At 35.1% G+C, this 144179-nt stretch overlaps 7 protein-coding genes and 1 long non-coding RNA gene across 17 annotated transcripts in view; 2 read left to right on the top strand and 6 right to left on the bottom strand.

Moving 5' to 3' along the window:
- The window catches only part of LOC128209993 (histone-lysine N-methyltransferase, H3 lysine-79 specific-like), a 15003-nt gene extending 3881 nt beyond the window's left edge, over window positions 1–11122 (bottom strand). Inside the window, exons 1-16 of one of the 4 annotated variants that reach the window (XM_052914284.1) lie at window positions 10998–11122; window positions 10718–10768; window positions 8458–8532; window positions 7968–8033; window positions 7652–7777; window positions 7479–7541; window positions 5632–5685; window positions 5383–5505; window positions 5211–5276; window positions 4504–4587; window positions 3618–3701; window positions 2739–2822; window positions 1854–1937; window positions 1348–1440; window positions 1070–1174; window positions 1–395 (exon numbers count right to left, since the gene is read on the bottom strand). The exon at window positions 1–395 is cut by the window's left edge and continues 3881 nt beyond it. In XM_052914284.1, the coding sequence (XP_052770244.1) occupies window positions 224–395; window positions 1070–1174; window positions 1348–1440; window positions 1854–1937; window positions 2739–2822; window positions 3618–3701; window positions 4504–4587; window positions 5211–5276; window positions 5383–5505; window positions 5632–5685; window positions 7479–7541; window positions 7652–7777; window positions 7968–8033; window positions 8458–8532; window positions 10718–10768; window positions 10998–11083 (1416 nt within the window). In that variant the 5' untranslated portion in view covers window positions 11084–11122 and the 3' untranslated portion in view covers window positions 1–223. The remainder of the gene's footprint in view (window positions 396–1069; window positions 1175–1347; window positions 1441–1853; window positions 1938–2738; window positions 2823–3617; window positions 3702–4503; window positions 4588–5210; window positions 5277–5382; window positions 5506–5631; window positions 5686–7478; window positions 7542–7651; window positions 7778–7967; window positions 8034–8457; window positions 8533–10717; window positions 10769–10997) is intronic. The other 3 variants (XM_052914291.1, XM_052914307.1, XM_052914299.1) reach the window with 3 other exon arrangements.
- A 12369-nt stretch (window positions 11123–23491) lies between these two features.
- On the bottom strand, window positions 23492–36768 carry LOC128241921 (ankyrin-3-like). Of its 6 annotated transcripts, none has more exons than XM_052959086.1 (6): window positions 36747–36768; window positions 34490–34579; window positions 32267–32365; window positions 31686–31784; window positions 26728–26916; window positions 23492–25241 (listed from the first exon to the last, which is right to left on the bottom strand). In XM_052959086.1, exons 2-5 carry the CDS (start codon window positions 34532–34534, stop codon window positions 26734–26736), a joined length of 426 nt encoding a protein of 141 aa, XP_052815046.1. In that variant the 5' UTR covers window positions 34535–34579; window positions 36747–36768; the 3' UTR covers window positions 23492–25241; window positions 26728–26733. The 6 variants fall into 6 exon arrangements, with proteins under 6 accessions (XP_052815046.1, XP_052815013.1, XP_052815038.1 ...); XM_052959053.1 differs by lacking the exon at window positions 36747–36768 and adding an exon at window positions 36610–36743; XM_052959078.1 differs by lacking the exon at window positions 36747–36768 and adding an exon at window positions 36582–36706.
- Window positions 36769–43196: 6428 nt separating this feature from the next.
- Window positions 43197–47572, bottom strand: LOC128245405 (ankyrin repeat domain-containing protein 29-like). Of its 2 annotated transcripts, none has more exons than XM_052963545.1 (3): window positions 47493–47572; window positions 46143–46216; window positions 43197–45786 (listed from the first exon to the last, which is right to left on the bottom strand). In XM_052963545.1, the coding sequence occupies exons 2-3, from the start codon at window positions 46151–46153 to the stop codon at window positions 44481–44483; spliced, it is 1317 nt and encodes a 438-aa protein (XP_052819505.1). In that variant the 5' UTR covers window positions 46154–46216; window positions 47493–47572; the 3' UTR covers window positions 43197–44480. The 2 variants fall into 2 exon arrangements, with proteins under 2 accessions (XP_052819505.1, XP_052819513.1); XM_052963553.1 differs by having other exon boundaries at window positions 47501–47544.
- Window positions 47573–51507: 3935 nt separating this feature from the next.
- On the bottom strand, window positions 51508–72075 carry LOC128243145 (DNA-directed RNA polymerase III subunit RPC5-like). Its single transcript, XM_052960714.1, has 16 exons — window positions 72002–72075; window positions 69768–69818; window positions 69376–69453; window positions 66918–67119; window positions 66233–66343; window positions 63399–63565; window positions 63029–63153; window positions 61115–61206; window positions 59465–59585; window positions 58629–58710; window positions 57003–57166; window positions 55983–56086; window positions 54504–54976; window positions 53903–53956; window positions 52639–52761; window positions 51508–51661 (listed from the first exon to the last, which is right to left on the bottom strand). The coding sequence occupies exons 1-16, from the start codon at window positions 72032–72034 to the stop codon at window positions 51602–51604; spliced, it is 2040 nt and encodes a 679-aa protein (XP_052816674.1). The 5' UTR covers window positions 72035–72075; the 3' UTR covers window positions 51508–51601.
- Window positions 72076–76766: 4691 nt separating this feature from the next.
- On the bottom strand, window positions 76767–122306 carry LOC128225170 (kinesin-like protein KIF19). The gene is made up of 20 exons (XM_052935220.1): window positions 121760–122306; window positions 111479–111559; window positions 110698–110808; window positions 106855–106942; window positions 101392–101528; window positions 100691–100816; window positions 92276–92398; window positions 91765–91921; window positions 87983–88167; window positions 86545–86704; window positions 86122–86296; window positions 85543–85613; window positions 85224–85396; window positions 82538–82751; window positions 82055–82170; window positions 81553–81647; window positions 80525–81188; window positions 80130–80217; window positions 79911–79952; window positions 76767–79363 (listed from the first exon to the last, which is right to left on the bottom strand). Exons 1-20 carry the CDS (start codon window positions 121802–121804, stop codon window positions 79227–79229), a joined length of 2988 nt encoding a protein of 995 aa, XP_052791180.1. The 5' UTR covers window positions 121805–122306; the 3' UTR covers window positions 76767–79226.
- Window positions 122307–127849: 5543 nt separating this feature from the next.
- On the bottom strand, window positions 127850–128401 carry LOC128213425 (noggin-2-like). The gene has a single exon (XM_052919108.1). It carries the CDS (start codon window positions 128399–128401, stop codon window positions 127850–127852), a length of 552 nt encoding a protein of 183 aa, XP_052775068.1.
- An 801-nt stretch (window positions 128402–129202) lies between these two features.
- LOC128222700 (uncharacterized) lies at window positions 129203–131131 on the top strand. Its single transcript, XR_008259209.1, has 2 exons — window positions 129203–129445; window positions 130162–131131. It is a non-coding gene; the product is annotated as an uncharacterized LOC128222700 (long non-coding RNA).
- Window positions 131132–134498: 3367 nt separating this feature from the next.
- LOC128241583 (noggin-2-like) lies at window positions 134499–136226 on the top strand. Its single transcript, XM_052958589.1, has 2 exons — window positions 134499–134584; window positions 135307–136226. The coding sequence occupies exon 2, from the start codon at window positions 135337–135339 to the stop codon at window positions 136060–136062; it is 726 nt and encodes a 241-aa protein (XP_052814549.1). The 5' UTR covers window positions 134499–134584; window positions 135307–135336; the 3' UTR covers window positions 136063–136226.
- Window positions 136227–144179: the final 7953 nt, after the last annotated feature.

The following is a 144179-nucleotide window of genomic DNA, read 5'->3' as shown; positions in this document are numbered from 1 at the left end:
CTATAGCTAGGTTTTAAAAGAGTCAGGGTCTGAGATTGCGTGACTACAGTATTGAATGTTTATGCAATTTAAGAAATACAAATCACTGTTATACAACCAATGTTCAGCTATTTCAAAAATGTGTATCTTTCTTTGCATTAAACAGTCACTCAAGTAGCTAGCACTGGATATTACGCCCGTAACATTCGATGTTTTTAAGTTCTGTTTATTACTAAAACAATGGTTAGTCGCTTAGGTCATTTAGAATGTCATATTTGTTATAATCATTGAACCCAGAATTGGTTCTTGCGTCGCTATCATTCAAATAACCGAGCTGCGGGTCTCCGGTCTTAAACCGTCCACGTGCGCGGCTAGTGTCGCCATCAGAATTGTTTCGTCGCCTGTTTGTTGTCTTTCTACAATGTACATGTAATTTTCTCACAATTGTCAAGTTTGTACATAGCTAAAAGAGTGTGTGTCAATCTAAACAATACATATAAACAATTGCATCTCTCAATAGTCTTACAAATTTGTATACATATTTTTTTCCCTTTCATCCTCTTCACGTTTGACTGCATTTCGGAGTTGTTCGATTTCCTTTTTTTTGCAAAATCTAACTCTGTTTGCTTTCTAGCAATGTCATAAAAGGAATTTTTATCATGTCATAGAAAATAAGGACCCCGTTTTAGATTTAACTAGAGAATAGATTAATTAAATGATAAACTCTTATTCTTAAATTATATGAGGAACTTTGACCAAACGCGAGTCAACTGTTAGGGTTTTACGTAATGACACCTGAACGAGTTATGTCCCCATGTTCTAAAGTTTCTGGATTAAAAAATCTGAAAAAGTATAAGTTTGCCATTTTTTCTATAAAACAGAAATACTTATAAATTGACGCATGGTTCCGTTTCCTGGGTAGTTAAAACGGAAGGAACAATCACGTGTGTCCAATGTAAACGGCTTATCAGGTGTATCGGCCGACAAACCCTTGAATAGGACCACGAAATCACATTGTCCTACATTCGACCCCCCCCCCCCCCTATACACACACAACAGAAAAACAACCACAAGTGATGCTTAATAATACCTTTTGAATGATTCATCACCCGCCAATAATGCAGACTCTGCTCCAGCCAATTTTTCTAGGACTTCAGACATTTCAGATGTTGCTTCGTCAAGTTCGAGTTTTTTTCTGCAATATTCATGATTTTTACTTACAAGACAAATGTTTGTTCAGGACATCAAAGACGTGTCTGAATGAATTTCATTGAATATATAGATAATAGGCATTGTGGTCAAATGGCTTTTTTGTATATTTTAAATATGTTTGTTTTAACGATTGCCATTAAATAATTAAACACATACTTTGCTTTTTCTTCCTCCAGTTCCAATTTGTACTTTTCGATTTCCTTTTTAGCTTCATCTAACTCGTTTTGCTTTTTCGTAATTTCAGTTGAGCTGACAAAACGTAAAAGAAGATAGATTGTGCATTAAAATTGCATAATCTTTCAAAATAGTATAAAACAATTAGTCTACGAAATCTTGGGATAAATTGAGGACGAAATGTCCAAAAGGACAGTGAATTGCAGCCGACCCGTTTCTCATTTGGGGAGTTGGTAATTTTTAATAGAATACTATATTGCTATAGGTAAAATAATCAATATTTGAGATAAAATTGCCCAGATGTAAGCATAAAAGAAGATTTTTTATTGGTTCTCTTTACTTTTCCTACCTTTTTTTGCTGCTAATTCTAGGGTTTCAGCATATTTGAAAATAAGATGAATAATGCATTCAGCACTGAATTCATGTTTTTTATTTATATTCAGGCACAATCAAGTTCATTTATGGATAGCGAACGAAACATTACATACTTTTCTCTTTCCTTCTGAATGTCTTTTTTCAGTGCCTCTATTTCATATTTGGCCCTAGTTTTTTCCTCAACCAGCTCAATTATTCTGAAAACAAACATCATTCAGGGCTGGGTTACACACAATTGAAACAATAGTTTTGTAACATATTATTATAACACACTCATTAAATTATAGGATTCATTTAGCTACCTTCCAAAACCCAAACAAGAGACACGCATTTAGGTTACACACCACCATTGTCCTTTAATCTAATATTCATTTTCAAATGAGCATTTGTAGACAACATCTAAAGGCATTTCGAGCGGATACAGAATATGATTAGCACATATATGCTTGAAGTAAAAACATAAAATGACAATTAAAGCCAATAAAAAGGGGACCAATATTTTTCTTGGAATAATCACTTGCAAAACAAACTCTAAAAATAGCATAGTCCGCCATGAGATTTCTTCCATAAATGGCCTTTCAACTTAAGTGCAGCATTGAATGCTTTAATCTCTACCCTAAATGATAAATCAAGCAAGAGTAGATACACAAGGTGTAAAAATGATATTTTGAGCATGTGAAAACATGTCTATCACTCATAAAACCTTTTTATTGAGATTTATTTTCTGCACAACATAAATACATATGACTTTATTATGACGTCATGCCTCTAATAAAAACGTGCTCAGTGTTACCAACAGAAATTTGTTCAGATGTAAGCATAAAAGAAGAATTTTATTGGTTTTCTTTACTGTTCCTATCTTTCTTTTGCTGCTAGTTCTAGGGTTTCAGCATATTTTAAAATAAGATGAATAATGCATTCAGCACTGAATACATCTTTTTATTTATATTCGGGCACAATCAAGTTCTTTTATGGATAGCGAACATAATATAACATACTTATTTCTTTCCTTCTGAATGTCTTTTTTCAGTCCCTCAATTTCATATCTGGCTCCAGTTTTTTCCTCAACCAGCTCAATTTTCCTGAAAACAAATCTCATTCAGGGCTGGGTTACACAAAATTGAAACAATAGTTTTGTAACATATTATTATAACACACTCATTAAATTATAGGATACATTCAGCTACATTCCAAAACCCAAACAAGAGACACGCATTTAGGTTACACACCACCATTGTCCTTTAATCTTATAATCATTTTCAAATGAGCATTTGTAGACAACATCTTCAGGCATTTTGAGCGGATAAAGAATAAGCACACATATGTTTGAAGTACAAACATAAATGACAATTAAAGCAAATAAAAAGGGGGTCAAAGTTTTTCTAGGAAAAAATCACTTGCAAAGCAAACTCTAAAAATTGCACATTCTGTCATGACATTTCTTCTAAAATGGCCTTTCAACTTAAGTGCAGCAGTGAATGCATTAATCTCTACCCTAAATGAAAAATCAAGCAATAGTAGATACCCAAGGTATAAAAATGACATTTGAGCATGTACAAACAAGTCTATGAATCATAAAACCTTTTTTATTGAGAATTTGTTCTGCACAACATAAATACATATGACTTTATTATGACGTCATACCGGTAATAAAAACGTGCTTAGTGTTACCAACAGATATTTGTCCCGATGAAAGCATAAAAGAAGATTTTTTATTGGTTTTCTTTACTTTTCCTACCTTTTTTTGCTGCTAATTCTAGGGTTTCAGCATATTTGAAAATAAGATGAATAATGCATTCAGCACTGAATTCATGTTTTTTATTTATATTCAGGCACAATCAAGTTCATTTATGGATAGCGAACGAAACATTACATACTTTTCTCTTTCCTTCTGAATGTCTTTTTTCAGTGCCTCTATTTCGTATTTGGCCCCAGTTTTTTCCTCAACCAGCTCAATTATTCTGAAAACAAACATCATTCAGGGCTGGGTTATACAAAATTGAAACAATAGTTTTGTAACATATTATTATAACACACTCATTAAATTATAGGATACATTCAGCTACATTCCAAAACCCAAACAATTGACACGCATTAAGGTTACACACCACCATTGTCTTTTAAACTTATATTCATTTTCAAATGAGCATTTGTAGACATCATCTAAAGGCATTTCGAGCGGATAAAGAATATGATAAGCACACATATGCTTGAAGTAAAAACATAAATGACAATTAAAGCCAATAAAAAGGGGGTCAATGTTTTTCTAGGAAAAAATCACTTGCAAAGCAAACTCTAAAAATTGTACATTCTGTCATGACATTTCTTCCATAAATGGCCTTTCAACTTAAGTGCAGCATTGAATGCTTTAATCTCTACCCTGAATGATAAATCAAGCAAGAGTAGATACACAAGGTATAAAAATGACATTTGAGCATGTGAAAACATGTCTATCACTCATAAAACCTTTTTTATCGAGAATTTGTTCTGCACAACATAAATACATATGACTTTATTATGACGTCATATCTGTAATAAAAACGTGCTTAGTGTTAACAACAGAAATTTGTCCAGATGGAAGTATAAAAAAAAAGAATTTTATTGGTTTTCTTTACTGTTCCTTTTTTTCTTTTGCTGCTAGTTCTAGGGTTTCAGCATATTTTAAAATAAGATGAATAATGTATTCAGCACTGAATTTATTTTTTATTTATTTTTCAGGCACAATCAAGTTCATTTATAGATAGCGAACAAAATATTACATACTTATCTCTTTCCTTCTGAATGTCTTTTTTCAGTCCCTCAATTTCATATTTGGCCCCTGTTTTTTCCTCAACCAGCTCAATTATCCTGAAAACAAATCTCATTCAGGGCTGGGTTACACAAAATTGAAACAATAGTTTTGTAACATATTATTATTACAAACTCATTAAATTATAGGATACATTTAGCTACCTTCCGAAAGCCACACAAGAGACACGCATTTAGGTTACACACCACCATTGTCCTTTAATCTTACTTTGTATATTCATTTTCAAATGAGCATTTGTAGATAACATCTAAAGGCATTTCGAGCGGATACAGATTATGATAGCACATATATGCTTGAAGTTCAAACATAAAATGACAATTAAAGCCAATAAAAAGGGGACCAATGTTTTTCTAGGAATAATCACTTGCAAAACAAACTCTAAAAATTGCACAGTCCGCCATGACATTTCTTCCATAAATGCCCTTTCAACCTAAGTGCAGCAGTGAATGCTTTAATCGCTACCCTAAATGATAAATCAAGCAAGAGTAGATACTCAAGGTATAAAAATGACATTTGAGCATGTGAGAACATGTCTATCACTCATAAAACCTTTTTATTGAGATTTTTTCTGCATAACATAATAAGATATGTTTTTATTATGACGTCATACCCGTAATAAAAACATGCTCATTGTTACCAATAGAAATGGTGAAAAAAATACCTGTGTTCTTTTTTCGACAGTTGGTTAAGAAGAAAAACATTTTCGTCTTTTTTCTGTTGCAGCTCGCTGCAATCAAAAATCATTTTTGATCATAAAGTTTAGGACAGTGTTTGTTTCAATTCATTTGTAGTATTCTCAACATTGAAAACATATTACAAGGTTATTATCTCACTTGGATTGATTTTCTCGTGCTTGTCTTTGTTCGTTAACCTCGGCAAGTAAATCTTCCTTTTCTCTGTTTAAATCGTCTATTTCCTCAGCATTTGTTGCTATCTCTTTTTCTATACTTGAACATCTGTGAAAACATTAACTAATTAGCAGTCATTAAAAGGCACAAAACATTACAACTCACAAAATTTTAATGTTTCTATATCATTTTCATGTGTGTTTAAAAATGGTACTATTTAATCGTATGAACAACCTTTTTTGTAGACAACTGTTCTGCTCGGCTGTGTCACTCATCTGGTGCAATTGCCTATATAAAATAAATTATGATTATTAAGATCATTATGGTGTTGGTGGTATTGGTTTGATGGTGTTGTTGGTAGAATGATGATGATGATGATGATGATGATGATGATGATGATGATGATGATGATGATGATGCTGGTGGTAGTGGTGGTGGTGATGATGATGATGATGATGATGATGATGATGATGATGATGATGATGATGATGATGATGATGATCATCATCATCATCATCATCATCATCATCATCATGCTGGTGGTGATGAACAAATGCACATTTGAAATTGAAATAGAAAAAAAACCCATTGTAGCTGTGCCAAATTGGTCTTATATTCCAGCTGTTGCTTTAGCGCTTCAACTGCACCGTTCTTTTCTCCAATATCTTCTATTAAGGTACTGCAAGAAAGGAAACACATATTTTCATTTGTTGTCGAAGTGTTCTTTCTAAAGAACATGAAACATCTTTTAAAAAAGCCAACCGCGTAATTTTATTGAGATATATGAGATATGTTGATTGTAATTGTTTTTAGGTAGATCAATGCTATTTCTGTATACCTTAATAGCGGCAAAACATTTGAACACATGTTTATGAAAAATATTTATAAAGGTCGATATTGTTAATTCGCAATCACTTCATGCCAAATTGTATCATTAATCTTTACCAGTAAAGCATTATTTCGTTCAAATCAGTTACGATTTTTTAATTCTTAATACCGGAGACAATCGTCAATACAAACTTATATTCCTTAACACTTTTTTTATTAACCATTAATTCTGGTAATACCAAGTTTTATATGTTATACCAATTGTTTATTTTATGAGAAGAGCATAAAGCTCCAATTATAATAATACCACTCTTGCAAATATTCAAAATATGTGTTTAACATCTCGATGCAAACATTAAAATTTGACACAACTAGCAGGATTGGGTTGGTCGAAAGACCTTTCATCGAAGTTTCAAATGTAAGGGAATGATGTTTATCAAACTTTATTTCCAATGGATATCTGATCAATTATCCCTCATTCAGCTACCAATAATCATTGCTGTTGCAAAGCGCAAGATCATCCATTCAGGTCGTTGTAAGGTCGAACCGATATATAGGTTTTAGAAAAGTTTACATTGAAACGGAAGAATGTAAATGTATCAAGATATTTCCATGTCTGTTTTTGCGCATACGTATGTTAGACTGTGTGAAAACAGTTTGACATGTAAATGGAGTTAGTATTATTGTTGTTCATGTGGCTCAGTTTAACAAGGATATTACGTTATATATAGACGAAATATGTTCACCATTGTATTAGAGATAAGTAAGTGCACCTTGGCTTAACATATAGAACAATCAAAATGTTTCTTTGATGTATATTTAAACACCGCGTCTTATATACATCAATTGATTTGGTCAAATTGTCTAGGTCACACCCCATGGTAATGGATGGATGAATCGTTTGGTATCAAAGATTTTTTAACTTAACTTATTATTTTTTAATGATATTGCTGGGAAAGGTATACACCATTGCAGTGGTAGAATATATTTTTTAACACCAAATAAGGTATGTATACAAGTCAGATCAGAATTAATTCTCACATACCTCCTTTCTTTTTCGATTTCTTTTATCTTTTCATTTTTGTCTGTTAGCTTCTTTTGAAGTTCTTCTATCCTTGCTTTGTTATTCTCACCATCTCCACTTAAAAGCAAATCACACAAACATGCTCAAAAAAACATGTTTCATACAAATACCATTGCATATCATTAGCTGAACAAAGTTTATGTGTTTAATCTGTATTGACCGTGTTTACCTTAACTGTTCCTTTTCTGCCGCGAGCTTTCTGACTTCAACATTCAAAACGTCTATTTGCTCTCTGAAATAAGTCATATAAACATGAATAAGCAAACTATAGGCTCTATCGTGTCGTTTTATCCATGTTCAGATTCAAGTACATTTATTTTTGGTGAAAACAATGGAACATACTCATTATCTGCAACCGTTTCTTCCAATTTTGTGATCGTTTCTTTCTTCTCATCTAGCTGGAGGTTTAACTCAGATAAATGTTCTTCTTCCTGTGTTATTTCGATTGTCAGGCTGTTTGCGTCGACACTAAAATCATAGGCTACGCAAGTTACAAAGCATCTTTAAGAATACATTTACTTACATAGTATTATTAAATGAAACTTTAAATAAGATTAAAGTTTATGCCATGACACTGATTAAGATTTAGTCAAAACCGTTCTTATCGACATCTTTATTCAAAGTCATTATCAACTTATTTCATGCCTTTTGCATGTACCTTGTATCACTCTGGTCGTGGGGATTATTGTCAATCTCTTGACCCTCTTTCGATGTTGTTCTGGAACTCAATGAATAATTCAAACAAATATGATATGAATATTTATCAATGATTCAATTTCGTGTTTTAAATTTACCACTTTTATTCCGGTGCGAAATCGCGTGCGAAATCTGACACATAAATTTGGGAAATCTTTGTATGGCGTCATGAAAGGCCATTCAAAAATTACAATGATAAGAAACGAAAGAGCGACCCTAACGCCGCGAGACAAATTATCTCATATTGTCTGCCACGCTTCGCAAGATGAAACACCCGATCTAGTAAAAGTACATGATTGTTTCAAATTGGCTCGATCTTTATAAAAAAAAAGTCTTTAATAAGCAAGAACCATACAGCTGACCTGTTTATGGTTCCATTGGGGTTTTTTTCTTGCTAGAAATCAATACAATATGTTATTTGAAATGCATACAGGTATAGAACTACGGCTTACCTGCATATTTCGCGTTTTATTGATGATACGACCTCGAAAATCTGGTTTTGATGTCCCTCGATTTTTCGTAATACCCTAAAATGTTCATGATGTCAATTTGTTTTTAAGTCAATAACACGGTATACACCATAATTGATAACACGTTCATGTCATTAGCTGTAAACATTTATAATGAAAAATGCAGGCATTCAAATACCATGGGTCTAAAAACGACTCGAAAACGTTCATTATGCAGTGTTTAAGTGATGTATTTTGATGTATTTAGTGCAGGAAAAGCATGTTTTTATCACAAGAAATCTTATTCTTTCAGTACACAAATTTACAAAAACTTCAGACTCAGTGTAAAATAAAACCTGGAAAAAATATAAATTTTCGAACATGCATAGTTCAACAAATCAAAGAACCTAGAAGATCAACATCTTATACTAGCCGTATTACCTTTTGACAAACTTTTGAAGTCTGAAGTGCAAGTTGAAATGAGAATAAAACATGTTGGTAAAAATAACACAATTAAAACCAACCTTTTGCACGAAGTGCATAATGGATGTTAAGGGTTTGTAAAACACGTAATTTGACGATGCTGTTGCTACCTAGCAAGTTCACATATGGAAGAGAATAGATAAGAATCCGAGCATGCTGAAAAGCAGACCAATGTTGCTATGAGTACAGCATAGATTTATCAATGTTGAACTCTGATGAATGATCATGGCTCAACGACACTGGTGAAATAAAACATTACGCTTACAATATAAAACAAAGATTCATACCACGGTATCATTTTCAGTATTTAATTTGTCAAAGAAGCTAAATAGAGGGAGAAAAATACACAGAAAGAGTAAACATATAATAGAAGTTGCAGTATTTAAAATCATTTGGAGGCATGTATAGGTAAAGAAAAACAAGATCATCCAAAACAGGATCATTACAAGCTTTAAAGAGACTAGACACCAAATGATACAATAACAATAAAAAGAAACCTGTCCAAAATTTACATGAAACTGATAATTTATCATTGTGTACAACGCATTGAATCTTGCTTACTGATACATGTCACCCCCCCCCCCCCAGTTTTTGCGAAATTTCCCAATTCTAAATACACCTGGACTTTTAAATGCCAAATAATCTAAAAATAACCTCGGCATATGTATTTGTGTCAATTACGCGTCTTTCACATGGTTACTATACATATTATAAACTGGAAAACCATAATGCGCTATTTTAAAGGGGTAAACTGTTATGTATGTAATGTTTTTAACTATTTTGGGACCATCTGGTGCCTAGCCCCTTTAAATGATATATTTTAATACATTTTACAAGCATATGCATTCATATTTTCAATAACATTTATTGTAGCCATTGACCAATAGAGCATGATATATGCTTGTTTTGTTGAAAAAAAAGACAGAGAAGCAATACCTTTGAGAATACAATATGGAGATTTCTTGGATTTAGGGCAGGGCTTTTCTAAATAATAGAATCGTTGTCATATAGTTTTGAGTATAAACTTGTTATTTATTAACAGAAGAAACTGTTGCGTATATACACATCCAAAGCCTACCATCTCTTATTTTGCGAAAGCGGTTCATTTGACGGGAAAAAACGTGTTTAATTTCCAAATCATGTTTTTGAAACATACTGTGTTTCCATATAGCTATATTGACACGTATGTGGTCTGTTTTATGTGTTCGTTTCTATCGGTCAGTGTCGTTATGGCAATTACTTAGTGCTTCTAAAAAAGCTCAGAGCTTGATGGTTTTAAACCTAGCCTTTAAAGAGTATTTTTTTAGAAATGATATAAACTGTTATAACATGATTGTTCACTAAGGTCAGTGCTAAATGCTTTATAAAACCCTGTAGTTTCTACTGTATTATTGTTGTAAAGTTTGGTGACTACATCAAGAAATATGATATGCTATGTTATTAAAATCAATTGCCTAAATATCTGCCTTTAAAAAGTACTGTTTACAAAGGATTTGATCTGGTTATAACATTCAAAATACTTTGTCACTTCGTTCATATAGCCATAGACAAATATCATTTAATAACAGCTAGAGTACAATACGGTTCAATTACAAGGATTATAATTATTATATTCTGGCTAAGTAAAAACAATCTTTTCGGAACAATTTAGAGACATAATGTATCATCGTCTGATACTATGTGTTCTACTGTGATAAAATGTTCAATTATTGAAGTGAACTTCAAAGACAGCACAATAGCTCTAGATCATTTGCAAAAATCAACAAATAATAGTATTCACCTCAAAGTCCGATGCTCCTCTCTTATTTCTTCTTCTGTTCTTTTTCCAAGTCTAAAAATATGATATATCCAACTTCAACATATGCTTTCTCGATTTATTTGGCTGTATACCTACCTACATACTTTAATGTTAAAAAATGAAATTAAAATATTGCAAAATAATATTTGGAATGGATGAAAACAATGGTCGGCTGTTTTCTTAAGTTAAGATAGTTTCTTACTGTCATTCATTCAACAAATCGGCATGAAAGTCAACGAAAAACATATCAACAAAATATAACCTTGAACTTATATTATTTCGGTCTTCCTGGCATTTTGATCCAAAATTATCCTTTAAATCCAAACTTTGGTAGTCAACGGCAGCCATTTTTACTGACTGTTCATTGTGTTAACACTCATCTAATGTACTTCCTCTTTCTATATTTGTTTCGTTGTTTAGATCCTATACTACATGTACTCGAGAGTATGATTTATTTCCGCATTTAGATAATTGGCATTTGTTATGGGGAGAGCTTCAGTGTCGGTCTCAATTACCTGAAATTGTATAAGCAAGCAAACATTTACATGTCAGATCAACATTAAATTATTGAACTTATTAAGCCCAAAGAAGAAAACAGAAGCCCCATCTTTTAAAACATTCTAAAGTTCAAAACCAGTGAACATATTCCATTTCTGATCATTATTGATCATTACAATTGTCTTAATGATTATTTCAGGCGTTGCAGTATCAATGCTTTCATTGAATTGACATAACGCTACAACGAATCCAAGCCCTCGTGCCTTTGTGTGTCTAGAGTAATCACATGACTAGTGAATCGCTCCATTGGTTGTTTAACAGTCCTAAATATTTATATCAGGATGCTTCGACGGCATATCAGTTGCCTTTATTTAACAGTGTGTGTATACCACGTGATAAATTACGTCATATATGTTACGTCGGAAGGCAATATTTTGCTTAAAATAAAGATTTAAATCAAAGATAAATTTTCGCTTGCCACACCATTTTAAATGAAACAAAGGCCAGTCTATGTCGCTTAAAGAGCCCCACCTTTGTTTTATAACCGGAGTTTGATAAGGTGAATAGTTTCATCAAACACTTCGACAAACATGTTTCCAAAATAATGTTTTGACAGTTCTCCGTCAGACGGCCGTATCGTGAAAAGGTTTGTCGAAGTGTTATAAGAAACTAAACTCTCAATCAAAATTTGGTAAAAAAACCAATGGTGGGGGCCCATAAGCGGCATAGACTGCGCTATGTTTCTTTTAAAATGGTAAAGAAAATGAAAATTTATCATTGTTTTAAATCTTCAATCGAAGCAAAATATTGCCTTCCGACGTAATATTTATGACACAATTTATCACGTGGTATACTCACACTGTCTAACCAAGACTGACAATTCCCTACTCTGGGAACGATTGAACAACTTTCAACTTTGAATAAAATATGACTTTTAGCAAATACAGTCCAAATTCCTTATTCTACTTATTAGCATATATCAAGATGTTTTATCTGAAATTGTCATCAACAGTGATATTGGCTGGGCCTGACTTTCAAGGGGTTGCTAAATATTGTTTGTACTTGTACTTATATATGTACATGTGTGTTGCTGTTTGACTTTACATGTGTTTCAGAATCTCCTTGTACCAACACTTGCAACTCATTTTTCCCTTGAAATTATGCATTTCACTAGTTTCATTTGTATTAATGTTTATATGCTACTTGAAAATTCGCTTTTCACGAGCTAACTAAATACTGACGTTTATCTTTCATTTCATTTCAGTTTGCATTCGAATTTGGTTTATTTACGTTTTGCAAGTAACTTAAACACGCGAAACCCAAGTGAATGGATATTGCCCGAGTTGTTGCCATCACAGAATAACTTGGTGTTAAATACCTCTGTAAAATCATTCTTTATGCTACTGAAATTCAAAATTCAAACAGAATAGCTACTGTTTGACTTTGCTACTATGATTGTTTTGTATTATCTAAGGATCTTTATGTTTAAATCTAAATATATCGTCTGATTGTTCTGTTCTGTTTAAATGTGTACATAGTAAAACTCGTCGATGATGTAGCACTAAAAAGAGAAAATGTGCACGTATAAGTTGACTGTAGCAGTTTGCAGCACTCTGTGTATACATTTGTATCGTCCTGTGTTTGTGCATATGTGTAAATATGTTCTGAATTCAGCTTTCTCACTCTATGAAGATCTTATTTTTTTGCAATGACAACGTTGTAAAATATTTGACAAAATTTTGGGTCGAGTCGGTATACGAGCAAAGCCAGAAGTTCGTGGAAACGTATAGCATGTTATTACGACAAAGTAGTGATCACTATGGAAATAGGTGGTCGCGCATTCTTCCGCAGTTGCTAAAATAACCCATGACAATATCTTGTTTTGTTGACCACTCACATTGAAACCAATAAAACGGCGCGAAAGTTTGACATTTGACGTGACATCAATAACGTGTAATTACGTGAAGTTTTAAGTCAGTGCGTTTGTTTGTTTATTTCAAAGGAAGCATTTTAGACTGAGCGGTATAGTTAAATTTTGTTTAAAATAACTCCAGAAGACAGATTGAAAAAAACGGGCAGTGATACAGTTTTGTGTAAATCTAAGAAAAACTCCATAGCAAACACTTAAACTGATGAATTAAGCATCTAGTGAAACTCCAGAGAAGCGAATGCTCGTGTACAGGTGGTACAAGCGATTCAGTGAGGGACGGGACGCTATTTGTGACGACGTGAGGTCTGGGCGACCGGTTTCACAAACTACGGATAGTGACGTCGAGGCCGTGAAAAACATCGTTGACGCTGATCGTCAAGTGACTCTTCATTAAATATGCAAGATGTTGGTCATGAGTTATGGATCGATGCGGAGGATAATGAAAGACAGTTTGAAAATGAGTGGAGTGAATGCGCGTTGGGTTCCACGGCTGCTGACAGACGATAGTCACTTGCGATAAAACCTGATTGTTTTATTACGACCCTGAGATAAAACAGCAAAGCAGTCAATGGAAGAGTACCGGTTCCCCGCATCCGAAGAAGGCACGGTCATCCCGCTCGATAGGAAAGTATTTGATGTGCACGGTTGTCTTCGACTCCATGTAGTTCCGCAGGGCCTATTTGTGACGGGTGCTTACTATTCTAAGGTAAAGTGATATATAACAAAAAAAATATAAATACTTAGTTCTTGATTAAATCTGTATAAAACAATAATTAAAAAAGTTTATGATTTAAAAAAATATGGGATTGAATAAGTGTTAGTTTTAATTATGATATTTGATGAAGTACGCAAAACGCGACAAATACATTATGTTATAAGCCTCAGTTATGTTCTCCATTTAAGTTTTTGAGGCGTGACTTGTACAGGGCGATGGCATTAAGAAGACCACATGCGTTGCATGATTGGTGGATTCTTTACCAGGATAATGCACCAACAAATAGATCGGAAAAGGCCCAGACTACCGCGACAATCCAGCTTGAAGCGGCGATCCTTCCCCACCCTCTTTTTCGCCGAACCTAGCACCCTGCAATATTTCCCTATTTCCGAAACTTAAATGCGAACTGAAAGGTAAACGCTTCAATGACTTTCAGGAACTACTGATTGAAGTTCAGACACGCCTGTATTCTTACAAGTCAGAGTGGTTCAGTGACATTTGCAGGCAGTGGGTAGCGAGACATCGACGTTGTATTGCGGCGAACGGCTCTAACTTTGAGAAGTTATGACGTTGACGTCAGATTCTGATGATTGGACTGCGGGGGCTATACTGACCTCATGTAAATGAAAAAGCTGTAGTTTCCTTTAAATTGTATGTATTAGTTTGAAATTTCATATGTTATTTACAGCAGAAATAGATTTTAAAGCGAGCTGACGTTCGTTTAAAATGTTAAAAAATTGTTGATTTAATTAAGCACTTCCACGAACTTCTGGCTATACCCTGGTATATAACGAACGGGAACATGAACGTGTAAACTAATTTTGAGAGCTACGTCATCCAAATAAACGAACATTGTCAAAATTAAAAGTAGTAGCGAATGGAAGGTGTCTCATACATGTTTCTCATTTATAAGAAGCCTCGTGTTAACCTTATCATGTACGTTTTTCCATTAATCAAACATGAATACATCTGACTTTCCAACACGGGTTAAAATCTCGAATTCACACGACATCGTACCAACGTAAACTCGCGAACTTTATACAGATGTTTGCCGCTTAAATACATATTTTGTAAATCTCCAAATATGATTTTCCTGCGTCAACTTTTACAGACATGAAAAAATCGGAGCCATTTCGGCAAAATCATTTTGGAACACTGCGCGAAAATGTTTGCTGATGTTATGACGTGTAAAATATTATATTGCATGTTGATGTCAACTAGTTCCTCTAAAACATCGAAAGGGACTGTAGTCTTATCAAATTTTATGCGTCACATATTATCAAAAACGTGTTTTAACCACTTCAAAACATAAGCAAACTGAACAAAACATAACCTTGCACATTTGTTCGATCCTGACCTTGAGGTCCAGAAAAACTGGTATCCTTAAATTCATTACCTTCAACGTCAGCGGTTGCCATTTCTACTGACAGTTTCCTCTAATGTCAATTTGTATGCGCATACTTGGTACCAATTGTTCCGCACGTAATGGCTCAAGACCACAGTTTTCTGCCCCCGTTGATCAAGAGACGGATGTGAATACAGAAACAGGGGTGCTTGTGTTCAAGTATCAATATTTTATTAAAGTTGAATGAAAGAGGAGAAACATTTGGTCTTTCTGCATAGAGCTTGTCATAATTTGACACTGTATAGCAAAACTGACAGTATTCAGTGTAAAAATTGAAAACAATCATTGCCTGTGGAACTATGTAAATTTGTTGTTGGTAACCTTATTCCGTCTTGACCTCAGGGTCATTTATTACTACTCAATTTTGTGAGACAACGCACTGGTCAACCAAACGTTTTCTTGTGATTAAATTTTGTGTTTTGGATTTTTTTACAGCAGTTATTTTTTTTTAATTGGGACTGTTTTAAAATGAAAAGTCAGTGTCTATATTAAACATGAAGTAAAAATAACTGTGGTCCCAGGCTAGATCGACATACTTTTTTTTTCGGCGAATTAATGCGCGCACGGGCGTATCAACCCCAGCCCTGTTAGAACTGCGGTGGTCACCGATCTAATTTACATTAACATTTACATAGAAAATACCTAGTATGTAATCTGCTCTCATAGCTACGGACTGCGTTCTGCATATTAATTAGCTTGCTATAAATAGCGTTGTAATGAGTTTTCAATTTATATTATGTGGTTAATATAGTTCGAATAACGGCTGCGTTTTGTGTAATATTACGCAATAAAAATTGTACAAAGGGCATTTTTTTAATATCGGCTAGTTACAGAACGCAATATAAAAAGCAGAATTCGCAAATAGTTTCAAAATGAGTGCGTACTGAATCAAATAAATACATGTATTATATACCTGTGTTTAGATCGGCCGAGGACCGATAATATCTACATGTAGATTGTATTTAAGAATAGAATGTGGGTCATCGCATTCGGACAGGTTTATTCTGCGGAAATAATCTCTGAGACGTCGTTAAAACCCGGAAAAAATACGAATCGTATTATGATGCAATTAAATGCTAATTAGGCGTAAAATATCAATTCATAATGTTTTAAATGAAAATATAATACTTCATTTAGCCTACAATCAGGTTGTTGGTGGTTGTAGTTTATTCATAAGTATATTTTCTATGTTTTAAATTGCCTAAATGGCTATTACTCGACCTTTTTGGTTCAGAGTGTTAGTTTTAACTTGTGTTTGTAAAATGTGTGTCGCATAAAACCATTCTCTTGTGTAAGTTCATACTCACAACCTTTTAACCATTACTATTAATATTATAGACTTTTACCATTCAAATCAAATGGCGTAAAGCGTTGACAGGCTATCGAACAACTACAATCTGTGTAATAGTCATAGTCATTTTCGTTTGGGATTGTGATAAAAAGATGCATTTATGCAAAACTTATCAAATCAGGAAACACTACATAAATTACAACCGTGAAATCAAATGATACAAGATGCTTTCACGGCACATGAAATCGATTTATGTATTTTTTTTATTTTTCGTCAATTTTATATGCTCCAGCAAAACCCTTTAAGCGCATGTGTAACGTGCATTCAGAAACAAGTCATAATGAATATAGAACTATTACTTCTGACAAGCCATGGTTTGATGAGGAGTGTTATTAAAAAGGAGTTTCTATAGCATCTTTAGTCTGTATAGATTAGAAAAATCAGAGGGAAATAGAAAAAAATACTTAATTGCTAGGTCTCAATATAAAATATGTGTTCATCAAAAAAAGTTTAATTATGATAAATTACAAATAAAGAAATAAAACGAGTCAATTTTTAAAAATGCAAAAACATACTGAAATATGTTAAAAGGTTGTTCTAATATCAAAAGTACTAATATTTCAATAGATACATTTGAACGTTATTTCAAGAGTGTGAATAATCCTACTGATCCTTTTTTTCTGCGTAGACGAGGATGTTGTTGATTTTATAGATATATATGTGCGAAAAATGAGTTTGATGTTATGTTTGCAGAATTGAATACGCCCATCAGCTCTGATTGTTTACTAAATGCTTCAACACAATTGAATGCTCACAAAAGTGGGGCCAAGATATGCATATAAATGAATTTTTCATTCATGGGAAATCAATTTGTTGCCACATCTTCTAATTTTGAAATAGGGTTGTTTCCACCGGCGTGGTCTGAAGGTTATGTTATACCATTGCATAAAAAGGGTAATTTCAATGACGAGAATAACTACCGAGGATTCACATTGCTGAGTACTATTGGTAAACTTTTTACGAGAATATTAAACAATAAATTGACTGATTGAGAAGAAACATATAATGTATATATAGAAGCACAGGTGGGATTTAGATCACGTATTGGGACTGTTGATTATATTTTAGTCCTGTATATCATTATTACATGTTGAACCAAAGCAAACGTTTGTACTGCGCTTTTATAGATTTTACAAAACCCTTTGATAATATAGTGAGAGACAATCTGTTGACAATAAATTGATAAAGCTTGGAATTAGGTGTAATGTTATACATTATTAAATATATGTACAAACTGGTCAAATCAAAGGTGAACCATAATAATGTATTAGGCGATGGATTTAATTGTACTATTGGTGTAAGTGAAGGATAAAGTATGTCGCCTTTCCTTTTCTCGATGTTTGTCGAGGTATGCAATGTTCTAGATATACCAACGTACATTTTTTGGTGTATATTTACCGGCTGAAAACGACAAAACATTTTATTGTGAAGTTATTGGCGAATTAGAAGCGCTTATTTCATTTTACTGTACCCAGGGCCATGTAATAGTTGCTGGTGATTTTAATGCTAAATTATACGACTATAGCCCAAAATCTGTGGCATTGACAAGAATCGTAAATAGCTATAACCTTATACCTGTTAACCTTCGCCCATATAGCAACTCACACGAATATAGCTACGTAACTAATCGAACAATGATAGATCATATGTTGGTATCCTCCGATTTATATATACGTGTTACATCGTTTGAAGTCATTGACGAAAGTAAAATACTTACGTCTGATCACTTGCCATTTGTCATGACCCTTACGGCAGATACTCAAAGTCGAAATGCCGTTAACGATACAAATGTAAGGCGAACTCATGTCGCTTGGGATAAACTTATACCTGACGACATTTGCATGTATCAAACAATGTTAGATAAAGCGTTTATAAACGAGGAGTTATCCATACTCCCAGACGTAATACATTAAATGAGACCATTGTATCAGTACTAGTATCAACGTGTGACAAATATCTACCAACACACAACCCGATACACAAACCAAAGACTTACTGGAATGATGAAATAAAACAATTATATCTAACTGCTAAACACGAACGATAACAATGGATGCGAAATGGTCGTCCGCGCAATCCAAGCGATGATTCATTTAAAAGATTTAAGCGAGCAGAATCCCTTTTTAGAGCTACACAGCGGAGGCTCGCCGAAACATATGTGCATAATGTTTTCGATAAAATCGATAACGCGGCAGGAACAGATGACAAGTTATTCTGGCGCCTTCTTAGAAATTTAAAAAATAAAAACCCTAACAGTGTTTCAAAACTTAAGGTTGATGGCGTAAAGTACGAGAGTGAGATGATAAAGGATGGTTTTGCTAGTTTTTACCGTTCCGTATTTGATGTTAGCTATAATGTGCCGCTTTCAGAATTTGAGCGCGAAGTTAAAGAAAGAATTAATGAAAAGATTCGCGAATCTTTACTAGATAACACTACATCTAAAATTTAAAGAAATCTCAGAACATGAAACTAGGATCGCGATTAAAAGATTAAAACGTAAAAAAGCGCCCGGTCCAGACTCGGTTTTAAATGAACACGTTTTATACGGTGGGCAACCAGTTATTATGGCCCTTAAGGTTCTGTTCAATGATATAGTACGCTACGAAGAGTATCCAGCGTCATGGAAACGTAGTTACATCATCCCTATTTACAAAGGAAATGGCAAGCCACGGTCAAGTCCTAATAGCTACAGGCCGATTTCACTTATTTCTACGTTTTGCAAAATATTCGAGCGTGTCATCGTAAATAGACTTGATAAAATATCATTTTCCAAATTTCCGAATAAACAACAACAAGGATTCCAAAAAGGACTGAGTTGTATGACTGCAGCCTTTAATTTACAGGAAGTAATTACGCATAATCTCGATAGTGGAAGTAATGTATATGTAGCTCAGTTAGATATGAAAGGCGCCTTTGATGTTGTCTGGCACGACTCCCTATTTTTGAAATTGCACGATCTTGGCATTCAAGGGAAGCTATGGAAAACTCAATGGTTACCAAAACCTTACAACATACGTGAGGTGGTCTGGTTCAACGTCTGACTCTATAAATGTACGTAGATCTGTTCGCCAAGGCGGCGTATTATCAGGTTTTTATTATTTAGTGCACATTAATGACCTGCTGAATCGATTAGAAACATCCGGATATGGCGCCAAAGTTGGTACAATTGCTGCAGGGACTCCTACTCTCGCAGATGACATTACACTCGTTGCTTTAACGCCCTCCGGTCTTCAGCATATGCTTGATATCGTACAAGACTATGCAGTTCTTCACAAATTTGAAATCAATACTACAAAATCTTGTTGCTTGTCGTTCTCCACAAAACGCTTGTCAGTTCCACTAACAGTAATATTTGCCGGACAACCGCTTAGTTACGTCGAATCGTCCACTCATTTAGGGATACTGGTTAACTCTAAGTATGGGATGCGGTCTACAACACGTATTGAAGAACGGTGCCAAAAGGGCAAAAACTCATTCCATGCTATGAAAGGTTATGGACTACATGGCGAAGGTCTTAGTCCATTAACTGCCACTAGCATATATAAAAAGTCATTATTCCAACTATTTTGTATGGAAGCGAATTGTGGAATAACCTCAAGTCATCGGATCTCGATATTATCAATAGGACTCAACATTATGTTGTTAAAATGATTCAAGGCTTTAATAAATACACTCGTTCTGACATGTGTGAGTCAATGGTGGGACTTTATCGTCTTATAAGCTTAGTCGAGATCCGCAAATTATATTTTCTGCAAAAGATAATGACGTTGCCTTCCGATAGTTTAACGCGACAACTTTTTATAAGGAAATATATAACATTTCTTAATCGCCGAACAAGTAATCCAATGCTTGGCTTTATACCTGACATATGCGCTTTGGTAAACAAATACCGCTTACAAGATAGCCTTAACGATTTCATATTGCATAATGTCGCGCGTTCGAAGTCGAGCTGGAAAAGCTCTATTCATAAAACCGTGAAACAGACAGAACTTACTTTATGGCGCGAAAGTCTTATTAGCGACAGGGATTTTTTACTATTCAAAAATCTCCATAAACAAATTGAGCAATGTGTTGTGTGGCAGTCCGCAAATAATCGCTCGGACTTAAAAGTTGCGCATTTTATTGCTAACTTGTGGCTAGACAAACCCTCTTTACTGCAATCCGTCTGCTTAATTTGCAAACGCGTGTTCTTTAACAAAACCGAGCATATCGTGTTTGCTTGTCCGTGTACTGCAGCTGTACGCGATAGTTTTTATTGTGATATAAACATGGTATTTGGTCAACATGTCTGATCCGACTTAGCTAAAAAAGATTCGACAATTTTTAGAGATTTTGTTTTAGGGAGCAAGTACATACAAAATGAAAACTATAATCAATTGCTGTTATGCAAGCTCAGTTTTCGTTATGTACAAGATGCGTTCAATGTATACAATACTTTCGATAGTGTTTAAATAATACTGAAACAGTGGCATTTGTGCATATATTGCGTAAGATGATTATGTCTATATTGTATGATCATACAATTGCTGTTAGTTTGTCATAAATATTGTGTTTGACTTGAACCCATTGTATACATGTATGTATTACTCTCATGCTACTTCTTGCATGAATTAACTTTTTCTACTGACATATTTAAACATGCTTATATATATTACATTGTGTTCTAATCTCCCACGCGGAGGATATATATTGAAATAAATGAAAATGAAATGAACTCAGAAAATGAGCTTCAGTTAAGTTTAGATGTTCTGCTTGAATATTGCAATAAATGGGAATTAGTTGTAAATACCGTTAAAACAAAATTATGATATTTAGTAAGGCAGGGAGATTGAGAAATGATTTAAAGTTTTATTACAATAAGGAATCGCCAATGGGTTTTCATATCTTTGTGTGGTGTTAAATAAAGGAGGATCCTTTTCGGATGCCCAAACTACATAAGTAGGCAAAGCGCTTAAAGCCATTTTTCAATGGAATAAATATCTGTATAAGTTCACTTTTCTATTAGTAAAGCATAGACTTGATCAATTCGACAAACTTATTGACCCAATTTTAAATTATGCAAACGTCTACTCGGGGTCAAAAAGACAACACAGAATGACTTTATTTACGGAGAATTAGAAAGGTTGAGTTTTAAAACAATTAGATATATGAATGTTCTTAAAAACTGGGTAAAACTTTTATATACAGATGATAACAAGTACATATAAAATGTTTATGTGATGCTTAAAAATGACATGGAACGAAAGGTTAACAAGCCGAATTGGTGTTCACTTACTAAAGACCTTCTTCGTAGTTTAGGTTTATGCATGGTTTTATCAAGAAATAGGTAATGTTGAATTATTTTTATCATTAGTGAAACAGCGGCTGAAAGATAATTTCATCCAGGATTGGCATGGTAGACTTAATGCACCGAGTAGAGCTAGATTTTATATTAATATATCAAGTTTTAGACTTCAGCCATACCTCAAAATATTAAATGTTACAAAGTTCCGTAAATCTATGTCTAAAATGCGGCTATCCTCACACAGATTAAATATTGAAACAGGTAGATGGAATAGACCGCAATCAAAATCATTAAACGAACGTATATGTACCTTTTGTAATTTATTAGAAGACGAGTATCATTTTGTTTTAGAGTGCACGTTACATATACTAAACTCAAAGTGAGATATCTACCTAGGTAGTATAGACAACGTCCCAGTATGCATAAATTAATGGAACTTTTTTATATCGAAAATGAAGCTATTTTGAAAAATGTGTGTATATTTTTAAAGCATTTGAATTAGGAAACCCTACGTTATATTCCATGTAATGTGTAAAGGTTTGTTGTAATTGTCATATTTGTTAAGAAGTACACAGTAACTGAATTATGAAGACAAAGGTAAATATTAACTATAAGTGCGCCTCTTTTATATCTGCATAATTATGAATTTATTATCATAATTAATTCATATAATTCTTTTTCATAAATTGTGTTTATTGTGTTATGACTGCCTTTGTCGCCAATGTATTTGTACATGTTTTGCCAGATGGGTCTATGACCTTTTGGAAATAAATGTTCTGTTCTGTTCTGTAATGTCGAATGAAACGGAAAGTATGTGAATATTTCTCAGTTTGTCTTAGAAATTTTAATAATGCATATGCATATTTAAAACAACTGATAGAAGAAGAAAGTTGATTCAACCGTAATAAACAACACACTTCATATTTGAAAGAGGCCTCTATAACCCTTGATCAAATTAACATAATAGACTGGCTTATATTTACATGTGTATATGGCGGAGCGTATTTATAAATAGGTGTATCTAAATTACAATGTTAACAACTGTATCTGTATCTTTAATATACTTTTCTAAGTACACCAGCTTTGATTTTTTTCTCTGGTGTATACTTATTAATACTTTCGCTTGTAAATACATATTCAATTAAGAGCAAATGGCCCATATTTGAAATTAAGAAAGAACTGTTCGTAAATAAAATCAATTAAATTATTAAACAAATGGTCAAATCATAAGACAACTACTGTATCTTAATTCAGTATTCCAATCAGATAACAATATAATATTTATAACCTAAATAATGTGTTATTACAGGCTGCGACAGTTTAAATAAAATGGGCAATATATTAGTGATAGAAATGACTTTTACATTTAATTCTACACAACTCAATCCTCAAATTCTGCTGTTTACTCAAGACGTATCTTTATCTTCGCTCCAATACTTTGGTAATATCTAAATATAACAAATAATCATTGAGACTGGTTTGTCCTCTTACTCAAGAGTTCCTTTGCTGTAGTATTTGACTTTGCCATATTATTTCTTATTATCATTGTTGAAGCATTTCAAAGAGACGGAGGAGCTAACTAGATGGTTTAATTATTCGATAAATTCCGGAAACGCTGCATTTTGGTGTTTAAGCTGTTCAGTTGATACATCATTTGATTGATATACACGAAAAAGGACAGCTTTCGCAACATTTCCACCTAGTGCATGAGCGGCCCCGCTGTTTGAGACAGCACCTGCAGCACCTGCTGCTAGAGGTGTTTTAATAGTTTCTTCTGAACAAGGCCGAGCTGCTATTGACAAGGCTGTTCTTTGGGAGATTAAAACCGTGACACCACCAACATCTTTGAATGAAAGTCATATCTCATAGATCAACAGCATTCACATCAATTATAGTGTGTAGGTGATATTGAACAAATATTTGGGCATAAGCAGTATTGACCCAAAGAATATTAAACAAAATATAAAATGCATAATCATGTATGTAATAAAAACTACATAATAAATCAATATAAAATTTAGCATTAGTTAAAAGCCAAAAAATACAATACACTACATAAATTATCAACACAATACATACATATCATTTTAATGTTGAGTTAAAAGAGCAAATGCGTCATACAAACTCGTTTGTGATTTCAATGGCAAATATTGCTGAGAAATCATTATTAAGCGGCATGCTTACCTTATACTTTTTCATATTATTATTGTTATATAAAAATCCTAAAATATATTTTGTAATTTGCAAGTATATTTTATATCAATTATGAGCAACACAAACTTAATGCTTGTTCATTTATCTCAGTTGATTTTTGGCCCAAGTCGACTACTATTTTAATCTGAGTTTTAGGATTTGCTAGTCAAACTCATCATAGTGGACAAGTTAACAAGTTTATTAATAGTTAGTAATATTTAAGTACTTCTGTGCTGACAACACCGACAATGGCTAAGCAATACCAGTTAATACCTGCATATGGACATACGTACATGTAAATTGGTGATTGCAATTCATTTTAAATGCAGTTTAAACAAAACAATCATTAAAAAAATCGCAACATGCCCACGCTTTTTTCTGTCATGAACATCATGAACGCAAGAAGTCCAGTCTTTTCAGTCTATATAAAAATCACAGCCAGCGTGAATCATACACTTGATTTATTCGTAGTTGTTACGCGAAATTGCAATTACTAGAGGTTGATTAGCATGCGAGTTCCTGCTGTTCGGGTCAGCACCTGCTCCTAAGAGCTTTATCTTTACGTGAGAACCAGTCGGAGCTCATAATGACAAGGAGTTCTTTCGGCTTCGCAAGATAGCACGATATCTGTTCCATCGTTCATCAATTCATTGACATTACCCTCTTTGCCATATGCCACTGCTGATGTTAAAGATCTGACATCCAGAACGTTTTTGTATCTACATTAAGATTGGCCTCATGGCGCCCTCAATTCACATCTTCCGGAAATAATAATTATTATTATTATAACTATGGTGAAAGAAAGCCAAATCGTGTAGATCGACAGAATTCACATTCGAACATGAGGCTAATAATTGTCTCAACACATCTTTGCAGAGCTCCTTCAATGTCAAGAAGAGTCTCGCAATTTCCAGAAAATCATTTTGCTTCAGTGAATAAAGCTGTATGTCATTTATTCCTTCAATATTCACCTGATATTTCAGTAAGAGTTCGACTCAATCTACATGACTATTTGTAGCAGCTTTAATCAATGCTAACTCAGCTCCTCGGGCAGTTGTTTTCCATATGCTACTTCCCAGGGCTATTGTAAAATCTCAATGCTGTTACTACTGGCTGCCGCAAGGTCCTTCCTGAAAAAATAAGAATTTTAAAAGTGATGAGTAAACTGCAAAAGTACAAGCCCAGAAAAGTTTGTTTTTTTCAAGCGTATTGGAGAGGATTTCTTTTTATTTCAACTAAAAGCTGGCTCTCAAAGAAACGTGACAATTGCCCCCAATTTTGCCTTGTTGTGCGCATAGCGATACGCGTATAACATAATTTATTATATGTTGAATTAAGAGTTGTTTATCTAAACAAATGGCTTTAAATTTTGCTCTACAAATCTGTCAAGAATCACTGCATATTCCCATTAACAGGTCAAACGACATGTCTGAGATAAGAAGTAAAACTAAGAATTTCACTTTTTGCAAAATTGACCTCCAAATGTGACATTGCTTTGTTAGCACAAATGTTATGCGCGACATACTTCTCCAATATGCTCGAAACATCTGTGAATTTCATTAATATTTAAATATTTTATGGCAGAGACATTAAGTATTGCTATGACTCTACATTGTTGATCATGACCTTTAAGTGTGACCTTGACCTTTGACCTGAGAGCACAAATAGTATGCGAGAAACTCTTGACCATGGTCCTGAACAATGCTGTTACAATCGAATGTAATCTATTTTCCACAGTGTTTGAGAAAAGTAATTTGAAACTGCTTTCCCCACTTCAGATACAAATAAAAAGATGCTGTAGTACCAGTATGAACACTAACTTGTGAACGTTTGGATTTTACCTTAAACTGAGTTGTTTAGTTGTTATTTAAACACACTACATATCAATATTACGTTAATTGAATTTTAGTGTGTGTATACATTACACATGTTGCCTTATAAAGTTGCCTGGGAGATAAAATAAAATGTAATAAAGACTTGACTTGACTTGATAAACTGAAGTATTGATCAATAGTTTGGATATAAAATTTTTATCTCTATGCATATTATTATAAATCTGAAACAGTTTACCCTATTTCAATCTTACTTTACAATTGAAGTTATTCAATCAGAACACCGTTTCTTGAAAGCAGCTATATTACCACATACGAATTGCATTTTATTTCTTATGCAATTGTTTCAACGCAAAAGGTATATAACTCAGTTTGGTTTGCCCATATTTAAGAAAAAAAAAATGAACAAAGGGAAAAAGCTCATACCTCTGTGTGTACATGTTTTTCTCATACCTCAAAGTTAATATATGTTTCTCATACCTCGGTGTGAACATGTTTTTCTCATACCTCAGTGTGAACATGTTTTCTCATACCTCTGTGTGCACATATTTCCTCATACTTCAGTGTGAATATACATGATTCTTATACCTCAATGTGAACATTTTTTACTCATACCTTAGTGTGAACATATGTTTCGCATTGCTCAGTGTGAACATGTTTTTCACATACCTCACTGTGATCAAGTTTTTCCTAATACCTCAGTGAGAACATGTTGTACTCATACCTTATTTGGAACATTTTTCTCTCATTAGCCTTAGTAATATAAATACGATTTTTTGCATACCTTGCTTCAAAGATCGACATTGTTCTGATCGTTCTGGAGCAGAAGAGCCGCTGCATTTGTGTCACCTTTTTTCGCGGCAATGTGAAGCGCGAGCAGATGGTCTTTTGACTTTGTATCGTGTTCACGTAACAATGTTACTACACGCTCTTGTCCCTGTTGAACAGCTACTTGAAGAGGAGTAAATCCATCCTGAATTTCACAGGAAGTAATAAAAGTTAATTAACTTATGCAGCTAAAGTGGTCATTTTACCTGTGCTTATTGACATGTGTTAAAGAAAGTCTGCAATTTTTATTAAAATGATTTTTTTTAAAGTTTGGTTTGTCAATCTTTAAGCATGTGAATATAAGATTAAACAAAATATTTGAAACCTAAAATAATAACTTATAGAAATTTGTGTTATTGGGTTTTTTTCTTGGTACTTCAGTGCTAAAAAGCCTGGAAGTCATCGTTTGGCCCACAATTACATTATTTGACAACTTTAAATACATTTAAAGACCCTTTTACATCTGTAATAGTCTGTACTATCTTTTGACATCATTTTAAAGTCTAGCAGACACGCTAAATTGAGAATCCGACTTTTGGGGGCAAAATCTTTCTTTTTACACATACTACCATTCCAAAGTTGAATCTTTTAAATCTTATACCCAAACAAAATGAGGTGACCATACCTTGTAGTAGTTCGTCACAAATGCACAATTTCAATGTCAGTTGAGGATACAAAAATTGGAAGTTGATATTGACGAAGAAAATACAACAAATAAACAGGAAACCATATCAAATGGCAAGATTTACATATAGTTTTTACAAAAGAACAGAAAACTGAGAACTTTCACTACTAACAATGCGCAATTAACTTCAAATTCATTAATGGCTAAGCGGAGCACACGTATTTAATAAGAGGCATGCTTTTAACTGGTTAAACACGAACGCTCATGAGACACCGACGCTGATTATAAACCCTTACTTTGCCCTACGACATTGACGAGCACATCCATATATAACTGCAAAGTTATGTGCAATATCAAACCCAAATGGGGCAAAACTTAACTGTTAAAGGTAACATATAGTTTCGCCTGAAGAGATCTAATAGCACCGGACATAAAATTGATATGCAATTTTTTAAAACGGCTATATACAAGATATTAAAAGCTAGTTAAAATAACTGGATTATCATCCACGAAGCTTTATTAATGAGGATAGTAAAAGGGACATTTTCATCAAGAGTTTGATGCGCTAGCCACTCGGCCATCTCCACCACCTCCGCATGTCCTTCCTGGGCAGCCATATACAGTGGCGTGAAACCACACTGATTAAATATTTGTATCACAGTTAAAAACATATATTAACACATATAAAACCAGTCTCAAATCAGAACTTTACAAAAAAGCAGCGTGAAACAAAGCAAATTTATGCTGCTTCGTTAGTCCAAAATTAGTAAAATGCAGCATAACCAGTCTGAAATTAGTGAAATGCATCGTAATTAGTTTGAAATCAGTGGAATGCAGCATAACCAATCGGAAATTAGTGAAATGCAACAGTATAAGATTGAATCTAAAGTATGTTAGTGCTTGAATCTGGAATGCATTTATTGGTAACTTGAAACACGAATCATTTCAAGTTTACAAGTTGTAAGTAAAATTCGTAAATCATAAGTAGATAATCTGTTAGTGTTGTACAGCATGAAAATGTAACAGGTGGCAATTCCGGGCACTTTCAGGCCTATTATAGTCTTTTGAAATATATCTTACCAAAAATGTTTTACGAATATAAACAAGATAGCTAGAAAATTATCGGAAACATTAAGTGATGAACACGAAATAATTCGCGAACGCTATCATGCGGCAGTACTTTGCCACCGTAGGTATCTGATATGTTATTTTGATTTTTATATCATGTAAATAATAAGTGCTATACCATCAGGTTATTCCAAGAAGTGAAATTGTATATTTTTCCCCCAAATACCATTTGTTAAATCTTTCTTAAAACCCAGCATATCTGACCAACATTTTAAACACTGAGATACATTTAGAAATGGTTTGACTGTATGAGAAAAAACCATCATAATAGTGGTGATAACTTTCAAAGAAAATTATTTTCTGTAGATCATCAAAATTGGACTCGAATTTATTTACTGTATTTAAGTGCATTTGTTTGTTAGACCAATATTTTGAGACACAACTATTATGGGCATATATTGACTTTAGAAAGGCGTTCGATCCTAAATGGCGAGCCGGCCTCTGGTCAAAACTCGTAAAACTATCATATCAATTGGAAATTGTTTAATGTCATAAAAATGTGTTTGGATATATTCAATCATGATTAACTACTGAAAAAAACGCCACAAAATATTATCATTGTTGTAACGGTGTTAGACAAGGCGGAAAATTATCTCCGGTATCGTTTTCTCTGTTTTTAAATGTTTTGTATCATTATATGTTAAGCAATGGCAACAGCTGTATTGACATCGACGATTTTAGTGTTGATATTTACTTAAAATTAGTAGTATTATTGTACACAGATGATACAGTATTGTTTGCAAAATCTGAAAATGAACTAATCTCATTATTAAACATTTTGGTTGATTACTGTGATAAATGGAAGCTTGATATTAATGTTTATAAAACAAAGATTGTAATATTTGGTGATAAACCAAGGCGTAATAAAAATTTAGTAGGATAACCTTTAATGCCACATTTATCTGACCCTGAGGTCGTATGCATGGAGCATATGGAATAGGGCTGCACTTAGCGCATGTGCTAACATCAGCGAAGCATATTCCTAATTCACCCAGTATGTTTCAACATATATGTGCTAAACGTTCACGTGCTATAACATATCGTGTGGAATAGTTCGTAGTTGTTGGCTAAAACGTGTCGTAAGTAATATTGTCTGTAGAATATACCTTTAACTAGAGCTATCACTGAAGGTGATTAATACCCCCGAACGCCGCCTCTCATTATGATTTATCATTGTATGAGGATTTATGAAATTCCATCTAGTAGTTTTCAAGTTACTGTCAGGACAAAAGTTTGCCAAAAAAACACACAGAAAAAGGCAATAATTCTGTAATTTGCTGAAATAGTGTAATGATTCATTCAACACTGAACTCCTTCTCATTATGCTGTACCATTATATAAAGTTTGATTACATTCTATCCGGTAGTTTTCAAGCTATGCTCTGGACACGAAAAAAAGTAACAAAGGGCAGTAACTCTGTAATTGGCTGAAATAGAATTGCGGTTCCTATATACTGCACTTCCTCTCATTATGATCTATCACTGTATGAAGTTTTATTAAATTCCATCCAATAATTTTCAAGTTATGCTCCGGACAAGAAAATGTAACAAAGGGCAGTAACTCTGTTATTAGCTGAAATAGGATTGCGGTTCTTGTACACTGCACTCCCTCTCATTATGGTCTATCACTGTATGAAGTTTTATCAAATTCAATCCAATAGTTTTCAAGTAATTCTCGGGACAAGAAAAAGTAACAAAGGGCAGTAACTCTGTAATAGGCTGAAATAGAATTGCAGTTCGTGTACACTGCACTCCCTCTCATTTTGATCTATCAATGTATGAAGTTTATTAAATTTCATCAAAAAGTTTTCAAGTTATGCTCCGGGAAAGAAAAAGTAACAAAGGGCAGTAACTCTGTAATTAGCTGAAATAGAATTGCGGTTCCTGTACACTGCATTCCCTCTCATTTTGATCTATCAATGTATGAAGTTTATTAAATTTCATCAAAAAGTTTTCAAGTTATGCTCCGGGAAAGAAAAAGTAACAAAGGGCAGTAACTCTGTAATTAGCTGAAATAGAATTGCGGTTCCTGTACACTGCACTCCCTCTCATTTTGATCTATCAATGTATGAAGTTTCATTAAATTTCATCCAAAAGTTTTCAAGTAATGCTCCGGAAAAGAAAAAGTAACAAAAAGCAGTAACTCTGTAATTAGCTAAAATAGAATTGCGGTTCCTAAACACTGCACTCCCTCTCATTATGATATATCACTGTATGAAGTTTTATTAAATTCCATCCAATAGTTTTCAAGTTATGCTCCGGACAAGAAAAAAGTAACAAAGGGTAGTTATCTGTAATTAGCTGAAATAGAGTTATGGTTCTTGTGCACTGCACTTCCTCCCATTGTGCTTTACCATTGTATTAAGTTTTAAAAAATTCCATCTCGTAGTTTGCAAGTTAATGTCTGGAAAAATATTTGACAGCAAAAAAACAACAAATAAAGGGCAATAACTCAGTAATTAGCTAAAGTAGAGTTATGGTTCTTGAACACTGCACTTCCTCTCATTGTGCTTTACCATTGTATGAAGTTCCAATGAATCCCATCCAGTACTTTTCAAGTTATACTCCAGACAAAAAAGTAACAAAGACCGACAAACCGACGGACAAACCGACGGACGGACTGACCGACCGACCGAACGACCACAGGGTGACTCCAATATACCCCCTTCAAACTTCGTTTGTCGGGGGTATAATAATTAATACACATTTCAGCAATAGGCCTTTTAAAATTAAGTTTTGATCTTAAACTGAGCTTGAACACTGACTTTGGCCCTGTATTCTTTCAACATAGTAACCCTCACCATCAATTTGTTCCGATTGATACCTTGGCATTACAATAAACAACCCTAAACTGGGGTATATTAATAAAGTATAATTAATTATGTTTGGTTCAACAAGCATCTTGCTAACCTCATGTAATTTTTAGAGTTATTTCAATCACGATACGTACGAATATTGAAATTTAAGTAATTTATTTTTCAAGGTCTTGACCTTTAACTGAACATGGACATTGGTCGTGGGCTGTTGCTGAACTGGAAGTTTGAACAGTAACCTCATATGAAACCTAATTCTTCAAATGAATGATTATAATCAAAGTTTAATCACAATATTCAAGGTCATTAAAAACTTAAGTATTTGGCCTCCAAAGGACACGACCTTTACCTTAGACTGAACGTTGACATTGGCTTGATGTTCAACCAGCATCTTAACGATATCCTCATGGCCTACCAGCGAGGCAATGTGTAGTGCCGTGTTTCCATTCTGTATAAATGTCATAGGACAAGATTAATTTGTAAAACATAGACATCATTAATGAGTAAAAATAGTTTCTGCTGTTTCTGCTGATTGGTAGTTATTCAATTCAGGGGCCAGCGATTTTATGCCAAATTTGGAGCTAACTTTGGCCCAATTCCTAATGCGAAGACATAAACCGTTTGCCCAAATGTGAACAAAAATGATAATCATCAAAATAGTTCGGAAGAGTTGATGTATTCGTAAAAAATGAAACTTAACCTGGGTTTAAACTACAACAATTTCAGTGGTTTCATTAGCAACAGTCATTTTGACTTTCGCACGCATATTGTCACTGATAACATGAGTGTGTTATTATATTTATTTGAACATCTTAAACAGTAAGTGGTATCGCTAGTATGGCAACAACTCAATGATATTCATTGACATTTAGTTAAGTCAAATATAGAGCAGTGACTGTGAAGAACAATGCTGTAAAATGTTACACGCACCTTGGTCGCAGCCTCGATGTTGGCCCCTCTCTTTAGCAGCTCTGTGAAAATGTTGAGGTGGCCCCCTTTCGAGGTCATGTGTAAGGCATTTAAGCCATTCTGGAAAGGTAAGAAATATTGTGGACATGCAAAATGATACTGTATACATGCAACATGATACTGTGGACATTTGGCATGATACTGTATGCAAGTGATATAGTACCTTGGTCATGTAACGTTGATATTGTTAACATACTAGTACTACTTAAAACTGTAGACATGTGGCATGTAGACATGCGGCATGTAGACATGTGGCATGTAGACATGTGACATGATACTGTGAACATGTGACATGATACTGTGGACATGTAACATGATACTGTGGACATGCGAAATGATACTGTGGACATGTGACATGATACTGTGGACATGTGGCATTATCCTATGGACATGTGACATGATACTGTGGACATGCGACATGATACTTTGGACATATGATATGATACTATGGACATGCGACATGATACTTTGGACATATGATATGATACTATGGACATGCGACATGATACTGTGGACATGCAACATGATACTGTTGACATGTGACATGATACCGTGGACATGTGACATGATACTGTGGACATGTGACATGACATGATACTGTGGACATGTGACATGATAATGTGGACATGTGGCATGATACTGTGGTCAAACGAAATGATACTATGGACATGCGACATGATACTGTGGACATGCGACATGATACTGTTGACATGTGGCATTATACTGTTGACATGTGAAATTATACTGTGGTCAAACGATATGATACTGTGGTCAAGCGTTGTGGTCAAACGATATGATACTATTGACATGTGATATGATTTCCATATTATACTCATATATTTTATTATTAGTATGTACTTTTTTTCTTCAAAACGCGCAACTTTTTTAAATATATGATGGTGCATTACCCTACTGATGATGAATACGCTGCTAATGATGCATTACCCTATTGATGATTCATACGCATATTGGTGGTGCATTACCCTAATGTTGATGAATACGCAAACTGATGATGCATTACCCTACTGATGGTGCATTACCCTACTGATGATGTATTACCCTACTGATGATGAATTACCCTACTGATTATACATTCCTTACTGATGATGCATTACCCTACTGATTATACATTACCCTAGTGATGATGCATTACCCAATTGATGGTACATTACCTTACTTATGATGAATTGCCCTACTGATGATGCATTACCCAACTGATGGTGTAATACCCTACTGATGATGCATTTCCTTACTGATGGTGCAATTCCTTACTGATAGCTTTACCCTTATGATTACCCTACTGATTTTGCATTACCTTACTGATAGTGCATTACCCTACTTATGGTGTATTACCCTACTGATGGTGCATTACCCTACTGATGGTACATTACCCTACTGATGGGGTTTACCCTACTGATGATGCATTACCCTAATGATGGTGCATTACCCTACTGGTGATAGATTACCCTACTTATGGTACATTACCATACCGATGGTGCATTCCCCTATTGGTGATGCATTACCCTACTGGTGGTACATTACCCTACTGATGGTGCATTACCCTACTGACGATGCATCACCCTACTGATGGTGCATTACCCTACTGATGGTACATTACCCTACTGATGAGGCATTACCCTACTGATGGTGCATTACCCTACTGATGATGAATACCCATACTGATGATGCATTACCCTACTCACGATGCATTTCCCTTCCGATGATGCAAACTTCTACTTTAACTGCATAAAAGTACTGATGATATACACTACTGGTGATGCATTACCCTACTGATGATGCATTTCTCTTCTGACAATTCATAACAATAATAATCGGATGATGCATTACCCTACTGATGATATTACCCTTCTGATGGTGCTACCATACCGATGATTCATTTACAAACTGATTTCCATAATGATGCATTACACTGATGATTTTACTGATTATTTAATTATGCATTCTGATGCAATGCCTTACTGATGATGCATTACCCTGTGACGATGCATGAGCATACTGATTATTGAATGATGCATTCTGATGCAATGCCTTACTGATGATGCATTACCCGATGATGATGCATGAGCATACTGATTATTGAATGATGCATTATGATGCAATGCCTTACTGGTGATGCATTAGCTTTCACTCTTCGTCATTCTTAACCAAGGGGTTTTTACATACTGAATTACTGGTGTGGATGTCGGTGCTGCCGTTAAGGAATTTCATAACCTTATCCAGGTTTCCATCCAGGGCCGCTCGCAGGAATTCCTTCTGAAAATATTTATTAAAATATGATACACTTTACTTCTTGATTGTCTTGTCTACCATCATATTCAAGAAAAAAGGTATGATATATTTCTCCGAACACAATCTATCATGTCTTTATGGTCATAAAAATGATAGTCTTGGCTGGTATTTTCAATGCAGCAAGATATTGTTCGAAAAATGGAATTCCTCCCGAAGTCATGTTCTTAAACCGTTCTATGCAAACACAGGCTTTATTGTTGCTTCGTGTACAATGTAGATATTTAAAATTCTACTAAATTTAATAAAATAAATACTTCAATAAGGAGTGGCACATTAAAATTTGCAGAATAATAGGTTCTTAGGCCCTAATTTCTCGAAACTTTTTGAGCTTAACAGAAATAGCTTATTTTGTTTTAGCAACATTGTTTTTACTTTAACCTGATTTAGATTAATAACAGATCAATTCAATAAACAGTATTTTTTTTATAGAAGAACGAAATAGTGAGCTTAGCTTAATCATGGCATAACAGACATAGGGATAGGGTTTGTAATTCCATAAACACCTTTGAATAAATAATAACTCATTTAAACCGTGGAAACACTTGAAAGTCCGAAAAAAATAAATTACGCGGTAAGTCGTTGACCCGATATTGGATATATGGGGCAAAGGACACCATTCGCGCTCACCCGAATATGGTTTTTTGCGCGCCGTATATCACTTAAGACAATTTTAAGTCCGAAATGGTGCTTTTTGGGCGTATTTCATTACTTATTTCTCCTTTGTTGAAATAAAAAAAAGTATATTTGGACATTTTTTACGGGTGAGCGGGATGGGGTGGGAGTGTTCGCGGTTGCCCATTTTAAAGCTTCATATGCATGAAAACAATCAAATTGGACTTATGCACCAGTCAATTGTTACCACGCCCCCCCCCCCCCGGTCCGGAGAATAGCGGGGACTTTTACTTTCCGTCCAGCCAAGCCCGGGGACGTACTGCCGATAAAATTCCTTGCCAAAAGCACCTGCACCCCAGGAGCCCTAGGAAAGGCTTATCCCCCACTATTGTCGCGAAGACAATACCACCGCATTTACCTGGCCATGCGGGGCCACCTGGAAGGTAAAAACACGGCCTATTTCCTCGGCTATCCCCCTGGACCTGGTGCATTATAAGACAAGGGTTTTACAGAGTGGGCGAAAAAGTTGATCATAGCAATTATGTATATTTATGCATTCACGGACCAATAACTTGTATTTGGGCAATAGGCGTTGTAGGATTATACAGAAAACACAAACGAAAATTGCAAATCAACAAAGAAGAAAAATACAAAAAAATAAACCCTCATAAGACAGTCAATCTGTATGACCAGGGGACACAAATCTTGTTCCTACTTTATTATTCCACATTGCAGTTATTCATACTGAATGCAAATGTTTCAAATATTGAATTTCACTTGACGCTTGGAACGAATAATAATGTAGCTCAGCCTCTTATTCCAATTGAATAAATGCCCATTCTGTGTGTTGTCGCAAAAACTAAAACCAACAATGTAACAATGAGGAGTGAACTCACGAACCGTGGCTTTCATTAAATACAAATAAACCACGAATTAAGCAAATACGCCAACGGATAATCTATTAAGTATGGCGAGAATAAAGCGGTAAATGTTATCACTTCTATCATGGGTTACCATCCTTATTCTTGGAATGAATTTTAAATATATCATTCAATACCACACAACAGAATGTGGTCCGAATTTAAAAATACAACAACAACAAAAAACAAGTTCTTACATGAATTTCTAACTTTAAATAATGTTTAAATGTTCATGTATCCAACACACACTGTACATAGATTTGACATAACCTGATCCTCATACCCGTTTCGCCACTCATGATATTGCAATTATTTTTCAAACACAATTCAGCTTAATTCACATTCTCGTTCATCGGAGAGGTCACAATTCTAAAGTAAACGTCATGTTATACGCATTTTATTATTGCGAAATCAAACAGTATGAAATTCCTTACCTGTAAGTCCTTACAGATTAGACATTACCTGATCTTTGTCGTTCATATCTATTTCGACACTAAATCGTGTTTTTGAAATTGCGTTACAGCCTCTAAGACAAAGTATCCCAAAAAGTATATTTTACTTCCAAAACGAAACTAGAAGTGTATTTCGAGTTTCTTTACCTGCCACTATGTGTGTATATTTATAGACATGGACAAGTCGCTCGACTCGTGCTATGGCAAAGATCAAATCGATCGAACGCAGTTTTGAACAAGAGATGTTTGTCAAACATTATGCACCCCCCCCCCCCCCCCCTGAGCGCCATGTTGTCAGGATTATATGGACAATTGAATGAAATATGCATGGACAGCTGATTTGTTGCCATTAAGGCAGTTTTCAGATTATGACCATTAAAGTGTGAGGATAGAGTGTGTTATGACCATGACCTTTGACTCTATGAACTCAAAATCCAGAGTCATCAGCTGGTCACCAGAAACCTAAATGTCAAGTTCGAGGGCCATGGGTGCAGGCATTGTCAAGTTATCACACAGACAAGTTTTTTTCGTTCAAGGTCACTGTGACCTTGACCTTTGACCCAATGACCCCTTAAATCATAAGGGGTCATCTACAAGTCAGATGCAACTCCAAGTCAAGTTTGAAGGCCATGGGTTCAGGCATTGTTGAGTTATCACTCTGACAACCTTTTACCATTCAAGATCACTGTGACCTTGACCTTTGGCTCTATGAATCCTAAAATCCATAAGGGTGATCTACTGGTCAGGCTTAACATCCATGTCAAGTTTAATGATCATAGGTTCAGGCATTGTTGAGATATCAGTGGGAGAAGATTTGTTAACTTTTTTGCGTTAAAGGTTACTGTGACATTGACCTTAGCCTGATGACCCCAAAAGTGGATAGGGGTCATCTACTGGGCAGGCCCAACCTTCATGTCAAGTTTGATGACCATAGGTCCAGGAATTGTCGAGGTCGCTTTCAAGGTCACTGTGACCTTGACCTTTGACCCCTAAAATCAATAGGGACCATCTTCTGGCCAGGCCCAACCTCCAAGTCAACCTTGAGGGCCATGGGTGCAGGCATTGTCGAGTTATCACTCGGATAACCTTTTACCATTCCAGGTCACTGTGACCTTGACCTTTAGCCCAATGACCCCTAAAATCAATAGGGACCATCTTCTGGCCAGGCCCAACCTCCAAGTCAACCTTGAGGGCCATGGGTGCAGGCATTGTCGAGTTATCACTCGGATAACCTTTTACCATTCCAGGTCACTGTGACCTTGACCTTTAGCCCAATGACCCCTAAAATCAATAGGGACCATCTTCTGGCCAGGCCCAACCTCCAAGTCAAGTTTGAGGGCCATGGGTGCAGGCATTGTCGAGTTATCACTCGGACAACCTTTTACCATTCCAGGTCACTGTGAACTTGACCTTTGGCCAGATGACCCCCAAAAACCATAGGGGTCATCTCCTGGTCAGGCCAATTCTCCAAGTCAAGTTTGAGGGCCATGGGTGCAGGCATTGTCGAGTTATCACTCGGACAACCTTTTACCATTCAAGGTGACTGTGACCTTGACCTTTGGCCAGATGACCCCCAAAAACAAAAGGGGTCATGTACTGGTCAGGCCCAATTCCAAGTCAATTTTGAGGGCCATGGGTGCAGGCATTGTCAAGTTATCACAAGGAAAACCTTAAACCATTCAAGGTGACTGTGACCTTGACCTTTGGCCCGATGACCCCCAAAAACAATATGGGTCATCTCCTGGTCAGGCCCAACCTCCAATTCAATTATGAGGGCCATGGGTGCCGGCATTGTTGAGTTATCACTCGGACAACCTTTTACCATTCAAGGTCACTGTGAACTTGACCTTTGACCCGATGAGCCCCCAAAACAATAGGGGTCAGCTACTGGTCAGGCCCAACCTCCAAGTCAAGTTTGAGGGCCATGGGTGCAGGCATTGTCAAGTTATCACTCGGACGACCTTTTACCACTCAAGGTCACTGTGACCTTGACCTTTGGCCTGATGACCCCCCAAAACAATAGGGGTCATCTACTGGTCAGGCCCAACCTCCATGTCAAGTTTGAGGGCCATTGGTGCAGGCATTGTTGAGTTATCACTCGGACAAGCTTTAAAATTATTTTACCATTAAAGGTCACTGTGACCTTGACCTTTGACCCGATGACCCCCAAAATCAATAGGGGTCATCTACTGGTCAGGCCCAACCTTCATGTGAAGTTTGATGACCATACGTCCAGGAATTGTTGAGTTATCACTCGGACAAGCTTTGGTCTACCGACGGACCGACCGACATACCGACATGCCTGTGCAAAGCAATATACCCCTCTTCTTCGAAGGGGGGCATAATAATTATTTATGAATGGATTTCAAACAGTAGCATTAGTAAAATGTTGACTTACTGCTACAGTACAGAAAACAAGATCGAATATTAAATTGTTTGTTATGAATTATTAATTGATTTCATCAATTTAATTAGGAAAACATCATCATAATCATCTTTTACCATGATGATGTTGCATGATGACTTTTAAGGTGTCCTCTTGCTAATATTTCCTCTTCGCAGGGGCGGTTCCAGGATTTGACGATAGAGGGGGCGTATCTGAGGGGGCGTAATCTTTTGACTCGCGCCTCCCTCTTCCTCAGAAATTAATTTCTGGTCTGAAATTGTCCGCTTTTAGGCGCATTTTATTTTATATACCTTCTCATGTCTCCTATTCTGTATCAAACAATTAAGAGCTGTCACAGAGACAGCGCGCTCGACTATTCCGCCACTTTTCAGTGTAAGGATTGAAAAGTTTTGGCGAAACATGCATGGATCACTGTTTGATTAGATTTCAATGCATTACATGATGTGCTGAGATATTAACAAAATTTTGGTAACATGCAATATTTTAACCAGATTTTTAAGTCTAATAATAAAGGGCCATTATTTGCAAAATACAGTAATCTAACTTGGTTATTCAATTAGGGTGGGTGGTTGAATACCATTGTATAAAGTCTCACAGGTCCGGATCATGATGGTGATTAAGTGAGCAAAGTTTAAAAGGCATATGTCAATGGACATGAAAATGTCTGAGATAGTACGCAAACTTTAACATAAGTTCTAAGTAAAAAAGGGGCATGGTATTGTATAAAAGCTTGATACAGTGACCTCCTCCTGTACACAGGTTGAGATCATGATGGTGTGCAAAGTTTCAAAGCCATATATCAATGGACTTTGAAATTATCTGAGGTGGTACGCAAACTTTAACATAAATTCTAAGTCGAAAAAGGGGCATAATTCTGTCAAAAGGCATTATATAGTTACCTCCTCCTGTGTACAGGTTGGGGGCATGATGGTGAACAAGTGTGCAAAGTTTCAAAGCCAGATGTCAATGGACTTTGAAAATATTTGAGGTGGTACGCAAACTTTAATGTAAATTCTAAGTAGAAAAAGGGGCATAATTTTGTCAAAATGCTTGATAGAGTTACCTCCTCCTGTGTACATGTTGGGGGCATGATTGTGAACAAGTGTGCAAAGTTTCAAAGCCAGATGACAATTGAATTAGAAAATAATTGAGGTGGTACGCAAACTTTAACGTAAATTCTAAGTAGGAAAAAGGGGCATAATTCTGTCAAAATACTTGATACAGTGACCTCCTCCCGTTTACAGGTTGGGGGCATGATGGTGAACAAGCGTGCAAAGTTTCAAAGTCAGATGTCAATGGACTTTGAAAATATTTGAGGTGGTACGCAAACTTTAACGTAAATTCCAAGTTGAAAAAGGGGCATAATTTTGTCACAATGCTTGATAGAGTTACCTCCTCCTGTGCACAGGTTGGGGCATGATGGTGAACAAGTGTGCAAAGTTTCAAACCCAGATGTCAATGGACTTTGAAAATATTTGAGGTGGTACGCAAACTTTAACGTAAATTCTAAGTAGAAAAAGGGGCATTATTTTGTCAAAACACTTGATAGAGTTACCTCATCCAATGTACAGGTTGGGGGCATGATGGTGAACAAGTGTGCAAAGTTTCAAAGCCAAATGTCAATGGACTGAAAATATTTGAGGTGGTACGCAAACTTTAACATAAATTCTAAGTAGAAAAAGGGGCATAATTTTGTCAAAATGCTTGATAGAGTTACCTCCTCCTGTGTACAGGTTGGGGGCATGATGGTGAACAAGCGTGCAAAGTTTCAAAGCCAAATGTCAATGGACTGAAAATATTTAAGGTGGTACGCAAACTTTAACATAAATTCTAAGTAGAAAAAGGGGCATAATTTTGTCAAAATGCTTGATAGAGTTACCTCATCCTGTGTACAGGTTGGGGGCATGATGGTTAACAAGTGTGCCAAGTTTCAAAGCCATATGTCAATGGACTTTTTAAATATATGAGGTGGTACAAAAACTCTTACATAAGTGGTTAAGCCGCCGCCGCCGCCGCACGGTTGACTAGGATAGCTCTCCTTATTCTTCGATAGTCGAGCTTAAAATTAAACTTGGTGGGGGGTGTACTGTTGTTAGTGAAAATATACTCATTCATTGTTTTTGTTTGAGGTAAAACATAATGCTTTTATGTTGACTTCAAAAACATCAATTCAAATAATCAAGTTCAATAGCATTAAAGGAAGACATATTCACCAAATAATATGGTATTTAAACACAGGCAACCACTTTAACTCAATAAATGCGAATTTAAGGGTAAACATACTCTTAGTTATTATTACAGTTTAGTCTTTCCCTACCCACATGTTTAGGTGTAGGGTGGTTGTTTATTGGTGTTTGTTTTTTGCCTATCACCTTAATTCAGTAATGAAATTCTGAAAAAAATGACCACCACAGAGGCTAAAACAACTTTCGGATCGCGGGTGTTTTTGTGAGTCAGTCAAGAAACACCAAATAAATGTTTATTAAATAAAGTCTAACAAACCTAACCTCCTTAAGTTTGTTATATTATCGAGTGTATAACAACAAACAGTTAACCAGCTCAACATTGTATTTTGTCTTCTGACCTAGCCTGGGTTTTAATAGGGTAACGGTTACCTGATTAAAAACAATAATGGCTGATAGGTGATATACCCAAAAGAAATGTACAGTAAATTTGAAAAATACTGCCAAAAAATAATTTCTCATAAATTCACTTTAAATTCAAGATAGTTTTTGATTCGTCTAAGAAATTCTTGAGTAGCAACGTAAGAAATTTTAATGAAAAGATTAATTGCGAGATTCACAAGGTCAAAGGTACATTGAACGAGCTTGTTCGCATATACCAGGGGTATACTCATTGTTACCAAACATTTACATTGGATGAGCATGGTCGCAAAAAGCAGGGGTATACTCATTGATACCAAACATTTACATGTACATTGGATGAGCATGGTCACAAAAAGCAGGGGTATACTCATTGTTACCAAATATTTACAAGTACATTGGATGAGCATGGTCGCAATAAGCAGGGGTATACTCATTGTTACCAAACATTTACATGTACATTGGATGAGCATGGTCGCAATAAGCAGGGGTATACTCATTGTTACCAAACATTTACATGTACATTGGATGAGCATGGTCGCAATAAGCAGGGGTATACTCATTGTTACCAAACATTTACATGTACATTGGATGAGCATGGTCGCAATAAGCAGGGGTATACTCATTGTTACCAAATATTTACATGTATAAGCAGGGGTATACTCATTGTTACCAAACATTTACATGTACATTGGATGAGCATGGTCGCAATAAGCAGGGGTATACTCATTGTTACCAAACATTTACATGTACATTGGATGAGCATGGTCGCAATAAGCAGGGGTATCCCCATTGTTACTGAATATTTAGAATCTTCAGAACCGACACAGAGTACCCGCATTACACAATCAACAAACTTGTTTGATTTGGGTTGTTGTTGTTTTTTTAGTGTTTTTTGTTGTTGTTTTTTTTGTGTTTTTTTTGGGGGAGGGGGGGGTTCTTCATTTAGGTCTCAAACTTGATACAGATTCAAATTATTTTCCTACATCATATCAACATATGAACAAGTCTCATTTTCAGGTATTTCAGCCTCCAAAGCAAAAAGCAGATATTATGTTAGAATTTCTAAAAAATTATGACAATGTTTGTAAATTTTCCTTAGTGATAAGGTTTGGGTTTTAAAAGTGTTATTAGTTAGTATACAGTATTTTTTTATGACAATTTCTATATTCCATCTCTAATTGACGTTCCCCACTTGAAGCCAGTTTAACATGTGATATAACTTCATCATGAATAGTTATGATAATTGGTATATATAAACAATTATATAGGCCCCCCCCCCCAAGAAATTAAGCCAATCTCAGTCTTACATGGTACACTCTCGGTGTAATTCAGAGGTTTTATACACATTTTAAGTGCATAACAGGATAAAAAGTCCTTTTACGATACAAATAAGAAGCTTGCGTACCAAATACTAAAACAGTTATTTTCTGGGTACTGTTTACAGACACATCGAGTCCCGTGTAATACCTGGCAAATACATGTCATTGTCCTATGTTTTAAAGTGTTTAAGTTCTGACATATCATAGTCATGTTTACATAAAGTAAAGTACAAGTACATGTAAAAATGTTTTGTTAAAACTTTTATTTGTCTCATCTGTCTTAATTTTTATATCATAAAATCAAAATGTTTCAACAAAATAGGCATACTAAAAAAAGCCCATTGCTTCAAATCAATAAGAGTACATTGGGTGTTTTTAATTTAGGTCAAGGTAGGATAAAATGTATATTCAACAACATATTAAATGCATAGTCTGGTATTTTGTATGTGAAATACTGGTGTACAGTGTACAATAAAATGAATTGATTATGAATTGAATATATCATATATTATTTGGTGAATAGCAAAAAGATCCTAAATCAAATATTAAAATAAAAATACAAATATTACTAAACTATATTAAAAATCAATTAAATTTAAAAGATCTAAAAATGTTACAAGCTGTTTATTACATTATCACAAAGAAAAAAACAAAAACAAATTTCTTAAAAATCATTATAAACAGCATACCACCATACTTTAATGCACACTTTCTTAACTTTATATGGTTTTGTACAGCACATGTAAAAGAAAACTTCCTCAATCCACTTATTGTCATTGGTATGTATCTACCAGTTTGTTTTACTGTAAAAGCACGATATATTTCACTGAGCAAGCACCAAAATCTATACCCGGGGTTTTCACGAGTGATGTAGCCACAAGCAAAATATTTACTTTTGGATTTCATGAGTTGAAATATATTTCAATCTTACACTGAAATCAACCATTTTTCTTAATAATGATTATATGCCTAAAAAAGATAAAAGAATTGACATTAACTTTTAGTTTTTCAGAAAAGCATGCCACTTTGCATGCGAATGACACCTAATTTATGAAATGACGATGTTGAAACTGTGTCCAAGCCTTGTCAAGCACTGACATTTGATTAAGAAGAGAGAGCAGGCCAAAATTGCAGTGAAAAATATTTTTTGATTTCACTGATAAATCTCTATTAATCACTGAAAAGCATAAAATAAAATTCAAATATGATCAAAAAAAAAAAGAGCACCACAAGCAGACCAAACCTTTCTTGTCTATCTTCGATGATCGAAGGCATAGGACGTGCTAGACAGGTCTATATATAGTCACAGTAAGCATTTGTACCAAATCTTAAGTTAATACTTTTAATTATGGCCAACATATAAGTTTAAGTATGACAGCATGGACAACAGCAATACTGGCAATGCTATGGCAAGAGAAGATCTTCATTTTTTAGTCAGCTTGATGTTATATGAACACATACAAAAATGCATGCAAGTAAAAAAATGTCTGCCAAATCAATTTTAAAAATCTGCTGTAGTTCAAGTTATTTTATCACAGACAAATCTTAATCATTGCTCCAACCCTGTTGTAATATCAGAATATAACAAATAATCCCTGAGACTGTTTGGAAGAGCTAGATTGTCCACTAACTCAGAGAACCTTTGCCGTAGTTTTTGACATTGCTGTATCCTCTTTCTTATAACCATCCTTGTAGCCTCTTTCAAGGAGCGAGGTGAGCTGACTAGATTATTTAATTCTTCGATAAATACAGGAAACTCAGCACTTTGTTGTTTTAGTTGTTCATTTGTAGCTGCCTCGTACAACATGTGATTGTTACATGCACCTGCATGGTATAACATTCGCAACATGGTCACATTTTTTCTGTGTACGACACCCTGAAAGCATGACATTAGCTGGAAGGAGGTCAAGTCTCTGCACACTATGTCAAAATCACAGCCAGCCTGAATCATGCATTTTATGCCTGCATAGTTGTTGTGTAAAATAGCAATGAAAAGAGGTGGATGGTCATGAGCATCTCTGCTGTTTGGGTCTGCACCTGCTGCTAGAAGGGTTTTTATCATTTCTTCAGAACCAGTCCGAGCTGCAATTGACAAGGCTGTTCTTTTGGCTTTGCAAGAGAGCGAGACATCTGCTCCACATTTAAGCAATTCTTTGACATTACCCACTTTGCCATAGGCCACTGCTGACATTAAAGCTGTGACACCCCAAACATCTTTGGCATCTACATTCACTTTGGCTTCAAGGAGCATGCAAATCACATCTTCGGGACATTTATTAGCAGCATGGTGAAGAACAGTCATATCTTGTAGATCAACAGCATTTACATCAAAATTTGAAGCTAACAATATTCTCAACACATCTTTGTAATTTTCAGGTTGCTTCAAAACAGTAACCATCAGCGATGAGTATCCGTGAGGCATGTACTTTGGTAGCTTCGGAACACCATTGGGAACTCCTGCATGTTCAGCTTCGATGTCTTCAGATATATCAGTAGCGCCATGTTTTAGAAGTAGTTCAAGTACTTCAAACTTCCCATTCTCACAAGCTTTCATTAAAGCAGTATACCCGTTCGAGTTTTGATGATCAACCGGACATCCTTTCTCAATTAACAATCTTACAATTTCCAAATGACCATTTTGGGAGGCAGTGATTAAAGCTGTATCATCAGCCCCATTTTTTCCAGCCACATTAACTCCATGTTTCAGTAACAGTCTAACACAATCTATGTGTCCATTTGTAGCAGCTCTAATTAATGCTAACTCTAAGTCCTCAGGCAGTTGTTCTCCATATGCTCCTGCCAGGGCATCTTGTAAAAACTCAATGTTGTTGCTACTGGCTGCCTCAAAGACTTTCCTGAAAAAAATAATTTCAAATGTGAGTCAACTGCCAAGATACAATCTATTCACTGTACAATGTGTGTGTCTTATTTACATGGGTATGCTGCTATCCCTTTACCTGTCACTTGTGGATTGTGAACTTTGCTTGAAATAAGATTTATTGTGTGTGAAAAGCTATGGTTTGTGAACAGTTTTGAAGATAGTGGATTAAATTTGTTTTCGATTAAAACCATATTTACTGTTTATAATAAACAAATTTAGGCCTTTAACTACACTGGATCACTATTAATGAACAAATACAGCATAAGTATGGTGTTTTAAAAATTACAACAAATAAATATTTTTATATTCCTATGATACATGTATACTCACATGTCTCCCATTCTTTTAAAACACAAGTCAGTACAAAAAGAGCGTAACAATGTCTACTTCTTCCTTCATCTGGTCTGCAATTTCAAAAAGATAATACACATAATTAGTATCAATTCTAAGTATAAATCACACAAAAAACTGACATTCTGGAAAGACATGCCTATGGCTAGCTACTGTAATATGTTAAGGCTGCACTCTCACAGATATAGACAAGGGATGCAATTAGTCCAAATAATTGTAAGTGGACGGATTATTTTATGATCATGATCTAAAAAAAATCTAAGCAGAATCCCATAATGCACGTCTTCTTATTTTAGACTAGGGATGCAATTAGTCTAAAATAATAGACGTGTTATACGGGATTCTTCCAATCCCTAACGTCTAAACGGGAATGTGCAAAAAACGGGGGTGTTTTAAAAATATTGAAATTGTTCTAAGTGAAGTATTTTATGGTTGAAATTGATCATAAAGAGTTATATTCATATTTTACCATGTAAGTGAAATGTTATTTTGCACTAAACAAGCATTTAATGCATTAAAACAAGTTGTTTACCTTTCCAATAAAACGAAAGTTGACTGACACATAAACAATTATGCGAAGGGGAACAACTCGATACAATCGTAATAACTCGGCCTCCTCTGACAAAGCTTCGAGATAGACCTCGTTATACAATCATAACAACTCGGCCATGGCCGAAATGTTCCGAGCGATTTAAAACTGTGCCCTGAAGCCTTGCAGGTGCCCTTCATGTATATATCGTTATGTTTTGACAGAATGAAATGAAAAAAAGCCGTCAAACTCATAATTATAAGTTGGATATTTATTTTTTTGTGTACGGAACTAATATAAAATAACATTATCTGGTAATATTTCTTGTTTTTATGATATTTTATAGACTCTATATGCTTTAACTGATCGGAACAACTACCCACTTTTGATACTAAACAATTTGTACGTGAAGGATTTGCCATATCAAAAATCTAAAAAAAATCCGCCAATGTACAATTATTTGGACTAGGGATGCAATGAGCCATCTTTGAACAGTTTGAGCGTTGATCCTGGTCCTTCATGAATAACATTAATGTAAGTAGGCGCTAAACAGTCAGAAATAACAAGATGCCTAGTGCTTGCTTACATGTACAAGTAATTTTACTGACAATCTATGGGAGATTGTTTGAAATTATCCGAAAAACTCATCCGAAATATTCTGAACTTCTGAGGTAACGGGGGAATTAGTAATGTCATTATTAAGTTACAGTATAAAATATAAATATATGAAGAATGAATTGTTTATATTAAATATGTAACACAGCTTCGCTATATAATTCTAACAGTTGTAATTTAACTACCAGTTTACTTGTGGTCGTGCTGGTGTCCGTATAGGAGCACATAACAGTTTCGGTCTCAGTCATCGCCTCATCAAATCGAGCACAGCCTGCATGTTCATTCGGAACTCCTCTGTCACTTGTATCGAAAACAACCTCAGATGTCCATATGGACGGTTTACAATGTCAGAAATCGGTACACTTTAACTACGCTGCTAGTAGATCGATATTTATTTCAATATAGCAGTTAAAATTAATGACTTAACTCTTGGGAATCTTAATTATGTTTGCAATACAACACTTCATTGGCAATCAATTTAAATGTAGATCTACACATGTATACAAGCTTAAACACCACATCTAATTAATATAACTCAAACTACTTCTACTGATGTACCAGCGTACATCCGAGGTTTTTTTCGATAAAAAAAATGACCGAGGAGCTCCGAATGCTGCGTGTTCTGTACCACTTGGGGCAGAGTGCGTACGTTGTTTTGACACACCCCTCCGACCGCGTCCCCTCCGTAACAGTCTGTTTAAAAAATCCCAGGCTAATTTAATAATGATGGGGGAACTGTTAACTTACAATATGTTATATAATAATAATCCATAATCTTTGTACAGTTTCCCCTATCATTATAAATAAGCATGTGGTTTAAAAAATATGGGAGGGGTTGCCCCTGTCTTCTGTACCGGGAAAAGGTTTTCGATTTGCTATTTTTATCTTGGGCATGTGGATGGTTGCACAATTACCGGCAGCTTTACATCGCAAAAGTTTGATACCTTTGTTTGCTGTGGCAAAATTTAGCTGTTGATTTCAACCAGTAAGAAAATAATACCACAAAGCCCATGTCCTACATATATATGCACTTGAAATCTATCTCGATCCATAGTGCTCACCAAGTTTCTTAAGGAAATAATTTTGCTATAATGTATGTTTTGTATCAACTAAGCATTAAGTAGTATTTAATTGGAAACGCACGCTGTTGTTGTTGAGTTTATAAAGGGAAACGCACGCGAAGAAACAATTTCAGTAAACCTGTTGCCAACGTTACTACAGATTTAAGATTTTTTAAAGTAACGACTAAAATCCTTTTTTGAAATAAGAACCTGGCTTAAAAGGGACTCGCTCATAGATTTTATTTTGCCGAAGTGTCTTTCCAAATTTTGTTTAAAGCTGCACTCTCACAGATTAACCCTTTTTACAACTTTTTATTTTTTGTCATGGAAAGAACAATTTTTTGCGTAAATATCTGCAAAACCACGATACAAGATGGCTGACAAAAGATCATATCGCAGATTTGCATATTTCCGTTCGAAAGTTAATGTTTTATGGCTTTAACCGTTACTAGCGGTAAAAAAAGTGAATAAAACATTAATATTTGAACTTAAATATGAAAATCTGCGATCTATTTTTTTGTCAGCAGTTGCTATAATATATCAATAGGTTTCAATGGATTTTTGCAAAATTGGCTCGTTTAAGACAAAAAATAAAAAAAGTTGTCAAAACGTTCAATCTGTGAGAGTGCAGCTTTCAACCAGGATCAGACGGCAAGATTTCGTTATTCCGAGCCTGACGTCCTACATTTTTTCCACATAAACGGTTATTGACGCGTTCCGGCAAACTATTTAGCATTATCTGTCGACATTTAAAATTATTGTTAACAAAACTATCAGCTCTTATTTGAACCTTTGTAAATGATTTATCATTGTTAGATACTAGCTAGAATTATGTTTGCATGTCACTCGAACCGAATGAATTCGCGTCTGACCTATAGCCACAATAGGAGCGACGTCCTTTAAACGCTCGAAAGGGAATTTACGCAATGTCACGCGGGATTCCTGTTAAACGTCTCTCGCAAAAAGCGATAATTTTGTTTAGTGGTGAGACGGAGGATCAGATTTTCAGCCGTAACAAATAAATACAATTATAACAAAACTATGACCCTATAAAGATATTTTAAGGATTGAAAATGGTTATTAAAAATTGGCACTAGAATTTCGAAAAAGAGTTGTCTTATTGTTTTAGTAAGTGTGATCAATGGGAAGACTTGAATCAAGATGGAATAGTATACATCCAATTTTTAAGGACATATGGTCGATTGAGAGTAACTTGCATGTTGTAACACAATGCGGTCTTGCATTATGCACGTGACCATAATCCCAGTGAAAATAGGCTACGAAGGTAGCTAGGTGAGATCACGTGGATATGACGTAGTTTGAATATTGAGGTGAGGGCCGATCGCTCGTAGCTCCGAGTCTGGTTCTTGCTTCCAAGCTAGAAAGTCTGGTTTTTACTCTCGAGCCAGAGAGTCGTAGTTATTCCACAGACATTTGATGACTTGTAAATAAAATGTAGAACTTTGAGGACTTGTTTCAAACATAAGGTGACACCTGACTAGTGTGTCACACATGTAAAACTATAACCCATGTGTGATGCTCACCAACACGCCCGACGACCCCAAGGGGAGTACTCCCTCAAATAATCGCAATTTTGATGGTGTTTTTTGCAGAATTAGCATTATGTATGTGCTACAGGAAACGCACCAAATGTACATATATTAAACTTTTCCTGAACGCGCATTAGTGTGGCTAAACACGTGGTGATCGCTTAGTTTAAACGTTTTAGAAAGTATATGATGAAAAAACCTTTATATATGCACCTATGCCATTCCCGGAAGTGGCACATTTCTACGAAGGAAAAAGTGCCAAAACGACGAGCATATATTAAGTAGTTATGCTATCTTTTTCACTGCGTCTGCGTCGCAATACTTATCTATTGATCGATCGTACAGAGCAATTCAATGCAATATTATTTTTTTTCAAAAATACCTGGGTTTAAGTGGCGTCACACCCGAAAATGGCTCAATGCTCGTGTTTTTTGTTCACGGCAAATGCGAACACAGTATCATAGAATAGCGACAATGGGTTTTCGCTTGTTCATTTTATTACGGATGCAAAACACGTATGCGGAGTGCCCACACGGAGTCATGGAAGACACGGAGTACGGAAGCCACGGAGTCATGGAAAACACGGAGTACGGAATCATGGAAGACACGGAATACGGAGTCATGGAAGACACAGAGTCATGGAGTCATGGAAGACACGGAGTCATGCATGGAAGACGGGCCTTATAGTTGCTGTGGCGAGCGAGCGCGAGTGTTTTATTTTACTGTAAATATTCTATGCCGGTGATCTGATATCTGGTGCTTACATGGTATCGTATGAACTTTTGTTTATATAATTAATCTAAAAAAACTATATTTGTTCATATACATATAGAAGACCGTACATTATACAAGGGTTAGGGTTGGTAATAAGCTGCCATCGAAGACTGTTCATCATACAATAAATATATATATATCACTAGTTGGTATGGAGCCATCATCAGAGATATCAGAAATTCAAATGTCAAGGTCACCATTACATGCAACGGTAATGCCTTGAAAATAGTAGTATATATTACTATTATTAAACTATATATTTTTGTTTTATACATGCCAACTGGGACCAATAAGAATCCTTCTCTAAGATAGCATCATTAGCAATGTACATGCATACGCATTTATCTTCTATGAATTGCTGAAGGACATAATACAGCATATAGAAGAGGGAATATACAAATAATGCGAAAATACTGGTTCTTCAATAAGACTAGAAAATGATATTTTTGAAAGACAACTTTATTCTTCAAATTGTAACAACCTTTGAGGAAGTACTTTCCTGTATCACAGTTATATTTATTTGCCATATAATTAAGGTAAACATCATATCATCATCGATTGACTCATTATTTTTTTCCGAAATGATCCAACTACAATGCATCATTTCTTTTTCATCTAGTATAATTATCTAATCTCAGAAGATTATTTTTGAGTAACCAACATAATTTTAGGCTACAATAGCTGTGCTTGATTTTCAATTTCTTCACACTTCTTGTTTTAATATAAAACAAATTATTACGTATTTACACAGGTAATAAATTATTACATATTTTCACCAATAAAATATGACTCATATAATTATGTGTAAAAAACTCTCATAATTTAACAGTTTATTCGCAAAATGGCATTTACAAAATCAACATGAAATCAATAAAACCACTGCTCTGTATAACAAAGCAGGAATCACAATCAAGGTGTGTCAGCCATGCACTTGACAACCCATGAACCGCTCCTGTTGACGCAGTAGTCCTGAAATATAATGTCATTATTTACCCACTGACTTATTATCACTAAACAACAGATAATCTTTTTATAAATCCTATCCAAGTTTGCTCAATTTCGAAAGCCTTTCATCCCAATATTTCTTTTCCTAAGACATACATTGGGTGGCAAGTACTCAGAAATCTGGGACGCGCAAAAAATGTGAATGTACCATAAAAACTATGCTCTTAAAACAAAAGCATCCTTTATCCATCCATGAGACCCATTTTAGAATTCGGCAGATTTGATGTTTTGTCTGATCTGAGCACCCATTTTAATATAATCAAATTGTATTCCAATTTCAATGTATAGGGGTAACTAGGACTTTGATTTTTAACCTAATGACCTAAAAATGAACTAGAAATCTGTGGAATTTGATGGAAGGTCATTTTTACTCATATTAATATCACCGTTCACTAAATGATCTGTCACTGTTGTATTGCACATTCTGTAATGCTATCCAAACTCTCTTATGGCAGCTATAATAGGAGATCCAGATATGTGATAATGAACATCTGTGCCCAGTAATGTTAAAAGAAAATGCATGGCCTAGCACCAGCCCGCACCAGCTATAATACAAGAAAGTTTGGCTAATGCTCCTAAAATGCTTTATCTAAGCTTGCTTTAGGTGAACATTAGTACCAAGTCAGTTGAATAAAAATCCCCCAAGGTATGAGCAAGTTACAGTCCAGACAGGCCAAAACATGGCGTGGACAACAAGGGCTTCGCAAGACAGGGTAATTCCTGTTTAATCTTGGTTTCCAAAGTGACCCAAAACCCTTCAAAACAGATGCAATGTAAAATCTAAATAACCGGCAATGAACAGACATCAAAGCAAATGATGGCATTGCAGTAAGTTACATGTACATGCAATATACTTTCGTTTCAATTTGATCTCAAGTCAATTACTAAAACTTTTTGATAAAATGAGCAATTAAGAAAAACCTTCACACATTAATACGTACCCTTAAAACAGTTCTCATAACTGATTCAGAAGCTTCAATATTCATGGACTTTACTTTGTTGTTGAAGGTTGACCTTACAAACTTTGGCTTCTGTTGTAGAATGTCTACTATAGCAAGGCGGAGCTGGAAAAAATAATAGTATGGTTATGTAACAATGGCATGAGATTACAGATTTCAGGAATCAGTATGCTATATACAAAAAGGTCTGTGAATCAAATGTGTGGAGTGCCATCTTTTTTTCTAGTAAACGTCACTATGACCTTCACCATGAAAACTGTTGTGACCTGAAATTCAAAGACTCTTCAACAAGTCATTCAAAAGCTTTTGATCTAAAACGAATGTGTGACGCCTGCCAGCAAAGAGACTCCTGAGTCAATAAATTTACAATTATCAGTGTTAGCTTTTGACAATTGATCAGAGTTTGAGTCATAATTATGGAGACCAGCAACTGAAAATAATTCATGGCCAAAAAGTCACGAAAAATACTTTAAACACTATTCAGGGCTATGTGTAAGTAGTTTGATTGCTACTAATATTCAAACTGTATTTTAACATTAATCATTTGTTCTCAACAAACATGTTCCAAAACTGTAAGAATTTTTTCAGGGTTTTCTAATTACGAAAAGATAAAACTGTAGAAAAAAATAAAGTGTTGTTGTTGACTGTTAAACGTGACATTCATGTGACAGGAATCTATTTTCACCTCACACAATAAATTTTACTACATGAGTGTAGTGTGTTTTTTATGGGAATATGTTAGAAAATTCCTGATTTAAAAACTTTTGCTTTAGAATATTATCTTCAATTTGTACCATAAATGATTAGCGGTACTACATGCACTCAAAAGTGACACATTGTACTTTTTCAACTTCTTTCACTCAGTTAAATATCATATAATTTTATAGACTGAAAGTCTCTTAACTCTCAAAAGCATAGGAGTCCAAGCCATTTAGTGCCACATATAAAATGATTTAAAATGACTGGATTGTCTCACTTTTAGTCTGATTGAACGTAAAATGCTTGTCTATTGTTTTTGTCGAAAAAGGGCAAAATTGGACAATTATTAACATCAGAGTTATGCACCTTGCTAAATGCATGTTAAAATTGTGTATCATTTTTTTTTAAGCATCTTAAATAACAATTTTTTTTTGAGCAAGTGCTAGTTTCAACAAAACAGTAAAAACAGGACAACTAAAGTCTGAGTTTTGCGCCTTCTTCAGTAGTATGCATTTGAATATTATATGTTAAATAAACAAAAACTTACTGGTTCTGTGTCGTCCTCTGTCTTGACATGTAAAAAGATAGCTTCATTTTGCCACTGAAAATACAATTAATGTGAAAGCTTTTATTTTCTGTTATCAATAATAAACAAAGACAACACTAAGGCACAGTTGGCTACTCAGACTTAAAATGTGGAAAATCATTTATGAATGAATTGGTAGATAACAGAATCATGAATTTATACAATAACCTTGGCATAAAAATAGGTGCAGCTACATGTACATTGTACAAACTTCTTAAATCTGCGTAAGAAGAATATTGGGCCAGTATTTATAAAACATCTTTAGTTATTTTCTAACTTCAGTCATTTTCTTAATTTAACTTGCTGGTCATACAGTTTAATAACTTAATAATAACTTAAATACTTCATCCTCATTAATTTTATGTAATATATTACAATTATTTTGGTAAAAAACACTTGTACACATTTCTTTAAAATTGAGTATGAAAAACATAGGAATTCGTCTTTAATAGGATATGAGATGACTTCAGTTGAATACAAGCCCAGGTCTTCCCAAAGAAATCACTGTTTATTATGAGAAAAAAAGCTTAAAATTTCAATGAACCTTAATCAGAATACTTACCTTTGATTTGAGAGCTATACCTCCGATGTTTATCACAGTTTGTTCGCAGTCCTTCTCCGTGACTCCCGTAGCAAGTGGGTGCCCTGGTGGACCCTCAGCTAGTTTCACATTTAACAAATGTGTCAATTCACTCATTGATACAACATATCGAGTGAAGAAAAAATCTTTTATAAACTCCTCAAGTGTTGCGTGAAAATCCCTACCCCCTTCCCCACCATTTGCACCATTTATATCAGGTTCTCCGGTTATTTCCATTGTAGCACCATTGAACACACTGTTGTCATTTTTGTTATCACTTTGTTCATGAGTGCGTGATTTTCCCTGATGAGCAAGAATGTTGTCTATGTCGGAGACATCGGTCTCCATATCACTGTGGTCTGATATAGATCGACCACTCAGCGTACGTTTGCGAGTTCTAGATGATGTCCTGCGTCTTCTAGGTTGCTCAGCTAGGGCTTCTGCTGCTGCTAATTCTAAAACCGAAGAAGTCTTTTAGAAAGAGATAAGGTATTCCATTCTAACTATGGATGCAAGCGATAGGAAAAATTAATATTCGAATATTCCGTGATTCTTTCGATTGAATATTCGGTTACCAAAATGCATTTTATAGAAGTTGTAGGTATACTATTATTATTCGCTAAAGTTATAGCTGGAGCATTTTAACCCTACTTTGTTGTAGCCAGTACTTGCAGCGGACCCTGATTTCCCCAAATGAACCTCTTAATTTCCCCGTTTTCAGAAAGAAAAAAAGCAATACATTTTGAACAATCAAAATCGCATAATTTTAATTCCACTGCCTTTGTAAACAATGTGAAATTAAATTGATTCCTGATCAAATGTCATAATGCTTCAATGGAGGGTCTTTCTGTAGGATGAGCAGCCACATTCTGGGATTGACCTCTACTAAATAATCTGGGAGGGCAGACACTAACAGTTTGGACTAACATGGCTTATTGGTAATTTTGAAACAATCTCTGTAAACCATAGGAATGATACTTTAATATGATTGATCAAGGGACATAACAATTTATTTCACTTTATCAAAATAAGGGCAGTGATTCGACTGCCTATGAACAAATAAAAATACCACTACTTACAAATATGTACATACCGGTAGTCATTGTAAACATATCACCTGTAGAAGGCTGTACTGAGTTTCATGTGAATATTCTAAAACAGTTCCCAAGATTTGGTCAGTTTGAAGTTTTTTGTATAATGCCTGTGGCTTCATTGGTGCCAAACCTGAAGCTTTTACATACAAATGATAACAAACATATTCATAGATCACAGACACGGAAACAGATCGAAGGAGCTGCCATTTGCCATAAGTTAATCTATGAAAAACAACCTCCAAGATATGACAAAGTGGAGCAAGGCCGTGTTTCAAATCATGTTTATTAAATATACCTATGACAGACTACCTCCACCAAGTGACCTGATAGAGTGAGGATCAGACTCGTGCCTAGTAATAAAACATACCTCTGATTTTTTTCTCCTGTGCCTCGGAGATGTTGAGCTGTTTGCTGAGGCTTTTATATTTACAGTCCCACAACATCACCTGGCGCTCAATTACCTCCGGAAACCTGGTAACAAATAGTAACTGTTAGATCTGATGAGAAATAATACACTTCAAAATAGGTACTACATTTCCCAAATGTAATTTGAAAACCTTCATGTTTTGGATTATCAAACCTGAGAAAGTCTACTATTTCATAGTATTTTTTTCTACAGGTACATTATTTTATGTACATGTCAATGTTCTACCCAACCAGGGAAGTGATGACCATATAAGGGACTTTAGACAGAGGGTGATATCACATAGGGAGGAATTTAAACAGGTTTTGTGAGACTGCCACCCAGGTAAAAGACAACAATATTTGCAGTTTGTCTAAATTCCTGCGCCAAAAAACCTACTAATCCCAAACACCTAAGCTGGTGCATTATCATAACCAACAAATTGAAAATCATATTTATCAGAGTTATGGGATGAAACAAAACATGTTTTATGATTATGCCATGATAATATTGTTTCAACAAAACATGAACACTGCCAGAAGATACCATGGCTGGTCAGTATTTCTGCGTTGACCATTCCTCACTCAACCTCAGTCAAAGGGCATACCCTAACACTTACAAAGCCAGAGTCATAGCACATGCTACATATACTGCCAAAATCAACAGTTTACCATGACACCAAGCACTGCATCAACACAAGAAATATGGCAAAACAAAAACAGTCAAAACCAGTTGGCTCGATATTCCAGGGACCAGCCAAAATACTTTGAGCATCGCAAATACCGAGCCAAGGGGGAATGCTTACAAAGAATAACAACAAATTAGTCCTTAACACCAAGTTTGAACCAACAAGGAAATCCAGCCAAGCGATATCAAGCCAACTGATTTTGACTGTATCTTTAATAAATGCACAATCTTACCATAACATTAGTATCACATTTTTAAATTGGTGTCTTTTCAACTTAATTTACTTGTTTCTCCTACCTATCCGTAAACTCATAGTCATGTGGGAAGATAAACTCCCAGCCCTGATTGAAGCGTATATGTGACATCTGTTCAAGAATGTCTTTAACGTCTTCACTGGGTAGTTTCACTATTGCAGCAATCTCCTTTCTCGTCACAAAACGGGACTGCGTGAATCGCCACATCTGGTAAGGCAATAGAAAAAAGTAAATTTAAATCTACGTGTATAAAGGTTGGAAAAATGTCTTGAACAATTTTGGTTGGCAGTTTAACTATGGAAGCCTTTCGCTGTAGGCAACAGACTGGGGAGGGGGACGCCACAACAAAGGTAATTGAAATTTTGAAATCTATGTAGCCATTAGATATCTGCATGCAAGGAACAATTTTACTCTGAGAATAACAATGTATATGTCAGACTAATTCTACGAGATACTTCATACAAGAATCTTTATTTAAAGTAAGGTATTGTATAATATTATGATAACAAGGAACATTAGCTCAATAAGCTATGTAACCCGACATGAAAAGCAAACATACATAACATATTGAAACAATAATGAGCAGGTGACCTTGAAATACTGTGAAATCATTAATGTTCGTGGGCATGAAATTTCGTGGTTTGCCGAAAAGAAACAATTTCGTGGGTACTTGAATTCGTGGATTTTCATTTGAAAAAAAAATCGAAGATGCGATCGTCCTAGATCATCTGCATAATATCCACGCACTGGCCCGTGATTTCCGTCTTCTAAGTCACTCGGTTTATGACACTCGCTAATGTGGTACGATATGCCAATTAGTGCATATACCCATGTCACTTATCGATTTAATTGGGAATAAAGGTAATAAAAGAAGATTTTTGCAAACTGTGAAAACACCGAAAAGGTGCGTATATTATCACGTTCGGTGCTTAGTAACCTTCAATGTACTAGTAATCGATTAATTATTTCATTAAATAAAAAAATCGAGTATGGACACTCATCACGGACATCTTGTAAACTTGGAGATTTTCATTAACAGCACACTTTTAACCACGTGTTTATAACTGTCATTTGCTGCATAAAACACATTAAATTGATTTGGTTCATTATTTGTTAAAGGCAGTTATAATATATTAACAGAATAATGATCGTAAGTTATACAGTGAGACAGGTTTTAACACTGTATACTGCGACCTCTGTTAAGAATATACTAGAGTATGTACGTAACAAGGCAATTGAAAAAGTGAATAAAGGGTTTATATTTCGTGGGATCTTGAATTCGTCGATCACCCAACCCACGAAAACCACGAACATTAATGCCCCACGAACATTAATGATTTCACAGTAGAAGCATATAGTTTTAAATCGATACAATATTCAAACAAGTTTTCACGAAGGCGTTTTTTATTATATCCATGCATACAATTACAAAAAGCTAGATGGATTAGAGCTATGAATATAATGATAACATCAACTGGATTTCCGGTTCCAGTGAAGAAGTAGGACTGGCATATGACATTATATAAAAGATTACAAAATCTTGTTTGGTATATATATCTTAGGATCTGAACACCATTAGGGCAGACTTAATCTACCTTTAAATAGTGATATCTTTGAAATGTCATTCTTAACTTTCTCAGAATAATTCAATTCAAACAATAAATCATACCACAAAGTCTCGGCCCCTGCAGAGAAGATCTGATGATATTCCACTGTTTGGACTGCAGCCATCTTTGGGATAAAGCACCTCACTGTAAAATACAGATGTTACAATAAATACTTGCAGAAATAAAGCAAACTATTTGAAAAATTAAGCTATCACAGAGGTGATGAATACCACCATACGGCATCTGGACAAAAAATTGGTCAAAATGCTTGATAGCTTTACCTCCTCCTGTGTACAGGTTGGGGGCATGATGGTGAACAAGTGTGCAAACTTTCAAAGCCATATGTCAATGGACTTTGTTAATATATGAGGTGGTACGCAAACTTTAACATAAGTGGTTATGCCGACGCCCGGGTGACTAGGATAGGGCAAAAAAAAAAAAAAAATGGTTTGTTTAGGGTAACCTTCCCAAAATTTCTAGGTAGGGTAGGTAGGGATTTTTTTGATTTTTTTTTTTTTTTCAAAATCTGTCTTAAGTTCAGAGTGTCTTCATGCACATGGCAGTCTTTCCTACAATACTGTCATTGCCTGACTTTGTTTTATCATATAAACAATAATTCTGATAAAAATCTGCATTTATCCGCCCTTCGTAACTCTCTATTCGCTAACAAATATTTTTTTTGCTCAGAAACGGAAAAAAAAAGTTAGGGTTGGTGCATTTTTATAGGTAGGGTCGGGTTACCCGAAACCGACATTTTTTTTTTAGGCCTAGCTCTCCTTATTCTTCGAATAGTCGAGCTAAAAATGATTTATTAAAGCTGTCTTTATGGCTCCTTCCCATAGATTGTTGGCATGCCTATGATGACACTATGGCCATCACAATACACACATTAACAAACCTTTTAACAACCCAGCAACCCTGCACCATTACAGCCACAATCTGTAGAGCCCTTAATGTGGCCTGCTGGTCCGTACCCTGGGGCAGTAGGTGCAGTAACTGGTTGAACCGGATCACCTTAGCTGGAATAAATGAGAATGGCATTCATGCATAGAATCTTTAATAAGTATGCTTGTAATGTACCAGTAGATTATTCACAGAAGTTTCCCATTCAGTTTAAACATCCATTGACCAATGCCCTATAGGGAAACTATGTGCATTTAATATACCTAGAAATGTGTCCATAGGAAATCAATGCCCCCATATGCCACATTTGTCATAAAAGCAAGGGCCATTATTTCTTTCATCCTCCATTAATGCGCATCAAAATTATGAGTTCCACAACTTAATAAAATCAAATACCTTCCTGAAAGATTGTGACACAGGTTTAAACTAGAAATGTGTCCATAGGACACGGATGCCCCCACTTCGGTTTTTTGTCACAGAAAATAAGCCATAATGATTTTTGAAGTATTTTTGGCAAAAAAGGGCCGTAACTCCTAAATGACTAAAACGATTTCCATGACTATCGAACTTGATCAAGATATTATGGTCACAAACATGTGTTTAAAGTTTGGTGAGGATTGGACAAACAGTTTTCAAGAACTAGATCGGAAACAATCTTCGGGACGTATTTTTCAAGTCTTTTTTTGCAAATAAAGGGCCGTAACTCCTAAATGACAAAAGCGATTTCCATGGCTATCGAACTTGATCAAGATATTATGGTCACAATCATGTATGTAAAGTTTGGTGAGGATTGGACACATACTTTTCAAGAATTAGATTGGAAACATATATTTTTGAAGTATTTTTGGCAAAAAAGGGCCGTAACTCCTAAATGACTAAAGCGATTTCCATGACTATCGAACTTGATCAAGATATTATGGTCACAAACATGTGTTTAAAGTTTGGTGAGGATTGGACAAACGGTTTTCAAGAATTAGATCGGAAACAATCTTCGGGACGTACGTACGTACGTACGGACAGACGTACGTACGGACAAGGGCAACCCTATATGCCGCCACTTTGTGGGGGCATAAAAAGCTTATAGCTTATTCAAAGGTTATATCTTGGGATATGCTATATGAAGCAGCTTATGAAATGCCAGATGCACAACTCCAGCATCCCATTTACAAAACACAAAGCTTTCATTAATCTTGGTAATATAATTTTGGAGTCTACAAATGCCAATTTTTGCTAATTCAAAGAATATCACTCTGGTTTTACACACTGCAATAAGAAACATCAGGTGCACAACTTCATCACCCCATTAAGATTCCCCTCAAGTTTCCTGACTCTAGGTAATATAGTTCTTGAGTTTTGAGCGACACAAGTTCGCATTATACTGACGGAAAGAGGCACGAATGCATGGAAGGACAAGAGCAAATACATATGCCCCCCCCCCATAATGTCACAGGTGTACCACTTCCAATCATGACCAACAACATTGTTGATTAAACATGATTTGTATAGAATAATTACATTAAAAACATCAATACTGTTTTTTTTAATACGAATGTATAGAAGTGTGATGCAGATGTTTTATGATAAATTTACTAATTGCATTTCGTTTGTTGTTTTTTTCCTTCTTTGAAAACAGTCAGAAACCTACCATTTGTTAGAAGTGCCTTGACCTGGTCAGCTAGAGGCATGGATTTCAGTTGAGTCAGGGACAAAACATTGCTGGGCATTGCAGGCTTCTCACTGAAATTATTATAATATAATATTATTAATAAGGTGATTTCATTTTGGCCCAGTTATCTGTCCCAGGTCAGCTATATTGGCCTGAGCACGACATTTTGCTTAAAAGCATTCTAATACCTTATTAAGTTATTATTGAAGCTAATATCCCTTTTTCATTCATAGTTTCTACTTTTCTAGACTGGACTTTGCTGTCACAGTTTAACATGCATCCTTTATAGTGACATTGCACAGACTTATGAATAAATCTGATTGCACTGTACATTTTAAGGAAGCATATCTTTTCATGAATATTTCATAATTCCTTTGCCGAAAGTTCAAAATATTTTTCACCTTCCTCGTCCATTTTGACTGTTTCCAAAAAAATAATTGTCATAAAATCCATCAACAAGTTAAATACAACTGTAATATTGTGGTTGAAGTATTTAATAGGCTTGTTATTCCAAATATGTTATATAAAACAAGGCACACAATTTTCAAACCAGTGGGTATAAACCAGAAAACAAAATGGCTGCCTTTAAAATAAATTACAGCATTCTCCTATTAGGGCGAGTTTCAACAGCCAATGAAAATGGTCCATTCCTTTAATCCTGTATTTAGCAAGTTTAGTAACAGATCAAAAGGCATACACTTGTATTGGCCAACTTTGGTCGATATTGGGGGAGTTATGGCATAAATGGTCATCAATTGTCGAGTATTAGTACTACAACCGTCCTGGTATTGTGTCAAAAACTTAATAGTTTATTAATAACATTCCTTTACAGCTGTTCCATTTCAACATGCAGCCCACCCTAGGAAGGAAATTTCAAATTGGACCATCTTGCTTTGGAATGTATTTAAACTTGTTGTGGCAAATAACACGAACATCCTGCTATATAATTTTCATTTTTTCCTTTCAGGTGTGTGTTGTTTGTGTAAATTAAACAGCCATTATCTGTGCAATTGAGGACAAGTTCAAATTTTGTTTTTTCACGAGTAAGACACTTGTTACCAAGAATGTAAGGATACCTATTTAGAAATTCAAATAAAACAGGATGTATTTAGCCTTAATGCGTATCTCGAGATCGTTCCCTTGCTTTAGATTAACACAAGTCTATATGTATGTAACATGGTTCTGTTACATAAACATCTTGAAATAGTCCCCTAGCACAATGCCTTCATATCTGCTCTGAGTTCAGTTAAGAATAACAGCTGCTCACTTTATTGTAGCATTAATTAGTTGATTCTCCTGAGACATAAGAATCTTGAGTTAGTTCCCTAGCATTACGCTAACACTCACCTATGTATCTGGTTCTCCTGTGATATAAACATCTTGAGATAGTCCCCTAGCATTACGCTAACACTCACCTATGTATCTGGTTCTCCTGTGATATAAACATATTGAGATAGTCCCCTAGCATTACGCTATAACACTCACCTATGTATCTGGTTCTCCAGTGATATAAACATATTGAGATAGTCCCCTAGCATTACGCTAACACTCACCTATGTATCTGGTTTTCCTGTGATGTAAACATCTTGAGATAGTCCCCTAGCATTACGCTAACACTCACCTATGTATCTGGTTCTCCTGTGATATAAACATATTGAGATAGTCCCCTAGCATTACGCTAACACTCACCTATGTATCTGGTTCTCCTGTGATGTAAACATCTTGAGATAGTCCCCTAGCATAACGCTAACATTCACCTATGTATCTGGTTCTCCTGTGACATAAACATCTTGAGATAGTCCCTTAGCATTACGCTAACACTCACCTATGTATCTGGCTCTCCTGTGGTATAAACATCTTGAGATAGTCCCCTAGCATTACGCTAACACTCACCTATGTATCTGGTTCTCCTGTGACATAAGCATCTTGAGATAGTCCCCAGCCTCCACATGGAATTCTGTACTTGGCTCCTTCGCATCAACATACAACTGCTGTAGATCGCGATCAGATGTCTGGCTCTGCAAAAGAGAGGAATGCAAAAAATGAGTTCCATCATTGCCAACACTAACCTGTTATTCTTCAGTCAAAAGGGGCATAACTCAACAATTATCAAAATCAGATTCATGGGTCTTGCTGTAAACGGGAGTATATTCTAAACCTGTGAACCAAGATTAATGTTTTGTCTTTGTTTGCCTTCTTAACTTCCAAGGACTAAATTTTGTATGTTTTAGTACTTCAAACTTCCTTTGACCCAGTCCCTTACATAAGTGTTATGGTATTCCAGTGGAATCCATTGTTCCTCATCCTGCATCTTCTGTTTATGTGAGAATGATGCCAGCCTGCGGGCCTTGGCAGCGTCAGATTCAGGGCGGGAAAATTTTACAGTCACCGCACGAACCTCTTCCTCTGCCTCATCTTGGGAGGAATCTCCTGAAACACGGAGACAAAAAACATGCTGAGTCCCTGACACCATTTCAAGCCAGGAAGTTCTCTTATGAACATCCTACATGCATCCCTGGGACCCCAAGATTGCATAAACTTTCTCTGAGTGCAAAGTGAATACTGGGACCTCATATAAGTACCAGTTACCCTCAGTTTGTGGCTTAAAACACCACTAGCTAGAAATGTTTTTATGAAAACCCCTGGTATGTCTGAGCACTTCCAATAGCCAAAATCAAGTTAATTGACAACAAAAAATTGTAACAGTCTTGGTACATGTAAGTATGGTATATTTTCAAGATTCAAGAGATGTAGATTGTATAGAGATTGCTTTCCAAGTTCTAGAGATATACTCTTACATTACCTAGCCTGTTCTAGAGAAACAGATGAACATTGCCTACCCAGTTCTAGAGACACACTTGAACATTGCCTACCTTGTTCTAGAGAAACACTAACATTACCTAGCCTGTTCTAGAGAAACAGATTAACATTGCCTACCCTGTTCTAGAGAAACACTAACATTACCTAGCCTGTTCTAGAGAAACACTAACATTACCTAGCCTGTTCTAGAGAAACAGATGAACATTGCCTACCCAGTTCTAGAGAAACAGATGAACATTGCCTACCCTGTTCTAGAGAAACAGATGAACATTGCCTACCCTGTTCTAGAGAAACAGATGAACATTGCCTACCCAGTTCTAGAGAAACAGATGAACATTGCCTACCCTGTTCTAGAGAAACAGATGAACATTGCCTACCCAGTTCTAGAGAAACACTTGAACATTGCCTACCTTGTTCTAGAGAAACACTAACATTACCTAGCCTGTTCTAGAGAAACAGATGAACATTGCCTACCCTGTTCTAGAGAAACACTAACATTACCTAGCCTGTTCTAGAGAAACACTAACATTACCTAGCCTGTTCTAGAGAAACAGATGAACATTACCTAGCCTGTTCTAGAGAAACACTTGAACATTGCCTACCCTGTTCTAGAGAAACACTAACATTACATAGCCTGTTCTGGAAAAACACTAACATTACCTACCCTGTTCTGATGAAACACTAACATTACCTACCCTGTTCTAGAGAAACACTAGAGTATTGCCTACACTGTTCTAGAGAAACACTGGAGTATTGCCTACCCTGTTTCAGAGCAGTTTGTTCCCAGTTTCCCAACCGCTAATTTTCACACTTAAAAATTATCCCCAATTACCTCTTCGCACCTCAAACTTACCTGTATTTTCTATACTGTTCAACAAAAGAATAAACTACACACAAAAACACAAAAAACAGTATACTGGCAGAATATTATTTCAGTGTAATTTATTACGGATATCTTGTTTCACTCTGTTTGAAATGCGTACTTATTGTGGAATATAACTATAAAGTTGTCATTTGTTTGCAATGCATATATCTATAAAAACAAAACAATTTCTTTGATTGTGTATGGACAATATACAAACTGTCAAAAATAATAATTAAACTGTTTGTTAATTATTCTGGAAACAATACTGATGAGTCTTTATTAATGCAATTAAGACATTCCTGGTATCTAGTCTATACAGACAGCGGTCGAAGACTAGACCAGTGCTGCCAAAGACTAGAGCGGATGTCACTTTAACAGGGAAGTGGACAGGGACACTAGCCAGATAGCAATTCCTCAGCGCAAACGACGGTGATATTGAGTGAATGCTGATATTTGCCACCGTTGAGAATCTGACCTAACTGTCTGCAGACCTGGTATCTGTGCCAGTGTCTCGGTTTAAGGAATATGTAACAGAGCAGTGGCTAGAAGGGGAAAGTCGAGCCTAGAACCACTACGACAATGAAGGACCACCCACTACAAATTATGTTGAGGATTGGCAACATATCATTAATAACCAAGTGCGCCACTGCCACCCTAATGTATACAGTCTGATAGATATTGTCCAGAAAGAGCAGGCTGCTAACGAGGCCAAGATATTTCAGCACACCAATGGTGGAAAGCAGCGGCCGAGGAAGCGGGTTTACGGTGAGCTTGAGCAAAGGTTCATCCGGCATTAGCACAAGCTGCACACTGGCCATATGGATATAATAACATATGTTGATGCTGCTGCCCATTTAGTTAAACTGAAGTAAATGTGTGTGGATAGGTAGCATAAAAGTGTTGTATAATGCGTTAATGTATGTTTTCATTTCAATCAATACATACATTACAAATATTTGAATATGTGATATTTATTTAAACTGTTAAAATGTGTTATTAAAGATATAGTTATATCTATAGTGTGCCTTAGTGTGCTATGTAATTATATATTCATAATTTAATACCAATTCTTATGTTTTTCCATATATCCATCATATTCTTGCATTTTTAAAATCAGCTCTATATTTGTGTTATTTTATGAAATTTAAGAACAACTTTCTCAAAACTAAACACGCAACTTTTCAGCACAGTATAGGAATTTTCACCAATTATCACCCCTTAACTCTATTGTTACAACACATAATACCTCTCCCCAACCCCAACCTCAATTTTTATACAAAAAATTAGCGGTTGGGAAAGTGGGACCACACCTTCAGAGCTACACACTAACATTGCATACCCTATTCCAGAGATACACAATTACATTACTGTTTGCCTATCCTGTTCTAGAGATACACATGAACATTGCCTACCGTTTTCTTGTGCAGCTAGTTTTGCGTCCACTCTGCTGTCTGACTTATCGAGGTAGCTGAAACTGGGTCGCATCTGTACTTGGGTATGTATGGGGCTGAGGTATAACTCGCCTAAAAGAAATAGAGAGCCTTTATGTTTTTCATTCATTTAACTTTTTATATGAAATCAGTAGGCTGGGATAATTTGGTAACCTTCTATCAAACTTGCTAGTTCCATCAAGAAAAAAGAGGAAATATAGTCATAGCAGGTAACTATTAAATACAATGCAAAAGCGAACTCAAATAAGCATGATTGTGCATACTGCTTATGACACTTTCAATTGATACAATTTAAAAGGCCATGTTTAATTCCTAGAACAACAACTAATATGGCTCCAAAATGATGTCCCAAAGCATTATTAACCAGCCATATGGTTAAAAATAACAGAGCCACTTATGTCACTGAACACTTATAATGGGGTTACTCAGTGCCTCTTACGTCATTGAAAATATAAATATAACAAACATTTTAAAATTAAAATAATTGCCAAAATTTGAAAATGGTCGCCACTTTTGTGATTTTGTACCATGTAGCACCAATGGCCATCTCTGATAAACACACATACACCACACAATGAGCTAAATGAATTCTTTATTCTTGAAAAACAAATCCTTATTTTTTTCGATTTCATTTCAAATTTCTTACCAGACTTGTAATAACCCACTGCATATCTGCCAGTCTGGACTCCCGCCGGATGGGAAGACAGGACCTGTTTATCCATTCTGTTGCTGCCGTAGAAAGACGCCCCTTGCTCTGGGTCACGTCCATCTACATTCAAAGCAAACTGCTCGCCCTTACTCTTGGAATAATGTTTGCTGCCTGTGTTTAGAGCTACTTCTAGCTCTAACTGTGAAGAAACAATAAGGAATCAGAATCAGAATTTATTTGGACTTAATCACATGAAATAATGAAGTATTATGAAAGTTGATAGAAAAAAAGGTTATCTTAACTTTATGTCGAAACAATATTATATTATTACATCAATCTACATTTATATCATCATCATCACATCATCATCATCATCATCATCATCATCATCACCACCATCATCACCATCATCACCATCATCATCTAATTTATAGAAGGCTTGCTAATTAACATACCCAATATCTTAAAAGAGCACAATAAAGGTTGATGCAGGGTTCGAATTTCACTTTGAGGAGCACTCGCAAAATTTTGCGAGTGCTTTTTGAGGCAACTCGCAAAATGAAAAATCAACTTGCAATTTTATTATTTGCTTTATTCCCTCATAATATTGTCTAATTTAAGTAGAAATTTACACCTAAAGACATATTATGAATATTAAAACGTATCAATCTTGAGTTACTCAACTACTTGAACTTGTTGATGGCTTTTTCTTTTTGGGGAGTACGGAAAGACTCATCAGATGCTAGCCGCTTTTTTATTACAAAGCTGTCCAATAATTTGACATTGTTCACTTTGTATATTAACCCTTGCCATTGGGTAATATCCATTCGGCAAGCACGGTACAGATTTCATTTAGTCTATAAGTATTAAAAGCAATAACATTATAAAATTAAAATAAATGAAAGAAACAGTAAAATTAATCTAGCGAGAATGCTCTGGACCATGAAATATATCGATCGACAAAGTCTATTCACTTTGGCATTTGGGCGGAAATATATCAAAGGTTGATGGGGTTTACATATAGTGCGCGAACGCGCTTAATTTAGCCAATGATTAAGCTAGGTGATTACGTCATTTGAATTCACTTTGTATTATGCACACCTCGGAAAGATTCGAGATGAAACTCGGCCTTTTCCGTATTTGTTCTATTTTTGAAAACTTACTAGAGCTTGACTCCGTACTGTCATTTTTTATACTGGTAGTGTAAACATGCCACTTATAGGGTGTTTACACTCGACTACGCAGCGGAGTTGATTTCATATTTATCTACTTTCCTTTTAACATTTTGTGGTCTAGAAAAAGCCACTCGCAGAATTTTGCGAGCATGAATAAAAGTTACTCGCAATTTGCAAATGTCGCTCGCATTTTGCGAGTATGCGAGCCTAAATTCGAACCCTGCTGATGTTAAAAAGTGCTTCAATATCATCATCATCATCAGCATCTAATTTGTAGAAGACTTGCTAATTAACATACCCAATATCTTGAAAGAGCACAATAAAGATTGATGTAAAAAAATTATTCTGTAAGTTTTTACTATTCTAATAATGCATGTTTCACTCATTTAACTTTAATGTTTAAAACCCCAAAAAGCGTATTATGTGTGTACAGACAGTCTTTGCCTTAATTGTTTTCAGCATTTGTCCTTTCAGGCAAGTAATTGAAGAAAACCACTTGCCCAAAAACAGTTTTACTTGCCCAAAATAACCATTTCATGCGTAAATATACAAAAGCCAATATTTCAATATAATAATAATATTCAATCAGGATTTATGAATTGTTGCTGAAGAAATTATGAAAACAGAGGGATCTAAATTTAGGAAAAATGCACTTGCCCCTCCACCTGGGAATTTTGACTTGTATGAAACAGTATTTACTTGTCCCGGGCTTCGGGCATCCCAGTTACAACAAAGACAGTACATATAAAAAATATAAGCCTTTATGAATGTTTTTCTTTAATTAAAAGCTTCCTTGCCAAAAACTCCTAGTTAAAGCAGCGCAAAAATATTGCTTATATTTTATTTGTACACAAACCATATGTTTTTGTTTTGTTTTGATCATTAAAGTCAAATGATTTAATCAAGATTATGCGCTAAATAGATATTCTTTTGCATCAACCTAAATTTACTTTAACAAGGACACTATTATTCACTGACAGATGGTAATCATATCTACTACATAACTGTATTTATCATTTATATAAACAAATAGCACTGCACAGGAAAAGAAACTCCTGTCTACGGTATTTGGTTCCCCCAGCAGCTCAACAAGCCCTTTTTAGCGACATAACTTAACAATTATTAAGCCAGTATTATGGGCTATACATGTTCCATGTGAATATATTGGATGAGTTTTTTAAAATATGGCTCAGATAAATATTTTTCATGCCAACAACAGGACAATTATAGTACCTCAAATTATTTTTTTTAAACAGATGGGCTTAAAAGTATAAGCAAACCTTGTTTTGTGTGGGCTTAACTTTGCCGGACAGTAGTTCCACATTGTCATAGGTCATATAACTTGGCCGAACAGGGTACTGAAATTCACAAAACAGTTGACACTCAATTAGGAAAATTTAATTGTAATAAAAGTGTTTAAAGAGGAATTTTCTCTCAATCGAACTGTTAGGCAATTGTAACAGGAATGAAGTTTTATCCCATTACTTCAAATATTTCTTATGTCAGCTATGCGTTCAAATCTTATAACATGAAAGAAAATTTCTTGCTCCAGAAGTTGGATATATATACGAGGTGCCAACATTTGTTTTCTTTTTTGAAAAAATATTTGTTTATGTGTTCATCTAATGATGATTCCAATGTGTACAGAAAGTTTATAATAAAAGCCACTTACCTGTAGTATATACAAGTTCTTTGAAAGATTCTTTGTTAAATACACATTGATCTGAAACAGAAGCAAAAAGCAATATCTTAATATGACTTTCTTTCCTTATTATGCATAAAGATATATCAAAAAGTTCTGAAACAAACTTTTACAAAACCAATATCGCATCAAAAGGGTGCGATTGGTCTATGATTTCGCAATGACCCAAAACATCCTGAATTCAAGCCCAACTAGGTGCAAGTTCTCTATACATTTCTCCATATATTTCTTTGTTATTTCCATACATTCAGAACCTGCACAAAAAGGTGAGGAATCAACGCATTTAAGTATAGCCATATCAACACATTTTAGTTATAATAGCATCTATTTTGGGTATTTGAATAATAAAAATAATATTAATAATAATAATAATTATGCAAAAGTAGGCCAAAATGGTAACTGGGCCAAAAAGAACCAATGGGCCTAGTAGATCCTGATTCCATAAAAAGGACACCCGTTCTGGTTTCTACACTGCTGTACTCATAAGCTGTCAAACATTACAAGCCGTGACTGCCTCCAAAGGATTCTTTTTGTCTGATAATTCAGTTAGTATAACTCGAACAAGAAATATGAGCTCTTATTAACCTGTGTAGTGCCAAAAGTATTTACTGTTCTTAGATCTAATGTGGACATGTTGTTAGGAACCCTTTATCATTTCTGAGCGATATCCAATATTAATTCAGTGTCTTTTTTCTGTTAAATTTGGGCCGAAGTTCGAAGTTCAAATGCAAAAACTTTCTTCCCCAAATATAAAACTACAATTCCCTATTTTCTTTAAAAAATTATTGGAATTCCCAATTTTAGTCAAAATGAAACATTTTTTCCCAATAAGAAAGCCCTAATAGATTAAAGATTGGAAGTTACTTTCTATGGAAAGCTGAGCATTTTAGTGTTTGACTGAGATTTGACAAAGAGATTGCATAATGAACATGGTCAGTCTGGCAATTATATGGAAATACAGGGGAAAGTCAACTTCCTTTACAAAATTATAGAATAAAAGTTTAAAAATATAATTCTTTAGTTATTGCCAGTTATAGTTCAACCATCATTATAAATAAGCATCGGGATATTTATTTTTTGGGGAGAGGGGGCATGGTCATCTGGGTGTAGCAAAACAACGCACCCTGCCCCTATGGTCTAGTCGGAAGATCTAGGGCTGGGATCAAACAAAGGACAGCTACACTAAACCTAGTCTAAAATAATAGACGTGTTATACAGGATTCTTCCAATCCCTAACGTCTAAACGGGAATGTGCAAAAAACGGGGGGTGTTTTAAAAATATTGAAATTGTTTTAAGTGAAGTATTTTATGGTTGAAATTGATCATAAAGAGTTATATTCATATTTTACCATGTAAGTGAAATGTTATTTTGCACTAAACAAGCATTTAATGCATTAAAACAAGTTGTTTACCTTTCCAATAAAACGAAAGTTGACTGACACAGAAAACAATTATGCGAAGGGGAACAGCTCGATACAATCGTAATAACTCGGCCTCCTCCGACAAAGCTTCGAGATAGACCTCGTTATACAATCGTAACAACTCGGCCATGGCCGAAATGTTTCGAGCGATTTAAAACTGTGCCCTGAAGCCTTGCAGGTGCCCTTCATGTATATATCGTTATGTTTTGACAGAATGAAATGAAAAATGCCGTCAAACTCATAATTATAAGTTGGATATTTATTTTTTGTGTACGGAACTAATATAAAATAACATTATCTGGTAATATTTCTTGCTTTTATGATATTTTATAGACTCTATATGCTTTAACCCGGAATCCTGATCGGAACAACTACCCACTTTTGATACTAAACAATTTGTACGTGAAGGATTTGCCATATCAAAAATCTAAAAAAAATCTGCCAACGTACAATTATTTGGACTACACTAAACCACTCTGCTATTGACATGGATTATTCTTCAGTTAAAAACCTGCTGTAATTTTTTGTCAATGATCGCCTTTTACAATTACGGAAAAAAGCATACAATATTGAAGAACCTTGCACATAATGTTTTTTCCAAATAATCGGTTAATTTCCTGATGCAAGGCATGGAAATCATGAACAGATCATGAAAATACCGGAACCCGTTAAGTGACATTTACATTACTCTCAGTGTGGAATCAGAATACATAAATGTTCTATTCAAAACCGTATTCAACAATTATTATGACCTAAATAACTTACTGGACGAATAATAATTACCTCTTTCTCGACTGGATCATCTTGGGCCTCCATTTTGTGTGCTCGATTGTAAAAAAATGCAGCAGACAACAGTTTCTTTACAAAATAAAATGTGACCACTAGGGTTGTGCTCGTTACAATATTTCGGCAAGGGCTGGCAGCAAATATTAGTCCTTCATCTGATATTCAATCCATCCGTAAAACTGTGCGTGGTTCATCCGTTAATAATTGTGTATCTTTATGTGACGATAGAGTTTTGTTATCCAGAGTAACAGAGGTCAGCACGTGTATTTCCGAGAAACTTAAAGGTGCAATGAGCATGCATTAGTGTGTATGGCACATAGGATCAGTAATGATATAATATTTAATAATTTATACCAAATAATTCAATTTTATTTGATATGAGTAACATGCTAATCAGGTCACTTCAAATCTGATATTTTGATTTCTTATGCCATTTTTTTTAAACAAACACCCTTGTATCATTTACATTTTTTTGTCTTGTACTAATATTTTTTTAAGTCTTTTAAACCTCTTTTAGTAAGATTACATATATAGCATGCCCCCCATGGTTTTTATGCTGTAATTATGTATTTTTTCCTCCCTTGTAGCTGCTTTCATGATATATGTTATCCATATTCATTTATTAAATAGTCGGTTTTAAAAGCCCATTAGAGCTTATATGGTCTGTATATCTGTCTTGTCGACTTTAAATAAATCTTATCTATCTTAACTTTTGATCGAGTGACGTTAATCCTGTTATAGTATACTATATTTAATGCAACGAATCCCATAATTCAACTATTTTATTGGAACCCAATATCGTTGTATTTCTCCAGAAAATCGTATATTGCCAAAGATGTGTTTGTAATGAATTTATTCTATGAACTATTGCTTTCTGGGTTGTATAACATAGAATCATTGACTCAATAATTGAGCACATAATTGTTTGGCAATATTAATAAAAATACATGAAATTCGTTTAAACAATTTGTAGATGCAAGGCAACATTAGTTTAACGTCATATCTATGAGAAACAATTAATGGGGTTGTGAAGGGTACTTTTGCATTTATATCTGCGTTGAACCTGCGTTTTATTCGGGATTTGGTATGGTGGTGACTTATAAAGTAAGTAAGTAAGTAAATTGTTTATTACCGTGACATGTGTATAAACATAATACAAATTCATTAGTTAAGTATCAAACAGATAACACCCGGCCCAATGGGCCTATAGGTCACCAATTAGAAAAAAGTTACAATAATTCAGGGAATGCATACTAATACAAAACAGACATATGTGAATATTAAACATTTAGATATCATGAGTATATGATGTGCACTATTATAACAATAGCAAATATTGGAATTTCAGTATAGTTTAGCCGTGGAAATTAGCTAATTGAAAATAAAATAATGATGATGTCAGAGATAGTAATAAATAAGACATCAGTGCGATAACGCTAGTACTTATCATGGAGATGTATTATAAAATATATAGCAACATTCTACGTCATGCATTATATAGTTACATTCTACGTCATGCATTATATAAGTCTATACAAAGTATTTCTTCTTATCAAAAAGGCATGTACCAGGAATTTGGCAAGCCTACGTGGATAATTTGACATCACATGAACTAGTTTTTCATTCACATTTAGGTTGATGTCCTGGTTAAAAATATCGCTGTAGTGCGTATTTCTCAAGTCACTATAAAAACTGCAGTCAAACAGAAAATGCTTTTCGTCTTCGATGGACGAACGTTCACAGTGCCTACAAAGTCTTTGTTCCACAGGTTCACCGACAAACCGATCTGTTTCTATCCTAAGTGGTAAAATTCCACACCTGAACTGACACAATATAGATCGTTCATTTTTGCACAAATTTAAGCTGATATACTGTTCAACATTAAATGTGTCCTTAAATACTTTGTATGTTCTTAGTTTGGGAACCTGTTGTATATCCGTTTGCCATTTTCTACCGTAAAAGTCATTCAGAAGATCATCAACCTTAGATAACTGAACCGTAGACTTAGATTCGAAGTAGTCATTAAGGCCTAAGACGTCCATCACTTGTTTAACTTTATTTGACCAGTTATTGTTAGTATTGTGTGTAGCATATTCAACGTTAAACACTTTTTTAGTAATTCTCTCGTCGCTCATCAGGTTAAGTCTGTTCCACATTCAAATCATAGACCGCCATCGCCGATAGGTGCTCGGTAGCCAGCCCGTATCTCCTGCCATGGCAAGGATGGGGGTGAACCTATGGACGCCCAGGAAGTACCGCACTGCCCTGTGCTGTACGTTGTCTAAATGTTGGTACTTTCTAAAGCCCCATACTGAAGAACAGTAGTCCATGACTGGCGTGACACATGAGTTAACAACTTTTCAAAAGATTTGAAACCAAAGTCTTTAAGATTGTGTATTTTGCTAATAATGGACCCTAGTGCGTGGCCGGCCCCTTTCCCCAATGCTTCACTATTAAATGCGTAGTCACATTTTTCATGAAAAATCACACCAAGGTACCTATAACGATCCATAGTTTCTAGAACATCATTTCCGATCCTGAACACAAAGTTACTGCGCTGACTTCTGCCCTTCCGGAAGTACATGCACTTTGATTTGCTGGCATTGATTAGCACGCGCCATCGCTTACACCAGTCATGCGCATGATTCAGCATGATTTGAAGATCCTCCTCCGATTTCGCCATTAGGACTATATCATCAGCGTATAGAAGCATGGAGAGTTTCCGGTCGCCTATCTGGAACCCAAGGTCAAGGTCATTGACCTCGCGGACAAGGTCGTTTGCGAATATTGCAAATAATGTCGGGGACAAATTGCAGCCCTGTTTGACGCCAGTAAAACAGCTGAACCACTCTGTCAGTTTGGTATTTATACGGACCGTTGAAACCGAACTTGTATAAATGTTCTTTATTGAATTATACAGTTTGCCATCTATTCCGTTAATAAGTAACTTGTATAAGAGCATGTCCCTGTTAATATAGTCAAAACAGCGTTTCAAATCGATGAATGCAGTATACACTTGAGTGTTGTTTTTAATAATGCTGTTAAAAGTAAACACATGGTCCTCGCACGACCTATCGGTTCGAAACCCATTTTGCTCGTCGGCTAAAATGTCATTATTTTCAAGGTATCCAGTCAACCGCTTATTCAGAAATGAGGTGTACAGTTTACTAATGCAAGCTAAGAGACTAATCCCTCTATAATTCATGGGCACTCTTTAGTCCGACTTAGGATCCTTTAATATTGGACAGATAATAGATCTACGCCATATTGATGGTATTGTACTGGTGTCAAAAATCCGCTGAAATAATTGCTGCAGGATACCTATAACGGCCGGATTCTTCACCACGTCATACGATAATTCATCAATGCCGCAAGCTGACCCACTTTTCGATCTCTGCACTATTAAAGCCACTTCCTCGATAGTCACATTTGAATTTAGCTCAGCGTTAGGTTCGTACAATGGGTCTGACATATTGTTTTCTAATAACACCTTATGTAATTTCGCTCTGTCAAAATGCACATCGTCAAAATCATTGTGCTCATTGCAATTATACAAGTTGTAAAAGTCATTCTTCCATTTCTCGAAAACAATGTTCTCTTCGTGCGAGATATTTCCCCTTTCGTCAACGATTTCGATTGGGATGGAATTGTCTTTTCTGGGTCCTAGATTTTGTATCTTTTTCCAGAATTCGTTCGGATTTTTGGTTGTCATTTCCTCAATGTCAATTGCAGCGATTCGTTTATAGTATCGTTCCGTCCTGCGTAGCAGTTTATCAAATTCATTTCTAGACATAACATACTCGTGTCGAAGCTTAAGGCGTCTCTGTCTACTATCTTTACATTGAAGGAAAACTACTTCTTTATTTCTCATAATATCCCAAAGACTTTGTAAATCATCGTCCCAGAATGGTTTGCGCAATTTCAGGCGTCTGTTTGTTGACTTTGTGGTACCGAGTACCGGTACTGTGTTTCGTAACTCTGTTTATATATGGTGGAAGTTGACATTGTCCCCCGCGGAAATGGGTTTGACCCTTGGTAGATGACACTAGGTCGCCTACTTAACTCTACTGAGTACCACATTGTGACAGCCGGAATTTGTGGTTTGTTTCTCTTTTATAGCCAAATTTGCTAGTTAGCGAGTTTTCCCAGGATATTCATTGATATGCACAGGTAAGACCACTGGTACAATGTAGGTGGTTCTCCGCCTACCTCCCTCTAAAGAGTACCAGACACAAACAGAACTCGGGGTTAAAACCATTGTTTATGAGTGTTTTATTCGAGTTAGCGAGTTTTCTACGAGTAAAATCATAAGTTGATCGATTGCACTGTTTCAATAGACGAGTTTATAGTAAACTGTCGGCTTTACAGAAAAAAACATCCGGCAAGGAATAAAAAAATATTCGTCCAGCAAGATAATGATTGCTGGCCGGATGAACTTGGACGACTGTCCGTCTATCCGATCAACTTCATTCACCTGCGTTAAACAGGCTGTTTCATATCCTTTGTTATATACAATGAACATGTATATCTTTTCTTACTACTCAGATAAGATAACGCAATTTTTCGAGTATTTCTTTCAAATAATTTATCGTCTCAAAAACTGAGCAATACTTCTTTTTAGTTGTTTGATCCAACAATTATTTATACTGATAAATAGCCATTATAAAAGACCCTAGACTCTCGCGCGTCTTCTGTGGTTCCAATGACTGCTTTTGCAATACAATATTACGAGTACCATTAAGAGAAAAACGTGTAAAAGAAATATATCATGTGTTGTTGTATCTTTATTTCTAATAGTAATATCACATTATTTACAATTCTCAAGAGTCACAAAATCATTGCAACAAGGAAGGTTTTGAATAATTTAAAACAATAAAGCACATAACAACACGATTATATCAGTAATAAATATGTATAATAAATTATTAAATAAAACAACATATAATTGATCATAAAACAGTTACATATTGCAGCAGAGAGATACTTATCACAGACATTTATACTGGGAACCGACGTTCCCGAACTTACTGCTAACTCTGTCATTTTTGCTTGTCTGATTTTTTCAAATGCATATTCTTTCATAACACAAATGAAATATTTCAAATTGTTTTTCTAGGGTGTGCCTGCACGACTCTTGTAGTTTCCCTGATTTCAATTCATGTTCTTTTTTCAGATATCGATTCATGTTTGTAAACAATTATGACATAGTATAACATAAATATGCCAGTTGTTTTTTTAATCTATTTTCCTTATTTTCACAACTTAACTGACTGTTGAAGCAATATGTGCGTTTTCTGACTCTTTAAAGAGACTCTTTCACATTTTAAGTAGGATATAAACAAAAATCCTGTGAATATGAACAAAATACATGTTTCAGTGTTTCAACGTCAAATTAGCGCACAATTACTAATTATTATTTTTAAATGGGACAGAAAATATTCTATATTGCCGAAAAGTGGTGGTAACGCTGTTGAAATTTTTAGGCCTGGATTTAGAAAATTCTGGTCATTCTGAAAAGTAAGTACTATAAATCCATTTCACTTAAGTTCAAAATAAATCGTTGCCTACATAAACTATGTGAAAGAGCCTCTTTAACAAACGAATGGTTGTTTAATTCTATAGCTATGTACATCCCTTTTCAAAGAGCATAACTATTTTGCGAAATTGAATATGCAGTAAAGTAATCAGGTTAAACATATAAGTTTCCCGCCAAAAAACATATGTTCAATTCATTATAGTTCAATTTATAATCTTAAACTGTCATACACAAATAAACAATATGTAAGATCAACAGCAGGTCTGTAATTGAAAATACATTGTAACATGGACGGAGTGTAAATGACGAGCAAATAGCTCAAGTATGTAACTTATTTCTATTAGAATAAACATAAATATGTGTATTTCTTACTATAAAATACAAAGTATATAAGCAATCCTGCCAATTTAAATAATATGTACACAATAAATCAAATCACCATTACCCAAAAGGAAATAAAACAGCATAGTTACCAGACTTCGCAACTATACAAACATAATTACAATGTACTCTGTCAACATTGGATCATGGAAATAGATATTTTTGCATCCCCAGACTTCACAACTGTACAAAATGGAACAACTCTGTTTGCAATGAGTTATGGAAATATGTATTGGTGCATCCTCAGACTTCGCAACTGTACAAAAATTAATAACTCTGTCAGCATGGAGTCATGGAATAATTGTTAGCGTATGCTTAAAGTAGTGGTTCGGTTCGGAATCAAACAAAGATGCTTAAGACAAAAGCCAATCATGAACTAGGTGGAATATGCCAAAAGGCATATAGTTTAATAGATATATATTATGGGTTGTGTTATAACTCGCCATTTAAGAGGCATAAAACAATGTACCCATTAAGAGTACATATATTTTTATCTCTTTCCTTTATGACGTATTAAATCAATCATAGCTCTTAGCTTTCTGTTACGTTTTTTTTCTCTCTCAAAAATGGCAGTTTGATCCGATTGATATAAAACTTCAAACACAAATTAATCCATTGGCATTTGGCAATGTATAGTAAGTTTAATTCTTCAAAACGTATAACAAAGTTTTTCGTTTCAAAACAAAAAAAATCTTGCACGCAAAGATGCAAAATTTACGCTTGTCATTTTATAACCTAACATCAGAAATCAATGAAAACACAAAAAGAAAAATAAGAAAAGAAAATGAATTCGCATAAATGACCAGAAAACATGCAATATATGGCAGAGTTTAATAATTATTGCATCGCAATATACATAAAAAATGCAGCTGCAGCAATCTTTCCATCGTGACGTCATAATCACCTTAGCACATTGTGCTTGAGACAGCACAAGAGTAAATATTAAGAATAAAGTAGAGTCAAGTCGTGAAGCAAATATCCATATAGGCATTTATGAAGGTAAAGACCACACTCCCTTAAAGTGATACCATTCTTATGTCTGACCAAAAACTATTCCGAAAAAGTGAGCGAAATAATAGTACGAATACCTAGTACTATTTAAGAAAATAATTGTAAAGATGCAACAATACACCTCGACTGTCAAGTATTCAACAAGAACGGTACACATCTGACTTAGAACTTTACAGTATCATGGTAGACTAAATCCTGTTACAGTCATGTTTTTGTTTGAACGAAACTTTCAACATCTAAGTATCTTAGTAAGATGAATCTCGTTACAGTTATGTCTCTGAATCTTCCAGCATATTAATATCTTGGTAGACTAAATCCCGTGATAGTGATGTCCCCTTTCTTGTACGCGGGAATGGTGGGCGGGGGCCGCTTGGTTTTACCGCCGTTCATTGGCGTTCCTAAACTGGAGGTTTCAGATTGACTCTGCTGTCCTGAAGAAAGTAATATGTTATGCCATAACATTTGGAAACAGTTTTTATCTTATACTAGACACTTGCATCACCAGTGCGTGTCGTTATATTTTAATTGTATTAGCGTTACTTAAAGCTGCACTCTCGCAGATTGACCGATTTGACAACTTTTTTTATTTATTTTTTTGTCTTAGAATCAGTTAATTTTGGCGTCAATGTCTGAAAACTAGTGATATAAAACTGCTGACAAGCTGACAAAAGATCAGATCGCAGGTTTCCATATTTACTGTTTTATATGCCAAAAACTAATTTTTCTTATAGCGTTAGTAACGCGTTTAGCCATAAAACATACATTTTTGAACGTAAATATGAAAAATGCGATCTGATCTTTTATCAGCAGTCTTATATCAATAGTTTCCAAGGATTTACGCCAAAAATGGCTCATTCAAAGACAAAACAAATAAAAAGTTGTCAAAACATTCTATCAGTAAGAGTGCAGCTTTAAATAACTAAATACCGATATGGGGAAATAAACTACAAAAGCAGTATCGACCAAAGCGCTATTTACCTCTGTTATTGCGCTTTCTTCCCATCGAAACTGAATCGAAATCTGAAATAAAAGAGATATAGTGATAATAGAGGTATAACAATTGTATCAATTATTGTTTCATAAAGCAAATCGGTTCGAAACATTGCGATTTCTATGAAAGAAATATTTTTCATTACGTACCAATTATTATCAAAGGCAACGAATAGTTTATATTTTTTAAAAACGTTTGAAATATACCTTTATCAGGGTCAGTCCTGCTGGTTCGCTGTTTTTCGTTGTTTGAGCGGTTTTTACTCGCAGTTCGTCCCTGATTTTTTTTCAGGAACTGAAAGTTGAGATATGATGTTTATATCAAATTTAAATTACTGGAAGAGTCTGTAAGCCTATGAACCCAGTTCAACAAATCCAAACGCATGTCGGTTAGACCAGATTAAACACGATAATCTGAAGTAACTTGGTAAAAACGTCATGACTATGTAAAGGAACACACCTTTAGTCGTCATTTTTCCATCCGTTGATGTATAGTTTACAATTTTCGTAAGTACAGAAACAATATTTTTTTATCCGTTATTCAAGCTAAATTTTAAATGTATGTTTTAACTATTTTAAGTACGTCAACATATATTTCCTACCTGATGCGTATACCCATTTGTGTCCCTCTTCTTTTTCCGTTTTGTGTTTCCATCAACGGGTACCCACTGTCTGACGTTACGGTTGCGATCGCCGTTTGCCTCCCCAACACGTCGTAGAGGCGGCAGGGAACGCTCGGAAACCATTGTGTGCTTTGTAATCACCGAAAGACTGTCTTCACTCGGTGCCTTGTTGATGGAAACGTACGGATGGTCCGGAACGAAGGTCCGATTGTGTTTATCCAACCTACTTGGCGTCAAGTAGGCGTCCCTATCAGAGTTTTTATCAGTATTATTACCATTATTATTAACCGGTCGATATAAAGGCCGAGGCTCCAACGAGTTTCTATTCTCTTCATCCCGTTTTTCAATGTTTGTCAAATTTGTTTGCGCCTTGTTGCGCTTTCTGGCTGCCAGAGCGGCAATGTTGCGCGTGTTAGACACTATTGTGTGCCGATCGTTGAATGAGTTTCTTGAAGAAGAGTTCCCGTGATTGACCCTCTCACCCGGAGCGTCCAACGGCGGAGTTACCAGGTCGATTTCCTGACTTAGACTTGTTTGGTTTCGCCAGGCTCCTGAGAGGTTACCCCTCGCATCAAACTTAGAGTTGGCGTTTTCGATACCACGAGCCATAGGTGTTTGTGAAAATAGGCGGTCATCCGAATTTCTGAAAAAAAAGAATTACCGATGCCAATGTTTTTTTTTCTCTTTCAACTCTATATTAGAAACAAGGACATTTTTCTTAAACTGTTAATTAATATTAATTACGGAGACGCCTCAAAGAAACCACGAAGCACAGTTTTGTAAGCCATATTTTTTGCTTAAATGTCTGGTGGCTGTTTTTGTCATGTATTTTGCTTTCGCATTTTCTTGTCGTTCGCATATATGCGCCTCTTTGCCCGTTACATGGCGCATTTTAGCATTTCGCCCCAAAAAGGCGAAACACGAAATGGCAGAAATCAGTCACCATTTGATGAAAAACATCAGAAGTTAATTATTTTTTTTTATTTTTAAAAGAAAATTTTTCTTACGTCCTCCGTAAGTCGTTTTTACGTTGACGTCTGCTCATTATAGGCTCCGTCTCTTCCGTTAACGTACTGAGCTGATCTATGTCATATCCGTTAACCTGTTCATCAGTAAATACAATCATTTAACCACATATCCAAGATCGATAAATATATCTTACTATCCTGTTCTATATACTCCTTTTAAAACATCCGTTTATTGGGGGACATTGTCATTTCTAGTAATACCCAGAGTGTACAATTTAAAAAAGGGAGAAACTTTAGTAGTTGTAAGACGGTGCATCTTGGAAAACATATTGGAACCGGTTTTTCATACATATAAACATGTATATTGTCAGAGAATTTTTTTATGAAGTATCTTAAACTTGTACAAATAATTTTGAATTGTATTTTAATCATCTCACTTGCTATATACTAAGCTTGTACGAATATGTTTAATTCGATTCAATAATTCGATAGAAATTCGAGTGGATCAAAACTGAGACGTAATGCTTGAAGCGGACGTTACTTTGAGGCCATTATCGGAGGAGACGCTGACGTCGGAGTCCTCTCGCCGCAGGTTGTTTTCTAGGCGGTACATCTCTATCAGTTCTTCTAACTCTCGCGAGATTTCCAACCTGTGATCTGAAACCAAAATATCAAGTTGTAAGATCAACTGTTACCCCCTCCTTCGGAATAATCATGATATGCATACATGTAATTTATTTTCCGAGACCTTTGATTGGTGATCATGGTGTTGACAATGTGATTATGGAAATAATTACTTGCCTCTACGTGTTCTTTAATACAAGATGTTTGCCTTTTTGTTTTTGTAAATTCTGCATATTATTTCGATATTCATCTGCATTATTCGAAAGAGACATATATCTAAATTCAAATCGTGACAAACAACGCTGATCTAGTGATGATAACCAACGCTGATCTAGTGATGATAACTGCCAATGGCGCTTCGTGTTTCAGTATTCAACGAACATAAAATTATCATAAATACCATCAATAAGATTCTTCTGCTTCCTGATGATATGATCACACAAGTTCTGGTGCTGTCGGTAGCGAGATATAACCATGTCTTTCTTCTTAATCTGGAAGTCACGAATAAGACACGACGATTGGACCTCTGTGTTCTGGATTTCAAGAGCGTGTACCTTGCATAGCAACCGGAGAACATCTTTCTGATCCTCGGAGTTGATACGCTGTGGGATCATCTGAAAGAAACAAATCTTAAAGTGACACTCTTATTAAAAATCAATACGTACACATTTATAACAAACATTAATTTTAAGTAATTAACCTTAACTACTTAGTTATTTAGCATGTATGGAAAATATATTAATAACTGATAACAAGATTGTAACCGTGTATTTGATAGCTGAAAACGCCAACATATTAATTGATTGGTGAATGCTACAAGAATTGCTGTGAACTACGATCGTCTCATAAGGTATAAATGCCTTGTTTTCTGCAGCTTTCTTTCAACAGTGTGTGTATACCACGTGGTAAATGACGACATACATGCTACGTCGGAAGGCAAAAAATTGCTTGAAATGAAGACTTAAATCAAAGATAACCTTTCATTTACAACACCATTTTAAATGAAACAAAGGGCAGTCTATGTCGCTTAAAGAGCCCCGCATTTGTTTTATTACCAACATTTGATGAGGTCATTAGTTTCTTCAAACACTTCGACAAACCTGTTTCCAAAATAATGTTTTGACACTGCTCCGTCAGACGGCCGTATTGTGAAAAGGTTTGTCGAAGTGTCTTAAGAAACTAAACTCTCGATAAAATTCTGGTAAAAGACCGAAGGTGGGGCTCCGTAAGCAGCGTAGACTGCGATATGTTTCATTTAAAATGGTGAAGAAATAGTGACATTATCTTAAAGTCTTTTTTTCAAATCAAAATATTGCCTTCCGACGTTGCATTTATAACGTGGTATACACACACTGTTTCAAATTAAACTCTACATAAGAACCATTGTATTTCACATTTATTCATCTTTTTTTGTTATATTAAAACAATTGTATTAAATGAAGTAAATCTTATTTGGAAGTAAGAATGTATCTTTAATGTAATGAAGCGCCAACGAGGATAAGGCCTCTGTGTTCGAGGCTTATTCTCAAACTCCACTCGGCGATTACTTCCCCTTATATACAAATAACTGCCAATATTTTCATAGCAATCAGAGAGTTCATCTGTCCTTCGAATTTGATAAGAGACGGGATAACCTGATAATCGGTACTGATTCTAGGAAAAAAGTCATATATTTAAATTGTTGATATATGTTAGATGTGTCAAACATTAACAAAACTATTTGTATGATTATTTTTTTGTACTTAAGGACATCAATTAACGGAAACAAACATCTATTTAAATAAACCGTAAAAGAGGTTAGGAGAAAAAATAACAAAATCAGGACAAACACATTCATAGAAAGAAATTAATTGCGTAAAGAGTGCGGGTTCTTTGTTTATATCCGCCAATAAAAGAGATAAGACGCCTTTGAAGTTTCCTTGTAATAAATGTCAATGCTGGTCTAGGAATGCATTTTGCAACTGAAAAACACATTACGTTCCAACTGCACTAAACTGACAATGTTTATTTCATGTGTTGCAGTAAACATTCTCCAGCTCATGCTACTAAAAATTAGATTGTTTACGCTTTTAGTGAATTCTTAGACAATTGTAGACACATACTTGGACTTCTTCATTACGGATGGATTTCTATGAGACTATAACCTGTCACAGCAGATCACGGAATATGGTAATAACAAGGCGGGTAAGACGTCAAAGTCGGCGTTTCCAAGTTGTCTACGTGCAGAATGATTTCATGAATGAGATATAGCATACACAGCCAGCTGTAACGTTTTAATAGCAATGATTCTCACCTTTCAAACTTAAATAAATAAGTAGTTTTTCCTTAACAAATATTTATCTCCGAAACGTGTTCAAGTCCGCACGTCTTGACGTTTTATATAATTGATGTTTTTTGACGAATAATGGGAATCTCTTTTTAATACTTCGCAGAAATTTCTTATAATACTGAACACACGTAAAACCTCCCACCATAAGCCTCTGCCTCATACCTCACACAACAAATGCGTAACAAGACTATGAAAGAAGATTGGGAAACTTCGTTGAACAATCGAGGGTATGTCGTATGAAATTCAGGTGTTTTGTGACGAAAATGATCTCGCCTACGCTTGCCGTAGATTTTAAACGTGGTTTAAAACAATTCAGCATCGTAGGTCATTTTCGGCGTCAGGCGTATTTCATAGGGAAGTCATGCGATTGTGCTAAGATATACCAAAAGTTTGGTACGAAATTAGGTTAACCTCATAATCATGCCACTCCTGCAATAGTTTCACGATTTTCATACGTAACGCTCACAGCAATTTTATGATTGTCCTTTGACATGTTCCACAACCGTACGCCCTTTCTACGACTTTCGTGGGTTAATCCTACGCATTCTCCTAAGATTTGACTACGACAGCCTTGACCTATTTTAACTCCATCAGGGGTACAACCCATACTTCATATTTGAACGCTTCTAAGCTACTTTCGAAACCCCTTCTATTTCCCAAATCTACGCTAGACCTAATGTCCTAGACCCCCTTAAATCCTTCGACAATAAAATGCCTAGGTTATTAAAGGGGCTTTAGGCTACAAAGCACCACCAACCTCCTCTAGTTTGCGCGTTTTTGCGCGGGCTGTCTCCAGTTCTTTCTTGACAGAGGCTCGGAGCCGTTCTGTCTTATGCTTCTCGTCATGAAGAACCTTCAGCTCCTCTTTCGCTGTTCGAATCTCGTCGTCTATCTCATCGGTACCCCGGCCTTCCGATGCTTTCTTATTCTCTGAAATAGTTCATAGTCCATTTATTTACGTGACTAAGAACCATATTGAGGAAGTGGGTACAGCTATCGCCATTTTCATTGCAACTATATTTTTTGTGATTTGTACCAAATGCCTGTAAAATAGTAGAACAAACACAAACGCATACCCTCCAATATTTCATGCAGGGGTTTATCTGGCTTCTGTGCTTTGCTCTGTCTGGCCTGTTCTACTTCCCATCTGCAACAAAATATTACATTTGGTTATTACTTTGTCTATTTTGTCACACACAAGTTCAAAATAAATAGTGTCAGAGTTTTCAAGGTTACTTGATCGACTTTTATAAAGACATCAACACATATCGAGTATAGCATAAACATACATTACCGGGTTTAAATAATACCAAATGCACATGCTGTGCAAGACACACTAATGCCAATATTTATATATTCAATCAATCGTCAAATAATTTATTTGTTCAAAACAACTCCAAAACCGAAAGCCTATGCTGTTAAATATACAAAGTATCCAGTCTCGTACATATAATACATTGACAACTACAGGAACAAGTCCAGTAGTCAAAACTTAGAGCAAAACCCTTGTTACGAAGCAAATGGCTAGGGCCTAAACAAATAAACCTCATAGCTGTCCTTACATTTATTAATACTTTCAAAATTAGAAATATATTAAGTCATGTTAGACAGTCAATCAAATGTCAAAGAATCTAGGTTAATGAAACAGCAATTACTCAGTAATGATCATCTGGTTGCGGTTAGTCTCTAGAGATATCTCCATGGTAGCATTGCTGAGCTCCATCAGGGACTTTCGTAACTCCATCTGATCCTTAAAGGATATGAGAAGCTGCTCTTTTATCTTGGTCAGCTCCTCGCGGTCAGCAGCTCGGCGTGAACTTTGTACCTCCGCTGAATTGGAAAAACAGAGATGTTGACTGACTTGTTCATTATGCAGCTCTACAATCACTTCTTATGCTTGTTTTTATTTTATGAATAAGGAATACAATATTTTGTAAACAATGTAGACTTTTGGTGGAGATGTATGGCTTTGGCAACCAATCAAAGAGGTTAAATTATTGGCCAGTTGTTGTAAAATAAAAACAAATTATGCTTTTTATGTATTTAAAATTTAAGTATATGACCATTATATGGCTTACATTGTACGGACTGTATATCTGCAATGTGCGACTTCCGACCGGCGCTGGTGGTGGGGTTGTTGATTCGGTTCCGAAGACGGTTTATCTCCTCTCTTAATTCCTGGATGATATTCGTGTACTGGGCGATGTGGTACGCCACGTCAGTTACGTTGCGCCGTACCTAAAAAAGGAACATTGCAAGTGTTGACGTGTTGTTAAAACGCTACCGGTACGGGTCACTTAAAGTCGCACACCAAACACGTCCCGATGTGATGCAAGTACTTTGAACACAGCACAAAGAATGGTATGAACATTTTTGTCACTCAAAAGTTGGTGCTTTTCGTAGCACTGTTCATGCAGGTGATTCATTTGTAAGTACCATCCTGTGGATTCGAACCTTCTAGATGTGATACATAAATATCATAAGGTTAATTGAATGTGCAAGGAAAATGAGACGTGCACTACGATATTATTATTTTATACGGGATTTTACTAGAACAAAGGTTAAGACCCCGGCAGACTCTTGTTCCAGTAAACTCTTGTTTCACTGACCGTTCCAAGGCGGTAATCCCATAATTTATCGGTAAAACAATTTTGATGAGGGTGCGGTCCGATTTGTGGTGTTTATACGTTTTTACTGTGTGTGCCCTTAGTTCATTGTCGTCTGAGTCCTAAACAAATTTAGACAAAAACGGCTTGTCCCTGTAGTTCTCATTGTACTGTTCATAAAGGCTCAGACTAGTTACACTATGTAAAAATAATATTTTTTAAAATATGTATATTTGATTAAAAAAAGGGTTCGAAACAATGCAGCCTCGCTCTGTAAATATAATTTGATATGTTTTGTCTAGAAGTCAGTACAAAGTTTTGATTGTTTAAGGTTATTGTATATTGAAAAGAATGTGTATTGATTGTTCGTTGAAGGCGTCGGCTAATAAATTCACTTTATATCAAATACGAAATAAAAGATCCGTACAGGTATAATATACGCTTTACTCCGATTGAACGTCTACAAATTTTAACAGTGAGCTATTGATATAAGTAATAAATGCTTACAAAATAAACACAAGTTTAGAAGCTACTCAAAACGTTACACCGCACTTGAAAGGGGAATAAAATTACCTACTCTGAAATTGTCAATAAAACTTCTGTTCCATTATTATGATCTAATGAGACGAAAAGGTACTTTTGTCAGGAAAGGTAAATTAAGCACAAAATATCTCCCTCGTCTGTTTCAACCTTAAAATGCACTTATCATCAATATCGACACTGAGGACATTGTGTATTCTATAAGGCGTTGCTTTGATGTAAACTTCAAAGGGACTTTGAATAACAGTGGCATGTGTGTGTACGACATGCGTACATAAACATGTTTTAGAGGATATGCACGTCACATGTTGCATTCGGAATATATTTTAAAGATATATCATCATTGCTTTCACCCTTTATTAATGCTCACCTTTGTTTTGATGTGTTTTGCCCGGTCGGAGTAGACTAGCGTGTTTCGGGACTCCTCGAAATGTATGGAGGCAGGCGAGATGTGCGCGATCATCACCGTCTTGCAGTTTCCTCCCAGCGCGTCTTTCAGGAGCCTCGTTAGTTTACTATCCCGATAGTTTACGTATCCCTTACCGTTCTTATCGGCTGCAAAGGAAATGCAATTTTAGTTTTTGTCTCAATTAGCTGTTAATCAAATTTGACGAAATGTGTTTAGAATGGTATTACTTGTCCATCAACGGAATGTTAACATACTACCTGGAATACAAATGCTTTATCGTGCTTATGCAGCGAGTCATCGCGAAATGTTTATACCGTAATCTGATTGCGTTAACGCGGCATAGGCAACATGTTTATTTGAATTTGCATTGCTTAGCTGGATTGTCTAAATATTATTTTCATGAAATCTAATGTGCAAGCATGTCCGTTTTGATTAAGGCAATCTTAAAGATTAACCAAACATATTCAACGTCATGTCATGAGGAGTACTGGGGCCATGATTACGAACAGTCTCAATTCCAAGTCTAGACTCAAACTCAGAAAAGCATATTATGAAGGAACAAAAATCAATAATTTCTTCCATTTCTTTGACAAAAATATGTTAATAATAGTAAAACATTCCAATAACAATATATTTCAGCAAACTTCACCATCAATGCTACGATAGAAGGAATATTTCAATGAAATGAAGTTTTGCCATATTGAGTCTTGAGTCTGAACTCAGACTTGAGACTGTTCGTAACCATTGCCCCTGGTCTTGGCAGGCCGTCAGTAAGAACCGGGGAGGAGACTTTGTCGTCACTTTTAGATCCAAATAACTTAATATTGCTTGAAACTAGTATTGCTTTCCCCAAAAAGAATCATTGTCCGTTAGCCATAGGCGCTACTTTTCTGGCCAAAAGTTTGCTAATGTAAATTTAATTCAATGCATTGTACTTGTTTGAAATATAAAGTCGGTAAGCATATACTGTACTAGATTCATTAAATGCTTACGCAATTAGTATGGCAATTTATAACGCTGCTTATGAAACCAAATAACGATTTGCAAGTGGGTGTTCCTAGAAATTGTAACAGTGTACGCTAGATAAATCGACCCAAGCACAGCCTGGTCATATTAAGAACTATCTGTTAAGTTTAACTTAATCAGGACAAGCTTTCTCACAAACCCTGATAGAGGACGCTCATTACTTTGAAACAATTACTGTATTGTTCATCCCGAAGAATATTCAAACAACACTTCGTCATAAAATCAATCAAAATTGCTGGATTTTAGAAGACATTGATTTTGTAGTCATTCAAGCCAACCATATGGAACACGGTTCCTACGGTGACCGTTCTGAAAGGAAGGTATTTCAATAACTTAACATTAAGTGTCCATAGCGAGCATGTCAGCACTTTATATGCCTATAAAATTGTTGTAATCCCAAGTGGAAAGCGTTATCAATGCATTTCCACAGTGGCAGTAGCACATTCTATTCGATTACATGTCATTCATTTTTTTGAATAGTAAATAATATGGTGTCTTCAGGTCATTTAAATATTTCCTTAACAAATATTTTATCGCTTGAAATATGCTTATGTTTGCGAAAGACTTCTTTGAAAGCTCACGTTCCCAGTAACTTTCAGTGGGAAACAAGGGGGTTTGGCTGCGTGACTTAACTTATACACTTATGTTTTTGTCTGAATGCTACGGCTATGCTACTTGAACGGTTTGAGTACTCCAATACAACGCCTGCCTATACAACTAAACAGAAGTCGAGACGCAATAAAAACTCCTTAAAGATAGGGCTGAACGAGGACGGATTTATTATTTTATGTTTCAATTAGCAGTCCGTTAATAAGAAGATATGAAATTTGCACCAGAGACTTGCGGTTACAGTACTTTGAAACTAATAAAACTCCCGAAACAAATACACCTCCCAAAATGTACGCATAAATCACGCCTATGGCATCATATACCCGTGAAATTCCAGGAACAATTGGCATTTACAGTCGTCTTGATGCCAAATCTCCAACCAGACTAAATCTTATATCACCAGCAATAATTACTTATGTGCAGTAAGCAATGCTCAAATATTCCAAGTCGTGCAACGAAATGCAGTCATATGCTTCTGTACTGCTATAATTATGCACTAGGAACGAACACAATTCAATAATTACTGCTTTTTACTTTGATGTTGAGAGTTAATATATTGTTGTTAAGCCGCTGAAAATCAGCTCAGTAGAAATTAACGCTTAATGAAACCACCATGGATGTTTCGTAATATTGTCATAAAACGAAAGAAGTAATCTACAAAGCATTTAACTCTTCACGTATTCCCAATTAACAATATAATGCAGTAATTAGTACTACAAAATATATTATGTAATAATTTCTGACAATAAAGGTTGTAATAAAATAATAAGATGTAAAATTACAATCATAATAAAACATTTTATAGCATGGCGTTGCTTTTTCAGAGTGTGATACAACCATTACGCATTTTGTTATTAAACACTAGCGTAATTAGAACACTTTACAGACATTCTTTATCATGTTGAGTTCGGTTTGTAAAAATATATTTGTCGAGACCACGCAGCGGTGCAAACGGTTTCATGTTTATACACCGAGCACGACGTATTACAGGGCGCCAGAAAAGCAGCCTATCGTAATATTATATGTATTGTATGCCACTTTCAATTAATTCCATATTATTATGAACTGTTTGTAGTTAAATCATAACAAACAGCAGGTATCTTTTACACAACATTTGCCTGATATGAATGCATTTCATTTATGATTCATATATGCACAATTAGTGACTAAATCCTTTTGATAATGGATCGTTGAGGGAAACTATTAGCAAGAAATTTAGTATTAATCTTCATGTTTTGGCGACGAATGTGTAATGTGATAACAAATATCTCACATTTGTTGCCAAGTAATTCAATAATGCTACGAAACTCGTTTCACATGTTTTTGTATTTAATGGCAATTCCTGTAAGATTCTATACGAATTAAAGAGACATCAAAAGTAAGAACATATCATTATCCAAAATAGTAATAGGTAGTAGTTTATATAAGCAATATTATACCAACATTAGATGCAGATGGGATAATAATTATATTCATACAGAAAATATCATTTCACAAATTCACAGCTTTTACATGTACAAAAGCATTTGTTTTATTGAAATGTTACAAGTTAATGGATGGGTATATACTAAATATGTACATGTATGTGTTTTATCCAAACCGAAACATTTTATTTCACACTCTGTCTTTAAAAGTTTTTTTTTATAAACTTACTATCCTTTAACTGTTACATTCATTATATCTAGAGTTTTTGAGTGCATTTAGCTGAAGTGAAATACTGCCCATCTACCATATTATATAACTTGCATTGTACATAGTGAAATGTCTGAACATTGTCTTTGCATATTTGTTTCATGAATACAGTTTTTTTTGGCGATGAACCATCCACGTTCTTTATTTAGGAATTACAACAAATTCACCGCAAATGTAATACGATCCTACTTAGTGGTTAGGGAACTTATCCAAGCGGTAAAACCAACTTTTATTACTAACTATTTTGAAGTGTTTGTGTAACGTACTTAATTATGTTTGGAGTTATGTGATTTTTTTAGTGTTTGTTTTTCCTTGAAACGTGTACCTTTAAAACAGGACTTGCTTAAATTGCAGGGTACAGCCATGGTTATACACTATTAATTCTATTGTTAAATTATCCAATTGGTTATACTCACTGAGTGCGTTAATACAGTTTCCCAGGGCGAGCAAGGACCGGTTGATGTGCGCTCCCTCTACCATTCGCTTGCCCCTGTTGTGAGTGTTTGCGGCACGCTCCGAGCCCGCGAGGTCAATCAAAAACAATTTGCCCGTGCGGACTTCTTGCATTGTATTCTATGTGTATTAATATAAAAGGTCATGCTATTTTGATATAGTTTTAAAAATAGTTTGTAAAAAACACGAATCTGTTATAACAACGCCCTATTGTCTAATTCAAAACTTTCCGTCGTACCCTAACATGTGCGTATGCTAATACGTATGCACATATACTAGTATACGAATTTACATAGTATTGCCCATTAGATTCTGATTGAGAGACGGAATAAAATACAAATATTAAGTTATCTCTATAAAAATTCATTATTAAAGTAAGCATTTCAAATATGTTTTAACATTTTTACGGACTTTTCATTTATAGAAGTTCATTTGTAAAAATTCAGACGCACATACAACCATAAAACAACTTACCTTGACGCGGTTCTGTTGTCGCACGATCACTTGGAGAACGGCATGGGAGCGGGACGAAGTCTTGTTGGCGGCCGTCGGCTCTTGTGTCCGCTGGGTATTGCCTTGGAGTAGCAGGCCCATCACCTGTTGAAATGTAATAAGGCCGAGTTAAATCTTTGGTTCAATCGAAACAAATATATAAATAACAGAATGCTTGCCCCGATTCTTTGTAGTTTGGCAGATGGACTTGTCCCGGTGTATTCTATGCTTAATTTAACTAAATCAGGTCTTCATTTAAGTGCGTTTTAGGTTCTTACGTGACCAACGGGTCGTCGATTTATTTATTTGGATACATTTTCAAGCAAAAAGGGTTAATAAGAACCTTCCAGTAACCCAACAGAGCCTGCCCCTTTTCTGGTGCCCAAATAAGCCTATTGATGGCTGATGCACGGTAAACAAAAATAACAAATTATCAAAGAAGAGCGGGTTCGTCTCGTTATTGCGCGCACTATTTACTAGCCTGTTATTTCTGATTTATGGTAAAAAATCCTGTTGTTACAAATTCTTGCAACTGAAGTTTGACAGATAAAGATTTATTCTCCGCTGACCTTTCCTCTCTTATGAATAAATAATTATAATTCTATCAACACGCTTTTCATGCATCCATCACCCTTTCTCAGTCGTTCAACTTGTTTTTATTGTTGCCACAATTTCTTACAGTTGCCAATTCTTCTGGAAGAACTATTACAATAATAGCTGCAATTCATAAATAAATTAAAATCTAATGTTGCTGCAATGTTCTTTACCAAGGCAATCAGAAAGTAATTCAAGCAAACAACTTTCATAAAATCCTCGTTGCTCTATTGCGTCTGCACACATGTGTTTGTATGTGAGGTTACTGCGTTATTTTTTTGTTATTTTTTTAGGGGGGGGAGGTTAAATGATTTTTAAAGAACGCTAAATTATATTTCAATTATAACACAAATATGTCATGCAATGAATCACGTTAAAATGCATGTGATTCTTCGTAATTAAAATAAAGAAGGAAGGCTAGATCAAAGACAGGAATGAAACACGTCCTCCCCCTGTATTTGTTTCTATTACTAGGACGTCTTTTTCCCTTATCACGCGCACATCTAAGGGTAATTGAAGCTACGAGGACAAAAACTGCTTAATGAAATGATAGAATACAACACTCTTTTAAACACACTATATTTGTTGAATCGCTGGAAAGATATTTTCTGCACAAAATAGGGACGGCTACCGGCATACTTTTCAGAGCTAAACTGTGCGAATAACATAATTCATATTGTTAACATTGCACTGATGTCATATTGCGGGCCGACTGGGATTGTTTTCATTTAAATGAACAATTGAATCAGCATCGCATGGTATTTTATGAGATGGCTGAATTTGATCATAATGGTATTTATAATTAACTTAGTTTCACCATGAACGATTTCCAACATTAAAAAAAAATATAATTGTATACGATCCCTTAGTAATGATAAATCATACTACGACAGGTTAGCATTCATATGAAAAACCCGAATATATGTTTAACCATAAACCATTACTTTTAGGATCGTGTCAAATAAATTAACTGTCAATTAGATAATTGTTTTATTTTGCATTGGACGTAACATAACTTATGAAACTAAAAAGCTACCAATGGCGACTTCATTGTTTACACAACATTTTTTTTTTTGGTTAGCTGTACATTGCTTATATTCGTAAAAAATCATTGCATTATCAAAATAATTGAAGAGTGAAGAACAGCGCTCAGCTCTTATTATACAAGGAACTCCTTTGATAAGTTTTAGGTTACTTAGCGCTTTCATATTCTGATGTAAATATAAACTTGTCTTGTTAGAGGCTATTTGTTTTATGCTTGTGACTGCAAATATTTCAGACCTGTAATGCATGTTGATTTTTAACATGTTGCCTGAAAATGCATTATTAAGTTATGTAGTTTGAATTTTGGTTTTTTGTTTCAACTGAAATCAAACGTGAAGCTTCCCATTTTCAGGGCAAGAAAATTAGTTTTCTGTTGAATCTTTCATCGCCAAATTTCGGGTTTATATATTGGCAAACATTTGGCGGGCGAAACAGCGGTTATATTGGGGGAAGTTCAGGTGTCGTTAATGATAGGTCAAATATAACGACGAATTTTTGGTTAAGTTACTTATTCCTTTCATGAAGTCAACAGAGTTTATCCAAACTTCATTAAAACAAGGTTGGAGCAGTGTAATAATGAGCCAGCAGCAATAACGCTTTCCTCATAAACATACATCCTGCTGCAAAGTTTGTCAAAATAAACAAAAAATCGGGCTCTAAAGCGGTTTCAGCATTAACCACTTGTTTTCGGTACAATTGTTACATATTCAGTCTTTGCACATAAAGGCCTTTCAAAAAAAAGACGGGGTCATCAGGCTTCCAGAATCCACATATTTGACTAGCGGATACCTAAATGTATCCGACCCACAAACATGTGATATTTAGATGCCTGGTGACCCCATTTTTTGGAAGCGGTTAAAAGCGTTTGAAAGCGTTTTGTGTGCAGAGAAAATTTATAAATATTAAACCGAAATGTTTTGGTCTTCAATGATAGCAAAATATGTCGTCTGCGTCTGATTTCAGTTAAAATAAAGAGCAAAAATACAAACTATACTATTATTTATGTGTAATGTTCTCTTGGTCGCTCATTTAATATATCAGATATCAGTAATCAAATGCCTTTCAAATGATGCCAACCTTGTATTGGTACTAACCAAGAATGTAATTTCAAATGAAAACGAATGAAACTATCAGAGAGACCGAGCCTTCAGTGAATACCAGTATGGTGAATTCTTAGCGAACGAGACAATAAAATCTCAATTTTTAGAATCATTTCACATAATAAAAGAATATTAAATATCTGTACTTTGTAACGCTTATTTTGCCGTCAATACATTTTGAAGGGACGTGTCAATTGATTCAAGTATCTCCCGTCTCCTACGGTCGTTGCACTTTTAGTTTCTTGTGTTAACCTTGGCATTAACCTTGGCATTATGGAAGTTGTTAACAATAACGGCTAATGTATTTTACAGCAATAATATAATTAGAGATTTTTTGCATCAAAATATACCTAGCTAACATATGTTTATCCAACTCGAACCAGCCTTTTCTGAATGCATTTCATAATTAAACACGAACTAATGTCTAATCAAAAACAAGTTATCGCGGAACCACGTTATCTGTTTTTCTATTTCTGGAAATTAGTTCTCTTGTCATGCAAACTTTTAGTGTAATTATTCGTCTTAAGACAGAATCACCCATGTCACCGTACCTCAAGTATGGTGATGAATTGTTTCATTTCACGAATGCGTTTGAACCCATCGCTACAATGCTACACCCGGCATAAAGCCGGGATGGACAACGTTCCTTAGACAGCAACAAAAACTTGTACGCATGTATATGGAGGCAAGCCTAGGCATGCAACTTTTTAAAGGAAATGACCTGACGTTTCTCACACATCGCGTCGTAGTTAAAGCAAGTGTAAACCATGAAGTATCATTAGAATGCACCCCTCTTGCGGCTTTTAAGTAATATGATTTTATATTAAAAAATATATTGAAAATTTACAATCAACCAATTAAAACTGAAAAAAAATCAACCGGAAAAGCTTGTCAAATAACGTGTAGTCAAAGGACATGAAACTGGCACAATCTTACGACGGGCGATATTTGCGTAAATTATATAAACATTTCTTACATATGTTCAGTCTATTCATATCCTATAGTGGTTTTTGCCGACTAGGGATTAACTAGTAAGCGGTTGCACCTTCGTCGAGGGTCTTCTATTTGAAGCACATATAATTATATTAAACAAAATGCTTGCTTAGATGTTATGTAATTTTTCCAAAAGGCTCTTCCCTGTGTTGTCAATGCTTTATTCAATTAAGGCTGGTTTTCTTATGAGCGCGTTCTAGGTTTCCACTTAAGTAGCCAGTCAATCATCGGTATTTACGTCAGATACATTTTCAAACACAAAACATAAATAAGAACCTTCTAGTTACAGTGTCTGCTCCATTTCCGGTTTCATAACTAGCCTTATGACGCTTATGTGAGATAAACAAGTACAAGTTATCGAAGAAGAGCGAGCTCACGGCCTGTAAACGCCAGCTCCACCACTTTACGGTGGTGCAAAGAAAAAGAGCGGTCAACACTTCCGTGGTGGAGCTGTGCCCTATGTTTACACGAACAAACGTGAGAATGATTTATATTTTATTTGATAATTTCATTGAACGGACATATTTCGAAAATCGGAGAATGTGGTACCGTGTAAGAACACTTCTACTGTAGGCTGGTTACTATTTCGTTTCTATATTGTGCAAACTGTGGTGCCAGGAGCTTTTCTCCCGAATCGGACTTGTGCATATTTTGAGATCTGATTGCATAGCAAGTACATTTCGGTGCTTACACACCTCGTAAGAACATTCTCACGCATGCAAACATAACTGTTATGTATTGTACCTGTTGCTGAGTTGACCTTTCCTTACTCATGAATAAATAATTATATTTATATTATAACGTTGTGCATGCAACTATCACGCTTAATTAGTCGTTGACCTTGTTTTTAGTGTTGTCACCATTGCTATTAGTAGCAAATCTTTCTAGAAGAACTGTTACAATAATCGCTGATGGAATTCATGAATAGCTAATGTTGTTTCAATGTTCTTTTCTGATGCAATCAGAAAGTAATTGAATATAACGACGTAGATAAAATCCTCGTTATTGCTTCTAGGCAGGTACTTCATAAGTGTATGTATATTAGTGTATAGCATTATCAATAAAATAAGAATAAATTTTGATCAGTCACACAAAACGGTCTGTTTTTGTTGGGTAAAATTGGTTCTAAAGGATGCAATAAATAACTATAGAAACTATATGTGATTTTTCTTCATTAAGGCACAAAGCAAAGCTTGATCAAAGACATGTTATCAAGGAAACGCGGCATTTCTTTTTCTTTTTTTCTATTACTAGAACTTTATTTCCCTTTCACGCGAAAATCTATCAAAAACATGTTATCAAGGAAATGCGGCATCCATTTTTCTTTTTTCTATTACTGGAACTTTATTTCCTTTCCACGTGAAAATCTAACATAATTAAAGCGGCGAAGACAAAAACGGCATGAGGCAAATACTATATCTTGATAACATACATCACTCGTCTAATGACATTATATTTATCGAATCGCTGAAAAAAAGATTTCCTGAACGAAACAAGGGCGGATACCGGCATACTTTGCGCAGTATATAAGACAAACGAGAATGCGTCCCGTGCTGTTGTCAGCATGCTCGGCTATGCCATTATGAGATGGCTGAATTTGTTCTGAATGGTATTCATGAATAATTAATTAAAGTTGATCCGATTGTACTTTATCAACATCCATTCGAGTTCTCTTACGGTCGTTGAACTATTAGTTTCTTGTATTATAACCTTGGCATTTTGGAAGTCATAAACAACAGCAACTAATGTATTTTACAGCAATAACATACGTAGTTTGAGATTGTTGCATCGAAATATACCTAGCTTACATGTGTTTATCCAACACAAACCAGCCCTTTCTGAATGTCTTTCATAATTAAACTCGAATGACTAATCAAAACCGAGTTGTCGCTGTACAACGGTATCTGTTTTTTATTTCTGAAACTTACTTCTCTTATCACGCAAACTTTTAGGGTAATGATTCGTCTCAAGACAGAATCGTTAATGGCATTGTTCCTCACGTATGTTTCATTCCACGATTGAGTTTGAACCCATCGCTAGAAGGCGCCCATCCGGCACAAAGCCGGGATGGACAACGTCCATTGGACAGCAAAACATGCTGGAATGCTTTTCTATGGAGCAAGCCTGGACATGCAACTTTTTGAAGGGTGCGACCTGACAATTTCACACGTCCCGTCGCAAACCATGAAAACACTACAATAATTATATTAATGCACCCATCCTGCGGGTTTTTAGTAATATGATTTTATATAAAAAGGATTGAAAATTTAGCTATTTTAAACTTAAAAACATATCGGCAGGAAATACTTGAGTGCAATGACCAAATAATGCGTAGTCAACGAATATAAAGCTGACACAATCCAACGACATGCGACATTGAAGTCGGTATTTGCGTAAAAAGTTCTTACTTATTTTCTATATGTTCATGTACATTATAGTGGGTAAGGCCCACTGGGCTTTATGTAATGAACAGTTGCAACAGCGTTCCGTGACGTTTTACGAGAAGGCCCCACACTACAGGTTTGCAATTATGAATAATTTAGTTGACTTTTAAAGAATTTCAATGTGTTCACCGCAATGTAATTAAATTCGATCATCCATTCAATTTTATTGAGCTTGTTGATGTAGTAATTGCTTAAAAAAATGTTCAACAGGCCATTAATTATATAACAAATGATGGTTAGATGCAATGCCATAGAATATTTGATGTTTCTCTATAACACGTAACTCCTTAATTTACGAATCAGAAATGCCATGTAACAATCTCAGGAGTCGCATGGAACATTAACCATTAATTGTTGGTATTAAATGGAAGAGAAGAAAATGAAGAGGAGCGACACCTAGTATACCAGCACAAGCGAAAATTATTATTTATGTCATATCACCAGATCCTGATATGTTGACTGATTTCTGCCATTTCTTGCGCCAAATGACTAGCATTTTCGCCTCGCCACTTGACGCATTTTCTCTGCGTCACTTGATGCTTTTTGTGCCATTTACATAAAGAATGATAAAGTGAGTCACGTAGGTGTTTTAGTGCATGCTCTAAGAGAAAACAAAATGCCAATTATTTGTCCTAAGAGTATAGCTAGTCGGGACGATCACTTTGATTACCAGACTAAAGAAAAACATCAAAGACTGTGATATGCACCAAAGTCAGAAAGGACAAAACGATAAAAATGTCGGATCTAGTAAGGATACCCGCTGTAGATAAATCTGAACTACAAAACATTGATGTCATTAATTAACGACGAGGGTGCGTCAAGTGGCTCTACTAGAAAGTGATATACTAGCAAGTGCTGGTTTAGCACTAGTGAAAGCACGGAAGAATGAAACTGAAGATATTCTTATACAGTTTTTGCTGAAAGTGTGCTTAATTCTTTTTCTCTTATCTATTGAAAAGTACCAATGTTCACTTAAGCGCCTGGAGTCTGAGTTTTAGGATCAGATCCAGAAAAGCAAAATGTTTAATTTACAAACATCCTTTCATTTATTCTTTATTACAAATGGAGATATGATCATTGTAAAACAGTCTGTTTGTAACTTAAACAGCAACATTTTGCAACATTATCCCCAGTGGCAAATCTATTCGATGTATATGGGACCAAGGGATGGTCTTGAGTCTGTGTTTCAGACTTTGGCTCAAATGTTTTAAAATATATAAAATGTAACTCATTTAAAACAAAGATGTTGCCTGATTGTTGAACAGATTGTTTGTAATGCTTTACCGCTGGAACAGCAATTAACAACAAAATTAAAATTTCGCTTTCCAGAATATGGCCCCTAATTTCTCGAAACTTCTTAAGTCCCTTATAACAGGATTAATCTCGCTATTTTTCTTTGTCTAAAATTCACGTAATATTAACTTCATTAAGAATTATTAGACTTTAAATAGGAATTCCTTTTATGGTTATTACAATAAACCATATTTTATTTACCAAAATCACATTTAACTATGTGTTTTGTCTAATTGAAATAAGCTATTTAATCCTGTTGAGCTTTAGAAGTTTCGAGAAATTAGGATTTGAGTCTTAGACTCAGACTTAAGATGTTAGTGAATACGAGCCCTGTGTCACTTTTCTACAATGTTTGCAATTTAGGTCATGCCCTAATGTGTAATACGGTTCATATTTCTATCTAGAATGATAATGGCAGTAGAGACGCATCGCTCCGACCGTTGCACCAGCGGTTCCAATCACATATGCAGACTGATGTCATAGCAAGACAAATAGGGATGGCAATTGACCACACATATTGGTTCGCACAGCGGTGATAACTGATTAATAGCATGATACGGAGAGAACAGGTCTAACCTAACGAAGAGTGACGAACAAATTAGCAATAAAAGTAACTGTAACGACTATTTTATTGTGTTGCCCTACTTGTATGGTAAAATGAGTTCCACCCTGTGTCAAACAAAGGTCACCTCTGTCATTTTGTTTCATCGTGTTCAATGATTATTACATATGCATGATCGATAAAGATTTTTTGTAGGAACAGCCCAAGGAGCTTGCAAGCAATACAGATAAGTTAAGATTGGCGAAACAGTACACTATGCAGAAAGTTTGTTCACCTAGGCAAACAAAGTAATTCTGTTAACACAAAAAAAAAGTGGCTAAGTAGAAATTATAAGTTTTAAACTAATGGGCAAGAACTCTTTACGTACCTCATCTGTCGATCTGGCCTTGACCTCAGTAAGCCCAGCAACCTGGATTCCACCCTTGGCATCTTCGCGTAGGTCAAGGATTCCGGAACTGGGGTTCAAAAGGTCACGGATCATCTCGTTGTAGATCTGGGGGATTCAAGGTCGAGAGAAACTGAGCAAACAAGTCAAGACTTCTTTGATGTTGAACGTTTATGGGATATAACTAATCACATTTGTCTTAAATTGTTTTATAGTATTATTTCTAAGGAAAACTGACCTTGAGGAGTAAACGGTTTTTGATCTAACTAAGGCTATACTGTAGCGTTAATGGGAAATAAGTTTAATGTGAAAGGTGGACAGATTGTTTACCGGTTTGCAGTATCCTGCAAGGCACAAACTCGTTAGATACCGATTGGGAATAATAATTCCCATGAATAAAAAATAAGAAATGCTGCAGACCTCAGATTTCAATCCAACGATGTAAATATTATTTTAATGATAAGTATTATTTTATCAAAATTAATCAACAATCCAGAAACCAGATACTTAGGGTAAGCCGCTTTGCTTAATTCACAATTCTGAAAATCTGAATCATATTTAAAAAAATAACTAACTTAGAATACCGACTTATTAATTTTTTTTATCTAACTTAGAATACCGACTTATTTGAAAAAAAATAACAAACTTAGAATAACGACTTATCATGGCGGATAACTGCTTACCTCAAGGTAAGAGAGGGTGACCTTGTACTTCATATCCTCCCGGGTTTTGGCCATAGAGATAAACAGGTCGTTCAGGGTCCGGGCCATGATACCGGGGTCATCGTCTGTACCCAACATAGTGTACGTTTTGCCCGCGCCTGAAAGAGAAACATGGATTAGTGGGGCATTATGGTGGATGGAGCTTGTTTTATATCGCATATGCGAATTGAAAAAAGTAAATGATGGCATTTAACGACAACTTTTCCAAACTATTATCATTTTTAATCGAGTAAGTAACAAATGGATACAAGTTTAGCATTCAATAAGGAATCGTTATACATGTATATCCAAGTGCGACCCATTCAGATATTCTCCATTATCAACGGAGTGTCACAAAATGGGCGAGTCCAGGGTACTAGTTCCCGGCAATGCCAGGAAGGCAATAGCAGCCGCCTGGTCAACCTTAATTAGTCAACTGCACAATAAAATAATTGTTGATTCCAAGCTAACTCAGAAATCACGCTTGGAACACTGCTTTACGTTAGGTAGTTGGACTTGCTACACACATATGCGTGTTCTTATTGACATAATTAAAATAAATGCATTACAACGGCAATATTCGTACATTGAGGCGTTTGTCCCCTTACACAGTTCATCGACATTTTCTTGCAATCTTGCAATCGGATGCCCTTTTCTTTTAAATGTATATTTGGTTATTCGTATGCTATTGTCAATATTTGTAACCGTTAGAAAATATGGAAATTTATTTTATTTGTATAATAGAAGATCAATATTTATACAAGTGCACAAGCAAGGTTACAGTTCCATGATTGTTTTTCATACATTAGTTTGCAGACAGCAATGCGCAATTGCATTTCCTTCGTAAATGCTAAGCCATTTAATCTCGAATCAACGGTAATTCATTGGAGTGCATTCGCTGCGTAATGGGGAAGATGACCTATAGAGTTAACTCTGTTAAAGACATTGTGCACTGTTCTGATCAGACAACAATGAAGCGTTGCTTTTTTTCTAATTTATCTGATGTATCTCAACCCCAGGTGTGTGTAAAATGGATTCTTTCTCAATTTTATGACCGACATTTAAATATCTATATTGAAACCTGAATTAACAACTGAGCAAACCATCTCAAAATTAACATAAACGTCCAATAAAACCAACAGAGTGTCTTGAAGACCTCCATGAGGGGCAGAGATGACAAACAATCGTAAAGGTGTTGCAATATATCACCTAATAATGAATTATTGCGGTCTTTAGATGATCGTGTTTTATCATATCGCACTATGAAACACGCAGAGATTTAATGTACATAAACACAAACATCATCTTACGATTTCCTTCTTGAAGTTGTATGTTTTCAAATTACGCATAAAGATTATTTCTGTTTACTTTTATAAAATCGTACATACAACGCCATTGTTTGGCGTTGAGCTTAGATCTCTCAGCAAGACAGCCTAAACAAACATTCGAGGTTGTACTCGAGGCAGATTGAAAGAGACAAAATGCCTATACATCTTAAACCCGGGTCAACATTTTATCGTTTTAATGCCCCATAATCAGACGTTCTCAAACAGCAAGTTTTACAAATCGCTTCAACGATACAATGACAATAACTTAATGATTCATCGAGGTCTTTCAGACTAATGGGAGTCAAGATTTTCAAGTTCTCTGATAAGGTTTTTCTTACAGGGCGCTAGGGATTGTCAACAGTAATTCCCCTCAAAAGCAAACATCTATATCTTTACTTAGCTTGTATCTGAATGTGTATTTTTCGATTCGTCAACAACCTCTTGGCCTGTGATATGGAGCCGTTCAAGAAGTATACTGTTTTCAGAGAGTTAAATTGCAAACAAATCTTGATTTGTTTCTTAAAATGTTTGCGTAAGTTGTTACAAAAGGTAAAGTTTTTGCTGATATAGCTTAATTACATTTTTTTTTAAATCCTGATGACATACACACCTGACGCCAGCGCTATAAAAACAAGTACCAGTATAGGAAAACATTGACCTTATAAATCACGTTTAAAGCGTTAAAAGACTAAAAGGCTTGTATTAGAAAATAAATTATCAAATATCAAAAGAAGTTCGTTGACTTTTTACATATATATTTTATAAGGTGGAATTTAAACAAAATACTTCTATCATGATAGTTTCAATAACACGGGGACAATTTTGGTGACACACCCAAAAATGACGTCAAGCAATTAACACTTTCGACGCGCAAGCAACTTTTAAACTTCTAAAGTAATTTAGTTTATGGTCCTTTCTTGAACAAAATAATTCAATGGTAATTTTTGAAACTAATACAGCATGATTTTGTGAAAATCATAAGTTGGTCCACGGTTCAAAAATAATTCCATGTTCGCCCTCATTGAAAATACCCTTTGTTGGACGTCTTAAACGGCCATCGTATCCATAAAATTCAATTCCATAACGTATTAGCAACTAATGCATAGCTTCAAATACCTCATAGTGATCTTGACAAAAAAAAAACATTGCTCGAAAACAGAGATTCCAATCGCACAACCAAACCGAGTGGTGTTTTTCTGTTACAATACACCGTATTGCTGTGGCGTTTGTATTATCGACGGGGACACAGTTGGAATCAGTGATTTAAACGAAAAGCCGCAATAGTAAAAAATGTTACCTTTGCTCGATATTTTGTTTATCATCAGTGTGTGTATACCAAGTGATAAATTACGCCATGAATGCTTCGTCGGAAGGCAATTTTTTTCTTCTTATAGAATTTTTAAACAAAGATAACTTTACTATGTATTCACCATTTTAAGTGAAACATGACACAGTCGTCGCCGCTTTACTAGCGTTTGATTTAGAGTTAAGTTTCTTAAAACACGTCGACAACCTTTCCACAAAACCACCACGCACTGTCAAAACATAATTTTGGAAACAGGTTTGTCGAAGTGTTTGAGGAAATTAATCACCTAAACAATCTCCGGTAATATAACGAAGGCGAGGCTCTTTATGCGGCATAGACTGCCCTTTGTGTCGTTTAAAATAGTGAAGAAAAAGAAGTTATTTTTCTTTTATTCGAAGCAAAATGTTGCCTTCCGAACTAATAATTTATTAATGACATTATTTAGCACGATGTATACACACACTGTCATATCATGAGAAAATTTGGCAATGAAGTCGATTGAAAAACGATGGCATTTAAATTGTAAAGAATATAACGTTAATTCATTCGCGTAAATATACCACTTTCTTTTCATGGTGGAATTATTTCTGAAATTAAGTTTCGAAGTTGTTGTTCGGGACCAAACTTTATAAGAACGAAAACGCGACAAATAGCCAATATCTCCTTCATAAACATTTGCCCGACAACGCATTACACTGAAAACGAAAAGAGGCGCCATATCGAGGGCGAACACACGACTTGTGATTTTTTTTGACGTTTCGCGTTGGTGGGTAATTATATGTCGCATTTTAACGAAAACACAAAAGGGGTTTTCGAGTTGTCAGGTTAAACAGGCGAAACGAGAAAAAAACCCATCTAAATTGCATTGCTACTTTTTCTTGACATATTTTTTTGTATTGTCTATGAGAAAACGAAAGGGGCGTCAAAATATATTGCCTATGACGGAGCGGAAAACCCCTCAAATTTAACACTATGTAGCATAATATGGTCTTATGTCTTGTTTAAGTAGAATAATATATATACATTGATGATATCAGGCAACCAATAGCCAGTGTCATACCATAGCATATAACGTTATTTACTTTATCGTGTTACATTTCAAAAGAGTCGCGTGACAATGTGGTCTAAGTAACACGATGTGAGAGCAATTTCCATTCAAGGATGTCATCAACCGGAAATCGGACTGGGCAAAGGTTCGCGTAAATTATTCAACAGAGACATTTGTCCTACATTGTACTCCACAAAGTGAATTTTTGTCGCCCGAAGTATCTAATCTATTATTCATGCATCAACAATGATATAGCATCCTTCATTATGGTTGCCTCCATACATCTATAGTTTTATTTTCCTGTTTCATTATTGTTTGTTTTCTGACATCAAAGTTCTAGTCCGGAAATATGCCCCATACGTATTACATTTTATCATTTCGTTAACAGATTACACCACCTGAAGGTAGAGGTGAGTTTTACAAAGGCAAAAGCATCACAACACAGGGTATCCTTTTTACGAATGAGCATTTAGTTTATGTGGCAACTGTCTATGTGGCTTGATTTGCATGACGGGTGAAGCACGGCTACGAACTCTGGTGGGTATTTCGAAAGTAAAATAGATATCTTTGATCTCGAAAATATCAACAAATACAAGCTGAGTAAACATTTGCAATTAAACATCAAATGAATTTCAAATTAAAGTGTCTATCACATACATTTAACTTTATCTATGTTCACGTATCATTCTAATTACCGCTGGCAATCTTCCTCAGGGTAGCTCTAACAAGGGTAACATTATGTATGCGCACCATACCATACAACCAACAAACAGACACCCCTATCGTTGCCGACGCCCATGATTAGGCAAGTGGGAAAAAACGTACCCCACCCTGCCCCGCCGATTTTCATATCGAGAATTACGTCGTTTATATAAATACATCAATCACCGAGGGTTTTCGATTGTCTGTTTTGACCTCAAACCCCACCGATCTTTCCCGATCGTCAGTATTGAACTAAAAAAGACCAAAGTTTCCCGATTGTATGTATTGAACTACAAACACACGGATGTTCATGTATGCATTTAACTAAAAAACACCGATGTTTCCCGAGTGTCTGGATTGAACATTTTTTTAAAAAAACACGATGTTTTCCGATTGTCTGTATTGAACTAAAAACACCGATATTTCCCGATTGACTGTATTGAACTAAAAAACCACCGATCTTTCCCGACTGTTTGTATTGAGCTAAAAATCTACCGATGTTTCCCGATTGTCTGTATTGAACTAAAAACCACCGATCTTTCCCGACTGTTTGTATTGAGCTAAAAATCTACCGATGTTTCCCGATTGTCTGTATTGAACTAAAATAACGCCCATCTTTTCCGATTGTCTGAACTGAACTAAGAAAACACCGATCTTTCCCGATCGTATGTATTGAAGTTATAAGCCACCGACGTTTCCCGATTATCTGTATATTTAAAAAAACATCGATCTTCCCCGAATGTCTGTATTGAAATATCTGTTATGGAATGGTTATGACCATCGAATACTTCATTTTGTATACAAAGTATATAAATAATTATTTAAGACTAGTTACGGTCAGTGCACAAGTAATATACATGTTTTGTTGAAGAGCTTTTATTACCGACATTTGAAATAATGATCGCGTACGCCCCTGATATTGAAATGATATTAATTTTAAAATGTACACACCTTTGAATGCAAGTTTAAGTATTATAAAAAAAATGATAATAATTTTTATGGTTCATACCAAAACACATGCGTTTCAACCTGAATAGTTTAAAAAGACTGTTTGACGTTACCTGTCGCCCCATACGCGAACACAGTGGCGTTGTAACCGGTGATGACGTTGTCGATAAGAAACTTGGTGGACGATTCGTACACTTCAGCCTAAAATAAATAATTGTCAGGATGGAATACAAACATAAACCGGTCTGTTTCATTTACATCAATTGACCGGCATGATGCTCAACAATTCACCGGTATGATATTCAACAATGGACCCGTATGGCGTATCTGGAATAAGGTGATATCTGTCAAATTTCAGTCTAGAGTATTGCATGGTTTTAAAATAAAAAATGGAATTTAAATGCTTTTGTAACGAAAAGTAAATTAATTTATTAAAATAAAACAATTACTCTATAAGTTGCTTGATCTGAACGAGTGTATCACTGCACTCTGCATGCATAAAGATGCGTTAAGATACAGTGCATCTCGAAGTGATATCACCCCACATATCGACCGACTAACATTATATTCCCTATATAATTATAACGTATTATAACGGTGTTAATTATTGATATTAGTCATAGCAACCAAATATTGTCATTTAGCAGTAAGAACTAATAACGTGTTAACTGAATGCCAACATCACTTTATTATATACTATCTATTAAAAACAGATGTACAATGATGCACAATAACAGTAAGATACTACAGTCGGAACAATATAGTTCATATTTGACGTACTAAATACTACGATTTGTAACATGTATTCTGGGCTGGTGGCCTTATATTACAATAAACACTATGTTATGTTATGAACACCTCGGTCATTATCCGACATATATCCCGAAACTTGCCGGAGAATGGCTGGGTTGTAACGATATTGTAAGATACTCGAGTCATTTAATGATGACATTAGCAAGACATTAGGGAAATGGTTGGATTGGAACATTTCATTTGAGTATTTAATAATGAAAATGAAGTGTGTTAAGTCACAATAATAATGCACGAATATAGTATTTCTTCTGATTTAAGTCGAGACTTTAGGATATTCAGCGACTACATTATTTGATTTAATCGTTTTCTATCGAAAACCAGGATATTTGATAAAGCATTGATCAATTACAAAGAATATGGATATGATCACTACACAGCTATCCTTGGTACTTGTGTGCCCCAATGACTGCAAGCTCGAGTTATAACCTTACGAACATTGTCTATTGTTTCACATGAAGGTCGAATAAAAACGTACTGACAGAACGGCATGATTATATTGGCACTGCTTCATAGGTATGTTAGACTGAAGGTATTCGATGTAGAATAAAGCTTGTCAGATATGTGAACTGTGTACGGCTGGTGACCAAACGCAATGATGATTTCATTTCAAAGGGTTTAATGAGCATAAAAAAATAATATGTATAAAAAACATATACCTGAAAAAATATTAAAAACAAGCGTCTTTGTCCTTTAAATACTGAAAAGGAGCCATTTCATGTTTGATTTCAGTTGAAATAAACAACACAAATTCAAAACGTCATAACTCTATCAATTATCTTTTTTCGGACATTTAGTTAATATATATATATATATATATATATATATATATATATATATATATATATATATATATATATATATATATATATGTTTTCAGTATGCAATAACATTTCAATCGTTACCAGAATCATACGGGTTGACAAATGGCATCAAACTTTATCACTATTGCTAATGGCATCAAAATGTAACATCATTGTCAATAGCATATAGCAATAGCTGTATTATGATTTACGTCAACAATTCAATATTTCCAATTCATGGAATACCTTGAATAAATTTAGGGTTTTAATGTCTTCAAAAAACACAAACAATATAAGAATTGTATATAAATACATTTACAATGCTTTTCAACGACGTTCTGCCAACATTGATGCAGTTGCTTCATAGTTAGATAGTACAATAAAGTAAATTATCAGTGTGTTCTCTATATTATGTACGTGTGGTTTTTTTTTTGGTTTTTTGTTGTTGTTGTTTTTTAGCTTATTTTGTATTTGTTATCTTTTCAATTTGTGTACATCTCATCCTATGTGTATGTTCATGGCCAAAGGTTTATGTATTGCCGATATTGCCAATAAACTTGAATCTTGCATATCAGTAGGACAAAAATATTTGTACATCAGATATCTTAACACTGTTGTAATAAGACATATCGCGGGAGATTATTCATTGTTTCAACGATCCTTTGTTCAAGTTTGTTCTATTATAACATATTTTCGGTTCAAGCTTTATTCAGATCAAAGTGTCCTTAAGCTGAAAATAGGCCATATAAAAGTTTTGAACAGGTATTCATACCAGTAAGAAAATTATGTCATTAGGTAGGAGTATTATGTTTAATACCTAAGCTTAATGCTAAGCTGCGGTTAATCGTGCAGTTGGTATTTTGTTAATGTTGCAATGTGTTTTCATTATGAGCCAAGTAATTCGAAACTATTACTTAGTGTTCGATTTGATTATTTGGCCTATGCCATAATCTGTCGTACAATTACTTTTTCAGTAAATCAGTAGTCAACCGATATTATTTCACCTAAACAGAAGCTGTACCAGTTGACAAAATATAATCTCGAACACTAAGCTGGTTCAAGAGTAATTCGTATGTTTATACCAACATAAATGAATATGCGCAATGGGCCACATTTAACCATTTACTTTGGTACAAACATACAATTAAACTTTAATCATTACATAGCTTTTACTGTCACTATAAGTTTGAATTGTGAAGTTTATTGAAAAAACTTAGAACTTTTCATAATGTCCGGTAATCCAGTAGAGGCATTTCGAGTGTCCTTAAAAATGCCAACAAGGACATTGTAGATCTACCTTAATCCTGTGATTTACAAAACTTATCTTAAAAGGGACTATCTGTCAAAGTGCAAGAGACCTTCGAGAGACATATATTTGAAATGTGGTTAAACTGTTCGCAAACAATGCCAATGAATTAAATCTCGTAGAAAAACAAACATGTTGAGATCACATATTATTATTAATCACCGCTCTAACTGAGTGGTTGACCGTTTAATAAATTACAGAGATAGCAAACATTTAGCACTAACGTATTTGTTTTTGGAAGGAATGAATCATTTGAAGTTTATTACATAATGCACCAGTCAATTGTTACCACGCCCCCCCCCCCCCCACCAGGTCCGGGGGTATACCGGGTCGTGTTTTTATCTTTCAAATGGCCCCGCAGTGCCGGGTGAGTGCGGTGGTTTTGTCTTCGCGCAAAATATAACCGGGAATGGGCCTTACCTAGGGTCCCTTGGGTGCGGGGGCATTTGGCGGGGATTTTACTATCAGTTCGTCCCCGCAGGACAGGGATTTTACCCGGGGGCGTGGTTACAATTGACTGGTGCATTAGCACTAACGTATTTGTTTTCGGAAGGAATGAATCATTTGAAGTTTTCTTCATAATGAATTATGATCGCTACCTTTTGCATTTTAACACCTAAACGGATAAATCAAATACATCATTGCACGTTTACACTCATAATCGAACCATTTAAATAAATGAGCTTTGGTTGCAGATAACACAAAATCTGCGGAGTGCATTGAAATGGTTCAACTAGTGCCGTCATGCACACATTACCGGGGAGAATAATTATTGATTCTGAATGCCGTTAGCATTTGTCACATTGAATGCATTGGTGGCATCTTTGTCAATTATATACAGTTTAACCATGATCCCGCATATATACCCAGCGTCACGTATATACCGTTTAACCATATTACTGCATAAATACCTAATGACAATTTTATAAAGTTTAACCATGATACTAAATATATGCCAAATAATATTACGTGAAAAATCTAATTCTTGTTGCGACGAAATGAGCTTCGACTTTTTGTTCTGTTATAAAAGAAGTTACCTGAGTAGAGCCCCCGTCGAAGCACGTATCAAAGACGAACTGTTTCTCGCGGGTCCTGTTTGCTCGCAGAATGTCTTCAGGGTCTTCCATGGGATCCATAAGCACCAACATCTGAAGGAGAAACGCGGGGGTTAAATATAGGATCAAGGTGTTGAATCCTTCGTGTGGTAAGAGTCAAAGATATTCAAATCCAAGTGAGTAAGACTTGTGCAGTATTAAGTTTCTTATGCGGTGAGCATTTTATGTTGGTACCGCGTTATAATATTTGCACCATTTGAAAGCTGAGTTGATACAGGGGAAGGAGGGGGGGGGGGGGTGCGTTTCATTAACAGCCTAAGGGACATTTGTGTATATATGAAGGATCTAAAACAGGGCAGTTCTAGGGTTCCTGGGGTGCGGGGGCATTTGGCGGGGATTTTACCAGCAGTTCGTCCCCACACGGGAATTTTACTCGGGCTTGGCTGGACCGAAATTTAAAGTCCCCGTTATTCCCTGGACCTGGGGGAGGGCGTGGTTACAATTGACTGGTGCATAACGTTCACTGTTAGCATCATGTGGTTTCTGAGTGATTACCAAAGAGTAATAACATTCACCCATAAGATGGTATATATAGCATTGTGAAAGTGTACGTAATAACTTTTTCAACGAGACGAAGTACGAGTACACGTAACAGCCATTGATGAGCATTATAGTAATAGTAGTTTACTTATGTACGCAAAATGATTTCAAAAAAACATAATTTACTAAAGTCTCCGCATGTTAGAAGCTAAAGTGCGCTTACGCTGTCCTCGACTTTGTGTGCGATGCACGTGGCCCCAAGTAGGATCTCATCCTCGTTCATAGGCCGGATTCGAGTACATACCTGAAATACAATAGATAGGAATAATAATACTTATAATAAAACTAATAATATTACTACTACTACTAGTAATAATTACTACTACTACTACTACTACTACTACTACTACTAATAATAATAATAATAATAATAATAATAATAATAATTACAATAATAATAATAATAATAGTAATAATAATAATAATAATAATAATAATAATAATAATAACTATATGAATAATAATAAAATGAATAATATGAATAATGTGAATAATATGAATAATACTATGGCTTATAATTGTAAGAATAATTATATAAATTATATTAGTATGAACAATATGAATAATAATATGATGCCAGTTTGATTGTGATTATGGCTCATAGCTTACTAAACCTTGTTCGGGGTAGTTACCCAAAAAAAATTCAATCGCGAACAGAAATTGAACCCGAGACGTTTGGGGAAAGAATACGTCGCAACAATCCCTTGTTAAATAAGAATAAATGTAAAATTACGAAAATCCCTGGCAGTCATCAAGTATTCCAATTATTTAATCTCTTCAAAAAATAATGTTATTCTGAGAAGGTAAGTATACATATATATACTTATATAGTGTCGAAATGTAGAGATCCATTTAAAGAAAATATATATTTTTGTTGAGTTTTAATAATTCCTTACATGTACATTACTCGGAGATTTTTTCCTGGAATTACTAAATATTTTACGTCTGCACAACATATCCGAACATATCCGAACAATTTTCATCCGAAATACCATTGCACATAATTCATCTTATATTTTCAATAATATCAGGTCCGTTAAGTTTGCAAACTGACAAATACTTTTTATTTTATTCTTTTAAAATTTGAATCGATATAAAAGATACAGCTATGATAGAGACTCATTTTCCCATTACGAATGTATAAATATTTCATCGCACATCAAAAGCCAATCAGCCCATAAACTATTAATGTATAACAGGAGCAATTAACACTCTATGACATCAGTAAATCACATTAAGTACGAAAACACATGGTCTAATGAAAAAGTGTAAATAAAGGAGCATAAAGTTCCCAAGAACACAATGGCAGGCTAACAAAGGCACTTTCACAAAACAATATACAATCTTTCCAAATGTGAGTTGGATTTGTGTGCTGTTTCATGGGCAGTGATATAACCGTCATAACTCAGATATAAATATCCTTTTAAAACAATTTAGATGACAAATCGTCAATTATCTGAATAGACTTTTTAAAAAGAAATGTGGACGTACATGCCATTTTGTGTTCATATGACATGTGCAGGGACAGGCCCATCAATCATACTGCTAAATAGCTTCGTATGTCTAAAACAAACAATGGTGCAGTTTGTTAAACCATTTTTTTTTTGGTTTTGCTATTAAATATGTACTTGCTTTTTTAGACTTCAAATATTTGAACAACCGCTTAAAATGAAACACAAGTATATCCCTATCTCATCCAGATCCGTTAACACAAACTGTTAAACAGTTAATCAGATTATGGTCATTCACCTTGAGCATTGACGTTTGATTCCTGTTAGTAATTTTGAGTTGACCGACCTATGAAAAGAGTTACCGAATTATTGTGCTTTTTCTTCTTTTTTAACACACGGCACTAAATCAATGCATGGTTTCAATCACCTCAGACTACTTTTTCCATATAAATAGGTTTTGAAGCTGTACTGTTTGTGATTTCAAAAACTTGATGTTAAAATCAAACCTCACGTATTTTTGCTATGCAAATACCCCCCCCCCCCCACAGTCCATGCGCGGAACTAAAAATAAATCTGGTGTATTTTTAAAAATGCGCAGATGTTACAAACAAACCTCGATTGTTTTTTCTTGGACAATTTCAAGGGGCGAAGGATGAGGTCGCGATGGCCCTAACGGGATTCCGTAGGTTTGGCAATAGCTGAGCGATAATAACAATGTTCAGAATAGCCATTTTTTACGTACGTCGTGTAAAGAGCGTTTGAAAATGTAACTGAAGTTTCATTGTATATGGACTAATGATGAAGGCCTTACGCCGAAACGTTTAAAGTGACACTCTTATTCAAAACCAATATATAAATATGTATAACAAACATCAATGTCGACTGATAAACCTTTAACTACTAACAAAATAATGCATAAATGGAAAATATTTATTACTGATGACAAGATTGTAACCATGTATTTAATAGCAGAAAGCGCAAAAATGTTAAATAATTGTTGAATGCTAAAAAAATTACTGTGGTGTACTATAGTCCCATAGGGTAGAAATACTGTGTTTTATAGACATTTCTTTAAAATTACACTCAGTATACTTCATAAGAACCATTGTTTTTGACATTTATTCATCCATTTTGGAATATTAAAACAATATCATTAATTGTGGTAAATCTTATTTGGGAGCAAGAGTGCATCTTTAAGATAAGAAACTTAACGTGTTTATGTGGTTTATTTTATTCATTGTATATGGACAGAATTCCAAATATATCACTTTACGAACGTCTTCACAGCCGTTACGCATTGAAATCGGCCGACATGGCAATGAAAGATAATACCATAATCAAAGATATTTTCAGATGTGTTGATCTTGCTTTGTTTTTCATTTCATGGGTACCATTTTGTTTGTATTTGTGAACTTTTACGAAACTGATCGAAAAAATATATTTAAAACACTTTCATGTCTAACCAAGTGTTACAAAATTTATCGAATCAATGAACATAAGTGTTCGTGCATGGTTCTATAAATATTCACGAAGCTTGTGTTATGACAATAATCTACTGTAACTATCAATTCCTTTAAATTATTCGGGTGGTATGTACTGTCTACCATTCTAGCCTAGTCTTGAATTTGTCACATAGAATAATGGGGCTATAAATTAATTGCAAGATTGTTCAGCCCAGCCCGCCACCATTTTTCTCCGCCCCTAAAATTTTATTGACTCAAATAAAAATGTCGAATTTGTGTCTGTATCAGCATATTGGTCCGGTTCTTTTCCGGAACAGCGTTAATTCATATCAGGCGGTGTCGATGTAAATATTCACATGTCAAATGGAGACTTCTTACGATAGCGTTCGTGGTTCACACATGTTTGTGGTCCCTTATGTAATAAAGAAAGAGCATAAAAACATATTCAACAGTGGAACAGTCATCTTAGAAAAGAAAAAAAGTTACCCGCGCCCCCAATTAAAAATGGATGATAAAACTAGCAATCAGTTTATATTGCCCTAACTGTTTTATTTATGCATATGGGAAGTGTTAAACGCATTAGTATATGGTTGTTATACACGACAACCTACTTCATTATGTTTTCTCTTGAACTTATAGACTAAAAGTACGTTTGTTTGTATTTTCTTTAGAAAACTTTGTCAAGTCACGTGCTTAGTTATGTTAATAAAATATATAATGTAACAAGAAATATTAATATGTTAACACTACTATATATTTTGAAATCTTGAAATGTTGAATCTACAAAGGGCAAAAAGGATACTTTACAATAAAATGTACAGTTTTATTTTTTTTTAACGCCAAAGCGAAACACATATATTTCCACATTCACAAACAGTTTGGACTGAGTAGCATCGTTTATTCGTGATTCGTGTATGATTGTGCAATCACAGCTCCGAGGTATGTGCGAACTACAAGAGTACCGTTAAGGCTATTATATCGCTCTCCTTACGGCGAACCACAGGTTACAAACCACTAAATAGCTTTTTCACAAATCAATGTGATTTTGCTTTTATCGCGATAGAAAGAGACACACTAGTATTGTTCTTTTACGTTTCAGGGTAGGGACATAGTAAATCTCTAGACAAGAACAATCAACCCCTTGTATGAATGAATCACATCGCCTGTAATAGTAAGATGACATAAAGTAAATTCTTAATGATTAAGAACGGGCGGACTGAGGATAGCCGTCGAGCCCTTCTTAATCATTAAGATATTACTTCAAGTCACTGAATACTGATTACTATATAAGAATTCAGCCTCAATGGCTGATACATTGTCAACGCGAAATCTGATGCAGGGATTGTGTATCGAATGAGTGACAGTGGGAGGACTTGTTAAAAACATCCGAAGTCGATATTCTTAAAATGATTAAGCCTTGTAACGCCGCGCTACTTAGCATACTGCATGATTTCCTTTGCTGAAAATGAAGGCTGTATTCTAAATAAGAAAAATACACATATTAAGGACATGATTTTGCTCGTATACATTCGTATTATTAGTGTGTTTTTATCAATTCGAATGTTCCCACTTCAGGTAAAATAAATAACAAGAGCAATAGATGTTAGGCTGCCCAGAATTTATATTATCAATAGAAAGAGGTTTCATTGAAATCGAAGCATACGGAAATGGTCTGAAATTTCGTCACCATTATTTTAAACAATAAGGTTCTAGCATGACAAGTTTGATTTGTAAATAGTCGGGTTTGCATTGTCCCCCGAAAGCAAATACTGGTAATTAAATAAGATCATAAATACTTTACAATCCATGCCTGTAATGTTTGTCAGGGACAAATATTTTTGACTATAAGGTCGATAACACAATCCTTTGATGGTCAAACTCTGACCGATTTATTATAAGTTCTAGCAGAAAATTACATCGCCAATGGGGGTTATTCTGCCATTTAATTTAAACATGAATCATTTCATGAAAGAACAATCTTACACATATTATACTGTAGAACCCCCTTAGGTCGAACTCGTTTGGCTCGAATTACTCTTTGGCTCGAACTTGATCTAAAGGACCGATTTCGATATATTTGAGGTAAGTATTACCGCTTGGCTCGAATTTTCCGAGGCTCGAGGTAATTTCGCCGGTCCCTGGTAGTTCGAGCCAACGGGGTTCGACTGTACATGTATCATGATTGAGGAGATAGCTGAAAGCTTATATTATTAACCTATCTACTTTTAATATTCTATTATTTAACCCTGAGCTGTCTAAAATTACACATCACATTTATACTTGGTACTTCATCATGCAAAAAGGTTTTAGCTAGGTTTTAAAAAGGACAGGATGTTGCAACCGCAGGGGCGTAGCCAGGATTTACTTAATGTTACGCACGAAAGGGGGCGAGTGTGGGAGGGGGGATATCCCTGTAGCCGGTTGGGGGTTCGGGGGGCCTCCCCAGGGAAAAAAATGGAACTACCATGTCAAGCTCTTAGGTGTATTTGGAGGGATTTATAGGTTCGAGGCCATCGACTTTGTAGTAACCAGGAGATTGATTTAGGCTCAGTAAGCTATCTAGCACAGAAGCAATGCTTACTTTAGCTGATCTTCCTTTTATTCTGATATAACTTTTTAGCTTAGCCCTCGACTTTGATGCCATTTTTGGCCATATTTATTTTCATTTTTCAAATTGATGTTTCGCAAATGCGTATTTGCGTAACGCTGGCTACGCCTCTGGCAGGAAAGGGACAGGGTGTTAAGGGTAAAAACCGCACATGCATGGGGCCATGAACACTAGCGGATAGCAGGGGGATCCCTTTAAATCGTCCAAGTTTAATTTTTATTTCAATGTAGGAGAAAAGGGATTAAAACACGCTCAAAATCACTATTTAGGACTGGAAATTGTTTAAAAGAAATGGGGGAATACCCCGAAACCTCCCTCCCAACACTTTAAACCCCCAAAAATTCGATTCTGAGGGAGGGGCGCTAGTCAAAAGGTTATGTCCCTAAGTTAGGTCCCCCCTCTAACATCGAATCATGGATCCACCCCTGATGAAGACTAGACACATAATAAATAGACACATACATTTGACAGAAAATGTTAGAAATTATGTTTAATCAAAGTAATGTTAGGTTTAAACTGTCAATTACGTACATTTTGTATGTTCATCTAATCTAATCATTTCAGTTTTGATGACATAATTTTATTATATTTACAATGATAAGAATTTAATTCGATGAAGGCAGAACGTGCCCGTACTGTTCTTAATGAGGGAAGAAGAAAGGTACCAGAGTGCAGTATGCAAGGAAATGCTTTTTGTGTTGTCGCAATGTTTTAGATATAAAAAACACACAACAAAAACAGCATTGTCACAGGGTTTCATGAATAATAATTTATAAGATACTTTATTACTGGTTTTGTGAACAGTAACCATAATGGTGTTTATATTTTAATCGTACCTTGGGCGCTTTAATTCTGAATCATTCAAAATGACGTTGAATCATGGAGGAAACGGTATTTTATTCGCTGATATTTCAAAATAGCCTAGTCATTACTTGAGAAAGAGTATGTATGAGATACCACCATGGCATGTAATTATGTGTGCAATTATATAATGGTATTGTTAATATATTTGCAAATTATGAATATGTCACACCAACGTTTGTACAGTTTATGAGTTAAAATCGATTATAATCTGTTCTGTAAGCTCAAATATTTAGATATCATTTTCATAAAAAAACACGTTCAATAAAAAAAATATCCTTATAAATTTAAACACTTTTCCTTGTTTGTTTGAATTCAAAATGATTTAAGTGAATACGTTTATTTAAAAGGTGTGTTATCAGAATAGCCCTTACATATCATATCTTAATGCATCTCATCTTGAAATGACAGGTAGTTAGTGTTGAAGTGGTCTGATTACTTTTCAAGTGAGTGCAATACATTTAAAAGGTAGTTGATGAAGCATATTACAGAAAATCGAATGTTGTATTTCATAAGGAAAAATGTTTTTGAAGCCTCTCATTTATGAAAGGTTCTTATTCTTAAAGTGGTCTGATTATTTTTCAAGTGAATGCAATAAATTCCTATGGAAGTTGATTTGGTTTGATAACAACAAATCATGTTTGTTCAGGAAATAGAATGATGTGCAAAAAGTTATCTTCCGTCATCATGATATAGAAAGAAAGGAAGTAATTATATTTTTTATCATGAGAAATAAGGTACCTTAAATGTCCATAGGTGGTCAACATTATATTTTGTCCAATGAGAAGGCAGCATTTGTGAAGTTTTTCCCAATACACTTATTTTAGTAAATCAGAAGTCAGTTATACATTTTAATCAAGTGAAGCGGTAGATGTAATCAGTGGCTGGCCCAGTAAGTGGTGTTAATATAATGTTGACCACACCGTCTCATAAAACCATTTATTTTTGTAAGTACACGCTAACAAACTTTACTCCGTAATCCTTTAAATTTTAATTAAGACATTCATCTTTTAAAACATGGAACTACTGCAAATGTATTCAGGTTTTTTTTTTCAAGATTTTAAATATCTTTTTGTAAAAAAAATGCGTTACGCCGAAACGTTTAAGATTATAAACTTAGCGTGTGGTTTATTTCATTCATATTAAATATCTTTTAGCACATTGTTTGAAGGTTTTTAGGTTACTTGAAATCTTTTAAAACCAGGTCATTTCAAAACTATCGGACATTTTTAAATGCCTATTGTAACCACAAATAAATAAATCTGCAATACCGCCGAATAACAAAAGGAATCTATTATAACGCGTACAGGAGTAATTATTTTGAACAGAAAAAATATTGAATGCCAACTTCATAGAGGAACTCCAACAATGGTAGTAGAATAAATGTCTTTGAAAGGTCGTCGTACAAAGATTAGAATGAAAGCCCTTTTGTGAGTTTGGCGCTTTAAATCGTATCACTTTCCGTATCGTGACAACGGCAGTCAACAGTTTCATTATAATCTGTGTTTGCGTGCTTGCATTGCTATCTTTTTCTTTGACAGATTAATAAATACCTTCGATTTACATTTCCATTTACATATCCATGATATTAAAGTACATGGTGTATAATTTGTGAATCCGAATGATACCAATTCGGTTAAAGGTTTTTGCTTAAGTGCAAATTCTAGTTCTTAATTTAATAAATCATTCAGAACATGGAAAACATTTTAATAAATCTTATTGCAAAAAAATACAGCTTTCTCTAAGTGGATATGTTTTTTCCCTTTTAAGCTGAAACTTTATATCTAAACGGGTTAAAAGTTCATAAGAATAAATTGCCAATTCTTGTTTGTATATATAGCATAATGTCATTTAATAAGGTTAAACACAAATGGCTGTGTCACTATAACTCATTTGGATTATTATATAAGTAAATACACAAACACATTTAAAGATATAGATGAACGATAGCATGTTCAGGGGCGTAGCTAGCCCCCAATTAATGTGGATTCATAATTGTGCTGGGGGTGGGGTGGGGACATGCCCCCTCGGAAAATTTTGAAAACCATGATGCAATCTGGCGAAGTTTGGGCGTTCTGAGGTACTGGAAAATGAACAGCTTTTGGATCATGAAGTCAAGTACTCATACTGCAACTTTGGCCGTTTTTTTTTTATTTCTTTGTCACAATCATGTGGATTAAGCCGTGAATCACGTATAGGCAGCTACGGGCCTGACGCTCATATATAATACAATCTATATACTTGAAAATCCTGATGCATATATATAATAAATAAAAACTAGTAAAACATTTTTATACTAAATAAACAATTATAAACAATCGTTCTCACTTATCAAAAGTCTGTCTCACTTTTGAAAGCTGACCTTTATGTTATATGCATGGCCTAATGAAATACATTATCTGACGTAAAGAACTTTTTATTTTCAAAATATATCTTACACTTAAATAACTAAATACTGGAGGGATTTTACACGTAATATTGACGGGCAAAAGTAAACTTAAACTTTATGTATAAGTAATAAGAAATGAAACCCGGGCTGTTCGGTACAAATAGAAATAGACACCTTAAGGCATTGAAAAAAATATATAGAGTATCTGTGTTTTACAAATAAGCTTAAAAGTCTTATATGAATAACCACTGCCATTTATGCAGGGCCATTTTATGAATATACTATATACAGAATATTCGGGTATCTTTAACAGCAACTATAACAATGTTATGTTTATACGTTCGTGTTTTTCACGATATTACCGTAAATGTCTTTTGTTTTTTGTATAACATTACAAGTTATGTTCATGAGAATAGCATCAGTTTATCTTTATTATGCCATGGTGTGCCACTAACTGCGATACAATACTATTATCATGATTTTTGAGTAATGCACCAGTCAATTGTGACCACGCCCCCCCCCCCCAAGTCCGGGGAATAGCGGGGACTTTGACTTTCGGTCCAACCTCGGCTAAAATCCCAGCCCTGCGGAGACGAACTGATGGTAAAATCTCCGCCAAATAACCCCGCACCCCAGGAACCCTAGGTAAGGCCCCTTTCCCACTATATTTAAAGCGAAGACAAAATCACCGCATTCACCCGGCACTGCGGGGCCACCTGAAAGATAAAAACACGGCCCTTTTCCCCGGCTTTCCCCGGTATACCCCCAAACCTGGTGGCCGTGTTTAGAATTGACTGGTGCATACATGTGTCCCTTAAAACGTATTATGAGTACCGATCTTTGAAGAGGTTTGCTCACGACTACTAAAAATAAAAAATAAACTCCGGCTGAACTTATATTTAAGAATTGAATGTTTTTGTTTTGCTGTTCATCGTTGTATGAACAAAATCGGTCAGTGCAGGTTCGTGAAATCCGAACACTATACGATTATCCGGGCAATGACCAAATGTTTTCATACAAAGCTGACCCGGAATTCTGCAATATTAAATGACCAGGCGATTTTCTGTATGGTCTTACGCCTAGTCAATGGTCACACAGAAACCATATTTTATAAAAGAATTTTGATCACTGATTATCTGTTGTTATTTAATGAATAATTTAAGTAAGTACTAAGTAAGATATATTTGTATTGAACGTTAGATTGATCAATATAACACGCTTATGGATATTGGAGCGAACACATGTATGGCTTAGTAATTCGATCCAAGACTATCTAAGGTCAGGGAACACTTCATTTATGAAGTACAATAATTTCATAAGGTTACGCTGTAAGCGAAATATATAAAATGACAAAAAAGTCCAATTCATTGACGGCCCTAAATAAGAGTGAGTGTTGGACATTGGTCAACGAAATAGCATTATAACGAAAGAAGTAACGTTTTGTTTTTCAGTTTAAACCAAATCAGGTTAATAATTCAAACCATTTAATTAAAAAATAGAATATATATTATGATTGTACTATAAGACATATGTGTGGGACTTTATTTGTCATTGGTAAAACATACTTTTTTACACTGAAACCATGAAACGAGCACACTTTTCATTCATAGAATAAAGGTTTTAATTACCAGAGAATGTTTTGCTTAGTTGATATAATTATTAGACATTTTACCATAAGGTTCTGCTCTCCTCCTCCTTTTGTTTTTGTTTCGGACATTGCTGGTCAGTGGTCAATGGCCAGTAGCTCTACGGCGGAAGTAGGTCAAGGGTCACCATTTTAAACTCCATTTTTTTTGGTCGAGAAATCGTCGAGTATAAAATAAGTATTTGTTCACATTAGAAGATGGATTGATGAGGTATTATCACAAATACCTGGCACTAGGTATTGACTGAATTGAAATATGGAGTCGAGCCTTATATAGTCAAACTAGAAATAAACCAATATGAGCGTTGTTTAATATGTTAAATATCTATATTAAATATTCCGGCTTTAAGTTAAACACGTCTTCAGAACTTCCTTTTATAATAATTCACCATGCAGTTTTATCCATATGTATTCTTTTGCGAAAAAAAACGGTGGCCTTTTTATCATCACATTGTTCATCTTCGAGCATAACAGAACGATCAAGCTAGCCCACCGTTTTATGTGAATATTTCATTATCGGAGCCCTCTGAAAACCTGCCGTGAGAGATTATAGCAATACTTAGATCAATATACTATTCTCAATGTGAAATATCCAATACACGAAATCGATCACCGACTGACTGACTATTCGGACAGGTTGGGTTATGTTTATTCAATAAGCTGTATAAGAAATATTATGACAAAAAACTATCATTCATAATAAAGATATTAGCAAAATGCGGCTTAATGATTTATTCAAATATTATAATCAGATCATCGAGGATTTCTATGATAGCGCTATGAAAATGAATGATTTCATTTAACCATATATATGCGAATGATAATCATTATTTCACTTCTAACTCGATCATGAATAATGAAGGCATTGGCCATTGAGTTATTAGCCTAACTAGACAGGTGTGTAGTGCTTTTTACAACATATGTACCAAGTTTCATTTTGAGCTTCATATATTTAACTGTTGAGTTACGATTGATAACAAAGTCTTTGCATGCTTTTTTGTCCAATAAGGGGCATATAACTGAATAATTATTGAAGTCAGATGGTGATGATGATGATGATGATGATGATGATGATGATGATGGTGATTGTTGTGGTGGTGTTGGTTGCTGTTGGTGATGGTGGTAATGGTTTTGGTTGCTGGTGGTGATCGTGATGATGATGATGATGATGATGATGATGATGATGATGATGATTGTGGTGGTGGTGGTGGTTTTGGTTTTGGTGGTGATGGTAATGATGGTTGTAATGATCGTGATCATGATAATAATAATGATGACGATGATGATGATGATGATGGTGATGATGATGATGATGATGATGATGATGATGATGATGATGATCAATTATCATACATATCAGGCAGAAATATATAAACCGTTAAACTCTATTATTAATAATATGTTAATAAATGTGAGCTGATTAAGTTCTGCAATTATGTTTCAGAATCAATACGTATTCGTAATGCTATTCTAAATTATTAATCTATCATACACCACATATATTTATACATTATATAACAATACCATATCTGATATCTTGCTGATGTTTTACAAAATGTATGCTTATTTTAGCACGTACGTGTATATACATTTGATGTATATGTGTTAAGAGGTCTGTTCTTGTTTGTTTTGTTCATACATATGCATATACAAATGAAACTGAAACTAAACAAAAATATACATATATATATATATATATATATATAATTTTATTATGATATATGGCCTCCGGCCCAATCATTTACATATACATATATATATATATATAAATCAATACAACAGGTATGACAGGTCATGAAAATTATGCAATTCAATATTCATTATTCATAACGTAATATAGATATTATAGATTGGTTCTATTTTACAAACATATCAGTGTAAGTACATAGACATATTTAACAATGTGCATCATTTCTTATAATTCAACACATATGAAGGTAATATTGATATACTATGCGTAAAATGGCAAGAAGTTTTATCAATCTCATATGCTGATATAACATTCAATTCATGATTAATACACTATGCACAATGACATAAATATATGCCTATACATAATAATCATGGAAATAATTATTTCGTAGTTTAAAAGCATGGTATACAAACATAGCAGTATTTCTTATAATTAGCTCTTTTCTACATAAGACATTTAATAATAAATACACAATACAAAAAATATATATCTTAATAAAAATTAAGCAAAAATGTCCACGAGTAGAAAGTATGATACACGACAAACATTTTACATGTATTTTATATCATTAGAAGGAGATTAAGGATGCAAAGATTATTTTAATCTTAAAGGATTACAGTATCCGTACAGCTAATACAATAGTTATGCCAAAAAATCAATAATTCTTTGATTACACTAGCATCGCAAAAAAGTAAGGTGATAGGCATTTCTTTGTTCCAATTTTATTTAGGAAAACCGAGTGTCTGTACCAAAGCGACATATATCGGTTAGAAAAAATAAAGCGAAATGGATAAATAAAGCGTTCACTACTACTTCTACTACTGCTGCTGCTGCTTCTGCTGCTGCTGCTTCTGCTGCTGCTGCTGCTGCTGCTGCATCTGCTACTACTACTACTACTACTACTACTACTACTACTACTACTACTACTACTACTACTACTACTACTACTACTATAACTACTACATGTACCTCTTTAGCTTCTGCTACTGCTGCTGCTTCTGCTGCTGTTACTACTACTACTACTACTTCAACCACTAACTATATCATTACGGCTGTTGCTGTTACTGTTGCTTTGTTATTGTTACCAACGACAGTAAAGATCTATACCACGATGATATTTAAATAAGAATTACAAGTAAAGACAGTTCCGTACGTGCTGTTAGATTGGCAAGTCCTTTGATGCGACATTTTTATGAATTGCATGACATATAGGGTTATAAGGTGTGCGATCGTACACATGCGTGTCTACGATTAGGACCGAAGTACATGATCAAGTCCGCATACACCAATGAACCCACTGACTACTACATCATTTGGAGTTTTAATTTTCCTCATCTATTACTTTAAACAAAGGATTCCAGAAGAACCTCACAACTTTATAAATATTTCAAGAACGCAAAATCTTAAATAGTTCTAAAAAACATCTTAATTATCCCTGACATTAAACTTGAACGTCCTTCTTTGACTTCTATTTACCAATGATAGCCATGAATGTCAGCGTAACGATGCAACATCAACCAATAGTGTGCGGATGTGAGGCTATTATATTCCGTAGCTACACAATGTAATGACATATGTCTAATATATACATCACCTTTTTATTTTACCGTATAAAAATACAAAATAATTGATTTGTAGCTCATTGTGCTGTTTTAAAATATTTCACTGACATTGCCGCATTTAATATTCCCGACTGATCCTGCAAATTGGGTGCCAATGACTAACGATATCGCACTTCATTGTCATTTCCAAAACGGGAACTATGTTATCGACGGACGCCAGTTTTATTTGAGAAAAAATGTACGGGCTACCTTCTCGAAAGTTGTAGAAGAAAAGGGGAAGTAACAAGGTAAACGCTGACGTCATCGGATAGATTCTCGAGTGATAGACTGGTTACGGTAGTATAGACTTGTATGGTAAAAGGAACTGTGCGCCGCGATGACGCTGGTTTCATTAAGCAGTAACCAGAATTAAGACAAACAACGCAATTAATGAAGTAAGGCCAGATAACAAAACTGTTTGATGTTGTTCTTACGAGTACGCAGGCATTATTCAACACAATTATTACCAGAGTTACGAACCTTGCTAAGCATGTGCGTGTTGCCTAAGGCAACATATCATGCAGGTTTCATTTTAATTCTGCGGTTTTAGCTAAACTGAAGAATTTGAACCCTTCACGACACCGCCGCAGTCATACAACATACAAAATGAACTGTAAAAAATGGCCGATCAGCTAAAAAGGAAAACTGTTGTGTAGTATATATACGGTAAACCGTTTAAGTCGCTACTTATGTATTGGACAAATTGCATTTCATTGTGTGGCTACGGAATATAATTGGCTCGCACACCCACACTATCAGTTTGCATTGTAACGTTGACATTCATGGCTATCATTGATGAGTTTAATGTCAGAGATAATGAAGATGGTAGTTACAATATTTAAGAGTTTACGTTCCTTGAAATATGTATTGGGTTGTTACGTTCTGAAATCATTTCTTCAAAGTATAATACAGGAAAGTTTTAACTTCCAAATGATGTAGTCTTGGGCTTCATTATCGTATGCGGACTTGATCACGTACTTTAGTCCTAATCGTAGGCACGTGTACGAGCGCGCAACTCATGATTCATGCAGTTCATAAAATGTCACATCAAAGGACTTGCAAATCTAACACCAAGTACGAAAACTGTCGTAATATGTAATTCTTGTATAAATACAATCGTGATTTATAGTATTACTTTCACGTAGCGGTGATTTAGGTTTGTTTCAATAACGAAGCAACAGAATTAACTACATCTGCATTTGATAGAAGCAGTGGTTATTGTAGTAGCAGCATCAGCAACAGCAGCAGCAGCAGCAGTAGTTGTAGGATACACAGGAATAGCAGCAGCGACATGGGTATTAGTAGTAGGGTAGCAGCAGCAACAGTAGTAGGCAGGAGTTGGCAGCAGCAGCTGTGATAGTCGCAGCTGCAGCATAAGCAATAGTCGAGATAAGCAATAGTAGTAGAATACGCAAAAATAGCAGCAACGGCATGAGTAGTATTAGCAGCAACGTTAATAGGAATTTGCAGTAGCAGATGTTACAGTCGCAGCTGCAGCATAAACAAATGTCAGCATAATCAGTAGAAGCAGCAGTAGAATAGGGTTAACATTATAAGTATCTTCCATGGCCGAGAGTGTAAGATAGGTTTATTCCGACCCGAGCGTAGGGTGTTTTGCAGAAACGAGGTTTACAGAGATTCCGCAAAACACCCTGCGCGAAGGTCGGGATGAACCTATCTTACACGAGCGGCTATGGTAGATGCTTTTTCAACCACCTCAGTTAAACAACATAAAGTAAAAATGTATCTTTTGCTGGAACTCTTTTGTGATTAGTGAAAATAATTGCGTATGGATATGCGATAGCACGTGGTTGTCATGGATATGCGCGCAGTGATCCAGTTAATGTTAATAGTCAAATCGGTATTTTTAAATAGTTCTAAGGAGAATGAAGCATTATTTCTGGAATGGTGGGTGAAAACTGTTAATAGTACATTTGAAGCGAGAAGTAATTAATTAGCGTTCTAAAAATTACCATAAGACACGATTCCCTTGATGCTACTGACGACAGTCTTCAACAAGGGAGGTAATTACAATGAGGTGACCATTTAAAAGGAGTTCCATACGGGCATTTTATCTTCGCCCGTGGGCAAGATAAGAATATCCAGCATGGTTAAATTATTGGATCTACTTATCTGAGGTGGGAGAACTAAATATCTTTCCATGGAGCTTGATCATTATATCGTGACGAAAACCAGAAAACTGATTTATACATGCATCAAAGTTTCACTATTATTCAATAGAGTATTCATTATGTCATTAAACAACGCTTATTACCATCAAGCAAATGCCGTAAATCAGAAACGTACGAGCTAGGTATGCCAGGCCGGAAATATCGTTTCGTTTGCATCTGTTTACACTCATTGTTACATATCATTGATAAATGAAATGACAACCATGAACAAAAATAAAACATAAAAATGTTAAGCGGTCATATCATTCCGTTTTCGTTGCAATAAATCTTTTAAAAATGATTCAGCATAATTTGGATTAACAAGACGTGTAACAGCGTTTTTTATTCGAAATTCCTACGCTATATAGTAACATACATTAAACACTTTGACATTTTGGCAGATTTAGTTCTACATAACAAATATATATTAAATACTGAATAACAACAGAGAATGGTAAACAAAAAAACAAAAAAATCAACATAAACGGAATAGAGATCTTTTAGTCGTCACATCTGAGCAACTTTCAACCATTTTAAATCACACCTGCATGCAAGCACAAGACGTTATTATTTCGTACGGAACTCTTCTCCACTTACATTTCACTTATCGCCAAGTCTCACGTGCTTTGTTTTCTGATTTTCCGTTTGCTTGTTAAATTAACATTCTTGTTTGCACGGCGATTTTCCGTCGACCCTTTTTGCAAATCCACCTTAAGAATTGGAGTGTTTTATCGTGACATTGTTGGTATCTCGTGCCCTGGGGCCATGAACAGGGACCAGAGGAGTCACAGGAGCCTTTTTTAACAAAACGTGGCCAAAACAACTGCCCTAAGTCCTCCCACTTATACTTCACATGACATGTGGAAAAGTCGTGCAAAAAAGTCACAATCACGTCTAAAGATTCGATTTCGACTCCAAGGTTATATCTATCCCGCAAAATATCGGACACTCTTGCTCGTGTCATGGAATATGCGTACACATCATTTGGATGATGTTCGTGAACAGACGAGTTTTGGAACAACTTATTTTCGCTTGGATCTGTAACAGACATCCATTCTGGATCAAAACTATTTCCAAGACGTCTGAATAATTTCTTAGGGTTTAGATGCTTTCCCGAAGGATCATTTGTCCGATAACTTGAAACGGAAATGTCTGTTTGGGACGGGAATCCATTATGTAGCCGACACTTTCTTGTGCCATCCATGCTGGTAGAATGATAAGTAAGAACAAATAATCCGTGGATGACTGATCAAGCAGTATGATCACAGTTGTGGCAAGTTGTCACCAAATCTAAAATGAATGATCCAATAAAAAATGCTCAACAATGGTTTTTATAAAGGTATGCAATGTGTACAGTCTTCAGTCTAACAGAAATATTTAGGGTCTCATGTTTTTTTATCAGCGGCGTGCAGCAATAAGGATGATTAAATTACAAATTAAATATTGAAGTATTTAGATAGTTTGACATATTTTTATTTTGTCCAAGCACAAAATATATTAGCAGTTTTAACTTGATCTCAGTCAATTAATATCGTAAACATTTAAATGGAGAAAAGACGAGTTTTCAATTTCACAAAGACCATAAACAAACAAATCTAATATCACATTAAAATAGGTTATTTTCTTTTACCGAAATTTGTATATCATAAATATACTTTAAATTTATCTGAATTATTTACATCATAGACGCGAAATGAAAGTATTAATTAAAACATACCATTGTGATCTATTTTATTGTGCAGAAATAAAAGGCATCTATCTATTTGATAATCCACTTTCATGAGTATTATTAATTATTAAATTATTTAAAAGACCTCGGACTCATGAACTAACAAAAATGAAGAGAGGCCAAGGAAACAAGATGAATGAAGCATTCCATATTGAAACATTAAAGTTATTAATTGTTAAGATGATTTTCATGTTACTTTTAGTCATTCACACCCCTTGATTAAAACAAGTTTACTCTGAACGATTTGTGAACGATTTTTTAAAAGGAAACACTATATGTTAGAGCTGTACTCTGATAAAGCAGTGATGAATAATCAGGAGTTTCCAAATTAACGTTTTAACAGTTCAACAGCCTGCATACACCGAATATCGCACGTTCTCACAGCGAAGTGCTATTTCATGGTGGGATATATAAATGCAGCTAGTGATGTAATAGCATTTGTAACATGTGCACCGCTAAAGTGATGAGTGTTTATATATCAGTGTGGTTGAAATATAATAGGACTTTTGTTACAATGTGGTTAGTATTTATATTGAGCTGATTTAGATACTGAGATTTTAAATTCCTTATTTATTTTGATAACATTTATGAAGGAAATGCAGTTGAGCTTTTATAAAGACACACTTTATATTAGTTTTGTTTGATTATTTATCCGTTCGCTTATTTTTTGATATTTCATAAGTCCGAGTTCTATTAAATAAATTAATAAATAATTATACCTTTGAAAGTGTATTATTAAATAGATTGATACCTTTTATTTCTCCGTAAAAAAATATATCACTAGGTACGTTCTTAATTATACTTACATTTAAGGTCAATAATGTCAATAAATTAAGATAAATTAAAAGTATAATTATGATGTGTCAATTTCGGTAAAAGAAAATAACTTTATTGAAATGTTTTATAATATTTCTTTTATTACGGTCTTTGAAAAATGAAAAATCGTGTTTTTTCTCCATTTAAAAATTCACGATATTAATTGACTAAGAAACAAATTCAAAATGCTAATATATTTTCAGCCATTCCGCCCGGAGAAATTGAAATATGTCAAACTTCTTAAATTCTTTTATATTTAATTTGTATTTAATAATCATCCTTATTGCTGCACGCCGGTGAATAAAACATGAGACCCTCAATAGTTCTTTACAGTTGTCAGACTGACGACTGCACACATCGACATTGCATACGTTTATAAAACCATTGTCGAGCATTTTATATTGGATCGTTTATTTCAGATTTGGTGACAATTTGCCACAACTGTGATCATGCGGCTGAATCAGCCATTCACGGATTATTTGTTCTTACTTATCATTCTACCAGCGTGGATGACAGAAGAAAGTGTCGGCTACATATTGGATTCTCGACCGCAACAGACATTTCCGTTTGCGTTTATCGAACAAATGTATCCAACGGGAAAGCATCTAAATCCTAAGAAACTATTTAGACGTATTGGAAATAGTTTTGATCCAGAATGGATGTCTGTAACAGATCCAAGCGAAAATAAGTTGTTCCAAAACTCGTCTGCCCACGAATCTCATCCAAATGATTTGTACGCATATTCCATGACACGAGCAAGAGTGTCCGATATTTTGCGGGATAGATATAACCTTGGAGTCGAAATCGAATCTTTAGACGTGATTGTGACTTTTTTGCACGACTTTTCCACATGTCATGTGAAGTATAAGTGGGAGGACTTAGGGCAGTTGTTTTGGCCACGTTTTGTTAAAAAAGGCTCCTGTGACTCCTCTGGCCCCTGTTCGTGGCCCCCGGGCATGAGATGCCAAATAGGTCAAGTTAAGACACTCCAGTTCTTAAGGTGGATTTGCAAAAAGGGTCGACGGAAAATCGCCGGGCAAAAAGAAAATATTAATTTCACGAGCAAAAGGACAAATAAAAAAACAAATCACGTGAGACTTGGTGATAAAGTAAAATGTAAGTGGAGAAAAATTCCGTACGAAATAATAACGTCTTGTTTGTGCAAGTGTGATTAATTTTTTTAAAAATTGCTCAGATGAAAACGCAGACGACGGAATAAACTCTATTTCATTTATGTTGATATTTTTGTTGTTTCGTTTTGCCATTCTGTGTTGATACTAAGTATGTTATATAAATTTGTCATATTCAATAAAACCTGTCATAATGTGAAAGTTTTTAATGTGTGTTACTATATAGGTTAGAATTTTGAATAAAAATGTTTAAACATGTCTTATAAATTCACTTTGTGCTGTATTACTTTCTAGATTTATTGCAAGGAAAACGGAATAATATGACCGCTTTATATTTTATTTGTGTTCATGGTTGTCATTTGATTTATCAATGATATGTAACAATAAGTATAAACAGATGCAAACGTTACGATATTTTCGGTCTGGCACATATTGCTCGGACGATTGTAATTTTGCTGCATTTGCTTGATGGTAATAAGCATTGTTTGATGACATTATAAATACTCTATTGCATGATAGTGAAATTTTAGTGCATGTATAATCCAGCTTTCTGGTATTTTCTATGATATAATGTTCCCGCCCCACGGAAAGACATTTAGTGTTAACCCTACACTACTCTTGCTGCTGCTTCTACTTTTGTTCATGCCGAATATTGCTTATGCTGCAGCTGCGACTGTTACAGCTGCTGCTGCCAATTGCTGTCTACAACAGTTACTGCTGCTACTCCTGTTGCTGCTATTTTGCCTAGGGCTACTGCTCCTGCTGCTGCTATTTCGCCTAGGACTACTGCTCCTGCCGTTGCTACGTTTCCTGCTGATCTTGATACAACTGCTGCTGCTGCTACTACTACTGTTTATACTGGTACAATAACAATGCTTCTTTCACTACGACTGCTGCTATTTCTGTTGCTTCGTTATTGTAACGAACCAAAATCACTACTACATGAAAGTAATAATCTCAATAGTAGGAATACAAACTAATAGCAAAATTGATATTCGAATATTCGGTAATTCTTTCGATCGAATATTCGAATATTCGAAAACCAAAATGAACCTTTTAGAATTGTAGTAAACTATTATTCACTAAAGTAATAGCCGGGCCCTGTTACCCTTCTTGGTCGTATCCGGTACTCGCGACGGACACTTATTTTTCCACAATTTGCCTCTGAATTTCCCCATTTTCAGAATATACCCCAAGAAAAAGCGATACATTTTAAACAAAAAATAAAAATTATATCAATTCCTTTGCGTTCATATTTGTAAACAATGCAAAATAAGATCGGGGAATTTCCTATTTTCCAGGTAAAATGACGATATGCACAACGTGGGACTTGCAGTCTCTTTCTGGGATTGATGTTTACAAAATAAATTTATAGGACATATATCCTTAAACGTTAAACCATACAGTTACGTATCGAAACATGGAACACAGTTTAAAGCACATAACTAGCACATGTCCTTCATATCTTCAAGGCGATTTGAGCAATAACGCCAAGCTTGATTAGCAGTAAAGACAACACATTGGTATAAAGGCCGATCTCTTAAACCCTTAATTGGCATGGCCATTTAAATGTACTCAAAGACAATTGGAATGTGTTTAATGTCACTTGTCTAACAGAAAGTAAATGCAAAATTAAGGGGACTGTTTATAGTTCCCGACGATATATCCGATATGACGCGTGTATAGGATCATCCAGTTCACACCTCTGTCATAAGGGGCCAATCGTTGTAAAAACACGACAGACGAAGAACACAGTTGTAGGCAAAAAGTTTATTAATTTATTATTTCAACAAAAATATCGAATAGTCGAATACTGATTTTGACATTGGAATACTAAACGTTCGATCGAATATTCCAATATTTGTTTGCATTCCTACTAAATAGCAATGCTATTCAAATAAAAACTACAAATTACGACAGTTTACGCACGTGCTGTTTAATCGGCAAGTCCTTTGATGTGACATTTTATTAACTGCATGAATCGAGGTGCGCGATCGTACACGTGCGTACCTACGATTAGGACCGAGATACGTGATCAACTCCGCATAGGCCAATGAATCGAAAGACAAAATCATTTGGAGTTTGAACTTTCATTACAAAATCTTTAAAGAAATTATTAAAGAACGTTATAACTTAATAAATATTTCAAGAACGCAAACTATTTTATGTTTCTAAAAACCATTTTAATTAGCACTGCCATTAAACTTGAACGTCATTGTTTGAATTCTGTTTACCAATGATACCCATGAATGTCAGGGTAACGATGCAACATCAACCAATAGTGTGGGGTTGTAAAGCAATTATGTTCCGAAACTACACAATATAATGCAATATGTCAAATATAAAAATCACATTTTATTTTACCGTATAAATATACAAAATAGTTCAATTTATAGCTCATCTGCCTGTTTTTTTATATTCATTGTGAATCTTGAATGGCTGGGACGGTTTCGTTAAGGGTTGAAAATCCTTAACTTTGGCTGTAATTATAACCGCAGAATTTAAGCGAAACTTGCAGGACATGTTGCATAAAGCAATACGCACATGCGTAGCAAGGTTTATAACTCTGGTAATGATAGAGCTGAATTATTCCTGCGTACTCGTTAGAACAAAATCAAACAGTTTTATTATCTGGCCTTACTTAAATAATTGCGTTGTTTATGTTGACATAGTTCTCGTTTAGGACATGGCAATGAAGTGCGATATCGTTAAAGTCATTGGCACCCAATTTGCAGGATAAGTCGGAAATATTACATGCGGCAATATCACGGAATTTTCTGCAAATTGGAATAACTGTGTTCATAACGTTTTTATACAGGTTAAACGATTGGGCGCTGTACCAGCAATCTCAATTGAAATGCCCCCTACTAATGTCATCTTAGATAGGAAAGAACCGTTTTCCTCTTAAATCCACACAATTGTACACCTGTGGGGTGGAAGGGAGCACAAATATTTATTTTATAGTTTTATGTGATTACAAACAAATGTTCCCTCAAGGATTCCATTATTCTTGTGAAACGCACAGAAGGCGTAAAATCCAGATTTTTGGTTTTTGATGCTCCGTCGTCATACAATAGATAACTCATATCCGATCACTTGAAAGGTCCCTGTTATGCATATGTGCAATTTGTCTGTGCATTTGTTTAAAGGTGAATTAATATAAAACGAAATTAGTCGTAAAACAACGTAAAAATAACCTTTTCTTATACCAACAGACGATTATTAGCGAGTAGAATGATTGAATAAATGAATGAATGAATAACTGAACGAACGAACAAACGAAAGAATGAACAAACGAACAAACGAACGACCAAACGAAGGAAGGTCAATTAAGCATTCCATATTTAAACATTAAATCTATTAATTGTTAAGATGATCTTCATGTTACTTTTAGTCATTCACACCCCTTGATTAAAAAAAGATAACTCTGAACGATTTGTGAACGATTTTTTAAAAGGAAACACTATGTGTTAGAGCTGTACTCTGATAAAGCAGTGATGAATAATCAGGAGTTTTCAAATAAACGTTTTAACAGTTCAACAGCAAACATACACCGAATATTGCACGTTCTCGCAAACGAAGGGTCATTTCATGGTGGGATATATAAATGCAGCTGGTAATGTAATAGCATTTGTAACATGTGCACCGCTAAAGTGATGAGCGTTTATATATCAGTGTGGTTGAAATATAATAGGACTGTTGTTACAATGTGGTTAGTATTTATATTGAGCTGATTTAGATACTGGTACTTTTCCTTCTTCATTTTGATAACTTTTATGATAGAAATGCAGTGCTGTTTTTTATAAAGACACAGTTTATATTTATAAGGAAGTGTTAGTTTTCTTTGATTATTTATCCGTTCGTTTATTTTTGTTATTTAATGAGTCCGAAATCTTTTACATGAATTAATAATTAATTAAACCTTTGAAAGTGGATTTTTCATGTGATGGATACCTTTTATTTTCCATAATAAAATAGATCACAATGGTACGTTCTTTACAACACTTTCATTTCGAGTCGATAATGTCAATAACTTTAAGATAAGATTAAAAGTATATTTATGATTTATACATTTCGGTAAAAGAAAATAACTTTATCGAAATGTTATATAATATTTCTTTTATAATGGTCTTTGAAAAATTGAAAAATCGTGTTTTTCCCCATTTAAATGTTTATGATATTAATTGACTGAGATCAAATTCAAAATGCTAATATATGTTGTGCCATTCCGCCTGCACAAAATAAAAATATGTCGAACTACTTAAATACTTCAATATTAAATCTGTTTTTAATAATCATCCTTTATGTTGCATGCCGCTGAATAAAACATGAGACCCTGAATAGTTCTTTTCATCTGTCAGGCTGAAGACTGCACACAGAGATATACCTTTATTAACCGTTGTCGAGCATTTTGTATTGGATCATTTATTTCAGATTTGGTGAAATTTTTCCACAACTGTGATCATGCGGCTGGATCAGTCATCCACGGATTATTTGTTCTTACTTATCATTCTACCAGCTTGGGTGTCAAAAGACAGTTTCGGCTACATAATGGATTCCCGTCCCCAACAGACATTTCCGTTTGCGTTTATCGGACAAATGTATCCAACGGGAAAGCATCTAAATCCTAAGAAACTATTCAGACGTCTTGGAAATAGTTTTGATCCAGAATGGATGTCTGTGACAGATCCAAGCGAAAATAAGTTGTTCCAAAACTCGTCTGCTCACGAATCTCATCCAAATGAATTGTACGCATACTCCATGACACGAGCAAGACTTTCCGATATTTTGCGGGATAGATATAATCTTCGAATCGAAATCGAATCTTTGGACGCCATTGTGACTTTTTTGCACGACCTTTCCAAGTGTCATGTGAAATACAAGTGGGAGGACTTAGGGCAGTTGTTTTGGCCTCGTTTTGTTAAAAAAGGCTCCTGTGACTCTTCTGGCCCCTGTTCGTGGCCCCCGGGCATGAGATGCCAAATAGGTCAAGCTAAGACACTCAAGTTCTTAAGGTGGATTTGCAAAAAGGGTCGACGGAAAATCGCCGGGCAAAAAGAAAATATTAATTTCACGAGCAAAAGGACAAATCAGAAAACAAATCACGTGAGACTTGGTGAAAAGGTGAAATGTAAGTGGAGAAAAATTCCGTACGAAATAATAACGTCTTGTGTGTGCCAGTGTGATTAAAATGTTTAAAAGTTGCTCAGATGAAAACGCAGACGACGGAATAAACTCTATTTCATTTATGTTGATATTTTTGTTGTTTTGTTTTGCCATTCTGTGTTGTTACTAAGTATGTCATATACATTTGTCATATACAATAAAACCTGTCATAATGTGAAAGTTTTTAATGTGTGTTACTATATAGGTTAAAATTTTGATTAAAAATGCTGAAATATGTCTTATAAATCCACTTTCTGCTGTATTACTTTCTAGATTTATTGCAACGAAAACGGAAAATTATAACCACTTGACTTTTTTAGGTTTTATTTGTGTTCATTGTTGTCATTTCATTTATCAATGATATGTAACAATTAATATAAACAGATGCAAACGGAACGATATTTCCGGTCTGGCACACCTTGCTCGGACGATTGTGATTTACGGTATTTGCTTGATGGCAATAAGCATTGCTTGATGACATTATAAATACTCTATTGCATAATAATGAAACTTTTGATGCATGTATAAATCAGCTTTCTGGTCTTATTTAAGATATAATGTTCCAGCTCCGCGGAAAGACATTAAGTGTAAACCTATGCGTAAGAATAACACCAGAAATTCATTGTGGTTGCATGCATCTTGCAAAGAAAAATAGAACAGACTTTTCAAAACGACTTTACCTTTAACTGTTACTTTGTATTGTTTCTAATAACTACACGTGAGTGCTGTTCAAAATCACGTTGCTATCTAAATAAGACATTCATATAACGACAATTTTCGTACGTGCTGTTAGATTGGCAAGACCTGTGATGTGACATTTCATGAATTGCATGACATATAGGGTTATAAGGTGTGCGAACTTACACGATCGTGCCTACGATTAGGACTGAGGTACGTGATTAAGTCCGCATACACCAATGAACCCACTGACTACTACAGCATTTGGAGTTTTCATTTCCCTATATAATACTTATTAATTACAAATTATTCCGAAACCTCACAACTTAATAAATATTTCAAGAACGTAAAATCTTAATAATTTCTTATTATGTGTACCATCTTAATTATGTCTGTCATCAAACTTGAACGTTCTTCTTTGACTTCTGTTAACCAATGATAGCCATGAATGTCAACGTAATGATGCAGCATCAACCAATAGTGTGGATGTGAGGCATTTAAATTCCTTAGATACGCAATGTAATTCAATTTGACAAATATATGAAATGTTATGGTTTACCGTATAAATATACAAAAGTTTTCGTTTTTAGCTTATCGGCCCTTTTTTTTTACATATTTCATTGCGTATGTTGTATGGCTGAGGCGGTGCCGTTGAGTGTTTAAAATCTGACTTTTGCTATAGAAATGTTAAATTGAAACTTGGTAGACATGTGGCGTAAGACAGTACGCACATGCATAGGAAGGCTCGTCACTATGGTAATAATAAGTTTTGAGTTTTGCCTCCGGTTTTGATTGGGAAAAATCAATAAAGCAGATGAAAGTTGACGTCCACTCCACGAGGCGTGAGTTCTTTGTTTTGCGTTCTGACCTCACTCAGTTAAGTGCGTTGTTTGTGTTGGCATAGTTTTCGTTTTGGACAAACCATGTAGCGCGGTATTGTTAAAATCATTTGCACCCAATTTGAAGGATCCATCGTGAAAGTTAAATTCGGCAATATCACGGATTTCTCTTAAAGTATGAGTTCATGTTTTCATAACGTTGTTTACAGGTTAGACGATTGGGCATTGTACCAGCAATTTCTATTGAAATACCCCGTACCAATGTCGTCTTAAATAGGACCTATCGTTCCGCGATTGAAAGAACCGTTGGTCTCTTCAATCCACACAATTACACACCTGTGGGGTGGAAGGGAGCACAAATATTTATCTTATAAGTTTTTCTGTGATTACATACAATGTTCCCCTCCATGATTCCGCATTTCTTGTGAGACGCATGGATGATGTAAGATCCAGATGTTTGGTTTCTGACGCTCCGTCGTCATACTATATTTTGTATATCTGATCACTTAAACGGATGTCTATAATGAATTTCTTCAATCCGTCTGTGTATTTGTTTAAAGGTGAATTGGTTCGTAACAAAACGTAAAAAAGACCTTTTCTGATACAAAGATGAAGTGTTATCGGCTGTTAATGGGTAAAAAGGCTTATTTATAAGCTAGTAAATTGACGGATAAAAGATAAACGAAAGAACGAACGGAAGGAAGGAAGGAAGGAAGGAAGGAAGGAAGGAAGGAAGGAAGGAAGGAAGGAAGGAAGGAAGGAAGGAAGGAAGGAAGGAAGGAAGGAAGGAAGGAAGGAAGGAAGGAAGGAAGGAAGGAAGGAAGGAAGGAAGGAAGGAAGGAAGGAAGGAAGGAAGGAAGGAAGGAAGGAAGGAAGGGAGGGAGGGAGGGAGGGAGGGAGGGAGGGAGGGAGGGAGGGAGGGAGGGAGGGAGGGAGGGAGGGAGGGAGGGAGGGGAGGAAGGAAGGAAGGAAGGAAGGAAGGAAGGAAGGAAGGAAGGAAGGAAGGAAGGAAGGAAGGAAGGAAGGAAGGAAGGAAGGAAGGAAGGAAGGAAGGAAGGAAGGAAGGAAGGAAGGGAGGGAGGGAGGGAGGGAGGGAGGGAGGGAGGGAGGGAGGGAGGGAGGGAGGGAGGGGAGGGAGGGAGGGAGGGAGGGAGGTGAAACAGTCTATATGAAAACATTAAAAGTTTAGATGTTAACATGATCTCTATGTTACTTTTAGTCAGTCAGAATCGCACACATCTTGATAAAAAAATATTTGAAAATATTTGTAAACGACTATGAAGGGGACACCCTACTGATTGAACTTAACTCTGATAAAGCAGTAATGGATAACAAGGAATTTCCAAATAAACGATTTAACAATTCATTAGCACACAAACACCGAATATCACACGTTCTTACCCAGTGTAATTTTATGTTTGGATATACAAATGCAGCTGGTGTTGTAATAGCATTTGTAATTTTTGCACTGCTATAGCGTTGAGCGTTTATATTTATGTGGTTGAATTATATTAGGACTGTGGTTTCAATGTAGTTATTATCATTATTTAGGTGATTTAGAGACTGTTATTTCTTAAATTTCTTATTCATTTTGATAAAATATACGAGGGAAATGCAGTCGAGTTTTATAAAGACATAGAGGATATTAGTTTATTTCAGTGTAAAATCGTATATTATTTATTTTTATTTATTATCTTTAAAATATATTAACCCGTCATAAAGTGAACGTTTTTAATGTGTGTTTCCATAAAGGGTTAGAATTTTAAATAAAAACGCTGAAACATGTCTTATAAATCCACTTTATGCTGTATCATTTCCAGATTTATTGCCACGAAAACGGAATAATATGACCGCCTACCTCTTTATGTTTTAATTGTGTTCATGGCTGTCATTTTACGTATTAATGAAATGTAACAATGAATATAAAAAGATGTGAACGCATAACGATATTTCCGGCCAGGCATACCTAGCTTGGACGGTTGTGATTTACGGCATTTTATAGATGGTAATAACACATTTGGTTGATGACATTATAAATCTTTTGCATGTTAATGAAACTTTTGCATGTATAAATCAGCTGATCATTTCCAGCTCCACGGAAAGACATTTAGGGTTAACCCTTCACGTAAAAATAACACCAGAAAATCATTGTGGTTTGATGAATCCTACGAAGAACAGTTTATTTCAGCATTGTGAACGAATTTATAAAACACATACATCAGATGAACATTACGTTGCATTTTAAATGCTAAATCTAGTTTTTATGATTCGAAACGAAAAGCAAATCGTGTTCTTCCTTTTATACTAAAGAACGTAACAGGTATAACTACTCTAAATGGGTTTTTCAAATATAGAGATAAATAACAGGCCTAGCCTGTATCTAGTTGTAATGATGTTAAAGGGACTTTCTTTGTTTAATGTATTACGAAATTAAGAATTAAACAGACAAAGCTGTGACATATCTGCTTATAACTATGGAAACCGATTTATTGAATTAACTATATATTCTAAAAAAAATGGTATTGTTCCAGGTAAAACAACATGTAATGGATTCAGTACTATGGAATATTTATTTTTTTGGTACAACGCTAACTTGTTTAAGAATATATTATCTTTAGATATACAAGATTGTTGTTCTTTTTATTCAGATGCACATACTCCTATTTTGTTTACGTGTAGTTTTTTCAAACCAAAAGTAAAACTACGAGATAGTATAAACAATCATTTCATACAAATTGTTAAAGCGCATGAAATTAAGAATACGTTAAAAAAACTACTTGATACTCATAATTAATCTAAATCATTTAGGCAAGAGGATGATAATCAATTTGTAAATAGCTTTTCTGACAATTTTACATAATAGCACTGATAGCAAAACTACACAGGGATGGTTAGTTATAAATGCAATAAGGCAATATTTCCCCCCAAAGAGCACGATATCTTTATAAAATGAAAGAAATCGAAACAAACAGGATTAGTTTAAACGAAATAAGTTAAACGTATAAAAATACAATGAGAAAGTTTCATAATAAACATAAAAATAAAGATATATTAAAATTACGAAATCTTAAGGGCACAGAACCTCGTAAATATTCTAAATACAAGAAGTAACAGCAAAATGAAGTAGGTCTTGAAGGCTCTTGGACTATTTTCAAAAAATAAGGGTGACCCAGCAAAACCTGAAAACTATCGACCTATAACATTTCTTAGTTGTATGGGGAAACTTGCGTAATAAGAAAAAAAAAAACATTACATCGAATCCAATAATGTTAAACATGAAAGTCAGGCAGGTTTTAAAGATGTGATCTCGAAATCACATGGTTATCATGAACTTCATAATTCAATATTTGAACAGTAACGAAAAGAAGGTATTCTGTGCGTTCATTGATCTTAGTCAAGGTTTTGACACTGTCTGGCGAGAAGGGCTTTCGGTGAAACTTTCAAACTCGATATAAACGAATTTTAAAACTGTCATAAAAAATATGTACAACAATATTAAATCCAGTGTTGCAGAATTGTCAAATTATTTTCCAAGAAATATAGGTGTCAAAAAGGAGGGAAATCTGTCTCCAGTTTTGTTTTCCTTGTTTGATCGATTTGCACGAGTATTTTATCAGTAAAAAAAGGCCAACACTGAACAATTACCCATTAATCAAAATTTGAAAATTTTTATAAAAATAACCCCTCTTCTATATATGCTGCTGATACAGTCATACTGTCTGAGACTCCCATAGCTTTACAAAATGCATTCGATGCATACGCACAATATTACGATTCGTGGAAACTAACAGTTAATTTATCAAAGTCTAAAATACTAGTATTTGGAAAAACAGATCGGTTTCATTTAATTTCTCGTTTTAGACAAGTCAAATCGACACTTAAGTAGAACCGTTTATTTTCAAAAAGCAAAGTACATGTTGCAAGCCAGGCTACTGGAGCAATTTGTAGTTTATTAAGGAACAAGAATCGCCTGGCTTTCCTAAAGACTTAAAATTGAAATCTTTAATAACACTGTGAAACCGATACTGCTTTATGGGGAGGAAATTTGGGGCTACAGCAACAATGATGTTTTATAAAGAGTTCAAAAACTATTCCTTAGGTGTATTTTAAAGCTAAGGCGATCTACTCTAAACTATATGTTCTATGGTGAAACCGCGGTAATGCCGCTTTCTGTTGATATTGAAGATAAAATGACTGCCTTCTGGACAAGAATATTAACAAAGAAATACTGATAATAATATTAGGAAACGTTCGTCCATAATATATACTATTATGTATAATTATTTAGTCAACTGTGGGAAGCAGCTATTGATATTAAATGCCCATAGATCCATTATCTAAAATGTATATCTTAAGTAAATGTGGGCTAAACAATATATGGGACAGCCAATACTTTGTGAACCAGGAATGTCTGAAGTCCACAGTTAAGCAAAAGTTAAAAGATCTTTTTTATAAATGAATGGTTTAGTCAAAATGAAACATCAAATAAAGCAACGTTTTGCATAATATTTAAAATGAAATTCGGCATTAATCAATACATCTTTAATCAAGCGACTTAAAACTTACATTTTGTAGTTAAATTCAAAACAAGAAACTATACACTCATAATTATAACTGGTAGCTGGAAAACAACGCCACTAAATGAAAGAGTTTGTAGAAATTGTGATAAATTAGGCGATGAATTCCATAATGTTTTCGTGTGTAACAGTTCGATGAAGTTATGAAGAAATATTTGAAACCATACTTTTACAGATATTTTCAAACTAGAGAAACTAATTCTGTTCGTTAAAGCAATTTTATTGAAAACAATATAATTGTATAACATACCTGTTTACAAAATCAGAACTTGAGCTATTTTGTTTATTATTGTTATGATATTTAATTACCCAAAATAATGCATGAAACAATTCTACAGAAAACACTTATTGCGACAGTTTGCGTTAGTAAAGCAATTTAGTAAAAACCAAAGTGCGTTCACTCAGGCCATTATCTGCTGGTAAACAGCAATCTGGTGCTAATATTAATCAAGACCAAATAATATTGCAGAAATAGTGTGGACAACGTCTTCCGTTAACCTTGACCTTTGTTCAACTTTATATCAGGGTTCATCTGCCGGTTAATTTCAACCTACCGCTTAAGTTGCATTGTCCTTTGTCAATCCGCTATTTTTGTGTGTTTTGACCGATGACCGTGACCTTGAGACACCGACCCCTCAAAAAGAAGCCTGGTTAAAGGGGTTCCTACATGACCCATAATGTTTCAAATGCTTATGTCAAGCCGTTGTATAGTATGTGTACAGACAAATTAAAAACACTGTTGGTCATGACCTTTGGCATACCTACCAGCTAATAATAATGATTACATCAACGGTTTAGTGAAACCCTACCGATGTGGAATCAGGAACATGGTTCAACGGACATGGTCTAGCGATCAGCCGACTTGAAAACTATCAACGAGGCACAAAAATGACATCTGAAGTTATATGTGCATGTCGGACGACCATATTGAAATTAACCAGACAGGTACAGTAGATCCCAGTGAATTAAAAGATTGATTATTGTGCATACAGTTTATTCAACTTGTTTCATGACATAATTGATAAATTAAACACTAACCCCCCGCGCCAGATTATATAGGATCATAATTTATCTGAAAATGGCTTTATGCGGAGATACACGTAAAACCATGGTATGGATGTGTACCTCTGCAATGCATTTTAATGTTAAAATCTGAATAATACTAAATAAGTAAAAACATACAATTACATTAACACTCACGTATGCATCAAAGAACTGATAATTCAATTTTTGCACCAATAGCTAAAAATATTAATCTCAGGTTATTCCCTAACAATACCAATATACGTCTACTGTTGTTGTTGTAAAAACTGTTTACTACTACTGTTACTGCTGCTGTTCTAATGCGGCTGCTTCTTATGCTTATGTTGCTGCTGTCACTACTACTACTACTACTACTACTACTACTACTACTACTACTACTACTACTACTACTACTACTACTACTACTTCTACTACTACTACTACTACTACTACTACTACTACTACTACTACTACTACTACTACTACTACTACTACTACTACTACTACTGCTGCTGCTACTACTACTACTACTACTACTTCTACCACCACCACCACCACCACCACCACCACCACTACTACTACTACTATTTCTACTACTACTACTACTACTACTACTACTACTACTACTACTACTACTACTACTACTACTGCTACTGCTACTGCTACTGCAACTACCACTACCACTACCACTACCACTACAACTACCACTACCACTACCACTACCACTACTACTACTACTACTACTACTACTACTACTTCTACTACTACTACTACTACTACTACTACTACTACTACTACTACTACTACTACTACTACTACCACTACTACAACTACTACTATTACAACTTCCACTACCACTACCACTACCACTTCTACTACTGCAAGTGCTACTTCTACTACTACTACTTCTACTACTACTACAACTACTGCTCCTGCTGCTGCTGCTGCTGCTACTGCTACTGCTGCTGCTGCTACTGCTACTGCTACTGCTACTGCTACTACTACTACTACTACTACTACTACT

Source organism: Mya arenaria, chromosome 2 (assembly GCF_026914265.1).
Source record: "Mya arenaria isolate MELC-2E11 chromosome 2, ASM2691426v1".
In the NCBI taxonomy this organism is placed as follows: Eukaryota; Metazoa; Mollusca; class Bivalvia; order Myida; family Myidae; genus Mya; species Mya arenaria.
Note: the sequence above shows the minus strand (reverse complement) of the source record. Positions and strands in the feature narration are given on the sequence as shown.

What these genes read in the sequence shown, in the direction of transcription:
- LOC128241921 (XM_052959053.1), bottom strand. An exon ending in ACATCCACACCAGTAATTCA is followed by an intron (nt 32,366 to 34,489) that starts GTATGTAAAAAC and finishes TTACCTTTCCAG; the next exon opens with AATGGCTTAAATGCCTTACA. An exon ending in ACATCGAGGCTGCGACCAAG is followed by an intron (nt 31,785 to 32,266) that starts GTGCGTGTAACA and finishes ACATTTATACAG; the next exon opens with AATGGAAACACGGCACTACA.
- LOC128243145 (XM_052960714.1), bottom strand. Translation starts at nt 72,034, where the DNA reads ATGGAGGCCCAAGATGATCCAGTCGAGAAAGAG. An exon ending in CAAGGCACTTCTAACAAATG is followed by an intron (nt 59,586 to 61,114) that starts GTAGGTTTCTGA and finishes CATTTATTCCAG; the next exon opens with CTAAGGTGATCCGGTTCAAC. An exon ending in GTATAGCTCTCAAATCAAAG is followed by an intron (nt 53,957 to 54,503) that starts GTAAGTATTCTG and finishes TTGTATTTTCAG; the next exon opens with TGGCAAAATGAAGCTATCTT.
- LOC128225170 (XM_052935220.1), bottom strand. Translation starts at nt 121,804, where the DNA reads ATGTCCGAAACAAAAACAAAAGGAGGAGGAGAGCAGAACCTTATG. An exon ending in GTTCGCGTATGGGGCGACAG is followed by an intron (nt 101,529 to 106,854) that starts GTAACGTCAAAC and finishes TTTCTCTTTCAG; the next exon opens with GCGCGGGCAAAACGTACACT. An exon ending in GACAACAGAACCGCGTCAAG is followed by an intron (nt 91,922 to 92,275) that starts GTAAGTTGTTTT and finishes TAATACACATAG; the next exon opens with AATACAATGCAAGAAGTCCG.
- LOC128213425 (XM_052919108.1), bottom strand. Translation starts at nt 128,401, where the DNA reads ATGGATGGCACAAGAAAGTGTCGGCTACATAATGGATTCCCGTCCCAA.
- LOC128241583 (XM_052958589.1), top strand. Translation starts at nt 135,337, where the DNA reads ATGCGGCTGGATCAGTCATCCACGGATTATTTGTTCTTACTTATCATT.